The sequence below is a fragment of the Bactrocera neohumeralis genome, unplaced genomic scaffold (genome assembly GCF_024586455.1).
Source record: "Bactrocera neohumeralis isolate Rockhampton unplaced genomic scaffold, APGP_CSIRO_Bneo_wtdbg2-racon-allhic-juicebox.fasta_v2 cluster10, whole genome shotgun sequence".
Lineage (NCBI taxonomy): Eukaryota > Metazoa > Arthropoda > Insecta > Diptera > Tephritidae > Bactrocera > Bactrocera neohumeralis.
Window position 1 is genome coordinate 1,454,603 of NW_026089623.1, and position 144,179 is coordinate 1,598,781.

Genomic DNA, 144,179 nt, shown 5'->3' on the forward strand with positions numbered 1-144,179 from the left:
CGAGGTGGAAACAAGCGAAATTGTTTAGATGAGCCAGATGTAGCAGAGGAAGAGAATGAAGACGAATGAATTTCTAGTTGTTTTTGATTTACGCAATGTATACCTTCATTTCAGAGAACGGCTTCCGTTGAGCGCAAAAATGTTCATGCACGATCAATACCCGAACTATCAGCACATTCGGCTCAAGCGCTCAAAATGGCATTCGTGAATGTTTTCGCTACTGAGCTAAATTCAGCTCAATTGCGGTAAATTCGTTTGCTTGCTGAGTTTATTCACGCTCGTGTTGAACAAAAACACAAAAGAGCAAACTCAACGCCTATGAGCAAACTCAATGGGTATGAGCAAACTCAACGCATATGAATAGACTCACTGTGCTTGAATAAAGGCGCCGTCTCCTTAAGCGATTTGCAGCACTTACATACATATGGGTTTTTCCATAGAAAAGTCTACCGGGAGCAAAAATTAAAATAGTGATAAACAAATAATTTTTTCTGATATTATATAAAAAAAATATATATATATTTTTATAATATAATATGATTTGCAGCTTATCTCAAGGGTTTTTGTTAGAAAAATGACCTAAAAGTTGAAATAGCGTAGAAAGTAACATTTGTGTACCTTTATCCCTTTTTTTTATATTTTTTGATAATACGTAAATTATTATTATGTTTGCACTAGTCTTATTACATCTTGCTAGAAACAACAATGAATACAAAAAAATCAACGAGACCAAACGAAGCTCGATAACGGTAAATTTTTATTTTGCTTTCATTGATATTGTTTTGTCGCGTTCTTGTCCGTAAATCATTATTTTTTATCAGTAGTTTGCGATCGATCGTAACACGTGGCTGCAAATTTATATTTAAATCAATTTTAGTGACCTAAATTTAAAAAAAAAAGTTTCAGTATCTTATATTCATACAAAATATTTTAATTGGTTTTTGAAGTGTGTCGCGTTCGCTACCGTAAGTATAACTTTTTTGAAAAATATTTTTTTTTTTTTTTGCTTTTTTCAGCATGTATATTTATTTATATAGATAGGTAAAACATGTGGCTTAGCAAGAAAAGAAATATCAAAACCCGAAAACTCCATTCGATCTCCTGTGACGATCATTTGAAATTAAAAGTAGCTCAAACCGCATATTCATTGAAAAAAATATTTCATAAAAAAACATTTCTCATTTATTTTTACTTATTTTCTCATATGAATTTTTATTTTTGTTTTCAATTTCATTTTTTGAATTGGAATTATTATAGCAATCGTCATTAGAATCATGGAAGGCAAATACATATGTCACGTTCTAAATGTCACGTGCTAAATTAGATTTAAGCTTGTAAAAAAACAGCGATGAAAATATATCAAAAAGAAATGTATCAAAAGAAGCCCTTTTTAGTTTAAATTAATCATTCTAAAATATATTGTTGCGTTTCGCAGAATCTTGCATTTTTCTATATGTAGTCGAAAGCAAGTTCTATTTTTTGTCGCGTTCTTGATCCCATGTTTATTGCTAATGAATTGGAAACAAATTATCGAAAGCTCCTACATTTTGTACTATACATAGTGATAATGAAAAGCTTTCGAATAATAACAACACATTTTTTTGTTAATTTTTTTACTTTTGGTTTATGCACTTCAAAGGCGTACGACTGTTGCGTTCTCGACCATGGAAATACCCATAAGTCTGTTTAAATTTGAAGAATTTTTTGGCAAATATTTTAAAATATTGTTACAGGATTGGCAGTATATATCGTCCCCTCAATATAACAATAGCGTATAATTTTTTTTGGGTTTTGAGAAAATCGAGTTTAAAGTTTTTGTAATTTTCTTATTGAAGGAAATTTCTGAACATGAAATTATGCACCATTTTTCCAATGATTCCAATGACATTTTGACCCACTTTGTGGAAGTAGAATTTGACGAAATTTTGACCAGACATAGAATCAATGATGGAGATTCTAAATATGCAATAAAAAAATAATGGCGTATGAGCACATACGCTATTGTTATATTGAGGGGACGATATGTAAATCCATTCCAAATAGTGCCATCCTCTTTAATAATTTCAGATAATATATTCCAAACATGGCTCCTTCCCTTATGTCGGGCTGACAATGTGTAGGCGTTTGTACGTATTTTTTCTAAAATATCTTCTTGCTCCATATCGACGGGATGACAAATACATACTAAAATATAAGTTGTGTACCAAATTCTTAGTGCAATGCATGTGACACATAAGCTGATCGCGAACAAAGCATACAAAAACTATATACATATGTACATACCAGAGAACTTCACTTTTTCCTTAAATCAGCTCATACGCAAAAGTTTCTATTCAATTCCAATCACTGAGCGAAAGTGAGCTAAACATTTAGTAAAGTGAGCGAGCATGAGCTAAATATTTCGTGAAGTGAGCAAACGTGAGCAAAGCATTTCGGACCGAAGGCTCACATTGTACGCGAATGAGCGATTCGGCAACATGAGCTGATTTTTACTCAACGCTGTGTTTCGCTCAGTGATTGGACTTGAATAGAAACTTTTGCGTATGAGCTGATTCAAGGAAAAAGTGAGTTTTGCAGTTCTCTGCTTCATTTGTCATAATTTTTTGTTTATAATAACCCAAATTGGAAAGTAATGAATAAATGCCACTGAATTAACAAAACTATGAATTAATTACTGTTTTATAATGTTACAAATTGATATTTTTGAGATCAAATATTTTAATAAAAATACCGTAAAATTATTGAATAAAACAGCGTATACCATACAAAATAAAATAGTGTATCAGATACATCATACGAATTCCTTAAAAAATAAAATGGCCTATGTAGAGGACTTGCGCTTTGAATAACATAATTATGGTCTTAAAGGATGCGTAGAATAAAAAAACTTAGTAAATTTAAAGACAAGAAACGGTATAATGTACTCATCGAAAAATCCACTATGAAGAATTTTTATTTACCGCGATATTGAGATTTTAATAGACATCTGATTTGACAAAAACTTTAAACTCGATTTTCTCAAAACCCCAAAAAAATTATACGCTATTGTTATATTGAGGGGACGATATTTTCTTGTATCTGGTAGCATTTTATAAAAATATACAAAAAGGTAGATAACAAATATATCTTCAACTATACCCTAATGATGTTAGTTTGGAACAGGCTAATACCTAGTTATTACTAATGATATCTGTTGGGACTATTTCATTCCCAATTGTAATTGTAGAGGGAGTACTCTTTTTAAAGATTTCTCGCACAATTTTTTACATGAACTTTAATTGTTTATAAAACGTGGGAAGTGATAATAGCAAGCATGAGCTAACCTAATAAAGCCAGTAATGTGTATTTGTATGTACATATGTACATACATAAGTAAATGCAGGCACGGCTGGTACAATAGATCTTCTGATGTGTGTGACGTGCCCCATTGGGATTATTTACTCCCTCCTATTTTCGTACGTATATTTGATAGGTGTACATATGTATATACATACATTCAATACATGCCTACACACGGTCTCATTAATAGGTTAATTCTTTGGAACAGTTCTACATAGAAATTAGTCAAAGCGTTATCGCACCTTAACGACGAATTATTTAACAACAAATCGGTTAACATATATAGATACACACGTGTGCAAAATAATCTTTGTTTTTATATATTGCACAGTTTGTGTCATTATATGTACATATGTACACACTATGTACATATGTACGTATGTATATAAATGTCTACAGGCTTGCATAGGTTAATCGTTTAGTGTGCCATTCAGACCGACTATTTACAGTCGTCTGATCCCCTTGGTACTTTCTATTCACACATTCTATTCATTCAATAGTTCTGCAAAGTACAAATGACCAAACTGATAAATGTAGGCTAATCTTTTTATGTGTTTAACTTTTAACCATATTTACGAGTTGTTATTGAATTGTATGCCCCGTTATGTATGAAAATGTGCATACCCGGCAGTAAAAATATTGTCGCTTCTGTTGTATAATTTTCTGTAAGGCAAAACACAATGATAGTCAATTATATCCTTCAGGGTGTTCTCTGTATATCTGATATATATTTTAGAGCTTGTATTTTTTTGTTCATAAGGCTTTGAAAGTCATTGTTAACATTTTCCGATGATGTAGTATGCTTATTTATATAGAGCTTAAAGGCTTAAAGCTAATTTGAATATTGTGTTGAAATTTAAACTCAATTGTTCAATTCACAACCTGTAATCGTAAAATTACGATTTTACGATGCTTTACGACAGGTAGTGAATAGCTCAAATATCACTTTAAGAGTTAAAGTACTTGAAGGATCTTTACGCTGCAGTTCCATATTACCATTAGTTCTAGAATTCGCAGTAAATTCATAATACATATATAAAATACGGTAAATATATGTACTTCTTTTCTAAAGAGTAGCTAACTTTAAGCTAGATTTTCGAATATTTTTGTATTGATTTCTATTTGGGTATAGAAGATTTTCAATGCGGACGATGATGGTGATTATTGTGTGGTTGAGCTTTTCTATTTCCAAAATTTTCTCGATATTTCTCGATATTATTCATTTATTATGAAATTCAATTTTGCAAATTATTCAGTTTCGTAGAATTTGCATTTTCTGTATCCCGGTTCTTTCACAGTTAAAAAGAAGCAAAATATAAAACTTTATTATTATAATAACTGTTCCTTTAACAATAAATATATTAATATACACTGATCTTATTTTGAAAAAACATAAAATTTTTACATATAACCCATATTTTTGGGACAACTTTTACATGCATTTTTGGAAAATAACACAATGCAACCATTACCGTAATATTAAAATAAAATATTTATCTTGACTTACAACCACACTAGTTTTAGTAATTTACGACTCTGATAATTATCAGATATCAATTATAAGTGATGCTGTTTTTAGCTAGTTTTGAGTTGCTAAAACTGAAAATGATAATAAAAATTTTATAACACGTAAAATTTTTTGTGTTGTGTCAAGCGGTGTAGCGGTCAAACTACCACCATTTACTGAAATGAAAAAAATAGCTGTACGTGATGGAAAATTAACTCAAATTTGTAATAAGGACTCCTCAAATACCCCCATAGACCTCTTAGCACATCAGTCGCAACTTTTTCTTTTTGATTCGTTAACTATTGCGTAGCACTTTTTATATGAGCCTACTGCTTTCTTTGGATTTCTTCCAGTAGAGGAAGGAAGCGCATATGTTTTAGAAAGATTAATTACTCGTCTTCTATCATATTTTAAAAATTAAACAAAATGAGCAAAAATTAGCGAAACTTTAAATATTTGAAATGTAGTTGCATAAAAGATTACACCAAAACCAACTGTCATAGTTAAATGGCATTGTAAGTCATTTATATTAAATACAAATTTAATATTTTTGTTTGCTTTTACTTTTGGAATAATCCATTAGACTGTAAGCATGATTCTATTATATAAGGTTGTGTCAATAATTCAGAAATCGATCAGACCATATTTTTGTACGGCGATATGAGTCGTAACCTTCATAACAGCTTTTTAGTATAATAAAACCTTCATAACAGCTTTTTAGTATAAGAAAAACTCGAATCAAGTATTCGATAATTTGTTTTTTTTGTCTTGTCGCATTTAAGATTGTCTGCATTGATTTGCAAAATTCCCTAGTTTGCTGTATCAGAAGTTTCATCCTGATCTTCTGTTACGTAATCAGGATCGTTGACGTCGTCTTGGTCGTCTTCGTCAACCATCCATTCTCCAGCCACTTTCTTGCTAGTCTCTGCGACAGTTTGTTCTGATTACATTTGCTCATTCTGTTCAATTCTGATGTCAATTATATCCTGGGTTTCAGGATCAATCTATCCACATCCATTATGATGATTATGCATGAAAGCAACATGCAATCATAATAATTAACGTTTTATTTAAAAACAAGACACTAAGAGACAAGAAAAGACGAATAATTGAAATTTGATAAGCAGTTCCGTAATAGGCTTTTGTCACCGAATTCTAAATGGTACGAAAATATAAAAAAATGACCACGAGATAACAGAAACAACAGTTGGATTACAAATGAGATAAGCTTCGATAATTGTATGAAAAAAGTTCATAGGTACATTCGTATCCACAGCACTATAAATCGTAATAAAACAAACAAACTTTCTAAAAATTCAAATAGCCGAATTAAGCAAAATATCATGAAATTTCAAATTTCTATTGAATTGTTAAGTTACCATTTTACTAATGTTGCAGGTGCAGCTGTTTCTAGGTTTCCGAACAAGGATTAAATTGTGTAAGTAAAGTATATTATTCAGTTATGCTCCAAATCTTAAAACAAAAATTTATATCCACCATTTAAAAATTATATTGTTTAATACTTCATGATCACTACATAACTGGAAAAGTAGAATCCACACGCTATTGCAACAAGTATGTATGCAACTGTTGCGGGGTTCGCGCAAAATATTGATTTGGCGAAGTTTTTCTTTATTTATCTAAACTAAATATCAGCAATTGTAGTAAATTATTTGTTTATTGAGTTTAAACAAACCAACACTACATCATAGAAGACTAATTACGGAGTTATTTGCTTGCATGATTTTCTGATGGTTATCTGTGTATATTGTTTCTATATGGTATGGTTGTGTGTAATTCACAATGCTGTTTGATTGCAAGAAGCTTAGCAACTAAGTATGTCTAATACTATTAATAAACGAGGAAGGTCACTACTGTGCAGGTATACTTCGCAAATGATGTAACACAATTGTAAGGTAGGATTGAGGGCATGTGTACATTTTCGTTGGAAATTACAAAATGTAGAAGAGATGCATCGCATATTCGTATTAGAATTTACCTGGAACTAGAGCAGAGACATGTCGGTCATTATGGTGTTTGAAACTTATCATTGAGATCTCATGGTCTACATATAAGTTATCACTTAGTTTGATTGGTCGGTTTATCTAGCAGCTATATGCTATAGAATATGTACATATACATATATAAAATTGTTATAAATTTATTTTTCAGTTTAAATGAATTTAAGAGGCAAAAACACATCAATCAATAAATGTCCATAAAAGCAATATCCGACACATTCGAAATGAAAGTCAAAAGATATAAAACGTTAAAATTAAATTTTATTCCCTTGCAACCTTTTGCTACAGAGTATAATAGTTTTGATCATCCAACGGTTTTATGTATCACTTACGACTAATACTATCGGACCGACAACGGAAACATGTTTTCGTGGGAAAAACTGGTTTTTGCACGAAAACTTGTGTTTTCGTCCATGTAAACTCTGTCGCTGAAAACTACTTGAAAACTTATATTCCACTCATTATAATCGGTGCCTGCTCTAGTTTAATCGATTTTATTGGAAGACATATTTTGCCGGCTCTAAATTGTCACTTGATATGTGTTTACATTCCATATACAAACACAGCTGTCAGCTGATATTGTCATATTAGGGGGATTCTCTTGCTCTTGCAAAACCCTTGCACGCTGCACGAATTGCAGAGTTTTCCACACGCAGAAAATTATTTGCAATGGTTGTAAAATATGTCAGACCAAAACCCATGTTTATTTTCGTGCCGTCATATATCACGGTGCTCTCTTGGCTTTGCATATTTCGGTATAGGATTTTAGCATTTTATGTCATCGTGCAATCTTGCAAGAGCAAGAGAATCTCCCTATTGATAGTTGTCAGTGAAAACTCATCAAAAACACACATTGTCGGTCCGAACGACTTATATTCCACAACCCACAAATGTGTTTTCTAAATGTTTTCAATGTCGGTCCGAACATAGCATAAACGATATATATATAGAGTTATATACATCTGCATATATAAATTATCACCATGAGGACAAAATCTGTAATTGGCAAGCTGTAAAAATCCAACTAAAACTGTTCAAGCCACTAGGTTCCGCGCCTCAGTACTTATAGCTGACTTTTGATCGAAATATTTGTCAATGTGTCAGATAAACAAATAAAATTTAGAGATAATCCTTCTCTGACAATGCCTGAATCCGGCCAATACTTCCCTTAGCTCCTATATATCAAAAATAAAGATTTTCTAAATTTAGCGGGACTTTGTGCTGCATATATCGGCCAATATTTGAGTTATTTTATGGATTATTACAAAGCATGTTTTGCTTTGCAAGATAATAAAATGTTCGGTTGCACCCGAATTTAGCCTTTCTTGTTTTTATTTCATTTCATATAACTAAAAGGAAGGTTCCAAAGTAAACAGGACTTTTTGAATGTAGCGCCATCTATATGTTGACTGGTGCATTCGAATCTGCTATCCTTATCAATTACCCAGTGAGAATTTCATGACATTTCATTGATTGGAAGTGAAGTTATTTCGTTTTAAGTGTCAGTATGTTTTTGTTATCGGTGCGAAAATGAGTTTCGAACAAAGAGCCATCATTAAATTTTGTTTTAACATAGGTAAAACTTTTACCGAATCGTTTCAATTGATGAAACAAGTTTATGGCGATGATTGCACGAGTGGCTTCAACATTTTCAAAGTGGTCGTGAGGACATAAGTGATGATCAACATGTGGGCCAATCAAAATCGGTGATCACCGGAAATTTCAACGAAACTGTGTGTGAATTCATCAAAAATCAGCCCAAAATCATAATTGAAATACATGGAAATGGAATTGAACATCTCTAAATATCGATTTATTGCATTTTGACCTAACATTTGAGCTTACGAAAGGTGTGTGCACGGTTTGTTCCACACAAATTGACTGACGACCAAAAATTGCTCAGAATTCAACATTCGATTCGACGTTGTGACCGATTATTTGACCAAAAATCACATTTTAACCATTAACCACTCCCCATATTCACCTGATATGGCACCGTGCGACTTTGTCCTTTTCGGAAAAATGCATTTGCCCATGAAAGTAAAGCGTTATGCAGACGTAGACGCCATCCAAAAGGCTTGCAACGGCATACCGGCGGCCATACCGGCCAAAGAGCTAAAACACTCGTTCGACATGCTTTTGGACTGTGAAAAAAGCTGTATTGAAGCAGAAGGAGACTATTGTGAATAAAATAAATTGATTTTGCCGAAAAAAACATTTGTTCTGGTTTTTTTTAAAGTCCTATTTACTTTGGAACGCACCTTGTATGTATATCGTCATTTTCGATTAAATAATTGTTATCTCACTGTTTTTCCATGTCTTTACTCAAAAATTTCTCTTAATTTCTCTCTTAGACTGGAAAATTAATCATATTTTAAAGAAGATATTCTACCATATGTATATTATGGAATACGATTTGGCAGTTTCTTTTGAGCTTTGTCCTGTTACGCATATCGGTCATTGGCTGCTTCTTTATAATTTTGTGTCATGTCTTTCTCGAGTTTTTCAATCCGTCTTGAATGCGGTCTTCCTCTTGCTTTAGTGGTGAATGTTAAAGCCTTTATAATTTTCTTCTACGCTGTCAGATATTCATTCTCGTTACATGGCCGAGCCATCTTAGACAAGTTTTCTGTGCACAATTCTCGCAAATATTTTGTAAACGATTTGGAGAAGGGAAATTCCATTGTAATTTTTGAAGATTGTATTATCACGCTTTCTGTGGGGGTTATTATTTTCGCAGCTCATATTTCTGGTATTGATGGCAGTTGCTCATTGGGACACTCAGACACTGCCATGTTCGGGCGTATTATTATCAAATCCGTAGTAAATCAAACCCGCTAGCAATCAACAGTTAGAGTTAAACGCTTGAATTCCAATATTTTGAGAATAAGAAAGTCTTTCTTGTAAAAAAATATTCGTATATCTTCAAAAACTTTCAGCAGAGCACGAAAGGTTACGTACCGTACCATGAAGTATGTTATTTTTACATACATGCGTAGTACATATCTAGACACCTGGAGTTTTAAAGAAATTAGTTGTTATTTAAATATTTTAAGTTTAGTTAATTTTAATTAATTAATTAGTTGTTATTAAGTAAGATAGATAAAACGCAAATAACTTGAAAAGGGGCAAAACATTTCAAAAATTTAATTGTACTCAAGAGGTATATTGCTACGAATAGTAGATTGTAGCGACTCTTTATGCTCTAAACACTTCCTACAGTCCTTCCATTAATGTTATATGTATTTGTTGTTTCCAAATTTCAGCTTGCCTCTTCCCGGATTTCATGAAGTTTTTTCTTTGTTTTTCAGATGGCCGCATTAGATAAATTATAATCCAACGACAATCAATTTACATGAATGCCTTCATCGATTTTTCTTAAAATCTCAGCTTTAATGCATATTTAATCTGATTTGCAATGATTTTTTCTGCTTTGTTGACATTTTTAACATACTTACTATAAATAACCCAGAAGTTCAAACGCTCATGACAAACAACGTATGTATGTATATACCTCGCGACATCTGCAATAATTTTTACATAGAAATTTAAGGAATACATATGTACATATGTAGCAATTATTTTCCTGACCAAACAAACGGTTTGAAAAAAAGATAAGCTCAAAAAAGTTAACCAAAAGTTAACTTTTTAGAACGGTACGTTGGATGCTCCAAATCGGTCAGCTTAGCCGAAGGTTTAACTTTCTCGCGAGTTAACTATTGCGCGATTCTACTGTGTTTTAATTTAGAAAAATCACATAACTGTATCAATGTTAGAAGTTTGTGCCACTTCATTTTCAATTGATAAATTGACAAGATTACGACAAATATTTAGCGTTAATTTTTATCAAAATCCATTTTAATCATTCACTTAATTTTCAATTATGTTGTCAATAGATAAAAATATTTATTTGAAAATTATCCAAATATATCCGTAATACTATTCTATTGATTTCACTAAAATTAATTAATTAAGTATATTTCAATTAACCAAAGTGCCTGCGTTTCTGTTTACAATTTAGATGTTGTCCTATGCTCCTTCTTCCACCCTAAAAGGATTATGTTAGATAATGGCGGATGTATTCTTGGGTTGTCTGTATTTCTAGACACATTGTAGAGCATGGTTATTTTTTGATAAGTTTCAAGTGTTAAGCTTAGTATCCAGCTCTCAACAAACGCGGTTAAATTTTCTTGTGCTAGTATGCAGCTCTAAAGAAATCTGGTACTAATTTTAATACATTTTTTCAATGAAATGTCAACAATCAACAATTGTTTCTTGAAGGAAAATCAAAGTAATCATTAAATTCATTCTTCATTTAGTTAAAATCATTATTATGAAATATAGTTCATTTTGAAATTTTGTATAAAACTTACGAGTCTTCATCTACATTCCTTAAATCGCAATGAAAATATTTATGTAGTATATTATACTTACACACATAAATTTATTTTCTCTTGCTCTTCTAACGTGGATCATTTACAATGCGTAATCAGCTGTCAAAATTAAGCTCAAGAAATAAGCAATTTTTTTCTATAGCAATTACTTAAGAGCTGGATACGGATTTTTAACAACACCTTTATTGCTGTAATTAAATTTAGTTAGAGAAAATATAATTCAAAAGTCCAATGGTGTGGGCTTTTGAGGAAATTTTCCGCCAACAGCATGTACTTCGTAGCATAATTCTGTTGCATCTACTCCGTCAATCTATGTACTGTGAGTTACTGACATTCGAATTTTTTATAATGTTCAAAAATGGATGTGTATGTAATACTTTGCATCTGATCAAAGTTTTAGTAACTTTCTACTGATCGTATCTTCCATCGATTGCAGACAATGCAATCAATAATGACAAAGAGAGATGAATTTCAAAATTTTGCTTACCATTGCGAATTGAAGCGCTAAACACATAGAGCGCGACAGACTGCAAACTACATCTGTCAAATATTAAAATACACACGTTTTTATGGACACTGTTATTTTGACAGCTGCACGACTACACGACTGCAGGCCGACAGTTGTCGTTCTCGCTAACTTCAATATCCTCCTATATTTGCCAATGACAGTAGGACGACAGTAGAGTTGACAGTAGAATGGAAGATAGAAAGAGGAGGTAGAGTGGTGATGCCACTAATATGTAAAATGTAAAATTATTCACAGCTCTAACAAACTTGATGCTATTTTACAAATAAAAGCATAAAATAGCTCTATTATATCATTTGTAATAACAATTGATAATTTAAAGCAAAAATATTTACCTATTTACTTATTTTTTGCATAAAAAATTTCACTTTGAACAAAATATTAAAATTTCATTTAAGTGAAAGGAATTAGTATGGCCACAACAAAATTGTGTACATACAAAATGGACAACTGCAGCGCTGAATACATAGAGCGCGACAGACTGCAAACTACATCTGTCAAATATTAAAATACACACGTTCTTATGGACACTGTTATTTTGACAGGCGCACAACTACACGACTGCAGGCCGACAGTTGTCGTTCTCGCTAACTTCAATATCCTCCTATATTTGCCAACGACAGTAGGACGACAGTAGAGTTGACAGTAGAATGGAAGATAGAAAGAGGAGGTAGAGTGGTGATGCCACTAATATGTAAAATGTAAAATTATTCACAGCTCTAACAAACTTGATGTTATTTTACAAATAAAAGCATAAAATAGCTATATTATAGCTCTATTATATCATTTGTAATAACAATTGATAATTTAAAGTAAAAATATTGACCTATTTACTTATTTTTTGCATAAAAAATTTCACTTTGAACAAAATATTAAAATTTCATTGAAGTGAAAGGAATTAGTATGGCCACAACGAAATTGTCTACATACAAAATGGACAACTGCGTTGTTTTGTGTACATGCCGGCCATTGTGTTGTTGTTACTTCTCAAAATGTACATGTAGTAAGATGAACAACGACGTTTTCAGTTCACTGTCGTGCTGCTGCAGTCTGTCGCAGTCATTGTGTTTACACTTTGCGTTGTTTTGTGTACATGCCGGTCATTGTGTTGTTGTTGCTTCTCAAAATGTACATGTAGTAAGATGCACAAAGACGTTTTCAGTTCACTGTCGTGCTGCTGCAGTCTACGCACTCGTAGGACCAGGTGGAGAAGGACCTGGGCTTGCTTGGAATCTCCAATTGGCGTCGACAGGCGCGCTGTTGTTAACTCGGCTATAACCGCGTAAGCGGATTCTACGCCAGTAAAGAAGAAGAAGAAGTAATGTTGTATTTATTTTATATTTTATTTAGACAATTGCCTAACTTGCTTATATGGATGGGCTGGCCTTAGCAATTATTTTATAAAGATTAACTATTTCCTATGATATTCCAGCGCTTTTTGAACGTTTTATCAATGTATACCTAGTGTATTTATTTTAATAAAGGCAACTTGTGCTTAACATTAATTACATACATATATAGGATATGACTAATGAAGCAATTTAAGTTGAACAACCACTTATCTTTAATTCGTTATCTTATCCGTTTAATTTAAAAACTAGTTCAGGTGCAATATTTTGAGATAGCTGTGTTTCTCCACTTTATATTATATATAGTAGCGAACAATAGAGAAATATCGTAGTTTTCCACTGGGAATAAAAAAGATGTAGGTGTTTGATTGTTCGCACTGGTGGTAATAAGCTTGGATGTCGATATAAGCGTCGTTTACACAAATAAACTCGCGAGTCGTGGGTTGCAAGTAAGCAGCGTAACGGCGTTAAACTGAAAGTTTGATTACTTAGGTAAATAAATAATAATCCGTTTTTCATTGAAAGATTCTGTATGGCATAATTGAGCAACGCTTTTTTGACCACAAAGACAGATGGAATTTGTTTGTAAACAAAATCATTAGATTTTATGAGAATGATTTTTGTTTATAAATTTATATGTATATGCGAAGAGCTAATAAAAAAATTTGATTTACACAGTCATATAAATATTAAGCCCTTCCATACAAATAACATAAGTAGGTCTTGTATAGTGGTGTTGCATTGAAAACCTGGGGAGGTCCATATACTTATGCATGAAAAAAGTTACCACAATTATCCGCATTTAATACAAAATACGTACATGCATATGTACATATTAATACAAAATATGTACTATATGTACATATGTAAGTATATTGTTTATTATACTCCAAAGTGTGATTTCTAAGTAAGTAATCTGAAAATACTATTCCATTAGTATTTGTGGAAACATTTTATTACTTCTAACAAGAAATTCCGATATCGAAACACTAAAACCGATTTTGTTTAAAAATATATAATGGGTTGTCAAAAAAGTCTTGCGGTATTTTTATTGAATTTTTTTTTTTTTTTGACAACCTATTATGTGTGTATATACTGTAGTGGATTTTATTCATATAATAAACTATTCAATACAGTGAAATTTTTACTTACGGATAAATGCGAATACAAATAAATTTCATTAGCGTTGCTTTCTCAATGTTTGGTGCCAGCCCTTTCGTCCATCTTTTATTTATGAGTTGTTTTTACTATCCTATCTTCAAAGCTGGTTCGAACTGGACACAGTGTGCTACATTTTGCTGAAATCGGTTCAGTAGTTTAGGAGTCCATCGCGGATAAACAACATGACACGTAATTTTTATATACAAAGATCACATACATGCATACATACATATGTTGTCATTAATATGTATTCTCCAAAAGAAAATCTAAAATTTGTGTTGCATTCATTTAATCAAATGCTAAAAATGTGTCACATGTGTCTTCATGTTTACGTAAACAATACGTTGGCAGAAAAATGTTTTTATATTAATACCCTGAACAAGGTATACAAAGTTTATAACACCCAGAAGGAAGCGTCGGAGTTCCTATAAAGTATATGTACATAAGTACATATATATAAATGATTAGTATGTTGAGCTAAGTTGATTTAGCCATGTCCGTCTGTCTGTCTCTCCGTCTGTATATATACAAACTAGCTCCTCAGTTTTTAAGATTTTGTTTTGAAATTTTGCAAACGTCATTTTCTCTTCAAGAAGCTGCTTATTTGTCGGAACTGCCGATATCGGACCACTTTAACATATAGTTGCCATATAAACTGAACAATCGGAATCAAGTTCTTGTATTGAAAACTTTCACATTTAACAATGTATCTTCACGAAATTTGGTATAGATTATTTTCTAAGGCAACAATGTAATCTCCGAAGAAATTGGTCAAATCGGTTATATAGCATATAGCTGCCATACAAACTGAATGATTGGAATCAAATGCTTGCATGGCAAACTTCCTTATTTGACGATATAAGTACATATCTTCATGGAATTTGGTATGAGTTACTGTTCATAGAAATAATGTAATATCGGAAGAAATTGTTCAGCTCAGCTCACTATAGCATATAGCTGCTATACAAACCGAACGATCGGAATCAAGGGCTTGTATGGAAAACTTAAGCATTTGACGTGGTATCTTCACGAAATTTGACATGGATTACTGCTTAAGGTAGTAATATAATCTCCTAACAATTGTTCAGATCGGATTATTATAGCGTATAGCTTCAATAAACTGAACACATAGTTACTAAAAGAAATGTACCTGTGAAGGCTATATTAGCTTCGGTGCAACCGAAGTAAACGTTGTTTCTTGTTTTTTTCTAAAAAATAATAAAAATTTGTGCTCAGATCATAATCTTTTCATAATTTTTCCAGTAAACAAATCAGGAAGCAATTAATAGATATAACGGGATACAACTTTGCACGAATAATTTTTTTCGAGTATGCCACCTTATGACCAAAAAATTGTTTAAATTCAATAGAATCCTTCAAACCCCTAAGTATCGAATATTTAGACCCCGGTATACATATATAGTTGACTTGTGATCAAAAATGTCGATCAATGTTAGATATATAATATGTATATAACTGAAATTAAGGGATAATATCAGGATTTGCGAACACCTTATAGTATTTCCCTGACTTTGATTCTTGCAAGTTGGTTGCACCCGAACTTAGCCCTTCCTTACTTGGATAGTAAAAACAATTCATGAATAAAAAAATATAGTGAAAGCTCTCTTAAATATACGCTCTATTAAGTTGGCATCTCCATTAACCATGCACATTGGCCGGTCGTTATTTTTTCAAATGAAATTTATTTGTATGAATATATTCAAAATTAAACCTCAAGTACAACCCCTTAAATAGTTTATTTATAAATAATGTGATAAAATGTATACCACAGCAACGCCGGATCCTATTATTATTTGGGTATATAGGCCTACTGGGAACCGAGCACCCAAAAATAATATCGGTAACGCGCTATTAGCATACCTCTGTGGTAGTGTGAAAATTGCAAAATACCCAAAAGTTATTTATAAAATGTCCAGTCTAAGATTTTTCAGCAGTGGCGTCATTGGCAAATGTTATAAAAAAAATGCGAGTTTTGACAGCTCTCTCTCGAATTAAATAGTTTTTTATCATTTTATCTATGCCGATGTTGTTTCGCCGCTGACTCGTCAATGACTGAACAATAGAGCGTAAGCAGGAATAAAGGGTTGTTAAACTTATTCCAGTGTGAGAGCGCCTCAAAATTAGCGTTTTTTATAACATTTTCCATTATGGCCAGATTGAACAAAATTACAATTTTTGGGCATTTAAATTCAAATACCCAACATTTAGTATGAATAAAAATTACTATATAGCGGTTATTTATTATATGGAGAAACTATTTAAATCTTTTTAAAGAATATTATAACAACTGACTTTTGTCCTTTCAATGCCCAATAAATGGGTTTAAGCTTGTTAGCTCTCAATCATTAAACGTTTTTAATCATTTTCCATTGAAAATAAAACTATGATGCTTCTAATTACAAAACGTTTCATCAAATATCTTTAAATTTTACAAATTTATTTAATTTTCATTTTTATAAGTGGTCTTGAACGATGCAACTAATCCCTCCGTTTACATATTTTTTTGGTAAAATTTCAATCTGGCCATCGCTCGTTTCCAATTGCTAAACGTCAAAACCTCCTGAACTCGATCAACTGTCAAAGTTTAGGTGGTTTTGACGTTTAGCAATTGCTCTCTCACTTCCAGTGAGAGAGGAGTTAAACATCTCTTTATCTCTGGCGTAAGCATACGGACGAAGTAACCACAATCAGGAATAATGGGATGCCCAACTTATTCCAGTGTGAGAGCGCCTCAAAATAAGCGTTTTTAATAACATTTTCCATTATGGCCAGATCGAACAAAATAAGAATCTTTGGGCATTTAAATTAAAACACCCAGCATTTATTACGATTGCAAATTATTATATATTGGACTTTTAATATATGGCGAAACAACTTAAATTCTTTTTTAAGATTTTATGGTATATTTAAACAACTAACTTTTGATCTTTCAATACTTAACAATGTGAATTAAGCCTGTTAGTTCTCAATTAATAAATGTTTTTAATCATTTGTAATTGAAATATAATTCTACTATGCAAAACGTTTCATGAAATATATTTAAATTTCGCATTTTCTTTGATTTTCATTGTTTTAAATTTTTATTAGCGATCTTGAACGGCGGCAACAAATTCCTCCGTTCACATATATTTTTGGTATAATTTCAATCTGGCCCTTCCAGTCATTCCAATTGCAAAACGTCAAAACCTACCCAATCCAGTCAACTGTCAAAGTTCGGTAGGTGTGCGGTTCTCACATTTCCAGTGACAGGAGAGTTGGGGATCTCTTTATCTCTGACCACAATTGTGCTATGAAATGCCGACCACTGGCCAACCATCGTTTAGCGGTTTGCTGGTGTAGAGACAGTAATTGCAGAGATAAAGAGATGTTTAACTCCTCTCTCACTGGAAGTGAGAGAGCAATTGCTAAACGTCAAAACCTACTGAACTTTGACAGCTAATCGAGTTCAGTAGGTTTTGACGTTTATCAATTGGAAACGAGCGATGGCCAGATTGAAATCTTACCAAAAAAATGTGTAAACGGAGGGATTTGTTGCATCGTTCAAGACCACTTATAAAAAATGTAAAACAATGAAAATTAAATAAATTAAATAAATTTGTGAAATTTAAAGATATTTGATGAAACGTTTTGTAATTTGAAGCATCATAGGTTTATTTTCAATGGAAAATGATTAAAAACATTTAATGATTGAGAGCTAACAAGCTTAAATCCTAGTATTGGGTATTGAAAGGACAAAAGTCAGTTGTTATAATATTCTTTAAAAAGATGTAAATAGTTTCTCCATATAATAAATAACCACTATTTAGTAATTTTTATTCATACTAAATGTTGGGTATTGGGTTGATAAATGCCCAAAAATTGTAATTTTGTTCAATCTGGCCATAATGGAAAATGTTATAAAAAACGCTAATTTTGAGGCGCCCTCACACTGGAATAAGTTTAACATCCCTTTATTTCTGGTAATTGGTTTATTAGTAATTATATGAGCATTTTGTCGAAATATTCCCTGAAGGAGATACCTGACTGTTTTTAAAATCATGTCTACTAATATGCAACAGTTATTTCAGATCCTATTCCTACAACAATTTCGCGTCATAGTGTGAAAATGTAATGATAACCACGTTCATCCGAAAAGAGGGTGGGTACAAAGTTAAATAGAAAACTACTAAACGTGTAATAACTATATAAATAAAATTTTCAGAAATATGAAAATCTTCCTGTAAAAGTAATCCGGAAGGTTTGCAAATCAGTCGTTAAAAATTGGACATTAATTGTGGCACCGCCCATCTTCAGCCGAAATTACATACTGTGTTCAAAATAATAGGAGTGCCCCTGAGAAAAATATTTAACCCAAAAAAATTATCATGTTAAAACATGAACGTCAAGCGCTTTTCAAGAAATATTTCTAATGGTATTCCGCGAGTAAAACACAAAGCATAAACTTCAGCTGCTTACATTATTTCCAATGTTATGAGTTCAAATCTGTGTCGGTCACTGAATTGCGCTGTTCACAAAAATAGGAGTGCGAGCTACCAAGTGGTATAAAACATTTTTATTTAAACAAAATCTGTAAAAAAACTAAAAAGTAAGTAGAAAAAAATAAAAACGATGGGATTTTTAAAGGATAAGTAATTTATTTTAATTAATGGGTGGAGGAAAACATCCCAGCGACAAAAAGCGTGAAATCATTAAAAATCTTAGAAAAAACGGGAAAACTTATAGAGAAATTAAAGAAATACTGGCGTGCTCTGATCAAATGATATCAAATTCCCTGTCCTATAAAAATAAAGCCGAAACCCGTGGACGAAAACGCAAAACTACTAAAGAAATCGATCGACGCATACTCCGGTCGTCTAAAAAAGATCCGAAAGCGTCGCCTAGAGAAATAAAAAAGCGCCTAGATCTTGATGTTAGTGACGTAACAGTTCGTAGACGTTTATTGGAATATAATTTAGTTGCGCGGAGTCCACGAAAAGTTCCATAGTTGACAAAGAATCATAATTAGAGCACGGCTCCAATTCGCCAAGGAACATGGCAACTGGCAACCGGAGAAATGGAGAAATATTTTGTGGACAGAGGAGTGTAAGGTAGTTTTATTTGGTGGCACAGGGTCTAGGCAGTATATCCGTCGTCCACCAAATACAGAATATAAACCGCAATACACTCTTAAGACCGTCAAACATGGTGGTGCATAGTGGGAAAGTTCCTCGTGCAACGACGTGGCACCAATCCATCTGATAAAAGAAACCATGGATCAGTACGTGTATGTGGATGTATTGAAAAAAATTATGCTGCCATAGGCCGAATGGAATATACCATTAAAGTGGTTGTTTCAGCAAGATAACGACCCGAAACATACAAGTGAATCTGCAAAGGAATGGCTTCGGGTCAATAAAGTTGAGGTTATGTCGTGGCCTGCTCAGTCGCCTGGCCTTAATTCCAAAAAAAAACTTATGGGTAGATATTAAAAAAGTTGTTGTTGACCGTAGACCATCAAATGCAAGGGAATTATGAAGCACAGTCCACGAGGCAAGGCAGCAAATCCCGATGAAAAGGTGTCGTGATCTGATCGATCCCATGTTCCGCAGATCTGCAGCAGTAATAAAAAAATGGTGGTTACTCTACTAAATATTAACTAAACTAACTTATATACTAGTGATAATTTCCATTTTTTTAATTTTTTTTTTAGTTTTATTGCATTTTGTGATGCACTCCTATTATTTTGAACACCGAATTTTTGAGGTTTTTATTTAAATAATTTATTTTTTTTTTCATTTATTGTGTATTACTAAAAATTTAAAAGTGCATAATAAGACTGCATAAAATGAACAATTCGTGGATAAAATATAAATTAATAAAATTCTTGTTTTTGTTGAAAAACACAACTTTGTATTCTCTATTGTGATGCACTCCTATTATTTTGAACACAACTGTATGTATGTACCTCGCCTTTGAACCTTATGTCATAGTTTGAATTGTATTAAACAGACTACAAACCCTTCCACATAAGGTTTCATCAGATTATTTCACATTGCAATAGATAAATCAAACACTACATACATATATTGAAACAAAGCTTTTCACGTTTTTGAACTCAGTGTACGAAATTCCCCAGCTCCCATATAATATATACGAGTACATACATATGTATATACATACATACTATATAATGACGTTCTCAGTATTCGTATATCTAATATAATGAATTCCGATCACCTGGGTGATATTTTCCACGTCAATCCAATATATTAAACTTATTATTTTCGGTTGATTTTATAACACATACATACATACGCATATCTCATTTGACGATGATTTTAGTATTATTATCGCTGACACGAAGTGAAATACTATATAACAAGTACAAGGCTAAGTTTGGGCGTAATCCAACATTTTACTCTTCCTAGCAAAACTTTATATTAAACAAGTAAGGAAGGGATAAGTTCGTGTGTCACCGAACATTTTATACTCTCGCATGATAAAGTGATAATCGAGATTTCATTATCCGTCATTTACATACATATTTTTCAAATACCGTATTTGTGTAAAGTTTTATTCCACTATCATCATTGGTTCCTAATGTATATATTATACAGAGAAGGCATCAGATAGAATTCAAAATAGCGTTTTATTGGAAGAAGGCGTGGTTGTTAACCGATTTCACCCATATTTCGTACACGTCATCAGGGTGTTACGAAAATATTATATACCGAATTTCATTGAAATCGGTCAAGTAGTTCCTGAGATATGGTTTTTGGTCCATAAGTGGGCGACGCCACGCCCATTTTCAATTTTTAAAAAAAGCCTGGGTGCAGCTTCCTTCTGCCATTTCTTCCATAAAATTTAGTGTTTCTGACGTTTTTTGTTAGTCGGTTAACGCACTTTTAGTGATTTTCAACATAACCTTTGTATGGGTGGTGGGCGTGGCTATTATCCGATTTCTCAACTGTATATGGAAATGCCTAAAGGAAACGACTTATACAGTTTGGTTGACATAGCTATAGTAGTTTCCGAGATATGTACAAAAAACCTCCGTCCATCTGTCCGTCCGTCCGTCCGTGCAAGCTGTAACTTGAGTAAAAATTGAGATATCATGATGAAACTTTGTACACGTATTCCTTGGCTCCATAAGAAGGTTAAGTTCGAAGATGGGCAAAATCGGCCCACTGCCACGCCCACAAAATGGCGGAAACCGAAAACCTATAAAGTGTCATAACTAAGCCATAAATAAAGATATTAAAGTGAAATTTGGCACAAAGGATCGCATTAGGGAGGGGCATATTTGGACGCAATTGTTTTGGAAAAGTGGGCGTGGCCCCGCCCCCTACTAAGTTGTACATATCTCGGAAACTACTATAGCTATGTCAACCAAAGTCTACAGAGTCATTTTCTTCAGGTGTTTCCATTTACAGTTCAAAAATGGAAGAAATCGGATAATAACCACGCCCACCTCCCATACAAAGGTTATGTTCAAAATCACTAAAAGTGCGTTAACCGAGTAACAAAAAACGTCAGAAACACTAAATTTTACGGAAGAAGTGGCAGAAGGAAGCTGCACCCAGGCTTTTTTTAAAAATTGAAAATGGGTGTGGCGCCGCCCACTTATGGACCAAGAACCATATCTCAGGAGCTACTAGACCGATTTCAATGAAATTCGGTATATAATATTTTCTTAGCACCCTGATGACATGTACGAAATATGGGTGAAATCGGTTCACAACCACGCTTTCTTCCAATATAACGCTATTTTGAATTCCATCTGATGCCTTCTCTGTATAATATATATGTACATTAGGAACCAATGATGATAGCGGAATAAAACTTTACACACGGTATTTGAAAAATATGTAAATTGCTTTAATTTTGATATTGCTCAGGTATACTCGAGAATATATTTTGAAGCAATCTTATATATATACTTACTGACCTACTTATTCGACATAAAACTTGTTAGAATCACCACCAACATTATGAGTTAGTATTGACTCGCTTTTATCTATTTTAACCAAGACGAAACACAATTAACATGCCTTCAATAAAATGCCTACTAATAAAATGCTTCCAGGGTTTCATCAAGGTTCTTCACATACAATCACCAATCATATCGACTATAGTCAGCAGGATGTTCGAAAATCCTGATATATTTCGATTTCCATAACTCGAATATCTATAATTCGAAGTTCTCCATAACTTGAACTCTTGAGCACTAGAAGTCAAATTTCATACAAATCTCCTAATTACATAATATCGAAGTCTCTCTAACTCGAAATTTTTTATGGATTGTGGTGATTTGAGTTGGCATACATATAAAGCCTTTATACTTGAAAAAAGGAGCTATTCATATTTTACTGTCGAAATAAGAAATGATGAACATGAGGAACAAGAACTTCGGGCTTGTAATTGTAAAATTAATAGAAAATTCGCCTCCATTATTTTGAAAAAATTAAGTGTCGAATAGGCAAGTAACTACGAATGTATACATATACATACGAAGCTTTTAGATATCAGCAATATTAAAATCTTTTATAATAGCGAATATAATCCTCAATAAACATAGTTTTTTATTATTTCCGGAAAATCCAAGAAGGCGATATTTTTAATATGTAGTAAGAAAGTGTGTATTTATTCATGAATATCTATTTTATCTCCTTCAAAGTAATCATTACTATTTCCTTCACTTCATTAATATTTTCCCCTTTTCTTGATGTGCTCGGGCGTCCGATACACTCTTCGTCGTTCTCGACCGTCTGAGAACACTTTCGTATGTATGTATATTGTTTTGTTGTCAATATATCAGATGAGAGTGACTAGATGGAGCAATATCTGACTTGGAAAAAATAAAGTGGAAACCTGAATTTTTTAGCTTACTATCCGCAATCAAAGCACACAGAGATAAATAGAAGAAAATGAATTATGCAAATGTATACAGCAAATTCGTTGTACATTTGGTTAGTGTAAAATGTTGCTTTCTGGTGCAAATGGTCTTGCATATTTGCAATTGCAAATTCGCTGTACATTTTGTTAGTGTAAAAGCAACACTTTACCACCAGATTGTGAATTGCCCTAATGTGTGTAAAACTCACGGCCACATGTTCATTACCGTGTGTACAAATAGAGTTGTGAAAGTTTCGCCTTCTTCTCGGCATCACTATGAGAAAACGGCTTCGAGATAAACAATTCGTACTTCTATTACCTATTACATTGTAATTAATCGGCGAATCTCATAAAAGTATAAAAAAAGTTGAGAGAGAAAATAAGTTATACAAGTGTTGGTTTTACACTAACAAAATGTACAGCGAATTTGCAATTGCAAATATGCAAGACCATTTGCACCAGATTCTGAATTGCCCTATTTTATAAGCGTGTATGGTATTCTTTTAATTTGTTTTAAGATTACCACAACCAACAAACCGAAAGCCTCTGCATTTTACCATGACAAAGATTTCATAAAATTTCTCCAAATTTCGGTTTCTGTGAATTATGAAATCGCATTCTTGCTCCACATTCGATATACGTTTTTTATTAAAACGATAAAAGTATTTTAACACAAAACTTGCCAAAAATTTTAGCAACATTTGCCGTCTCAAAACTCTGCAGCAAAACATTTATGCATGTCACTTACGACTTTGTTGCAAGGGGCACTTTTGTAGAGTGAACAATTTTGAGAAATATGCGTCTAAAGTCAAAGTGATGCCATAAAATACCTCTGATCCGTAGGAATCTAAAGATAAAAACTAACGATTGTAGTGTATTTTCTATGGAAAATTTTTACTTGGACCAGCTCTTAATGTTAATATTAAGGGTTAAAATTTGCAGGGAATTTTTTTTAGTGTATTTCCAAGGAAATTTTGTGACGGGGGACTGAAAAAATTAATAGTCCGTTTAATTTTTTAGTTCAAAATTATATTCACGAAATTTGACAATAATTATTTTGCAAAGCAACGCTATAATCTCGGAACATATTGTTCAGATAAAAACTTCGATCGAAAAAAATCGAACAACTAAAGCGGCAAATACACGACACGAACATTTCCGCGAACATTCCGCAATCTTGTTCGCAGCTTTGGCCGTACACCATACGAACTTTTTGCCGAACATTAGTTCTCTTTCAGACAGCGATGAATACGGACAGCAATTGTGCTGCAGCAATATTGCTCGCTGTGGCAATTAAGCGTAGAAAAAAGAGAGAACATCGCAAAAAAAGAATTTGGTGCAAAGAATGGTTTAAAAAACGAGCAGTTCTTGGACAAAGTGAGCTTATTAAAGAACTGGAATTCACGTCACAAAATGATTTTAAAAATTACGTTCGTATGAGCAAGGCAACATTTGACCAACTTTTACAAAAAATGTTGCCACTCATAACGAAACAGGATACAATAATGAGAGAAGCGATTCTCCCTCATCACCGCCTTGCTTTAACTTTGCGCTTTCTAGCTAGTGGCAATAGCTTTGAAGACTTAAAATTTTTGACAGCAATTGCGCCCCAAACGATTGGGAAAATAGTTACAGAGACTTGTGATGCCATAATAAGTCAATTGAAAGATTTTATTAAGGTAATTATTTATTGATTAAATTATTTGTTTTCGACTAAACAAGAAAAGTTTCATGTGTACATACATATGTGTGTCTTAAAATTATTGGTAAAAATAAAAATAAATTATTCGTCCGATTCAAACGATGCAAAGAAATTTTGTAAGTTTTCTACCGAGCTCAAATTAATGGATGATGTATCTTCAACGATTCGTACGTTTTGTGTGACTTGAGGTGACATTCTGCTACTGTTTATGGACGAGCCGCTACTTAAAGGTGTCGGAACTCTTATTGTGTAATTCTGCATGTGTTGGGGCACCGCGTAGTTAAGTTGCGTAGACGTGCGCATTGGGTATTGCGGAATGACATTTGGTGTTAACATTTGATTTGGGTTAAAAACATTTTGGATTTGCATCGCGTGTCCAAATTGCAATGCTCCCAAGCAACCTTGGAATAAAACATCGGATATGATTTTTCGCGCAATCGTTTTCTGGGAGGCCTCCATTTCATTATATTGCGAAGCCCACGATTGAGCCAAGGAGTCACCTTCTGTGGGTTCGCGGCTGTTGGCAAGTCTCTCGCATGCAATTTTAATAAGATTATCTTCTTCAGAAACTTTTCTTTTGCTTGGTCGAACAGTGAATTCCTAAAAAGAAAGATTTATAAGTTTTTCATTACTTTTCAGCTTCCACAAACAGAAAAAGATTGGAAGGTAGAAGCGAAAAATTTTGATGCACGCTGGAACTTCCCAAATTGTATAGGCGCAATTGATGGAAAACACGTCAATATAACAAAGCCACCTGGATCTGGATCTTTTTATTATAATTATAAAAAAAAATTTTCGATCATTTTAATGGCAGTGGTTAATGCTAATTACGAATTTTTGATGGTGGATGTTGGCACAAATGGAAGAGCGTCTGATGCCGGCCTTTTTAGCGAAACAAAATTTTTTTCATCTCTAAAAAATAAAACATTTAAAATTCCTGACCCTCAGCCGCTTCCAAACTGCGCAGAAAAACTACCATTTGTATTCGTAGCTGACGATGCTTTTCCCCTGTTAGAAAATATCATGAAGCCATTTAGCCACAACACACTCAAGGAAGAAGAAATAATTTTTAACTACAGGCTTTCTCGGGCGAGAAGAATTGTTGAAAACTGTTTTGGCATTTTAGCATCAAGATTTAGAATTCTCCTACAAACTATTAATTTATCACCAGAAAAAGTCACGAAAATTGTGTTAACCTGTTGCTACTTGCATAACTTTTTACGGAGGCAAAATGAGGAGACGTATTTTGAAGGTGGATTCGATGTTGAAGAAACAGATCCCGGAGCGATAGAATACGCCGATTGGCATAATGACCATGGACTTACAGCTCTTCAAGCTTCAAGTGCAAAGAATGCATCCAACTTAGCAAAAACTACTCGAGAAAATTATTGTAATTATTTTAATACAGTGGGAGCTGTTCCGTGGCAGAACAATATATTAAATATAAGAAAGTGAATCATTTACGGAATAAAAACAAAATGAATGTTTGTGTTCACAAAAAAAAGAAACAATAAAATTTTGACTTTTTTTCTTACCTCTAATGGGTTTGTATTTTCATCCTGCATTGTGGTAACGCCTGCCATAGGTTCTTCTTGATCTTTTAAAAAGGATAGCAAATCATAGCACCAAAGAGTAGGAACATATTCATCCTCAGCACCAGCACCAGATTTCAAGCTATCTCTCTTTTTTTTTGACACACGCCGGTATTGCGCCCGCAAACTACTTATTTTTTTTACGACTGTATCCTTTGTGGCATCAGGATCTACTTCTTTCAATTTTTCGATTAAAATCGAATAATCATAATTCTTTTTATTTCTATTGCAATAATCTTTACTTTTTACTTGCCACAATGATGGCAAAGATTTACATATATATTTCAATAAATTCACTTATAAATTTTTTGTTGTCCATTTTACTTCCACTCCGCGCACGTCTGTTCCGTTCAGAAACTACTACGATTATGAGCTATTTCGCCATACACGCACGAACAGTTCGCGCAAATGTTCGCCAAAAATTAAAATGTTTTGATTTTTCGCGAACATTCGCGCAAACTGTCAAACACCACCATACACGACAGAAAAGTTCGCAGAAACATGACATAACGGGAATGTTCGCGCAAATGTTCGTGTCGTGTATTTGCCGCTTAATACAAGTTAATTGTGTGATAAAAGAAAGTCGGGTGATTGGTTAGTACTAGATGTAAAGTGGTTAATTACATTGCTAGGTATTTATGAATATTTCTGAACTCATACATTTATATTTGTGTACATAACAAAATGCGTATATATTAGGGTGATTCAAAAAAAAATTTTTTTTTTTTTTCAATTGGTACTCGCAAAAATAGGTTCCTAGACACCTCTAAGAAAGCCTCTCCAAATATGAGATTTTAATTGTAACGGTTTTCTCTTTTTTCTTATTATCAGATAGAAAAATTTATATCTCGCTTCCAACTACTTGAAAAAATATTTTGTTAATTAGGTTTCGTAGGAAATTGAATGCTCTAAAATATGGTCTCTTATGATTTTTTCGTAAACCCAACCGTTTAAAAGATATTAACGGTTGAAATTTGACTATTTTTGGAAAAATTCTTTATTTCTTATTAATTTTATAACTCAATGAAAAAAAATTATTATGAATGATGATACACATAGTTTTGTAGGAAATTTACTGCTCTATAAAAATTGTCTACTACGATATTTCGATTAAGTTAAGCGTTTACGAGATATTCATCGTCAAACATCAATGCATATTAAGGTGGATCAAAAAAAAAAAAAATTTTTTTTCGTTTGATACTCTGAAAAATAGGTTCCTAGACACCTCTAAGAATACCTCTCCAAAAATCTATTCATAATAATTTTCTTTAATTGAGTTATAAAATTAATAAGAAATAAAAAATTTTCTCAAAAATAATCGAACTTTAACTGTTAATATCTTTTAAACGGTTGGGTTTACGAAAAAATCATAAGAGACCATATTTTAGAGTATTCAATTTCCTACAAAACCTAATTAACAAGATATTTTTTCAAGTAGTTGGAAGCGAGATATAAATTTTCCTATCTCATAATAAGAAAAAATAGAAAACCGTTAGGCGGAGGACCTTCCCGTTACAATTAAAAACTCATATTTGGAGAGGCTTTCTTAGAGGTGTCTAGGAACCTTATTTTTGCGAGTACCAATTGAAAAAAAAAAAAAAAAAAAAATTTTTGAATCACCCTAATATACATATGTATATTTTAAATGTACTATATGTGTAATGTTAAGCTTCCTGCAGTTCAGGAAGTGTCATTTTACAAAGTATTGCAAGACGTTCCAGGTATACTCGTATACTCTTTAGTATGTATGTATGTACATTCATATATAACTTTTAAAACTCTAACATCATTTTTCACAGGGTATAATAATTTTATACATACCTATGTATGTACATATATAAAAATGAATCGCAAAATGTGTTGCTAAGCGCATAACTCAACAACGCCTGGACCAATTTGGCCAATTCTTTTTTCTAAATATTCGTTGAGGTTCAAGGATGGTTTTTACGGCAAAAAAATGTCGATTATGTAGTTGCCGCAAAACCTCTAAAATCAGCCCTTTTCTTTTTCCCATACAAACGAATGAATATTTGTTTGTCAGTAACGCTAAGAGAACGGCTGCACCAATCTTGGTGAAATTTTCAGAGGTTGTTCATTGTGAATTGGGGAAGGTTTAGAAATAAAAATAACTTTTACTTTTCATGAGGAAAAGTCGGAAAATTGGACAATTCCAAAAAGTAACTTTTTTCCATACAAATTTTTTTCAATTGAGGTTTGTTTTGTTTTTCAATATTTTGATTTGTAAATTATTTGAATCGTTAAACTTTGGTCGCTTGCTTTTTTATTCCGGCTATTCAAAAGAAAAATTATTGAAAATTATTCAGTGAAAACTTTATGTGAGTTTCATACAAAGTGATCAATTGCAGATTGAAATTTGTTACGAAGTCACGAAGAGATCGCCCTAATATCTGTCGGCGTTTTTTTTGCCATCAACGTGGTGCAGCCCAAAGCAAGAAGTACTTCCAGAATGTGATGACATACGTGCGGAATTATGGATCGCGGTCAATCAGCAAGCTATCGTTACGATGTCACAGCACGACTTTTCAAACAAATCGTTGGAATTCATAGAATCAAGCATTCGGCCCCCTTGTATTCGATAGCTGCGTTACAATCAGTCGGGTTCCATTACACAGTTTCGGCGCAAGAAGATTGCGAAACATAATAATGACAGATCTAACTTTGAGACTCAAATTATGCGGCGGTATACGAAGCCTCTCTAAAGATTTTAGAAATTCCACTGTATAATTCACTACTTCGTCTTTATTGTCAAGAGGATCAATCATTTTGTATGAGCGCAAACTTCCCGCCATTTGACTTTGAATCATCCAGCAAGCAATCATAGTTACGATAATTTAGCCAATGTTGGCATAAGCATTCGTGATGAGTTTATCTTTCGTTGAAGTGATTTGACAAACGGCAGGTGGAATGGATATCAAGTCACTGGAAGTATCAATCAAAATTTTCCCATTTCCAATTCTTACCCAATGCGATGTAAAATGTCTTCGACAATGTCATTTTTGTTCGTATCCCATAATAGACGCGGATTTGAAGGCTGGTATGTCGAAATGTTTATCGCGAAAAGTGTGCGAACTTCATTTGCATTTGAAGTATCTATCGCATGGTCCATCGTTTGACTCCAGTGATTATCATGTTCCAGCAATTGTAATTGCTGGCATGCTTCTCAAAAAGTTGCACACACCGTACCATTCACAGTACGCAATGACTCAAATGAAGTTGAACCGCGTACATTAATCAATAGCAACTGTAAATGTAAATGTAAATTCATCCTAATTCATTAGTTGAGAACACACCTGGATGTCCATCTTCTGCTTGACCCTGCTTTCTGAGTAACCATTTCTTTGACGATGCATTTTATGTCTAATATCAAGGCATTTCCGAATAGAGCAATGTTCTCGCAAACGGATCACTGACGAAAGTTGAGCAAAAACTCGTAAATGTTAATTTTTTTGCTGACGGTGTTTCACTGGCTGTACTGTATTCTTTGGATTGAAATATACTCTTTGGCCATTCTCCAAATGAATTGCGTGACGCACAACAATCGGAAAACGTTCATGAATTAAAAAAGTAAATATCCTACAAAATGCTTTATTGCAGTCCACGATCGACCTATTTGATACTTCCTGATCTCATCTCGTTCAAGGCCAATAACCGTCATGTTGCTTCCTTTGGTGACGTAATTACAAACGTATTTTATTGATTACATTAAACTGCAATACTCAACATTGATATGAGTTTTGACTGCGAATTATTGTCTAGTGGTGAATACGTATATAGTACCATCCATGTAATGTCAATTTCGCAATTCACTCTTCTAAATTGAATGCAGAATGTTCTGCCATTGTCGTCTGGTGAGTGACGCCGATACAGTAGATATCCATCATTTCTAGTCTGTGGTTCCGAAAGAAAAGCACGTATATAGTTTTTCGTGCATTTGTTGTCAGACATACAAAGCGAAGTGGGATTCTGGTGTCCGCAAGGTCCATGAACCATATTGGTTTTCACTACTGTATCAGGAATTTCCGCAGAAATGATTTCATCAATTTGATCTGGTGTAACCACATCAAACGTCGTAATTGTTGTAATAGGAAAATTTTGATTGATACTTCAAGTGATTTGATATCCATTCCACCTGCCGTTTGTCAAGTCACTTCAACGAAAGATAAACTCATCACGAATGCTTATCGTAACTATGATTGCTTGCTTGAGATTACGCGCAATTTAGCACTTAAACTGGATGATTCAAAGTCAAATGCCGGGAAGTTTGCGCTCATACAAAATGATTGATCCTCTTGACAATAAAGACGAAGCAGTGAATTATCCAGTGGAATTTCTAAAATCTTTAGAGAGGCTTGGTATACCGACGCATAATTTGCGTCTCAAAGTTAGATCTGTCATTATTATGTTTCTCAATTTTCTTGCGCCGAAACTGTGTAATGGAACCCGACTGATTGTAACGCAGCTATCGAACACAAGGGGGACGAATGCTTGATTCTACGAATTCCAACGATTTGCCATTTCAGTTCACAAGGATAGGCGCTAAAAGAGTGTGGCATAAATCTGGAAATGCCATGTTTATCACTTATACTTGGCGTGTTCACAAGTTGGAAAACTATTTTCTCGGTACATTTACCCACCGGAACTGAAAGCAAAAAATGTTGTTTATAAAGCTGCCCTTCATTGAAAAAAAAATGTAGGAAAATCGCAAATAAATTATTTTTAACACAATATAAATTCAACTTTCTTTTCATTTCAAAACACATAATTTCACGCAGGATAACGCCTGCGGGGGTAGCTAGTATTTTAATATTTTTATTGTTATATTTTTTATTTACCGGCAAATAATATTTTGTGCCAAAAATGAAGTACTTAGTATAGTGAAATTTCCCATAAGCGAACACTGCTGTGATCAGCCTTTCTGTCCGGTTAATGGAGATTTAATAAAAATTTCACTGTGTATTTTTGAAATTTCGATAGAGAAAAGTTGCTTAAAGGTGTTATTTCAGCCTTATTGCGTCCACAAGTCAATCATAATAAAAACCAAATCAATCGAAAATTTAGCTACAACGCTCACATTTCGCATAGGACGCCACAGTACGGAAGAATGTACATATATGGGCCATTCCATCAATTGGCGACATGGTTTTGTACCCGTGGTTCTCCGATTTTGACGAAACTTTAGAATATCATAATATAGACCAAAATAAGAATATCTGTAAACTTTTTAGTGGTCAAAGTTGCTCCATTGTTTTTTGGCGCGCAATTCAAATTGAGATCAAACAAAAAAATGACTATTTATTTTATTTTTTAACGACGACAAAATTGAGTGAAAAAAAAATTTGCAGTTATCCAATTTTATGTAAAAAATCTCAGCTTTCTGATAAAAATATTTTTTGTGCTTTTCCCCCAACTTTTTTTTAAAATTGACTTTTCCTCGTTAAATTCTACATAAGAATCAGTGTTCAAAAATATGGGACTCTGATCTCATGAACAGCAAAAAAAAATGCAAAGTTGTCGCACAAAATCAAAAAAAAAACATTTTTTTTCCAAAAATCCAGTTTTTTGTGTTTTTTTTGGTTTTTGAAAATTTTTTTGGATTTCGAAAATATTTTTATAAGAAAGCTGAGATTTTTTACATAAAATTGGATAACTGCAAAATTTTTTTCACTCAATTTTGAGGTCGTTAAAAAATAAAAGAAATAGTCATTTTTTTGTTTGATCTCAATTTGAATTGCGCGCCAAAAAACAATGGAGCAACTTTGACCTCTAAAAAGTTTACAGATATTCTTATTTTGGTCTATATTATGATATTCTAAAGTTTCATCAAAATCGGAGAACCACGGGTACAAAACCATGTCGCCAATTGATGGAATGGCCCATATGTATAGCTGAAAAGTGTATGTGGTCTCTGCATCGAATAGGTTTAAGGGGTTATATCCACTTGTGAATTTCAAACAATCAATTTTTCGTTTTGTATATGAAATATATCGAATGCACATAAGGATATTTCAAAATATTATCCAAAGTTGATCCGGAAGATATGAGTGTATTTAAAAGTTTTTTTTTTTAACTTAATTATCGGCTCTTAAAAGAGCTGATGAGGAAAATTTCTCCTAAACGGTTGGAGTGTTCGACTTTTTTAACACTACCTACTACTAATTTCGATGTTTAATTCCACTCTGAAAGGTAATTTTTTTCACTAAATAGGCTATTCTTTTGAGAAGGCACAATTTTGTCAAAAATAAAAATCATTCCAAAGTTATCTTTATTGATCTCTTGTAATAATCAAATTTTATGGTTTTAGGATTTGACATAATATTAAGCAGAAAATTCTTCCTTACCGCCAGATACGCCTCCTGGCGATCGGCTACGGGATTAAGGGAATCAAAAATTTTTCAAAATGAATAACCGATTTTTAAAGTGCGTTAAGTTCTGTAAACGTACATTATTATTCTTTTCTGACTTTAAAGTGGATATAACCGCCACACATCAGAAGCCCTATAAAATCTACATACATACATACATATGTATATGTATCAAATGATTAGCGTGACGAGCAAAGTCGATTTAGCCATGTCCGTCCGTGAAATCGAAGTCAACGAGTTTGTTTGTTTTTGTTTCCGAAGTTACCATCAATTTTGTTTTATTTTACTAAAAACTACCTTAAATTAAACTAATACTAAGATTAATACCGTCCATTTTGTAAAAGTGTTAATTTTGCCTTTAGTAAACAATATTTTTCATTGCACTTAATAACATACATTGTATATTTTTTGCCATTTCAAATTAGACAAATCAAAATCATGTCTTCTTACTGAAGAAAAACACTAATCAAATAAAACTACTTCTGAATATTTCCCCTTATAATTGCATAAGTGTTATATTTTTTTACGACTAATTCGAGTTCAATGTGGGATTGCGGACATATAGGCAATTAGTTGCAGACTAGTACATACATATGTATACATATACATATTTCTGACAAGTTTGATGCTTCACAGGGAATGTACGAGTATGTATCTAAGTAAATATGTAAACAAATAAAAATAAATAAAGATGCAACCTCTGCGAATTTAACATTAATTGTAATATGAGTAAGAACTGTAAGTGTTGGTTTTATTTAGGTAGAGCGATTCTTTACAGTTTTGTTTTCTATGCAATCAATTTAATTATATGTATGCTAAAATTTGTATATGCAGGTACAAGGGAGCGAGAATAACTAAATACATAGTACAGGATGTACATATGTACAGGAATACGATGATCATTCATGGTGGTGGTGGTAACCCGAAATATATAATTTTATTTGATTTATACCTACAAACAGACATGATCTCCCAAAAATAATTTTTTTCATAATTCGTAATAAGTGTATATTTTTGAATAATAAATATCCTATATACTTTCTAATATCATAGTAATGTGTGTGTATGTATAAACTTTCATGACATTCGTTAAGCAGTTTCAAGGTGAAAGCGTAAACATTCGCGTTATATTCATATTTATAATGTTAATGTGGATTGAAATATTCACTATAAGAATCATTTAAAAGTCTATCACAATTTGAATCAATACATTTTTTTTTTGGATAGACTCTTCCTTGCTATTTATTATACCCTGAACAGGCCATTTTAAGTTTGCCACGAAGTTTCCCAGGAGGAAGCAGCGGACTAGCTGAGTCGGTTTAGCCATGTTTGTCATCTGTCTGTAAAATATATTCGAAAATTAGCCCCTCAATTTCTTAGATATCGATCTAAAACTTTGTACACGTACTTATTTTACTCGCCAAAAAATTGCTCATTTGTCCAAAGCGCCAATATCGGAACACCATAGCATATATGTATGTATGTACATACATAGCTGCCATACAAACTGAACTATCGAAGTCAAGTTTATCATTTGACGAGATATCTTCAATAAATTTGCATGGTTTATTGTCTAAAGTAGTGTTGCAATTTTCAAAGAAATTTTTTAGTTTTGTCATAAAAAGTTGACATTTTTATACTCTTGCAACCTGTATCTATAGAGTATAATAGTTTTGTATCACCTAAAACTAATCGAGATAGATATAGGGTTATGTACTTATATATATAAATGATTAGGAGGACGAAACAAGTTGAAATCCGTGTGACTGCCTGTCTGTCCGTACGTCCGTCCGTCCATGCAAGCTGAACTTGGACGTAGCAACACCCAATTTTTGGCGATATTACATATATCGACCAAATTTAGTATATGACATTCCTTTAACATTCTCATGTCACACTGCAAAAATATGCGAGATCGTACCACAACCACGCTTACTTCCCATATAACAGAGTTTTATTTTTTTTCTTTTTATTTAAGGTCATATCAAAATAAATTTACAGACAGACCTGAAAACTGGCTACTTAGGCCTTCGTCCCAAGTCAAATTCCATTTTATTCATTCACTTTTCAGAATACAAATTAAGAACAAGGAGCAATTAATATAACGGAATAAAATTTTTCACTAATAATTACTTCTTATTATTCCAAATGTTGTCCAAATCCAACTACAACTGTTGAAGCCCGAAGGTTCCGAATATTTGGACCCTGGTATCAACAGTTGACTTTTGAAATACAGAGACAATCCCTTTCTAGCAATAGTCACTCTGAGAGAATAGAACGTATTTTACTCATAACAGTATATCTTTATGTCTAAAATAGATAAAATCGAAAGAAAACTAGGCCACCATTTAACTATTATCAGGATTTCCGAACATCCAGCTGACTTTGCTCCATAAGATTGATGATTGTATGTGAGGTACCTTAATGAAACCCAGGGAATATTTATTTAATATGCGAAATGATATTTAATAGATAAAATCGAGTCGGTACTACCCCAACTCCCACATACCACGAGTATAATGATTTTCGTTTTTCTAACAAATCTATATGGGTTATATCAGTGACGGATTCTGAAATAGTTTTTCTTAAACATTTCCAATGCAGTAGCCGGAAACTTGTTGTCTTTTGACTTTTGGTTCTGTCCCCAATGGCACTGCCAGTGATCAAGTTCACCATTGAGCTTTAAACGTCGCACGACGTCATCATTATCCAAAAGGCCTTTGAATCTATCTATTAGTCAGTCAATAAGGTTTCCCATTTCTTTGGTTTCCAAAGCACATACTTTTTTTAGAAGCAGCAAACTCAGTTTAAATCCATCCAATATTCCTCAATAAAAGTGCGTCTTCAAGTCTTCGCCGATTGTATCCAACAGAGGAATATATGGTCCTTGGAGTTGGATGGGCGTTTATAAGTAAAATTTCCCCCATTTCCGCCTCTGAATCCGCCACTGGTTATGTGTAGTATATGTATATATAAAATTGCTTAGATTCCGGTCCTCTGTTTGACGGTTTACATCTTAAGGTATTTCCCTAGCATTAATTTTTGCAGGTTGCAAGAGTATAAAATGTTCGGTTGCAGCCGAACTTAGCCCTTCTTTACTTGTTTCTTACGTTTTTGAAGTTTAAGTGAGATGTGAAGATTGTAGGCTCATTCTATTTTCCAAAATTCACACTTAGGAAGCTTTATAGGATTATAAATGAAATACTTAAATGGTAAACTAATGCGTTTTTTCTTGCTGCACTGAAGTACACTTCGTTCCGCACTGCTGTTATTATTGCATAATATAATGATATAATATAAAATTATACTAAAATTTTAATTTAAAAAAAACTTGAGGAAATGAAGCAGATGGTATGATTGGGTTATGTGTTTACAAATAAGCAAGCCGTTTGTCTGAAATTTTGTATTTAATTATTAAATTTATCACTGAATATGTTCCAAGTGTAGTCTATAGACTCCGGTTACTTGATTGGGTGTAGAATTAAATTATATGGAAAAAACAAAAACAGATAACACATCAGAAGGAAAAGTCTCTTCTGCTCCGCTCTCAACTCGATTCGCGATTTTCACCAGGCCGTGGTCACTTTGGCCTCACACGCAAATCGCTCGAGAATTACGAGTAAATTTAAATTAAAAATTATATCCCATTTCACATTGCCAAATTTTTTATAATGTTACAGTTTTTTCACATCTCTTTGCAATCATTTTGCTATAACATTTTCCTGAATTTCTAGCACTTTTTGCCATCACCACCTAACATATTTTTTACCAAATACAATGCTTGTTTGTAAAAAGATTTCTTATGTTGGTTGGAATAGTTTTTGTTTGCTGCCATATGGAAGATGGAAGATCGAAAAAAGCATTTTCGGCATATTTTATTATTTATTGTCAAAAGGGTAAACTTGAAATAATTTCATAAAATATTTTACACAATAAATAAAATCGTGTTCGAATTGCACAAAACAAAAACTAAATTACTTAGTAAACGACCCAATATCTTAAGGGTATTGCTTTGGGATATGTCTAGTAATCAGCACTTGGTAAAAATTACATTTTAGAATTGGACTATAAGAGTGTTACCAAAGTATATTTAATGTGTACATTACTTAATTAAATTAAATAATATTTTTTCTGTGCTTTTACTGATAACTATGCAATTGTTTCATTTCTTTCTTTATTAAGTAAATTTTACATCATCTTAAACGCTCTTAAACATAATATTTACAATTCTTTTTAATGTATTAGGTCAAAAAACTATCATACATACATTCAAAATATAACTAATGAATAGAAATATTTCACATAATTAACTTAGTACAACCTTTAAAGGTGAAATGTATTAACTTCAACATACATACATGTTTATTAATGTTTTCAGGTATTTGTGGTTAAGACATTATAAAATCAATTAACGATAATATACATTGGCCAGTTATTATCAAATATTCATAAGTACTAAATTACTAAAATATTTAAAGGATGATCTAATTATCTAAATTTGAAAATTCTAATGAAACCTGTGCTTGTTCAAGAGGCGAATACGTACTCAATTTTAAAAGTAAAAAATTTATTTAAACAGCTGAAAAAGATTTATGATATCCCAGAAATCACCTCTTTAATCTGATCCGATTTTCCATCGTTTCGTTTTTTATATAATCACGTATATTTCACTTAGCTTACATCCAGAAAATTTCGAATAGTTGCCGTAAAACCTCTAAAATCAGCCCTTTTCTTTTTCCCATACAAACGAATAAATATTTGTTTGTCAGTAACGCTAAGAGAACGGCTGCATCAATCTTGGTGAAATTTTCAGAGGTTGTTCATTGTGAATTGGGGAAGGTTTAGAAATAAAAATAACTTTTACTTTTCATGAGAAATTGGACAATTAAAGAAAGTAATTTTTTTCCATACAAATTATTTTCAATTTAGGTTTGTTTTGTTTTTCAATATTTTGATTTGTAAATTATTAGAATCGTTAAATTTTGGTCGCTTGCTTTTTTATTCCGGCTATTCAAAAGAAAAATTATTGAAAATTATTCAGTGAAAACTTTATGTGAGTTTCATACAAAGTGATCAATTGCAGATTGAAATTTGTTACAAAGTCACGAAGAGGTCACCCTAATATCGGTCGGCGTTCTTTTTGCCATCAACGTGTGGCAGCCCAAAGCAAGAAGTACTCCCAGGATGTGATAACATACATGCGGAATTATGGATCGCGGTCAATCAGCAAGCTATCGTTACGATGTCATAGCACGACTTTTCAAACAACAGTTACGATGTTTGATGGACTTTATCTTGAAGCAACGTATATGTATATGTGGATGGTGGTTCCACCAGATCAAATTGATCATTTCTGCGGAAATTCCTGATACAGTATTGTACGAAGTAGTGAAAACCAATATGGTTCAAGGACCTTGCGGACACCACAATCCCACTTCGCTTTGTATGTCTGACAACAAATGCACGAAAAGCTATATACGTGCTTTTCTTTCGGAACCACAGACTAGAAATGATGGATATCTACTATATCGGCGTCACTCACCAGACGACAATGGCAGACCATTCAGCATTCAATTTAAAAGAGTGAATATCGAAGTTGGCATCACATGGATGGTACTATATACGTATTCACCACTAGACAATAATTCGCAGTCAAAACTCATATCAATGTTGAGTATTGCAGTTTAATGTAATCAATAAAATACGTTTGTAATTACGTCACCAAAGGAAGCAACATGACGGTTATTGGCCTTGAACGAGATGAGATCAGGAAGTATCAAAAAGGTCGATCGTGAACTGTAATAAAGCGCTTTGTAAGATATTTACTTTTTTAATTCATGAACGTTTTCCGACTGTTGTGCGTCTCGCAATTCATTTGGAGAATGGTCAAAGAGTGTATTTCAACCAAAAGAATACAGTACAGCCAGTGCCGGGCGCAACGTCTTGGTTGCGGCAAAACGATCTTCGCTGTTTTTTAATATTCAGAAAAATACTTCAACAATTTTTTTTACAAAATTAATTATAAAAGATAAAGACTCGTACACTCACAATGTAATAATCTGAATATCAATGAAAAATATTAATTTTTTCTCTAATACTCTTCAGTCTTTGAATTTGTCTTATATATCTTTTGGCTTATATCTTTCTTAAAAATAGTGATAGAACTTAAAGATGCACTTTTCTATCTTTGATCGCTGCAAAATCACATATCATTCGAGTATCATTGTAATACATTATAAATTTGAAGCAGTTTCACATTCTATTGAAAATGGGTTTTTTCTATGGCTTTTAATAATGTGTCTTGTAAATTTACTATAAATTTCCTAAAAAACCGTATTGTGAGAATTTTCAGAATTTGCGTGGCTTCTAGTTCCTAAATTTTATATACTTAATATCGCCTTACCTTTGGTCGAACCACCTCATGAAACTTGTAGGTAGGTAGTTTTTTTTTTTTTATTAGGTCGCCGTAAAAACAGCCCTTGGTCGTATAAAAGCCGAGACAATTCCGGTACGTATAACCGGCTGTCGTGGGAATTAGTAGATAAAGGGGGCGGCAGAACATCCTTGGCCCCGGGCGCCCAAGCTGGTAGCTGCGCCACTGTGTGTTCTCAACTAATGCATTAGGATTAATTTACACAATCCACCAGACAAAACGCTTCTACCTTTGGTTGCTATTGATTAATGTACGCGGTTCAACTTCATTTGAGTCATTGCGTACTGTGAATGATACGGTGTGTGCAACTTTTTGATGATAATCACTGGAGTCAAACGATGGACCATGCGATAGATACTTCAAATGCAAATGAAGTTCGCACACTTTTCGCGATAAACATTTCGACATACTAGCCTTCAAATCCGCGTCTATTATGGGATACGAACAAAAATGACATTGTCGAAGACATTTTACATCGCATTGGCTAAGAATTGGAAATGGGAAAATTTTGATTGATACTTCCAGTGACTTGATATCCATTCCACCTGCCGTTTGTCAATTCACTTCAACGAAAGATAAACTCATCACGAATGCTTATGCCAACATTGGCTAAATTATCGTAACTATGATTGCTTTGAGATTACGCGCAATTTAGCACTTAAGCTGGAAGATTCAAAGTCAAATGCCGGGAAGTTTGCGCTCATACAAAATGATTGAATAAAGACGAAGTAGTGAATTATCCAGTGGAATTTCTAAAATCTTTAGAGAGGCTTGGTATACCGCCGCATAATTTGAGTCTCAAAGTTAGATCTGTCATTATTATGTTTCGCAATCTTCTTGCGCCGAAACTGTGTAATGGAACCCGACTGATTGTAACGCAGCTATCGAATACAAGAGGGCCGAAAGCTTGATTCTACGAATTCCAACGATTTGCCATTTCAGTTCACAAGGATAGGCGCTAAAAAAGTGTGGCATAAATCTGGAAATGCCATGTTTATCACTTATACTTGGCGTGTTCACAAGTTGGAAAACTATCTTCTCGGTACATTTACCCATCGGAACTGAAAGCAAAAAATGTTGTTTATAAAGCTGCCCTACATTGAAAAAAAATGTAGGAAAATAAATTAAATAAATTATTTTTAACACAATATAAATGCAACTGTGAGATAAATAAAATCTTTTCCCACAATGGCCAACATTTCGACATAAAATATTAGTATAATTATTGGCAAAGACCAAGGGGTGAAAATAATGGTCATTGATAATCTTTTGGCTAATAAAAAAAATCAGTTTCTGGTATACGCCCAAAACCGAAAAATCTGTGGGACGATAAAGCGGCACCAATCGGAATATGTACTATGTATAACACAGAACGCTTATGACGTTTATAACGCTCTGAATAACAAATGATTGGGAAACAAGATGACAAGATTCCGTGTGTAATATATCTTGGCTTATCACGAATCGTATTGTCAAAAGTGTGCTCAATAATGCACAGAAGGTTCGAATAAAATTACTCAATCCATATTTAAGAAATAAATTCGCAAAAAAAGTAATTTTTTACCATGAAACCTTAATCCCTCCCTTAGTAAATGTCTCCCTCTAAGCCGTCGATTTTATTATTGAATTAAGAAGAACGATCCTTAAATCTTTACGTCTTTCGCTTCCGAAATTTAATTGTTTATGAATTTAACTTAGGAGCTAATATAAGAAAAAAGGGCAGTACTATAAACTGTGAAATCATTTTAATTTAGAAATAAGAACTGTAAAAGAAGTACAATTAAATGCTTAGACAATTTTTCAATTCGAAAAAGGTAACAACACCCAAAATGATTGCAGAAAGCATTGTTTTGTTGTTAGTCCGGTAGAAACATAATTTTGAGTCGACGTATTTTTGTCATTCTGAGAATGTGAGATTTATGGAAGTTGCGAAGTTAAGAAATTATGACATTGTTTACGGGCACTGCATTTTAGGTCTATAATTAGCTGTCCGCTTTTTGAATTTAAAATCTCCTCTCTCTATCCCAACAAACACTACGTGATCAAATTGAAAAAATAATTGGTAAAATATATAGTTTTCATATAAGTAATATAAATATATACATATAAGATATGTATATTCCTACAACATCCTGCATCAAACAAATAAATCTGATAGTCGGAACAACATCACAAATATAAAACAGAATGTACTTAGGTAAAGCATCAATATTTTCAAACTCAAGAATTAAAATTAGTACTAAAATAACAATACTAAAACAGTAGTCTGAATAGAAAATTGATAGACCACTTCGGTATATGAAGACGTTGCAATCAGTTTTTATTTCATTTTGTGGTACATTACATCTTGCTATAAGAACGCTACCAAAAAAATCTCCTAGATTAAGTTATTTCGAAAGTTACGATGCAGGGGATAGTGTTCTTTGTTAAAAAATATTCGCATAGAATTTAAATCTACAGATTTATGACAAAAATTAACCACTATAAACATTTGACGAACCGGAAGCCCCTAAGAAACAATTTGATCTATTGTACTAAAAATAATTGGAATTATATATTTATAATACAATAAAATTGTTATACTTTTATATGTATAAGATTTAAAAAAATATAATTTCCATTATACAAATACATATATATAAATAAATAAATTAATGTATGTACTGTTGGATAATTAATTAAGAAAAAACCCTCTCTTTTTTATTCGAAAAAGCTATCTTTTGACCGTACTATATACAAAATGTTTACAAATGTACCTTAAATAATCTAAATATATATATATATATATTTATATTGATGGGTATATACTTACAAATGCTTAACTTATCAACCAAGCGCGTGTTTAATTCACTAACTATACAATGTAACAATAATTATACATGCAATCATTCGTAAATCTTAATGTTATCATACTACGTATATACATACATATGTATAATAAGAGGTGTGTTCAAGAACTAACCGAGATTTTCATTTGTAAAAAATATATACTCGTACTTTTTTGTAAATAGTTTACGTTTTGAAACATTATAGTTAAAATTACTATAATGAAATTAAAAAGTTATACTAATATAGTATTTCAAAGAAATACATCTGTAAATACAATAAATTAGATATATGTAATTTAAAAATTGAACTTGTGGTTTTGTTTTGCAAAGGAAATATTGATGTTTAGAAATCTCATTTTCCAAAAACCAAGCCCATTGGGAAAGGCGATGCCTAAAGAACAGATTTTTTAACATTTTTATTTGTGTCGTTTGTTAGTTCTTTTCAATATGATTGATGTTTTATGAATTTGTTTTTCTCAATTAAAACGAAATATACATATAATGGAATAACTTAAAGATAAAATTTAATGTATTCAAGACCCATATTTAAGTATAATATAACAAATTTAAATAAAAATGAAACAATTGTTATTTTCGACTAGTTTTTCAGACCAAAAATGCGGTATTAACTGGTAGTAGCAGATGGTAAAGAAAGTTACCTACATTTTGAAAAATCAGGAGGTTAGAGACATTGATCAAACTTATCTATTATATGAAAGATCTTTACTCTCTTATTAATAAGTAGATACAGGTACTGAAGATAATCGAATATAACCTAACCTATATCTCACTTTTGGACTCTTCTACCTGTTAGTTTTCGTCAACCAAAAAATTTTCGTGCTGGATAGTGTTTCACCACGTTATATTAAAATATATACTACCAAGTACCACATTAATATTTCTTAGAAGAAGAGGTAGAAGAGAGAAACAATTGATTATTGCTGTAAACCAATCCTTTGAATTACAATAATATCACAAAAATATATTCTTTGATATTTCTTAACGATATTTATAGTACAATAACCAAGGTTTTTTTTTTAATTTCATGTTATTGTTGCTTAAAGAATTTTACAATTAATTTTTTCCAATCTGTTAAGGTAACACCACTTATTTTTATTTGCTGTTATACTGTATACAAAATAGCAAATTAAACGATCACAATATAGATATATATGTATATGTATATATTTATATATTAATTTAAAGTCTTAAATTTAATTAATTAAATTTGAAAATGGGCAAATATGGTGCAGAGCTTTGAACATAAGCTGGAGGACATGCATATTTGATAATATCATTATTCACTACAATTGATTTACCAATTATGTACCTATTTACGTACATACATACATATGTATTTAGGCAAACATATAGTATAACTACGACCTAAACACAACACATATTATTTTATTGTCAAACGTTTATGAATGAATTTATCTAATAGCTCTTAATAAAATAATCGTAATGGTGTAGAAAATAAAAGTATGTATGTATCGAACTCAGGAACTGATCCGATTAAAAAAAATATTAAGTTTAATATACAGTGAAACTTTCCTATCTCGAATCACCATAATCCACAAAAAACTTCGAGTTACGGAAGGAAATTTGTTTGAAATTTTACATCTATTGCCAATTCAAGATTATGAGTTATGGAGAACTTTGAGTTATAGAGATTCGAATATATGAAAGTTCAACTTTATTTACAAATTGTTTTTGGGATATGCCTATATGTTATTAGGAGCACTCAGAGCAATGGGAGACGTATCAAATAATTATTTGTGTTCATTTTACTTACAAACATTGATGTTTTTGCCGACTAAAGTCACAGAAAAGTTTTAAGTAATAATTACTATTTTAATGCTTTACACTAAAAACGGCGTGCACTAATTATAAAATATCAGTAATTTTCTATACATCGCATTCAGATTATTACAGTGCTTGTTGGTTGTTGGTGTACATGCTGATGGTAGCGTGATGGCCATTGATGTGAGTGCCGATGTAAAGGTTGCGTGTGTGGCAGATGATGGCTGGATGCTGCGGCCACTGCAACGGCGGCTGCCGCATGTTCTCCTCCGATAGCAAGTTGGCGTCAGAGATAAAACTCCGGCGAATTTTGACTCTCTGCATTACAATGTGGTTGACCAACGGTGATCACACCTGGTGTACTGCCATCGCTAGCATTCGCTAGAGCAGCAATTACACCACTACTACTTCCGCTCGTTCGTATTTGCAGACGTTGTTTTAAGTGATCGCGCTCTTGACAAACACGCGAAAATTCTAATTTCAAACGATGCAGATCCTGATTCAACTGACGATTGGTTTTCTCCAGCTCATGCCGTTGCTGCAGTCGTTTTGAACGACAGCTTTGCGCGTATCCACGATTTTTCAGCGTCCTACGTTTAGCCTTGAGCCGCACCACTTCTTCACGGGGGCATCCATGCAGGCGTTTATTTAATTCTCGTACGCTCAAAGTCGTTAGCAAATCATCACTGATACAGTCGTCAAGACCTAAATTACTTGAAGTGCTATATTGTCTGGAGCAGGTGCGCGGTGAATTTGTGGATGATCGAGTAGAGCAGACCGACATTGGTCGATTGAGGTGAACCACTGAAGTGGTAATTGGAGCGTTAGATGGTGCCTGACTGTCATTGCCACCACTGCTAAGACTGGTAGCGCCGTTGGGTATACCACTGTGATAAGGCGTATGCATGTTGATGGGTGCTAAGTGCTCTAGTGATTGAAAATGATGATGGTGGTGGGGATGGTGCTGGGATTGTGCCACCAATTGTCCATGATGATGATTGGCGGCCACAACTGACGCTGTGGCATGCATGTATTCACGTTGTCGCTCCCATTCCTCCTCATGAGTGGGACAAGCAAGCGGTCGTAAGTCTAATGGCTGAGGATCTGAACGCATGGAGTTAGGTAGCCACATCATTTCTTGTGTGAGACCAGCGTTGGCGGTAGGTGGACGATGTGTTGGATACGAAGCACTTGTAATTGTTGCATACGTTTGGGCACAAGTACTTCCATTAGGAGAGCTAATAACAGGTGGGGTTTCAGGCGGTGTTGATGGAACTCCACCAGGCACCGATGTGTTCACAAGGATTGCCTGCCCTGCCATAGGTCCGTGCGTATAGATTTCCGGTGGTGGAGATAATGGCTGCAATCGGCGATCGTCTATATGCCAGCTTTGTGGAAAAGATCGCATCTTGATGGCGGGTGGATTAGTTGTTTCCTCTTCCTCTGGAGTGATTGTTGTAGTTGTCCAAGTAATTTTTGGGGCTGCTACTGGACTGTGATCTTCACGTTTCACTCCAATAGCTGTAACAGTTGCTGAACCGTCCTCCAGGTGATCGAGCACGAATTCCTGCACATACTGTTCGGCGAGGTTTGGGTCTTCCATTCTCATTTAGAGTTAGTTCTTCTTCACACACTCTTTTCTAAGATTATTTTTGTATTGACCAAGACACACTTTTGTTTTTGATTTTTATATTTGACGTAATGATGTTTGTCTACAAATCGTGTTTATATGTTTAATGCTTACACGTTATGTAGTATATATTAATAAAATTACGATTAATGTACAGATTTGCACCATATATTATTTAGTTTACATATTAATTTACACAGAATTATTAAAAATCTTGCAGTCTATGTTAATTAAATCACTAATTAGAATAACTACATGTTATATACTGCATATTCTTTATTATTATTTTTTATGCACATTTCTTTTTATTGCAAAAGCAGTCCATTTCACTCTCAAATGTTAACAAAATCGACTCGGTTCGTGAGTTCTGCGACAACCACCTTTAGTAATGTGCTGATAATTACTAAATATTATGAAGGGTGTACGTCGCGATAGTTACGGAATGGTCGAGCTAAGCTTTTCGTTGAGATATATAAGTATTCCCGGCAGCGAAAAATAGACTGTTACACCGTATGCGGATCGTCGGATGTCGTGCTCTGTCGCGTCGCCTCGTTGTGTACGGCAACGCGCGTCATACTGGAATGCTTCTCCAACATTTCCGATGCTGCACTTTACCGGTAGTAGTAGAGCTTACCGTTAATACTAATACAGCGTATATATGTAAAAACCACCACCCATATTTAATGCAACTAAGTACAACTGCGCACTGTACACTACCGAATGATGATTGAATGAGTGTGAGTATGGATCCATGTATCCACATTAGTATTACAAAACAAAGACACCCTATGATGGAGTCCCGTTATGTGAATACAAACAAAGCTGAGTGAGGGCAGTATTAGTGTTACCAAGTGTTCCCGTAACGTCGCTCGAATGTCTTGGCTCCTGAAAAACAACAATACAGTGGGACGAATATTGCCGTCTGTAGTATTTTACAATAATGACAACTTCATCGTTTGTGATGGTTTTAATCTTGCGAGGAAATGAAATTTTTTTTTATTAAAATTCCCCGCTACATTGTTGCATTGTATACGTAAATGCTTTAGCTTTATGTGAGCATTCCAATTAATAAATGAATTTCGAAAGAAGGGGAAGAGCAATATTTAAGATTTATTGGCGCAACTCTGAATGGTTAACATGCTTATATTAATTTAAATATAATATTATATATTGATATAAAATTTATTTTAAAACTTTTAACAACCGTAAACCTCACTCAGGCATAAATAAATTTATTGCACATTGTAGTCTTGCGGTGGAACTGATATGTCAATAAAAAAAGAGTATGCAGTAGAGAACGCAATAACAAAAACTAATTTATCGAGTGGAATTCCTACAAGATAATATACGGATCCCTCATTAATGTGATATAGGCTCTATATTCAAAGCTAAGTTTTATTTTGCATATTTTCGATTACTTTTACGACTGTCAATAGTTCAATTAACAAAAGGCAAATACAAATTAATTGTTTTTTCGTATTTTTAAAATTTAATACTTCAAACCAAATATAGAAATTTTATAGAAAACCAAAATAAAGGGTTAATGTAGCGTTATTTAACGCGGTAAAAATAATTTCTCCACAATGATAATATAAAACGTTGGCGAATAAAATACTGCTTATATTTCAGTTTTCTAATGGACTAAAATTTAACTAAGTAGTGGCCATTTATTTATTTTTGTTATGTTTTTTTTTTAAGTTCGTTAAGAGAATGTTAGATACCGTTAAGTAAGTTGTAAGTAATGTTCGAACCTATATTTTTTTAACTCAAGCAAAACTCAAATTAAAACTGCACCTGAGAATCTAACTCATTCTCTTTCTTAAGGTATTCAACAAATAATGAAATAAAGTTTGTAAAAATATATATACCACATTGCTGGAGATACACAACAATAATCAGTAAATTTAAGTAAATCCATATACATAAATACATCCACATAGCCTATGTAGGCGCATACATTTGTATGCGAAAATATGAACGAGCACCATGATTAACAATGTCTCACAATGTAACACCGGACAAACCGAATTTATAAACAATTTTAAATAATAAGAGAAGATGGAATCTCATTTTTATCCTCCGCCAAGATGTCATGCCAGAAGCATTCACGATTCTGAGAAGAGTCTAGGGTTTTAGAAGAAAGCGTATGGAATTAATTTCGTAATAACATAGTTTGGATAGTTTGGTCTTTTTTACATTAAGTTTTGAAATGTGATGCACACTGTACCCTGTATGCTTTTTATAAAAACATTTATAGCGGCATTTTATACAGAGAGTTTGCTCCGAGTAAGCTCAATCAGTATTCAAGTTCTCGTCCAACTGTAAGGGCTTCTCACGTGTTTTGATTGTAACATAGCCACTACTTTCGTGGTAGTGGTATAAGAGTATATTTTATATTTTGGCATTGGTGGTGGTTTCCCGTATGTTTTCGGTGTTGGTTTGGCTTTCCAAGCTTTTGGTTTTTGTAGTAGAAAAGTGGGCGTTTTAAATTGCTGTCCATAAAATGGTATATACGATTATATTACATAGACGGATATCCAACGAGAGCTCAGCTGAGTGTAAATGTTTTGCGCAGCTCCGCCTATTTGTTGTCAAAAAATCTCCGTTTGAACGTATCAGATAAAAATATTTTATTACAATGTTTACAACGGGTTGGGGAATCCTTACAGGTGCAACAGCAGCAGGTGCATTTACGATTATGTAGAAGAGCAAGCAATAGTACAATGGATAATTTTTAACCTCAAAAACCTCTACTGATTGTGGTTTTAGGGAGGACGGATATTTCCACGCCCATTAATTATATAAGGAAAGGGATGCTAGGAATTACTCGTTTTTCATACTTTCATATGCAAATATTCATATACATATGTACATACCTACATTTGTACATAAGTACATATGTATGTATATGTATACTTATGTAGGAGATTTTAATTGGCAGAACCCACCATCTTCGGAAACTTCAATTACTTACATACTTATGTTCATACGTACGAGTATGATAATTGAAAAGTATCGATTTACGAATACCTAAAGAAAACTACATAATATTGGTCTGGAGTTAAGAAAAGTAAGAACGACAATATGTAACTACAATATTTTAGCTGCGGCAGGTACAAAAAAAGTATAGCTTGTTGCAAATATGTGCACATTTAATAATATCCCAATTCATAAATTCCATAATTAACAGAACAGTACGAACTTTGAAATTTTCATAATAAACGAGCGCAACATGTTGGACACAGTATAATGGACAAGGAATATAATTATAAACAACTTTAATGGCCAAGTTAATACGAAATCGAATCGATTTAGCTTTTAGTTATAATAATTGCTATTTATTAAAGGATCAAAAATTTAATAAAAATTATTGAAACCTACTACTTTTGAGTAAACCAGTTTACACACGTATTATTGTCTAAGGTAAAGATCCGACAGAATTGTTCAGATGTTAGCACTAAATCGAATAACGAGCTGCCAAACAAACTAATCGATCAAAAACATGTTCTTGTATGCAAAACTTTTTCATTTGACAATTTGACCTTGGACAGTTGTCCAGGTTGGATCTCTATAGCTGTCATAAAAACTGACCGATTATAATACAGTTTTTTTAAGAAAACTTTTTGTTCGTAAAAGGTATTATAGCCTCGGTAAAATGAATGTTAAAGTATTTTCTTGTTTTACTATTTTTGCATTCATAACTTATTGACACTAAAATATTTGAATACAAGAAGTGTGATTAAAACTTAAAAGTTTGTATGTATATTACAAGGTGTGTTCCAAAGCAAACAGGACTTTTTGAATCTAGCGCCTCCTAGTGGCGTGATATATGCCGACTGGTGCGTTATAATCTTCTATCTTTATGGATTGTCCAGTGAGAATTTCATGACATTTCATGGATTGAAAGTGAAGTTGTTGCGTCTTAAGTGTCAATATGTTTGTGTTATCAGTGCGAAAATGAGCTTCGAACAAAGAGCCAACATTAAGTTTTGTTTTAAAATTGGTAAAACTTTTACCGAAACGTTTCAATTGATGAAACAAGTTTATGGCGATGATTGCCTATCCCGTAGCAGAGTGCACAAGTGGTTTCAACGTTTTCAAAGTGGTCGTTAGGACACTAATGACGATCAACATGTGGGCCAATCAAAATCCGTGATCACCGGAAATTTCGTCGAAACTGTGCGTGAATTCATCAAAAATCCCCCGAAATCATCATTGAAATTCATGGAAATGGAATTGAACATCTCTAAAACATCGATTTATCGCATTTTGACTGAACATTTGGGCATGCGAAAGGTTTGTTCCGCACAAATTGACTGACGACCAAAAATTGCTCAGAATCCAACATTCGTTTCGACGTTGTGACCGATTATTTTACCAAAAATCACTTTTTAAGCATTAACCACTCCCCGTATTCACCTGATATGGCACCGTGCAACTCTTCCTTTTCGGAAAAATGCATTTGCCCATGAAAGGAAAGTATTATGCAGACATAGAGACCATTCAAGAGCCGGCCAACGAACTAAAACACTCGTTCGACATGCTTTTGGACCGTGCAAAAAGCTGTATTGAAGCAGAATAATTTTGAATAAAATAAATTGATTTTGCCGAAAAAACCATTTGTTTACTTTGGAACACTCCTTGTATAGTTCCTTTTTTACAAATCTTTACATAGTTATTCTAGATTTCTTTTTAAATATTATCATTCATATATGTACGTGTATATATAGTATCTACATTACCAACCATTCCTTCTTACAGCTATTTCTGTGGCTAACTTTTACATCTGGTATACTCGTATACTTGTATACTGTTTACTAGTTGCTGCAGAGTATTATAGTTTTATTCACCTAACGGTTGTACGTATCACCTAAAACTAATCGAGATAGATCAAGTGAAAAGGTGAAAACCTGACTGTATGTCTGTCCATCCGTCGTGCAAACTGTAACTTGAGTAGAAATTGAGATATGTATCTTGATGAAACTTGGTATGCAAGTTCTTTAGTACAAAAAAAATTCGAGTTCATAGATGGTATTGTAATACTCGAAACTGACTTTTTATTGTGTGCTTGAAAAATTGATTCTTTATAAAATAAATTTTCCTGCCTTCGTCATTAATAAAATGTTATTGTCTTGATAAATTTTGAAGATTTTTATCTTACAGCCTTTTTTTTTACAAATAAAACATCTGTTTTACTTTTTAGTGCATAGTTGTGAAAACCAATTTGATGGAGTCAATGATCATATTTTAGTTCCGGGGGGATATCCGTCCGTCTGATCTTGCAAGCAATTGCTTGAGTAAAAATTTAGATATTTTGATGAAATGGAACCACTGCCCCTTACAAAATACTGTTAATCGAAAACTTATCAATTGCTGTAACTAAATCTACCGATATGTGAGGTTAATGAAACTCATAGAGCATCTTTTTCTGGTAATGATATGTTGTAATGCCTTAAGCTTAGTACGCAGCTCTCAAGAAACGCAGCTCTTAAGAAACGGTCAAGAAACTTTCCTGCGATAAATTTACTTGTGCTAGTACGCAGCTCTCAAGAAATCTAGTACTAATTTTTAAAGCTTTTTTCAGTAAAATGTGAATATGGCAAATCTGGTTTTGCGAAGAAACATCAAATCAACAATTGTTTCTTGAAGGAAATTCGAGGTAATCGTCAAATTCATCCTAAATTAGTTGAAATCATTATTATGAAGTATATTCCATTTTGAAATGTTGTATAAAACCTACCAATCATCAACAACATTTCTTAAATCTCAATGAAAATATTTATGTTACCATACACATACATACATACATATTACGCACAAAGCTTGTTTTCTTTGTTTATTTTCTCTTGTTCTTCTAATGTAGATCATTCACAATGCGTAACCAGCTGTCAAAGTTACTTGAGAAATAATGTATTTTTTTTCTTGACTAATTACTTGAGAGCTGCGTACCAACCTTTAAATGGATAAAAATTAAGTCAAACACTATCTAACTTAGTGCCCACATACCCATATACATCTTATAAAAATTAAATAAACGTATGACACTGCATATACTATAGTTAAATGTCGAAAATATGTGACATGGACCCACGAATTACGCCAGCGCTTATAGTATACCTACTACAAAAACTGGTCACTTCACAAAATTGCATGCAAACGATAGGATATATGCATACATATCTAATACGAGTACTTAGCATATGTATTTCATATACTTATATAACCTGTAGTCAAGTCAGCTAGTTATAAACTATTAAGAAAAAAGTGCCAAGTCCCAAAATTAACGCAAGATTTAAATTTGCCATCATATACATATGTAGTAAAGTGTTGGAAACAAAAAAAAATATATCGACAGCTGAACGTTTAGGCTTAGTAAAAATGGAGCGTTACATTACAGAGCAACATGCCTTTATAAATGAACAATATTTCAAATTTCATCAACAAATGATCAATTTTAAACAAAATCATCCTAAGCGTCGAAGCACATTTTCACCTTGATAGATTTTTTAATCGCCAAAATTGTCGCTTTTGGGGTTTTGAGAACTCACATGTGATTTTAGGAAAACAAATGCATCCTCAACATATCATTGTTTGGTGTCTATTTTGAGCTGGAGTCATAATTGGACCATACTTTTTTCGAAAATTAGGCTGATCAAGCAGTGACTGTTACTGTTGCTCGATATCGCATGATAACCCAATTCTTTTTTGACGAAATTGGATGACAATGATCTGGCCAATATGTGGTTGACTTATTCAATAAATAACCCTATTCTATGTATATTATGATTCAATAAAAAAATGCAATTGCAAGACCAAAAAATGTGTTTTCTATTTATTTCCAATATTGCGTTTATTTAGGGTGCGCAACTAGTCAGCCAACAATTTTTTTCATACAAGCACTTCCAATTGTCAGATTTCGCCTGATACTAGTTCTAAAAAGTCAAAAAGTATTATTATGATATATCATACAAGTATTTATCAAATTTAGTTCGGTTAGTTCATTTTCGCTCAAAAAATTTTTTATACATATGTACATAAAACTCTGTATTAGTTTGATGTTTTACTCTGGTGGAAAATTGTCTTTACGGTGTAACGAATATGTTCAATTGACTCAGTACAATTCGATTCAGTTCAAACAAATGAAGACATTCCTATGCCCCTTCCGCTGAAGTACTAAAGCAACTGTTCATATTAAACGGTAAATCAAAACTGTGGATGGAGGTATGGCAAACAACAACAAATCAATTCGAATCTTGGACAAGATTAAAGCGTTTCTCACTGTGGGTGTACGCGTATTAACGAAAGCTCACGCATAGAGCATACGGGAATGCTACCAACAAATGAAGAATGCCGAACAATCGGGAAATGACATAGCGTCCTAATACCTACACATATGTGTGTGAATACATACGAGTATGATGAGATGTATTCTGCAAACATATAAAAATAATCAGGATAAATAAAATAAAATAAACTGAAATGAAAAGGGGACGGCGACAACAGAGACAACGAACATCGAAACAGTTAAACGTACAAAGCACTGATTGTATACACATACATTCATATGTATGTACGTACATATGTATATGCTTAAACACATAGAACGTATCAATCGAAGCTTGTAAAAATTAAATTGAACGCAATCGAATTATCCTTGCACGCTCCATTTATTTCTTTTGGTATGGTATTAGGCGTTATATTGTGGTATATATTATGGTGGTTTGCGGCAAAGGTAAGGCCAAAATTAAGGCGGTAAGGGACCAATATCTGTCACTGTCGCCCTTCGTACTGCTTGTACAATAGTACTTCAGTTTTGTATATTTGCGATTTGACGACGCATTAATGTTTTATTTTTATTAGTAATTAAGCTAACGGGACGCAGTGTGCTAAACCCTAGCTTAATAATTGGCAACTTACTTGTACACATGTATGTATGTATATTATTATACAAAGTAACCTATACCTACCATAACGCCGAGCTTGCGTGAGTAATCTTAAGGAAACCGGCAAAAACAACGAAAACACAAATTTTTAAACTTCAATTAAAAATATTTTCTGAATTAAAGCTTTTGAACACGTTTTTTACCTTTTTTAAATTGGCTGCAGTTATAACTCTAATCAAGCGATAGTTTGGATTGAAATATAATTTTGCACATACATACATATGTAAGTACATACAAGTATGTACTTATGTTTCTCTGTACAATAACCTACCAGTTTTTCGACAGCACTCGTATCAAAAATATAATATAATATATGTAAGTAAAACGTAAAACGTTTCAGCTAAAAGCTCTTCCAGCTTTATCTTATAAATTCTTTTTTTTTTCTTTTTACTAGTCGCCATTTAATTAAATGTAAAATCACTACTAATTTATTTACGTTTGAAAAAAAAAGAACGCAGCAGCAAAGGAATTTTTAGTGAAGTAGCGAATAACTTCAAAAATTATATATTTTTTCAGTTTCGAGTATATTTATTTATTGGCCAATATGTTAAGAGCCACACCTACTGAATAAATCGTTTTAGAATATGAATAAAGTCATAAAGTCAGTACGTAAAGAGACATTTGATTAGAGGAAAGTCAGTTTGAGTATAAAAATAATCAATAATTTAATATAATCTTAAATTTTAATTATATTTATAAGAGTAAGTTATGATAATTTACAACTCTAATTGAATATTTGAGTAATTAAAAAATCTAGACGTGGGCAAGGGAAAAACGCTAACTATTTTGAAAATTCCAAATTAACTTTTTTAATGAACAACACTTGTCAAATCGGCAAATTGTTCTGAAAAATTAATGAATTAATTCAAATCTATAACAAACAAAAAATAATGAAAGATTAAAAATTGCAAAAGTTATAACACAAATGCAAACGCGTTTAAATAATTTTTTTAATATCATGGATGTACATATGTATGTAAGTTTTAATCATATTAGCGTTGTAGGCAGTAGCAATCGGCGAAAGATGTGATCGCTTAATTTTATAAATAAAGTTCTATATCAAGACCATAGATCATCTTCATTTATATTCCATTTACTTTCAATAAATTATTAAAAAAAAAATATGAAATATTTACAGTCAGCAGAAAGTTCGAAAATCTTTAAATTAGGAAAAGCATTTAGACACAAGGGCATACTATGATCAGAACGTTATTCTCGACCTGATTAACCGATTTCGAGTTTCGAAATGTGGGAGTTTAGCCACGCTTTGAAAATGAACGAAATCGAACAATAACCACGCCTACTTCACATATAGCACAATTTTGAATTCCGCTTGAATCGTTCAGTTTCTAGTACAGAAATCAAGAAGCAATTAATATAATAAAACTTTGTACGAATAATGCCTTTGGTGTGTGCCACCTTTTTCCTGGAGTAGTAATTCTGTGTATCCAAAATGGGGAGAATCGGGTCAATACTTCCCAGAGCCCCCATATCCTCTGGTTTACGTATTACATCGTAAGGTATTTCCTGACTTTGATTAATGCAAGTTGCAAGAGTATAAAACGTTCGGTTGCATCCGAACTTAGCCTTTCTTACTTGTTCTGTATGGGATCTTGAAAAGTTATATTCCAAACATTTTTGCACGGATATTGTAACACTTTAATGAGTAAAGTGTATTTTATTCCGATATTTTCACTGGTATTTGGCTTATAAATTGATAAGTTAAATATGGTAGTCAAAAAGTATTTTCTTATTTCTAATCAATCTGTTGCTTTATTGTTAAGCGTTTGTGGCACATTCTTTTCAACTGATAACGTGACTTGGCACAGCCATTCTTGACACATTGTAGATCTTTCGCAGGTTTTGATAAGTTTCAATTTGACCACTAGCAACGGACACAGGAAGTGCTAGCAACACCTGTATTACTGTAAATAAATTTGGAACGATATGTTTTAATTCGTTTGAACACATCTACATATATAAATAAAAATGAATCTCCAAAATGTATGTACGCTCATAACTCAATAACGCCTGGACCAATTTGGCCAATTCTTTTTCTTAAATGCTCGTTGAAGTTCAAAGATGGTTTTTACGGCGAGAAAAATTCGAATAATTTCCGGAAAACCCATAAAAACAGCCTTTTTCTTTTCCCCATACAAACATTACTTACATACATACATACATACATATGTACATTTATTAAAATGAATGTTTGTTTGTTAGTGACACTAAGAGAACGGTTGATGAAATTTTTAAAGGTTGTTTGTTGTGGATCGGGAAAGGTTTAGAAACAAATACCTTATACTTTTCATGAGGAGAAGTCGGAAAATTGGACAATTCCAAAAAGTAACATTTTTCATACACATTTTTTTCAATTTTCATTTGTTTTGTTTTTCAATGTTTTGATTTGTAAATTATTTGAATCGTTCAATTGCTGTCGCTTGCTTTTTTATTCCGGCTATCCAAAGGAAAAATTATTGAAAATTATTCAGTGAAAACTTTATGTGTGTTTCAGACGAAGTGATCAATTACTGATTGGAATTTGTTACGAAGCCACGAAGAGGTCGCGCTAATATTTGTCGGCGTTCTTTTTGCCATCAACGTATGGCAGCCCAAAGAAAGGCAAGAAGTACTTCCAAAATGCGATGACATAGTACGTGCGGAATTATGGATCGCGGTCAATCAGCTAGCGATCGTAACGATATCACAGCACGACTTTTTAAACAATAGCTGCGATGTTTGACGATCTTTATCTTGAAGCAACCTATGGTATATATGGTGCTGTTAGATGCTGAATGTATTCTGTTGCGTGTTCCCGCACGCACACATTCTTCTTTGGATGTGGATGGTGATTACACCAGATCAAATTGATGAAATCATTTCAGCGGAAATTCCTGATTCAGAGATAGTGTATTCAGAGGGTGAAAACCAATATGCTTCATGGACCTTGCAAACCTTACAATCCCACTTTGGTTTGTATGTCTGACAATAAATGCACAAAACGTTACTCATGTGCTTTTCTTTCGGAAACGAAAATGGGAAATGATGGATATTCATTGTATCGGCGTCGCTCACCAGACGACAATGGCAGAACATTTAGCATTTAGAGGCGTGAATATCGACGTTAACAACAGATCGATGTTGACAACACATGGATCGTACCATATTCGCCACTTTTGTCTAATTCACATTCAAAACTCATGTCAATGTTGCATATTGCAGATTGGTGAAATCGATCAAATACGTTTGCAAGTATGTCACCAAAGAAAGCAACATAGCGGTTATTGGCCTTGAACGTAATGAGATCAGCAGTATCAAATGGGTCGATATGTCAACCGCAATTTGTAGGATATTTACTTTTGCAATTCATGAAAGTTTTCCGACTGTTGAGCGTCTCGCGGTTCAACTTCATTTAAGTCATTGCGTATTGTGAATGGTACAGTGTGTGCAACTTTTTGAGAAGCATGCCAGCAGTTGCATTTGCTGGAACATGATAATCACTGGAAACAGACGAAGGACAATGCAATAGTTACTTCGCATGCCACTGAAGTTCGCATAGTTTTCGCGAAGATCATTTCGACATATCAGCCTTCAAATTCGCGTTAATTATGGGATACGAAAAAATGGCATTGCCGACGACATTTTACATTGTACGGATATTCGCTTAGAATTGGAAATGGGCAAATTTCAGTTGATACTTCCAGTGGTTTGATATCAATTTCACCTCCCTTTTGTCAATTCACTTCAACGGAAGATGAATTCATCACGAATGTTTATCCGAACATTGGTCAAAGTATCGTAACTGCAATTGCTTGAGTGCACGCCCAATTTTAGCTGCCAAAAATACCGATGTTAATGACTTAAACTGGAAGATTCAAAGTCAAATTCCGGGAGGTTTGCGCTCATATAAATCGATCGATCGTCTTGACAAGGAAGACGAAAACGTAAATTATCCAGTGGAATTTCCAAATTCTTTGGAGAGGCTTGGTATGCCCCAGCATCTCTTGCGTCTCAAAGTTGGATCTGTCATTATTATGTTTCACAATCTTCATGCGCCGAAACTGTGTAATGGAACCCGACTAATTATGACGCAGTTATCGAATACAAGGGACAGCCATTTCAGTTCAATCGTATTCAATTACCAGGGAAAATTGCCTTTGCGTTGACAATCAACAGGACACAAGGAAATCGGGAAATGCTATGTTTTTCACACGGCCAGATGTATGTATGTGACGTGTTGACGAGTTGGAAACCCATCTTCTCTGTATATTTACGCACCAGAACAGAAATCAAAAAATTATGTTTATAAAGTTGCGCTACATTAAAAAAATGTAGAAACAATACAATTTCAACTTTTTTTAATTTCAAACCACATAATTTCACGCAGGACAACGGCTGCGGGGTCAGCTATTTTTAATAAAAACAAAATCCCACAGCTTATGTTCAAAGCTGAGCTAGAACCAGAAAACAAACAACTTGGAAAAAATTGTGTGCACCCCATTTACAAACTTCAATATTTGCTACATCGTAGGATCACTGTGGAGGAACCACATAAAAGAAACGGCCTTAGACAATGCACCAATTGCCAAAAGTATGGTCACACTAGGTCTTACTGCACACTTCGCGCAGTATGTGTCTGAACGCAATAATAATGTGCCGGTCGTTGTATCCTCCAATATGAATCCGCTGATAGCTCCATCAAAAACCGTCAAGGGCGTATCGTTTGCAAACGTTCTAAAATCAGGGCTAGGAAAACCCACAACCACAGTAACAGCGAGTCTCATTGAGCCGCAAGGACAGCAGCCCCACGTTCAATCCGGTAGTCAATCGAATATCGCAGCAATGATAGAGTTAATGCAACATAACATGATGAACTACATAACATTCATGCAGAACACAATGCAAGAACTCATACCAAATCAAAACACACTGCTGCAACTGCTTGCTAACCAAAGTTCAAAATAATGAGCTCGCTAAAAATTGTTTTATGGAATGCAAATAGTATACCTCGCCATAAGCTAGAGCTGTCAAAATTTCTCAACGACAAGGAAATTGATATAAAGCTTCTTGCAGAAACTCACCTAACAAATAATTGCAACTTTAATGTATCGGGATATATCTTCTATTGTACGAATCATCCAGATGGAAACGCGCATGGTGGAACTGGTATCTTAATCAGGAGTCGCATTAAACACCATTGTTTAACTGGAACTGCTGAAAATTATCTGCAAGCAACATCAATATGCGTGTAGATAAAGCAAGATGACATTACTTTGTCCGCCGTTTATTGTCCCCCACGTTTCACGATTATAGAAAAGCAATTTATATATTTCTTCAGCTCGCTGGGAGAGTGCTTTCTTGCTGCAGGTGATTATAATGCGAAACACCCTCACTGGGGTTTCCGGTTATGTAACCCTAAAGGCAAGCAATTATGTAACGCCCTTATATGTAAAAGAAACAAACTGGATTACGTGTCTCCTGAAAAGCCTACATAATGGCCGGCAGACCCGAAAAAGCTGCCAGATTTAATTGACACTGCAGTAACTAGGAAAATTCCTCACAGCCTTATTACTGCAGAAACAAGAGCAGACCTCTCATCAGACCACTCACCAGTTCTCTTCACTTTGCGACATCAGTCACATTATAAAGAGTTACCCTATATGCTCACGTCACGGCTCGGAGTGATGCAGAAAAGTCAGCAACCTTCGCTGCTCATCTAAAAAATGTCTTCCAGCCAAACCCAGAAACTAATGACTTTACACTTCCAATTGTACCCTATTTGATGGAATCTGAAATTACTCCAAAAATGGTTATTGAGCTACCAAATTCTGCTATAATCTGCATATGTATGTTTTTCAATGCAATCACAAAACAAGCTCACTTTCCTCAACAATGGAAAAAGTCAACTATAGTGATGATACCTAAGCCTGGAAAGGACAAAACGCAGCCATTCTCCTATAGGCCCATCAGCTTGTTATCCTGCATGCCGAAATTATTTGAAAGACTTCTTATGCTCCGCATTAAACCACATCTTCAAACCCACAACATAATACCATCTTACCAATTTGGCTTCAGGGAAAAGCATGGAACGATCGAGCAAGTACATAGGATCTGAAATTCGAACAGCTTTTGAAAAACGGGAATATTGCTCTGCAATATTTCTTGATGTCGCGCAGGCTTTTAATCGAGTATGGTTAGATGGTCTTATGTACAAAATAAAAACGCTATTCCCGCAAAACACCCACGAACTGTTTAAGTCCTACCTTTGTGATCGAAATTTTGTAGTTCGATGTAACATCTGAAGCCCAAACGATTGAAGCTGGTGTACCATAAGGCAGTGTTTTTGGCCCAATGTTATATGTTTTATACACTTCAGATATTCCAGTAAACGACCGCTTGACAATGTCTACTTTTGCCGATGACACTGCAATAATCAGCCGCTTCAAGTGCCCAATTCATGCAAATGCGCTCCTAGGAAATCATATTGAAGCTGTGGCCAACTGGATCGCAAACTGGAGGATAAAGGTTAACGAGTGAAAATGTAAGCACGTTACATTTACCCTAAACAAGAGCAGCTATTCGCCTTTGACACTGAACAACGTACAAATACCACAAAGCAATCATGTTACTTACCTAGGGGTCCATCTGGATAGGCTACTCACTTGGCGAAACCACATAGAGGCTAAAAGGACTTACCTTGAGTTAAAGGCAGGTTCTTTGCACTGGCTTATTAACTCTCGGTCAGCCCTGAGTCTGGAGTATAAAGTCATTATATACAACACGGTTTTAAAATCTGGACCTATGGGTATGAGCTGTGGGACAACGCGAGTGGCAGCAACATCGAAATTCTTCATCGTGCGCAATCAAAAATTCTTCGTACAATCACCGGAGCACCGTGGTATATCCGAAATGAGAACATCCAACGTGACTTAAGAGTTCCAAACGTACGAACTGAAATAGAGCAACGAAGCGGGAAATATGCATTGAAACTATCGGTTTACCCAAACCAACTAGCAAGATCGTTATTGCGTGTGAACAGGAGCTCAAGATTACGTAGAAACGACTTACCAGCCCAGGCGTAATATATTTTAGGCATAAATTAAGTGAGTAGTTTAAGATTCGCAAACTTATTGTTAGGCCCTTAATTAGGGTAGATTCAATAAATAATAGTAAAGTTAATAAAACAAAAAAAGATAGTTTCGTATATTTGGGAACCGGTGTAAACACCACCAACAATATCAGCCTGGAAATCCAAAGCAGGATAACTCTTGCCAACAGGTACTGCTTCGGACTGAGTAGGCAATTGAGGAGTAAAGTCCTCTCCCGACGAACAAAAACCAAACTCTATAAGTCACTCATAATTCCCGTCCTGCTATATGGTGCAGAAGATTGGACCATGACAACAACTGATGAGTTGACGTTGCGAGTTTTCGAGAGAAATGTTCTGCGAAAGATTTACGGTCCTTTGCGGCCACGCGGCTACGCTGGCTAGGGCATGTTGTCCGAATGGACGAAAACACTTCAGCTCTGTCTACGCCAATTAAGAAGAAGAAGAAGATGGGAATATCAGGAATTAATACAACATACTAATTTCTAGGAATGCATATTTGGAGTATGATGTAAGTAACATATTATGGCTAAATATTAAAGTTAACTTTTCAGAAGCAAAATAACGTCATTATTGTTGTTAAGTTTCGAGCTTATAAAAATTATCAACGAAACAAGTTTCGGTTAAACTTGAGTGGCTATTACAATTTAAACAGCTGGATTCAGATTGCAGTTTCCGTAAAAAAATCGTTTTCATATTAGCGGAGTATGGGCCTCAGGCGAATTATCAAAATTTACTAAAGAACAAATCGTCATCTGCTGGGAAGAGTATACAAATTCGGGTTAGTATTTAAGAAAAGTGGAGGATATAGAAAAGAATCTATCGATAATTTCGATAATTAAATAGTTTATTTTCATAAAAAGAAGGCGGATGACCAAATTATGGTCATAAAATTTTAGTAAATGTTATATAGTATATCTTGATCAATACATAATATGTAGATAAAAAATAATTTTTATTTATAACAAGTAAGAAAGAGCTAAGCTCGGTGCACCCGAATATTTTATACTCTTGCAACTTCCAAGAATTAAAGCCAGAGAAATACCTTAAGATGTAAAACGTCAACCAGAGAATCGAAATCTAAGAAATTTTATACATATATACATACATATACTCTATTATTAGGATTATCCCTGAATTTCAATTATACATATATCTCACACATTGATCGGTATTTTCGGTCAAATATCAACTATGGACACTGGGGTCCACATATTCGGTACCTAGGGCCTTGAACAGTTTTGGACAACTTTTCGTCAAAAGGTGTCATACTTTAAGGGAATTATTACTCCAAAATTTTTTTCCGTTATATTAATTACTTCTTGATTTGTGTACTGGAAAGTGAAAGAATTAAAAGGAATTTTAAATTGTGTTGTATGGGAAGTAAGGGTGGTTATTGTTCGATTTTGCCTATTTTTACACCGTAACATAGGAATTGTAGATAAATGATACGTACTAAATTTAGTCGATGTCGGTTGGTCCGGGTCCCGAGATATGGGATCACCAAAAAGTCCAATTTTCACACCGGCTCTCATAAAGCCTTCTCATACCATCTTGAAGTTAAAATTTAATATCTATGCCTTAATTGATTATGGATTTATTGCGCTTTTAGTAATCTTGAACAGTACCGTTATATGGGGAATGAGCGGGGATATCCTCCGATTTCATCCATTTTCACACAGTAGAAGTTCTTATAAGATTTGTACTCAGAAAATTTTGTTGTTGTAACTTTAGTGATTTAGGAGATATGTACATTAAACATATTAGAGAACGTGGCCACGACCACTTTAAAAAAAAAATTACCCACAGATGCCCATTGTTACTGCGATGCCCTGTGCTAATTCACCAGGGGTGTTGTGGAACCTGATAGTTGTCGGAATCAGAATTGAAACCAATCCAAAAAAGCAGTAGGTGTCATGAATTCAGATATTATTGGTTTGATATTCGAAACAGAATTTGTATTGGTTTTGGGTGTCACGGAAACCAATTTTATCGGTTTTGTTGTCAGAAACAAATCAAGAAGATAGTCGCACACAGATTTGAAATGTAAGTTAAGAAATCAAGTTATTTTATTGTTACGAATTGATTTATCTTTATTTCTATAGGAGAAAACATAAGAATAAAACACGAAATGTGTTAATTATTGAGTTTTGGAAAAAAATGCGGATATTTAAAAGGGGAGCCTGCTTTAGAGGCTTAAAAAAAAATCGATTTTTTGAGTTTTTTTGGGAGGGAAAAAAATAATTGATTAAAGCGAAGTTTCTAGGGTTTATACTTATATATTTAAACATCATCCGCAAATTTTTTTTATACGAAACCTTTAAAGGCTTGCCTTTGGGAAGCAATTGCCAGATGCTTTTCGCATATGCATACTTATGTCGGGTAAGATGCAGGTCGCGATTTATATCGGAAACAAAAAATTCAAAGAGATTCATAGTTTTTAATAACTTATGTTCAAGTTAAACTGATAAAACTAAAAAAAATGAAAAATTCTAAAATTAAGAAAAATGGGTTTTTGACTAAAAAAAATTTACTTTGACGTACTATATTTTCAAACTTAACTTTTCTTAGTTCTTTTAGTTTAAATGCCTTTAAGATAATTTAATGCCAAGATTTGCCCCAATTCCATATGACGTATAGTTTTTTTCTTTCCTGCCCGCCAATTAAGAAAACTCGTAGAACTGAAAAACCGAGAAATCGCGTGCCAAAGTTTTCGCTTTTCTGCCCAAGCGCTCATACATATATCTGCTAGACGCTCGGTCACAATTTCCCTTCTAGCTTCGACAATATTTCGAATTATCATCTATAACTTTGGAGAAATATTCTATTTTATATTTAAATAATTTTTAAAGAGATTTAAGTAAAAAAAAACAGTTTTTTGAAGCTTTTAAAGCAGGTTTCCCCTTAAAGAAGATTTACAAGACGTAATAAACATAATTTAACATCCAAATGCGTCTTTATTCATTCGATAAATGTTATCTCTTAAAATCTTTCTTTAATTCGGAACTCATTAAAAACTTTAATAGGATTGCTTCCAAATGTATTCATTTGCAGGTTTTGTCACATTAGTAAACAGCTTATTCGAATATTGGTTTTGCTTGTGTTCGAAAATTCGAAAATCCAATCAGATTCTGTGACATCATTGAATTTCAGAATTGGTTTGCAATTCTGACAGCTAAGCAATTATGTCTTGGATTCCAAAACAGCCCTGTACAATTTTATATCTTAATTTAGTGCTTAGTTAAGCCACTTTATATGTTTTCGGTTAATTGCGATTTGTGGGCGTGGTAGTGGTCCGATTATGTCCGTCTACGAACTCGATTTTTTTTTGTCCTAAGGAACTTGCATACCAAGTTTCATCAAGATATCTCAATTTTTACTCAAGTTACAGCTTGCATGGACAGACGGACAGACAGACAGTCAACTGGATTTCTACTATTTTCAACACCCTGATCATTAATATATATATAACCCTATATCTATCTCGATTAGTTTTAGGTGATACGTACAACCGATAGGTGCTCTGTAGCAATTTGTTGCAAGAGTATAAAAATATAATGGTATCAACATCTGGTATAAAATCCCTCTTTACATATAAATATCTTCTTTTTTGCATAATACACACCTATAAAAGCGCAAAATAAACATACATACATACATATGGACAACATATGATATTTATGAGACTTCTTTTCCGCACATAATAACATTAAATTTCTTATATAGACCGCAAAAATGTCAACCACAGCAATAGCAAATAACAGAATGCTGTTAATGATATGTAAAAACGGAAACGATAACAACAACACTAATCACTAGTGTCCAAAAAATGCTGAAAGACCAGCCCTTCAAGTAAAGTGATTCAGAACAGCATGGGCTATTGTTAGCATAAAATATAGTGGAATATGTACATATATAAGTATACATTAGGGTGTGCCATTTTGAGGCAACCTTTTGTTTTAACTGAAAAGCAGGCTCAAAACTTTCGAAATGTGTAAAAAAAAGTCACTCAAAAGATGAGCTCTTAATATTAATATTAAGAGGTGCCTCTTTCAAATTTTCTGTTTTCCATATAAATTAGATGGAAAAAAATCATTTTTTTTATGGTGGTTATTGTACGGAGGTTATTATACATACATATGTGCACGCGATGGCTGCCAGTAGGGATGGTAAACTCGATTCCGATTCTACTCGAGAATCGGGTTTTCTCGTAAAATAATCGATTTTTCGCTCCGATTCTTGACATTCGAAAAATGTCACATGAAAAAAAAGGTTGGTTCAAAATGGCACACCCTAGTATACATACAAGTATGTATGTTCATGTACACATATGCTTGTAAGCATTACTAAAGCCTGGCATAAGATTGCATATGGTATGGTACATACACATCCCTTCGGTCAAATCTACTAGTTATAAAATTCTTTACAAACTAGTATGGACTTCTAACCCAACTGGTCAGACTGTCTTTTTTCTGCATATATGTACAGTTGAAATGTTTTAGAGGTTGATGGCCTCCCAGATAAATATTGTCCTGTAGGGTAAAAATCTAGTTGAATTATAAAATTAGTCTCACGCTTTTCTGCCCAGTTAAACTTCAGGAAAAAAATTTTATTTGTGAAAAGATACATATATTTGGTGATTTGTTTAAGCTGGGGACGTATAATATAAAGTTCATTAAAGTATTTTTAAATGTCTCTGGACGTAGTTTGAGCAAGGTTTAAGGGGTGTACAAATAAATATAACCCAACTAACTTTTACTAAGTAAAAAGAAAATAACATTTTTAAGTAGTATTTTGGTGTGCATGTTGATTTTACCTTACTTTTGGTGCAAACTGGGCTCTATTAAAATGAAAAACTTTTAAAAAGATTCTCCTATTGATGGACAATTAAGGTACTCGTAACAGGCTCCAAAATTATATGTACATATATACATATTATTCCTAATAAAGTATGCTTCTTCTCTTATCTATAAAAAGGCTAAATATAAATATTGATTACCAGGCCCACGCCATTGGTATTTTGCATTTACGTCATTGAAATTCTGTTAATTTGCTTTACCTTCTCATTTGGAGATAGGAACACCGTTTTTAAAACAAATGCGAATTTTAAGTTCTCTGTCTTTAACGAAATTAAATAATCAAACTGGCAAAAAAGTGAGACCGGCAAAATACATCATATACGTGTGTGTAATATATACATATACTTAGGTATTCTTCAATAATTTTTTATATTTTTCTTATTTTATCATGTATTTGAATTTCTGAACTAAAGCTTTTTCTTCGAAAGAACATTGACCAAATTAAACTTTTGGTAAAACCACATTAACGTTAGAGCACCTTATGAGTCCCCTTTTCCCCGCCTTTGTCACGCTCTTTGCTTACAGAGAACCCATAATATTTTTTGTTTTTTACTTTGAAACCATTTTTTATACTTACGATGCATTTTATTATTTTGCTGGCAAATTTATGGCAAATGCCGGTGCTAGCGCTATCATGGTGTGTAATTGAGTGTGGAATGTCATATGAAATGCAAAAAAAATATCAATTTATATAGTTATACATATATGTATACAGATATGACAACGTGAAAAAAATATCTAAGATATATGGTCACACATGGTCAGGCAGACCATAGGAACATCTTTTTATCTGATTTAAGTTCGCCCTTCTATTTTTAATCGCTTGCTTTTTTATGTTGTTATTGGCGTTGTAGCATTACGCCGGCGGAAATGCAGTGTACATTGTGAGCGGAACAAATTTTTTATTGAATAAAAACTGCGCCCTCAATCGGAAGCTGCTTTGGGGCTTTTATAGTTCAATTGCCAATAATACGGAAAGTGAAAGGGGATAGCATTACCCAAGTCGTGAAAGTTAAGGCAGATTGAGAGGTGGAGTGCTTAAAACATAAACTTTTGCGTCTTTTACCGTTACAAGGACGGTGAATTACGGACAGTTTAGTGCACTATCCATAGACACGCATGTACATACACACATGTATGTACATACATATGTAAGTTCAATCGAATTTAAACGTTGTTATGGGCATCTTTTGCAGTGGTTTGACTTATGAAAGTGGGGAAAGACGACAGACAGCTACAACTGATATAAGAAATCGACATATGGAGATTAGAAGGACAAGATTAAAAATTTACTACGAAAATATTTATGGGCACTAGCAAAGAAGGAGGGTCAACGCGTTACAATATTCAGCCTTGTTAAAATAAAAACAAACTGTTCCTTACAAAAAAGAAAATTGAAGGAGAAGTGCTTTTCAAAGTGACAAAAGATATGGGGTCAAATGATTTAGTAATCTTGGGGTATAAGTCAAAAGTTGATCCGATTTGTTTAAAAATAGGTACTTACATATGTATGTATATAAAAATGTACTTAATTATACATATGTAAGTATATCTACGTATTTATATAAATTACTTATATGTACGTAGACGCATATGTTCATGTTTGCGCGTAAGCATGACTACTGTTTGTATTACGCATACTCGTATTTAGTAATTGTGGGTCACAGCTTCAGTTAAAGACTGTTTCACGGATATGCGCATTATTGCGCAATTATTTCTGAGTTTCCAAATCAAACACATTATTGTTTTTGTAGAAAAAAAACTCGTTCACAAATAAGTATTTCAGTGAAGTAAGATTACACCACTAAAATGAGGCTCTACAAATCTTGTGATACCTTCACAATTATCACGAATAGGCAATGCAGTATGAGATTGTGCATTATCGGACTACTTTGTTCAATATCATAATCACTTTTAGAGAATCTAAAAACGACGCGTACCTCAAATACTAAAGAATATTTTGACGTGAAATTCAGCATAGATGTAACTAACAGTACTACCAACTTACAGAAAAAAAAGGTGCGTGGAGTCCCTACGCGCGGATGAAGTTATATGTACTTCTTAGTGACATTCCAAGAAATGCATATCATTTTGTATGAAAGAAAACTAGAAAACTTAAATTCACATTTTATAAATTTATTATAATTTATTATCTCCCCGAGCATGCCTTTGCCAACAAGTCGTCTTTTCGCGACGATGGCAAAAGCTAAAAATCATAAATTGCACAACTTTCTGGTGCTTCTCGCAAAAATATGCGATGATATGTATTCACGATCATACGTACATATTCATACGTACATATTCATACATACATATTTACGCATGTTTGTAGGCGAAGCTGCTACAGCGGCAAGGGGTGACAATTGGCGGCCATTACTTTACTTATGCCATAGAACTTCTATTGCTACGAATATGGAAATGACAACGAAATAATGCAAATATGCATATTTCTAAAGGTCATTAATTTCTTTGAAGAAATGAATGATCCTGAGAAGTAGAGTCTTAACTTTTCAACGGCCAACGCAGAGCATTTCAACCAAAAGATACGCAAAATAGTTGAGAATTCGCAGAAATGGTAGACAAACGAAAGAAAAAGAAGCATAACTTCAATAATGCACAAGCATACAAACATACATATGCGCACACATGTGAATATGTCACCAACCAAAAATTGAAACATTGTTCTACAAAAACAAACACAGCATAAGCATGGCAACATTGTGTTGTTGGTAGAAAAGCCGAGCTGTGCCGAAAGAAACGAACAAGCGATCGCCGATTGTCACCGCTTCGCTTGCTGCTCGAACATCTTCGCAGACAAGGTTGCGTAGATTCATATTGAGCAAGGTTGCGCAACCTGAATCTATCGCAACCTTTTCCGAACTCGTATAAGAAGTATAACTTCAAAAAAAATTTACTGATACGAAAAACACGCGAAGTATAAATTAAAAATTCACCTTTCAATTTTCTCACAGTAGTATTCCACACCAATCACGGGGCAAAAGGACGCGTTACCGAAGATAGTTTTGGTGCTCATTCCAGGCAAAGGCCTATATCACTCATTATACGAAATGAAATAATAATAAGAAACAATACGATAACAATGCATTAAAAAAAAATATAAAAAAACAATATTCCTTTAATACTATTAATTAATTAGTATAATTATAAACAGATGATCTTTAAACAAGTAAGTTCGACTTTTATACTCTCGGAACGTACAAAAATGAAAGCCGGGAAAAGTCCTACAGGTGTCAACCAAACTTTATATTAAACAAATCAGGAAAGGCTAAGTTCGGGAGTAACCGAACTCTTGCAACTTGCCAAGATCAAAAATATAAAATAGTACGACTTTGTTCATAATTTTAGATTTCCTAATTTATTCCTCAAAATCTATGTGATCCCCTTCAAAGTAATATGCCTTGGCCCCGGAATAATTTCCAATTTCCGGAATAACCTTCAATGCACGTAGAGATTCACGTTGGATGTCTTCAATTGACTCAAAACGTTTTCCCCGGAGCGGTCGTTTGAGTTTGCTGAATGGACGGAAGTCTCACGGGTCTAAACCAGGTAAATACAGTGGTTGCGCCACTATAGTTTTTAAAAATTTGGTGAAAGACTCACGAAGAATCAATGCAGAGTTGTCCGCCTATAATTCAGGTCTCTTTTTACGGTTAGCTTCGCGCAAACCATTCATAACACTCAAATAGTATTCCTTATTGACGGTTTGGCCGGTCGGAGGGAATTCGGTCTGCACCATCGGCTCACCTTTGCCATGATATATTCACGATTAAATTGTCTCATATTTTGACCAACGTACATACACGATTTAAAATCATTTGTAAAGTCAAAATGTGTGGCAATCAGTACCTCGCGTATTTTGAGGCCAGGGAAGATATGGACTGATTGCATCAACTTTTGACTGATTACATTAACTTTTGACATTACTCAAGTATACTTAAAAATGCATCAGTCAGCAATTTTATAAAAAGTTCTTACACATTGACTGATATATTCGAAACAAAGTCTTTTAAAATAACGAAAATCAATATATAAACAAGGTGCGTCCAAAGTAAACAGAACTTTTTTAATCTAGCGCCCCCTGGTGGCGACATCTATATTTCGACTGGTGCGTTAGAGTCTGCTATCTTCATAGATTGTCCAGTGAGAATTTCATGACATTTCATCAGTTGGAAGTTAAGTTATTACGTTTTAAGTATCAATATGTTTGTGCTACCGGTACGAAAATGAGCTTCGAACAAAGAGCCAACATTAAATTTTGATTTAAAATTGGTAAAACTTTTACCGAAACGTTTCAATTGATGAAACAAGTTTATGGCGATGATTGCCCCACAGCAGAGTGCACAAGTGGTTAACGTCAAAGTGATCGTGAGGGCATACTTGTAAATGACGATCAACATGTCAATCAAAATCCGTGATCTCAGGAAATTCCATCGAAACTGTGCGTGAATTCATCAAAAATCAGCCGAAATCATCATTGAAATTCATGGAAATGGAATTGAACATCTCTAAAACATCGATTTATCGCATTTTGACCGAACATTTGGGCTTACGAAAGGTGTGTGCACGGTTTGTTCCGCATAAATTGACTGACAACCAAAAATTGCTCAGAATCCAACATTCGATCGACGCTTGGGACCGATTATTAGACCAAAAAATACGTTTTAACCATTAACTACTCTCCGTATTCACCTGATATGGCACCGTGCGACTTCTTCCTTTTCGGAAAAATGCATTTGCCCATGAAAGGAAAGCGTTATGCAGACGTAGAGGCCATTCAAAAGGCTTGCACCGGCATACTGGCGGTCATACCGGCCAACGAGCTAAAACACTCGTTCGAGATGCTTTTGGACTGCGAAAAAAGCTATAGAAGCAGAAGGAGACTATTGTGAATATAGTAAATTGATTTTGCCGAGAAAACCATTTGTTCTGTTTTTTTAAGTCCTATTTACTTTGGAACACACCTTGTAGTATAGGGTATTTGGGGTAATTCGTAGACCGGTTTCACACACTTTCACAAAAGCGTGCGTTACTTTAATTTTGTTAAAGTAAAGTTAAAGTAGTAACAATACCATAGTAAAGGTATCATGGTATTATGTTTACTACGTTGATGACACATATGGCAAAGTAGTAAACTCAAATACTAGCTTTGTTTCATAGGCATTAAATATTTCAAAAAAAAATTTCAACAATAAATACATATGTAGTTGTGAAGAAAATAAGTACAATTATTTCAAATACTGTAAAGTTAATCTATTTTCATCGCAAAAAGGCAATTTGGTTACAGTCTCTTTAAAATCCTCACATAAAATGAGGCATTTCCTGCTTTTCCGGAAGAAAAATTGTGAAAACTGTTTGTTTTCCATTTCATTAATTAATCTTTTAGGTCATTTTGACAGAATATTTCGAAAAGCTTATGTGTAAAAGATGGATGGCGCATGCCTTGGATTCCACCGAATCCATTTTTCCCTTTTGTTTGAAGATGGGATCTAAAGGGTTGGTGACCTGTGATGACCCTTACAATGTTGCCAACCTCCGTTTTGCATAAGAGTGGGATATATTTAGTCTGTCCTCCAGCAACATTTCCCCAAAGTAGCTTTGTGTTATGACCTGAATTGCTTGTTTTCGAAGACCTGAGGTGTTCTAGGGTAGGAGTGGAATGGCCTGAGGCAGCTTAGCTCGTCTGCCTTTTCATTTCCTTTTATTTCTATATGCCCAGGTATTCTGATGATATTATTGATGATGTGTTTCTTGCTGAAAGTCTATTAATTGTCTTCTTGCATAATCTCACGCAATTCGATTTTGTATTGGCACTACTGATGACCTTAATTGGCGCTTGCCTATCCACTAGAATGTTTGTGGACTTGCTGCTTAAAGCAGAAGTCCACCTGGCACCTTTTGTTATGTTTTGTTATAAACCGGCTGGCCGTAAGCATTGCTTCAAACATCACTTGAGACATATTTTAGTTTTCTCAAGATTAACAGTTAGTCCGTGGCCCTCCGCCAAACCGGCGGAGATCTCAAGGCCCTTTTACATCCGCCGAGATATGCAAATAAGTTTCAACCCTAAACAGAGGACACCTTGAAATTCTCATTGTCAAGAAGAAATAATAATTCGTTGATCAAGATAAGACTTAGCTAGGCCGGTCTCGAAAATTTTAGCAAGTAGTTAGTAGTTTTTCTTTCCCGGTTTCAGTATAAAGATAAATTTGGGCTCGTGACATCTGTTTGGCGTGTAGCCTAAACGGTCACAAGAACTATAAATACTAGAAACGATCAGTAAATCTACACCGTTTTGTAGTACAGCGGGAAATATAACATCCATGCCTTAAAAAATTTAAAACAATTAAACGCTTTGATAAGCATTTCTTGGTATTCGTATTGAACGTAGTAAATTATAATGTATGTATGTAAGTAAATAAATATTTACGAACTAATAGCATTATACCTAATCACTTACATGCTTCGTGAAATTGTTTCTGTATTTACATGTGTCTAGCGGTTATTTCATATTCACATTCACAAGAATTCCCAAGCACCATAAGAAGTTCGGCCGAAGATCGACTAAACTGCTATTTAATATAAACAAAATTTTAATTTGGCACAAGGAATCGCATTAAAAAGGGCCATCTGTTGTTTTCAATTTTTAAAAAATAACGAAAGTTAACTTACGGATTTAATTGCAATACCAACTCTTTTAAGTGGCTTTGAAAATTTGTGCCAATTTCATGAATGTATCTAAATTTTTACTCAAGTTATCGCACGGGCGGATAGACATCCAGAATTCTACTCATAACATCACCTTAGTTGAAAGTGTTGCAAGGTTTGTTCAGAAAATAGTATAACGATATTTTTATTTCTTAAGAACGTCTTTATTTACTCATAAATATCTATTTTGTCCCCTGCAAAGTAATCACCTTCATTCCTCAGCGTTTTTTTCCTATCCTTAATTTGCTAATACTATTTTCTTTACTTAATTAATATTTTCATCTTTTCTTGACGTGCTCGGGAGCATACACTTTACTTTTGTATATATTGTATGCCATAGTCAACATTCGGAATGCGTCCGCGGACTTAGTTTTGTTTCTTACACATAGTTTTATACAGATTTTTTATCCATTTTTTGGAATAAGCAAAAATCGAAGAGAACCAAAACGTATCCAAGAACGGCTATCAAAATGACGACCTTACAATATTACACGTTCAGTTAATTTTGCTAAGATGTCTTACATATTGACCATATATACAGTATAAGACCAACCGAAAGTTTGAAAATATTTTATTAGGTATATGGCAGATAGGTGTAGAATTTACTCGATTTGACTTATTTTTCGCATTACTACCCATATTAAGAGAAACAGATTCTCTCTGAGTTTCATAAAGGTTCCTCAGCAATCATCAACCATTTATAAGGAATAAAGTCAACCAGATGTTTGAAAATCCTTATATTAGTTATATGTATGAAGGCTAGGACAAGCATTCAACCAAATTTATCTACTTTTTCTGCAACGATGTATCGTTAGGAGGGAAACACGCCCACTGAATTTAAGTAAGATAACTCAGAAGTCAGGAAAATAAATCCATAAAACTTTCACGGACACGCGCTGTCTGCTGGCCTACCTAAAACACTGCTTGGTCGAACTGATTGATGCATTCCCTTTTCTTCCAACTCCATTCGTCAAATACCTGGATCAGTAATGCCATTTGTGTCTTTGGCTTGCGTATTAATTTGTAATTAATTTGAACACATTTTCTACCACATTTCTTGCTCTGGATAGCCATAAATAAATATTTCGTACGACATCACTTAATTGCGGAAGCGGAATGTTTTTTAAGGGAAGTTACATGCGTAATTATTGCGTGGAGCTAAATATCGTGGTATCGCCTGTCTTTGAACGAAGGAGATCGCTTCACAGAGTCTTGTATATCTTTTGTAAACGTATGGGTAAGGCGCCCCATTAAAAAGTAAAAAATTCCAGAATCATCCTCAATCATCTGACATCAAATATTGACGACAGTTTTAGAAATGCTCTGCTATATCGACATTTGGTCAGTTTTGATGTTGGAATGAAAACGCATCGAAAACTTTCCGTAGAAGGGTGACCACAGTTTTTAGAAATTCACAAGGCATGATTAACATCGAAAACCGTGGTCAAGCTCTACTGATGGCACCTCATTTCAATCTTTTACTATTACTCTTTCTCCGTCCGCCAGCAAATATGTAAATTGTGAGAAATTATTTAGAAAGGAAATATTATCAAACTCTCACTTCTTCGCAAATTATTTCTTTGTGTTTAGTCTTAACTATCCGAACTTCCATTTGCTATGCCCTTATCCAGGCGTAATGATTAACAAAGAATAGATTAGGTTCCATACTATTTCGAGTCGCCTACTTACCTGGAACTACCCTTTCATTGTGCACTGGGCTGTGGCAATAGAGCATAGCATAGGCGAATTCAACAGATTCCTGCCGGAAATAAGCAGAAGTGTTCCAGCGTGATGCCAGTTAGTTATGAACTGTGACTAAAAGTGCCCATACACGAGCACACAAGTGCGTTCGATCGGTATGAATTCGTTTGCCCATACACGACACACAAATCCATTTTGCGTTCGTTCTGCACAGAGTTAACATGTGCGGCAGGTAAGCGGAAGATTTCTTCGAATTTATTTCTAATGTAGCACTTTTATCTATTTCTTTGTATTTCGTTAATAAGTTATTCCAACTTTTATTTTTCTCAATTTTATTTTTATATTTATCACTTTTCGTTTGCCAATTCATATTTTATAAGATCAATAAATTCTGAATAATCAATTTTTGTTTTTTTTGCTTAAATCTCTTTAAAAAATATATAAGAATACTAGCTGACCCGGCAAACTTCGTTCTGCCCAAAATAGATTTTTTTGTTTTCATTTCAAAAATTACATCGGTATTGGTGTTAATAGAATATGAACGATTTTTCCTAATTTCATTGTGTATACTTTAAATACCGCCTTTTTTGTCCTTGACAAATTCCCAATATTGAAAAATAGTGAAGAAAAAATTATTGCTGAGTTTTTTGAACTGTTTTTGATAAAAAATTTAAATAAAAAAACATGATATACAGGCAGGTTCTGCAATTTACTTCCGAGTGAAATTTTGTGGAAAATACCTTCTGTACCTAATTTGACAAAATTTTTACAAATTTTACTCGGAAGTGAATTGCCAGAACCTGCCTGATAAACATTTTTTTCGAGGGTACATTAATGCTTTTTGAATTTAATTGCTTGAAAAATGCTACTCTTTTCAATGATGCTGACACATCGCGTCCAGGATTTGTTGACAATTTAATAAAATTAAGTTTGCACTATTCTCATTCAATTTTATTAGTTTTAATCGAGTCTCGAAAATATATAATTTTAGTACATATTTAGTTTAGGGTTGCACGGTACACGATATTTTTGGTTTTCTGTTCCGCGGCGTAAATAAACAGTGAGGAAGGTTTTCCAACACGGGAACACGCCACATAGAGCTGGCCATGTGAAAAGCAAGACATTTCTAAATTTATGCCGCATACTTCCAGCGACTGCCCTTGTGACTTGTTTATTGTCATCGCAAATGCAAGTTTCAATGGGAACTGCAAACGTCTGAATTAGAATGGTAAATCTGTTGAAGTTAATGGAATTCGGGGAAGTAAGCATTCCTCTCCCTTGAACGGGCCTTTCAAAATGCTTGCCACTATTAAATTGTCCATTAGCTTGGTCACAATCAGTCGAGTACCATTGCACAGTTTGGGAGCATGAAGATTCCGTAGCATAATAACTACAGACCCAAATTTGAGACGCAAATTATGAGGCGGCATTCCAGGCGGCATCAAAGAGTTTATGAACTCCACTGGGTAATTTACTACCTCGTCTTCATTTTCAACGCGATCGATTGATTTATATGACCGCAGATCTCCCGGAATTTGATTTTGAATTGTCCAATAGAAGTCGTTGACATTCATATTTTTTGCTGCTAAAATTGCGCGCGTGCTTAACCAATCGTAGTTACCATAATTGGAAAATCGTAGTTGGAATCGATATTAATCCACTGCAAGGATCTATCGGAAGTAGTCCATTTCCGATTCGCAGCAGCTCTTTTGAAAAAACCTCCGCAGTTCTATCGTTTTGCAGCAAAACTCACATATTCATGGTCAATGAAATGGTTTTAACAAACCTCTACAAATGCGATGACTTCAGACATGCGTTTAGCTCATCCGCCGCTGTTGATTTTGGAATCACGGGAAGTGTTTGTCTAAAGTCGGCCGACAGCAATATCATCACTCCTCCAAAGCAACGATTATTGTTGCACAAATCTCTCAGTGTTCGGTCGAGTGCTTCTAATGATCGTTTGTGGGTCATTGTGCATTCATCCCATATGATTAACTTACATTTTTTTAAAACTTGTGGCATTTGCTGATTGCTTTGAAATATTGCAAACAGGACTTTCGTGTATTTGCAAGTTTAATGGAAGCTTTAATGCTGAATGTGCCGTTCTTCCACCTTCTAACAGTGTTGCAGCAATCCCGGTAGATGCAAAAGCTAATGCAATACCTCCTTGACCACGTATTGCTGCTAGTATTAAAGACAATAGGAACGATTTGCCAGTCCCGCCGGGCGCATCGAGGAAAAATATGCCACCGTTTCCACTATCTACAGCATTTATTAGCTGATTGTACGCACTGCTTTGCTGTTCATTCAACAGTGGAACATTTGTTTGTACTTGCTGTTGCAAGTGAGTTATATCGTAAGCACGCTCGCGTTCCAATTCGCGACTCACTAAATCCCTTGTTTGACGACTTGGTGCCGGCATATTAACTTCAATCAATAGTTTTCCACTCATAAGTAAACATAAATCTTCAATAAGGACTAATGCTTCATTGTAGATGTCAGCGTTCATTTGTAAGTCGACATTTCTCGTCACTAATCGCAGGCGATGCATAATATCTTCTACCATGTCATCTTTGTACGTATCCCATAATAGGCGCGGGTTTGAAGACTGACATTTCGAAATTATAATAGCGAAAAGTGTACGAACTGCAGTGGCTGGTGAAGAAGCTATTGCATCCGCTAGCGTTTGATTCCAGTGACTGTCGTGTTCAAGCAATTGCAATTGTTGACATGCTTCTCGAAATGTTGCACAAATGGTACCATCTACAGTCCTCAATGATTCAAATGAAGTTGAACCGCGAACATTAATCAAAAGCAAACGTAGGTAAAAGCAATCATCGTTCTTTGGATGGATTGTGTAAATTCTTCCCAATGCATCAGTTGAAAAAACACCTGGATAACCATCTACCGGATGGCCGTTCTTCCTGCGCAAACATTTCTTCGACGATGCATTCCATGTATAATACCGAGGCATCTCCGAGTAAAACAATGTTCTCGCGAACGGATCACTGGCGCAAGTTGCAAAGAACTTGTTAAAGTGGTTGCTGGTGGTATTTCGTTCCCTGTACTATGTTCTCTGCGTTGAAATAAACTCGCTGGCCATTCTCCAAATGAGCTGCCAGATGCACAACAGTAGGATGGCGTTCATGAATTGCAAATGAAAATATTCTCCAGATTGCTTCATTGCAGTTTACATATCTGCCCATTTGAAATTTCCTAATTCTATCTCGTTCAACGCCAATAGCCGCCATATCGCTTCCTTTGGTGACATATTTGCAAACATACTTAATTGATTTTATTGAACTGCAATACTCAACATTTATATGTGTTTTGAATGCCTTAGACAAAATTGGCGAATATGGAACGATCCATGTGTTATCAACCACGAAATTCTTTCCTTTCAATTGAGTGATGAATGTTCTGCCATTGTCAGCGGGTGAGCGACACCGATAGAGAGGGTATCCGTCGTTTCCAGTTTGAGTTTCCGAAATAAAAGCACGGGGATAGCGTTTTTTGCATTTACTGTCCGACATACAAACCGAAGATGGATCGTGTTCTCCGCATGGCCCATGAACCATGTTGGCCATCACCACTTCGTGCAACTCTGGATCTATTTCAACATCAGGAATTTCGGCGGAAATGATGTCATCAATTTGGTCAGATGTAATTTTCTCCACCATCCAAAGAAAAATGTGTGCGTGGGGCAAACCTCTCTTCTGCCACCCCACTGAGTACATCCAGCATCGAACAGTGCCATATACACGTTGTTTCGTAATAAAGTCCATCAAACATCTGAGTTTTTGTTTAAACACGCGTGCTGTAACGTCGTGGCGATCGCTTGGTGATTGACTGGGATGCAATAGATTCGTAATGTCTGGCCATTTTTGATTGCAAGTAAATGTAACAAACAAATCCGGCCGTCCATAATTGCACACGTAAGTCATCGCATCCTGGGAGTACTCATGCATGTGTCTAGGACTGCCAATGTATGTCGATGGCAAAATATAGAGTCGACCAATATCTGTAATATCCGCATCACGATTCATTGCATCTCTTAAGTGAATATACTCTTCAGATCGCAACTTCGACTGATTATATCGGATGTAATTAAGTCGTTCTGTCTCAACTTTAACGTACATTTTATCGAGTCGACTGGATTAGAATTGTCAAAGAAAAATAAAATATTTCTAAAAAGAATTAATAGTAAAAATATATTAAATTAATTTATTTTCACTTTAGCGCAATAAAAAGCACCAATAACATAAGTGAACAAAGAAACCTTCGTTATCAGTACATCTGCCTACCTGGTGCATATGTGCTAAAATTTGCATCATGAGTAGTGACGGCGGTATTGAAGCTGTTATGGACTGGCAAAGGATTGGGACAAAAAAGACAAACAAACGGCCTATTTACAGCTCACCAAACGATTCAAAGAAAAAACTATTGTTAGACCCAACACCTGCAACGTCCAAGAATTCAAATCGGTTTGCGATTCTTGAAAGCAGAGTGGAGACAGAGGATAAAGAGGAGACTGGAAGTGCTGAAAAGAAAACACAAAAAGACAAAGATGAATCAACTGAGCGAAATACGACTCCGAAGCCTCCGCCAATAATACTGGCTAACGTTAATGATATTAAGGGTATGCTAAATTACATATCGAAAACTGTTTCCAAAGAAGATTTTACATATAAGTCACAACGCGATGGTCAAATACGCGTTATGATTAAATCCGTGGATACTTATAGAAAGTTTATAACAACACTTAAGAAAGACGAGGTTTTATTTCATACATATCAGTTAAAACAAGAGCGTTCTTTTAGAGTTGTAGTTAAGAATCTACATTTCTCTACACCAATTGACTCAATTAAAAGTGAAATTGAAGAGTTAAGACATAGCTTAAGGAATATTAGCAATATTAGGAGTCGCATTACTAAGCATCCATTAAATATATTTTTTATTGATCTTGAACCGAACAATAACAATGCGGAAATATATAATTTGAAATACTTAAGCAATGCAGTTATTAAAGTAGAGCCTCCCAGGAAAGTAACTGATATAGTAAAATGCTTTCGATGTCAGGAATATGGACATACCAAGATGTATTGTGATGTATTGTACAAAGACATTTAGATGCGTTAAATGTTCTATGTGCCATCCAACCACAGAGTGTCAGAAAGACAAGGATTTACCTGCCAAATGTGTTAATTGCTTACAAGATCACGCTGCTAGCTATAAGGGCTGCAAAATTTATCAAGAATTAGTTGCAAAGCAGAAGCCTAATAGTCGTTTCTTTAGTCAGCAATCAAGTAAAGCTCCTCAGGAGCATAATGTTTCCACTTCTTACGGGACAAATGATTTTAACAATTGGAGTAGCTGCCCAACTTATGCACAGATACTACGCGAAAATAGAAATTTAAGTAACGAGGATCCATTCGAAAGAATCTAGGCTTTATTAGCAAAACAATTTGAATTAACAAACAATCTCCTCAATATGATATCTCTGTTAATATCAAAAATATGCAAGTAGATATTCGAATTGCTATATGGAATGCGAATGGGCTTTCCAACCACACAGAAGAAGTAAAAATTTTCCTCAAATCTAATTACATTGATATATTTTTGATATCAGAAACTCATTTTACAAATAGGTCACACTTTAAAATTCATGGATATGATCTACAAGTAATTGTTGCAAATCATCCAGATAATAGAGCTCATGGTGGCTCTGCGATATTAATAAAAAGCGGGCTTAAATATAATATCGTGGAAATAATAAATGAAAACGCTATATAGGCCGCTTGCATTAATGTTAAATGCATGTCATTTAATATTAATGTGTGCTCAGTGTATTTTCCACCACGATTTTGTTTCAAAGAACAAGACTATTGCAATTTTTTTAGAAAACTTGGCTGCAAGTTTATTGCTGGCGGTGATTATAATGCCAAGCATCCTTGGTGGGGATCAAGATTGGCAAATCCCAAGGGAAGAGAGTTGTATAAATGTATAAATACCAACAATTTTTCAACAATATCTACGGGGAAACCAACGTATTGGCCATCAGACCCCCGTAAAATACCAGATATTTTGGATTTTGCAGTTTATTTTGGAGTATCACGACATCATTGGGATATTTCTGACAACTTTGACCTAAGCTCAGACCATTCGCCTATTATAATTACTTATGGCGCTGCTCTTCCAGCACTCTCAAATAAATATAAAATTGTCACACCTAGGACAAATATTTTGCTATTTCAAGATTGGATAGATGCCAAACTAAATACAAATATTTCTCTCAAAACTGATTTAGAAGTGAATACGGCTGTGGAAACATTTACAAACATCATTCACGAAGGAGGTATGAGGAGTACTGCACCAGCCAAAACTATGGTAGCGAATACTGTTTTTATATCAGCTGAGCTTAGGAACCTTATAAGTAACAAGCGAAAGCTTCGGAAAATTTGGCAAACCAGTAGGTGTCCATTAGATAAAACAAGGTACAATACAGCATCTAACCAACTTAAAAAACGTTTACATGAAATAAGAAATGAAGCAACTGCAGAGTTTCTTAAAAGTCTGGAACCTAACGGAGATTGGTGTAAAACTGCCATAGATAAGGTTGAAGCATTTGCACAACATTTATACTCAACGTTTCAACCAAATTCAAACCTTGCACCTGAAGATACTGAAATAATACAGTTCCTGGATGTACCTTGTCAAATGTGTCTTCCAATTCGTAAAATAACTGTTTCTGAAATTAAAGAAGAATTCGCCAAACTGAACCAAAAAAAGACACCAAGCTACGATAAAATTGACGGAAGAGTTACGAAAATGCTCACTCAAAAGAGTATTATATTTTTGTCACTAATTTATAATGCAATTTTGAGGTTACACCACTTTCCTTCTTCTTCTTCTTCTTAATTGGCGTAGAAACCGCTTAAGCGATTATAGCCGAGTTAACAACAGCGCGCCAGTCGTTTCTTCTTTTCGCTACGTGGCGCCAATTGGATATTCCAAGCGAAGCCAGGTCCTTCTCCACTTGGTCCTTCCAACGGAGTGGAGGTCTTCCTCTTCCTCTGCTTCTCCCGGCGGGTACTGCGTCGAATATTTTCAGAGCTGGAGTGTTTTCGTCCATCCGGACAACATGACCTAGCCAGCGTAGCCGCTGTCTTTTAATTCGCTGAACTATGTCGATGTCGTCGTATACCTCGTACAGCTCATCGTTCCATCGAATGCGGTATTCGCCGTGGCTAACGCGCAAAGGACCATAAATCTTTCGCAGAACTTTTCTCTCGAAAACTCGCAACGTCGACTCATCCGTTGTTGACATCGTCCAAGACTCTGCACCATACAGCAGGACGGGAATTATAAGTGACTTATAGAGTTTGGTTTTTGTTTGTCGAGAGAGGACTTTGCTTCTCAATTGCCTACTCAGTCCGAAGTAGCACCTGTTGGCAAGAGTTATCCTGCGTTGGATTTCTAGGCTGACATTGTTGGTGGTGTTTACGCTGGTTCCAAGATAGACGAAATTATCTACGACTTCAAAGTTATGACTGTCAACAGTGACGCTCTCACGTCGCGAATGCGACGACTGTTTGTTTAATGACAGGAGATATTTCGTCTTGCCCTCGTTCACTGCCAGACCCATTTTCTGTGCTTCCTTGTCCAGCCTGGAGAAAGCAGAACTAACGGCGCGGGTGTTGAGGCCGATTATATCAATATCATCGGCATACGCCAACAGCTGTACACTCTTATAGAAGAGGTTGAAAAAGTCGCACGATAGGGAATCGCCTTGTCTGAAACCTCGTTTGGTATCGAACGGCTCGGAGAAGTCCTTCCCGATCCTGACGGAGCTTTTGGTGTTACTCAACGTCAGTTTACACAGCCGTATTAGTTTTGCGGGGATACCAAATTCAGACATCGAAAGCAGCTTTGAAATCGACGAAGAGGTGGTGTGTGTCGATTCTCCTTTCACGGGTCTTTTCCAAGATTTGGCGCATGATGAATATCTGGTCGGTTGTTGATTTGCCAGGTCTAAAGCCACACTGATAAGGTCCAATCAGTTTGTTGACGGTGGGCTTTAATCTTTCACACAATACGCTCGTTAGAACCTTATATGCGATGTTGAGGAGGCTAATCCCACGGTAGTTGGCGCAGATTGTGGGGTCTCCTTTTTTATGGATTGGGCATAGCACACTTAAATTCCAATCGTTGGGCATGCTTTCGTCCGACCATATTTTACAAAGAAGCTGATGCATGCTCCTTATCAGTTCTTCGCCGCCTTGTTTGAATAGCTCGGCCAGCAATCCGTCGGCCCCTGCCGCTTTGTTGTTCTTCAGGCGGGCAATTGCTATTCGAACTTCTTCATGGTCGGGTAATGGAACGTCTGCTCCATCGTCATCGATTGGGGAATCGGGTTCTCCTTCTCCTGGTGTTGTGCGTTCACTGCCATTCAGCAGGCTGGAGAAGTGTTCCCTCCATAATTTAAGTATGCTCTGGGCATCAGTGACTAGATCACCTTTGGGGGTTCTACAGGAATACGCTCCGGTCTTGAAACCTTCCGTAAGCCGCCGCATTTTTTCGTAGAATTTTCGAGCATTACCCCTGTCGGCCAGCTTATCAAGCTCTTCGTACTCACGCATTTCAGCCTCTTTCTTCTGTCTACAAATGCGTCTCGCTTCCCTCTTCAACTCTCGGTATCTATCCCATCCCGCACGTGTAGTGGTCGATCGTAACGTTGCGAGGTAGGCAGCCTGTTTTCTCTCCGCTGCGACACGGCACTCTTCGTCGTACCAGCTGTTCTTTTGCACTTTCCGAAAACCAATGGCTTCGGTTGCAGCTGTACGTAAGGAGTTTGAAATGCCGTCCACAGTTCCCTTATACCGAGTTGTTGACGAGTGCTCTCAGAGAGCAGGAGTGCAAGCCGAGTAGAAAATCGTTCGGCTGTCTGTTGTGATTGCAGCTTCTCGACGTCGAACCTTCCTTGTGTTTGGTGGCGCGCGTTTTTTGCTGCACAGAGGCGGGTGCGAATCTTAGCTGCAACAAGATAGTGGTCCGAGTCGATGTTAGGACCTCGGAGCGCAAGCACATCTAAAACACTGGAGACGTGTCTTCCGTCTATCACAACATGATCGATCTGGTTGGTAGTTTTTCGATCCGAAGACAGCCAGGTAGCTTGATGAATCTTCTTATGCTGGAATCTAGTACTACAGATAACCATATTTCGGGCCCCGGCGAAGTCAATCAGCCTCAACCCATCTGGGGATGTTTCGTCGTGGAGGCTGAATTTACCGACCGTAGTGCCAAACATACCTTCTTTGCCCACCCTGGCGTTAAAGTCGCCAAGCACGATTTTGACATCGTGGCGGGGGCAGCCTTCATAAGCGCGCTCCAAGCACTCATAGAAGGCATCATTGGCAACATCGTCCTTCTCTTCCGTCGGGGCGTGGGCGCAGATCAGCGATATGTTGAAGAACCTCGCTTTGATGTGGATTGTGGCTAGACGTTCATTCACCGGAGTGAATGATAGTACTCGGCGACGGAGTCTCTCTCCCACCACGAATCCTACACCAAACTTGCGCTCCTTTATATGGCCACTGTAGAAAATGTCACAAGGACCTACTCGTCTCTGTCCTTGTCCCGTCCATCGCATTTCTTGGACGGCGGTGATGTCAGCCTTTGTCTTTACGAGGACATCAACCAGCTGGGCAGCGGCACCTTCCCAATTAAGGGTCCGGACATTCCAGGTGCATGCCCTCAATTCGTAGTCCTTATTTCGTTTGCCATAGTCGTCATCAAAAGGGGGGTCTCTCATCCGAGGCTGGTTGTAGCTCTTCACTGGGGGTGTTTTTTACGTGGCGGGTCCCAAACCCAGCGCACAACCCTTGTAGGGAATGTTTCGCCTTCTCACTTTAGCTCGCCTTCAAACGGATGTTCTTAGGCTACCCAGAGGATACTTGGTCAAAGACCGGAAGTAGTGAGCTGCTTAAGCCATGTGTAAAAGAATCGTTTCTGGCCACTCCCAAGTGAATGGCGATCAGAGAACTTTCCTCACTTGCGTGAACTTCTACACATGACTCCATCCTCCAACACCACTTTCCTACCCAATGGAAATGTGCGGAGGTTATAATGATTCCAAAACCAAACAAACCCGAAAATATATTGTCGTCCTACCGTCCTATTAGCTTGTTGGTGACATTCTCTAAAGTCTTCGAAAGAATACTTATGAGTAGATTGTTACCAGTTTTGGATAAATGCAATATAATACCGGAACATCAGTTTGGGTTTAGGAGAGGTCATGGGACTCCAGAGCAATGTCATCGTATAGTGAATATAATTACAAATGGTTTAGAGGAAAAGCTGTATTCTGCGGCAGTATTTCTTGATATACAACAAGCATTTGACCGAGTCTGGCATCCAGGCTTGTTATATAAACTGAAAAAACTACTTCCTGCTCCATTTTTTCTCTTATTGAAATCATATTTAGACAATCGCCACTTTTATGTTCAAATGGAAGGAGAAACGTCAAAACTATACAGTATCCCTGCTGGTGTCCCACAGGGCAGTGTTCTGGGACCTATCCTTTACACAATATTCACTGCTGATCTTCCTGTTGTTGGTGATGTTCAAGTAGCCACTTACGCTGATGATACAGCTATAATTGCATCCAAAACTACTGCGGTGGAAGTAACTGAAGTTATTCAAAATGAAATAATAGAAATTGAGCGATGGCTTAAGAAATGGAAAATAAAGGTTAATGCTGAGAAATCGAAACACGTCACATTTGCTCTGAGAAGAGGAGACTGTCCGCCTGTATTTTTGAATAATACACAAATTCGACATAGTGATTCCGCAAATTATCTCGGACTCGATATAAATCGAAGAGTAACTTGGGAAAGCCACATTAAAAGCTTGAGGAAGAAGCTCAATATTAAAACAAAAAAAATGAATTGGCTTCTTGGGTGAAAATCACAGCTTAGTTTGGAGAACAAAGTTTGGCTTTATAAGGCTATCTTGAAGCCTATGTGGACCTATGGTATCCAGTTATGGGGTACTGCAAGCCAATCAAATATTGAAATCCTTCAACGATATCAGTCCATCACTCTTAGACTTATTGTTGACGCCCCTTGGTTTGTGGCTAATGATCAAATACACAAATACACAAAGATTCAAATATTAAATATGTTAAAGAAGAAATAAAAAGTATAAGCACAAGGTATGTTGAAAAGCTACATGGTCATGAAAATGTTCAGGCAATAACTCTACTGGATAATAGCGATACAACTCGAAGGCTTAAAAGAAATCACGTTTTAGATTTACCTTTTAGAGATTAAACTTTGTAAATATTGTAAATAAATTCTTAATTATAGAATTTTGAATATAATAGCTGTTCTCACTGGAGTTCAACTATTTATGTTATAATATTATTTTTGAACTAATTTACTTATTGTCTTATTGATAGATTGTAAATAAATAAATGCAAACAAAAAAAAAAAAAACTTTAACGTACATGTCAACTGCATACTGTTGAAATAACCGTCCATATCTGAGTAAATGGTTGTCATAGTTTTGGCGAATCATCATTCGATATGCCTTTTTTATTTGTCTCGAACCCTAAACGCTTAAATTACCTATATGAAGTAGCAAACAAAAATTTTTTTTTACTAACCATTCACCGGATTTATCATCTTATATCCTAAGTGATATCCGTCTTCTCCACGGCAGAACATGAGCTGATATTGCATTGCGTCGTAAGACCGATGTGTCTCACTTATCCGTTTTAGTGCGTTTTGATTTCTACGTTTGATAACAATATCACGCGACTGCAAATTTTCTCCAACAACAACAACTGATATTTCGCTAACTGTAGGTGCATTATATTGTCTTTCATGTGTCCCTGTTGGTTTTTTGCACGCTTGTATGATTATACTATGATCATCTGTTGGCATACGTTCCAACGAAATCGTAAACAGTTTAATGAGGCCATTGTGTTCGTGTAACATTTGCTGCAATTGTTCGATTATTTCTCTTTTCGTTGTATTGAAGATAGCACAACGCCGATTTACTTCATCATGTGAATCTCCCAGAAAGTAAATTTGTGTTCTTGATCTGGATGCGGCAACAGCGATCCAGCGAGATGAAAAATTTGCCCATGAACCTGTATAACTGGAGGAAAGCTCTGTAGTTTCTGTCGAATATTGTTTGGCAAAAATACCTTAAACGTTGGATTGTAGTTTTGTTCATTTACAATTTCACCGCCAAACGACGTCATTTGAAAACAATCGTTGTACATTTTAGTGTGCTTTAAGAAATGGCTCGAGTGAGGAGATTCACCGTAAAGCAGCTGGAACAATGGCTGTGGTGGTGGAAGCAATTCTGGCAACTTAACCTTTCCCCCGGCGCAACATAACCCTGGCGGTTCATTTTTAAATTTGACTGCATTGCAATATTGACAAACTACTGACATCTGACCGATTTGAACAGATACGCTATATTGAATGTTTGGATCATATCGAAAACCTGCCCGTTCAATGTTCACAAAAGAAAGATGTTGCCACTGTTGTCGTCGAATAATCGCATGTTGTGATCTTACTTCATCACTTTGGCGAGCACGAACTTCCCTTCTTCTCAATCGTTCTTGCTGATTGTATGTTTGGTTGACATCTTCTAACTGATGCGTGCTATTCTTCAGCAGTCTATTTCGTGGTGATACCCTCTCAATAACACTTTCCCTTTGGCGTGCTCTGCTATTTCGTGTTCTCGTTGCGGCCTGGGAACTCCGAGAAGTGTTATCATACGTACTGATTCTTGGCATCGTAACAAATATCTAATTGGAAATGATCATTCATTTGCATATAAGGTTTTACGGACCAATAAGTTACATTTGGAAACTTCAAAAATGAATGAATTAAACTAAGGAAGCAGATCAATTGAATGATAAATTCCAATGTACATAAATCGGTATTCGCCAACACGCTAAATCACTTTCACTAAATAACTCACTTTTTAAAACAAAATATATCAATATATCAGTAAAGCAAGGCGCATTTTTAATGCCCTCTAAATTTTGCGTGTTCGATTGCAAAGCAAAATTGACGTTTAATTTAATTTGTGTTTGTTTCATAAAACTGCCATTTCCATAAACCAAAAATAGCACGTAGCACAACCAAAATTACGATATAAATAAAATAAACAAAAAAAAAGCAAGAAACAACCAAAATGTCGTGCTAGGTGGAAAATGAGATAAATATATGGTGGATTAACAACCAAAATAATTAAGGATTGTATGGGAGCCTTTTTCGATAACGCCAAGTTTTATGGGTGAGAATGGTGTTGTTTCCTATAGCTCTATACCAATTTTCATGTTCCTACCTTAAACACTTTTGAAGATATTCACCTTGAAAAACTCAGTTTGTTTGGGAGGTGCCACGCCCCCTTTTTTGATTACCCCTTCTTTTATGTGTAAGAAGGCTTTTGATACCATATAGGTCTATACCAATTTTCAGGTCCCTACCTTGAACCCTTTCACAGATATTCTGCTTAAAAAATTTAGTTTGTATGGGAGGTACCACGCCCCCTTATTCTATAGCCCCGGTTTTATAGGTGAGAATGGTGTTGTTATCCTGTAGCTCTGTACCAATTTTCATGTTCCTACCTTAAACACTTTTGAAGATATTCGACTTGAAAAATTCAATTTGTATGGGAGGTGCCACGCCCCCTTAATATTTTGTCCTGATTTTAAGACATGACCTGCGCGTGGTAATAACAAACAAATCCCCCAAAGGAAGTATTTCATTTGGTTCAGCCGTTTTCGAGTTTTAGCGTTACAACTATACACCATTTCATTTTTATATATATACATACATACATAGATGTTCCAAAAGTTATAGATGGAAATTCGAAATATTATCGAAGCTAGAAGGGAAATAGTAACCGAGCGTTTAGCAGATATATGCGCTTGGGCAAAAAGCGAAAACTTTGAAGCGTGATTTCTCAGTTTTCCATTTTTACGATTATTATGCGGGCAGGATAAAGAAAAACCAAACGTCTTATGGAATTGGGGCAAAGTTAAGTATCTTTGGCATAAAATTGTCTTCTATTTAAACTAAAAAAAACAAGTAAGGAAGGGCTAAGTTCGGGTGTCACCGAACATTTTATACTCTCGCATGATAAAGTGATAATCGAGATTTCATTATCCGTCATTTACATATTTTTCAAATACCGTATTTGTGTAAAGTTTTATTCCGCTAACATCATTGGTTCCTAATGCATAGATTATACAGAGAAGGCATCAGATGGAATTCAAAATAGCGTTATATTGGAAGAAGGCGTGGTTGTGAACCGATTTCACCCACATTTCGTACATGTCATCAGGGTGTTAAGAAAATATTATATACCGAATTTCATTGAAATCGGTAGAGTAGTTCCTGAGATATGGTTTTTGGTCCATAAGTGGGCGACGCCACGTCCATTTTCAATTTTTCAAAAAAGCCTGGGTGCAGCTTCCTTCTGCAATTTCTTCCGTAAAATTTAGTGTTTCTGACGTTTTTTGTTAGTCGGTTAACGCACTTTTAGTGATTTTCAACATAACCTTTGTATGGGAGGTGGGCGTGGTTATTATCCGATTTCTTCCATTTTTGAACTGTATATGGAAATACCTGAAGGAAATGACTCTATAGAGTTTGGTTGGCATAGCTATAGTAGTTTCCGAGACATGTACAAAAAACTTAGTAGGGGGCGGGGCCACTCCCACTTTTCCAACAAAATTACGTTCTCATATGCCCCTCCTTAATGCGATCCTTTGTGCCAAATTTCACTTTAATATTTTTATTTATGGCTTAGTTATCACACTTTATAGGTTTTCGGTTTTCGCCATTTTGTGTGCGTGGCAGTGGGCCGATTTGGCCCATCTTCGAACTTAACCTTCTTATGGAGCCAATAAATACGTGTACCAAGTTTCATCACGATATCTCAATTTTTACTCAAGTTACAGCTTGCACGGACGGACAGACGGACGGACGGACAGACAGACATACGGATTTCAACTCTACTCGTCACCCTGATCACTTTGGTATATATAACCCTATATCTGACTCTTTTAGTTTTAGGACTTACAAACAACCGTTATTTGAACAAAACTATAATACTCTCCTTAGCAACTTTGTTGCGAGAGTAGAAAAACTAAGAAAAGTCAAGTTTGAACTTTACACTTCTTTTTGGAATTTTCTTAGTTTAACTAGAAGATATATTATTAAAAAATATGAATCTCTTTGAATATTTTGTTTTGATAGAAATTGCGACCTGCATCCTGCCCGCCATCCCAAAAATGCACATGTGAGATGCATCGGGCAATTGCTTCGCAAAGGCAGAATATCAAAGATTTCGTTTCCAAAAAATTTGTGAAAGATGTTCAATCAATTATTTCTTTCCCTCCCAAAAAAATCTTCACAAAATCGATTTTTTGAAGCCTCTAAAGCAGGCCTTAACACTTGCCATTGTTCGTCCGCGATCTTCACTGTTCGGCGACACGAGAGAAATGAGATTTTGTTCGCGCACAACACCATACACGACACACATGTGCGCGCACCGATCGTAAAAAATCAAACATTTTCGCGAATATGGATCGGTGCCCGCACAAGCCCATACACGAGTAAACCGCATGCGAACACATACCGATCCAACGCACTTGTGTGTCGTGTATGGGTTCTATAAGCCAAACATCGCCCTGCAGTCTTTTCGAGATATCTTCACCAGTATAAAGAGTTCCTGAACACTACGTCTACATGATTCCAGCTCCCTGTTCCTCTATGAAGGAGGGCATGCAATATAGTACGTACTTCCTCTAGTGCAGAAGTCGAGTCACATACACTATCTTTATGTATGCATTCCAGTTAGTTTTCTGAAGATTTCTGAAAGCCCAATTTTATTGAGGGCCGAGAATTGTACTTGAAATCCTACATACCTATGTTCAAAAAACGAGTGTCTAAAGCACTTCTCAATCTCAACCTTGATTATTGTGCTAGTATAAAGTGTTAAAAATATAACGTTATTCGATATAGGTTCCTTATAAGATAATTCTTCTCCCCGGTTAGCTATACTTACATTACTTATTACGTACAAAATTTAGTAATGACTTAAAGTGAGCCGTCACAAATGCCACATAATAGCATCAAGAATATATATACATATGTATATAATAGCGGAACACTTAAGTTCTGTCGAAGAAGGGCTAGCCAACTGGCATATAAATGGAAATGAACAAAACATATTACATTATCGCTAAGACCAAATACTTATGTGCCCGGCAGTAAAAATTAACAATGTTTAGTATCGCAAATGAATGAAGCAACTTGTCTTGGTATTCACCTAAAAACGTATACACCCAACTCTTTTTTACACAGTTTCTTTTTTCATGGATTTGAAGTAACACGGTTGAGAAAAAAATTAGTTTGGAAACAATTTTTAATCTACTACGGTCTTAAAATCACTGTCTTGTAATTAAGCTTGCTTTAACAACAGTTAGCACCATTGCTGAAATGAACACACATAGTAGTAACTGGGAAATCCAATTATTCGATAACTCTTACCTACACATTTTGTTCGCATGATATTTACTTGCTGAAATGGTGATATCCAGCGATGATACCGACGTGGGCCGATTTGGCCCATCTTCGAACTTAACCTTCTTATGGAGCCAATAAATACGTGTACCAAGTTTCATCACGATATCTCAATTTTGATACCGCCGCTGGATATCACCATTTCAGCAAGTAAATATCATGCATATTTAGTTCAGTTCGTCGCAAACAATTGCGCTTGTTATCAAGTAGCGACGAATAATTATGTAGCTATGTAAATATTTTTTCCTTATTTCTATTCTATTTTTTCTGTTCTTAGTTCTGGATTAACAGAATTCCAATTACCAACTTTTCACCTGTATGAATTATGTATTTTAAGTTTTAGTGCTCAATAAAATGCCATATGAACATACAAATTGTAAGCATATCTGAAATTTCATAGTTTTCAACATTTTTTACACGGTTTTTCAAAATAAATATAGTTCTTTATTTAATCTTACACGGTTTTCAGATAACGTGGAACGTATCCCCCCATTTTTCTATAGGAAACGAATCTTTTTTTACACGAATTTCTGAGGAACGTATCTACCGTGTAAAAAAAGAGTTGGGTGTATCTAGTAAAATAACTTACATGACGATAAGAGCTGCAAATTTAAATTGGCTATTAAATAAACACTCTAAACTTAGCCTAGACAACAAAGCGGTTTTGTATAATGCGATCATAAAGCCGATTTGGATGTATGGCATGCAACTGTGGCGTACGACCTGTACCACTAATATTGATATAATAAAAAGGTTTCAATCGAAAATATTAGAACAATCACTTTTTCGCTATAGTACATGCGTAATGAAAATATCCATAAACATCTTGGTATTCCTATGGTAAAAAAAGATGTAGAGGACACCAGAATGAAATATATGTTTAAACTCCGAGATTACCCAAACCCGTTGGCTAGTACATCCCTGCTATCAAACACGCCTAAAACGAAAAGATATGACTGTGTACTAAAAAGCAGCATATCACCGAAACAGCTAAATCACTTGCTTGAGCTTGTCTGGTTTTTAATAAATTTAAGATTTTGTAACTTATTGTTACGCTTTTAAAACAAATCCATTAATCAAGAAATATTCCAAAAAAAAGGTTTATCTGAAGAACTTTAACGGCTAGGATCAGGCTTCTTCTCGAGATCGGACTGCATCAGCGAATCACCTCTGCTTTATGGAACCTCAGAGTGGCATTTACGATGTTACTTCGATTTTTTCCGACCTCCCGCCCCTCCAACGTGTTTAAGTTATTAACAGTCGTGTTGTCCAGGCGCAGCTAAAATTACTTACGCCCCACACCATCTCCCCGAACATTCCGTGCAAATGTGGATGCAGCTCCGGTCAACTATCTCGAGGACGGCCCTCTCCCACAGGCATTGAAGCTTCACAACCACTTCCTTTACCCATAGCAAAGTTCTTAAATTTTAGGATTTCGACACCATTCATCCAGTCGCTTCATCAAAAATTTGCGACTTTTCCTACTGACCTTTGAGTTGATAGCCCAGCCCGCTTTCTTTCTTTGTTCTTAGCGTTTTATATTTACCATATCATAAGCAATGGCTGAGGTAGCTTTACATATCCCTAACCCAATGTCGTATGCCAAAGAAAAGTTATCTGGAAGAAAATAATGCTTTAAGAACTAGCACCGATTCCCCCAGGTCCATTATTGCCCAGTTAGCACCCTCGCGAAGGAAGCAGCTAAAAGAATTTACATCGACCTACGGTCGAATTAATTAATAGGTATTGAATGTGCAAATCAACCAATGAATTTCTGCTGTCCATGCCTCTCGTATTTTAATATAGATCTGAAAAAAACTGGTCCAAAGCTAGTTCGGATATATAAAAATATTAATATACATAAGTATGTATATATAAAAATATTAAAAATATGTAAATAAATTGTTCTACAACTCATAGAAAGCGCCGATGCATTTGCATATATGGGACATACATATGCATCTTTCGCTTTCAGTGTTAAAAGAGACAGGTGAAGATATTTAGGGAAAGAGGAAATCGTTGAAATAGGAAACTCAATCAATGCACGACAGTGAATAAACAAGTGCACAATAAATATCCAATCTAAGCAAACCTAGAGATACGCACATAATGACCTGCAGAATACATTCATACATACATATATACGAGAACATTTTATATGATATGGTGGGCACATTGATGACGCTTCTGCAAATATTTAAGTCGCCCACTTAAAGAAGCTATTGGTATTGGCAGATATCTCGTTCCTCTTGTGATCGTTCATTTTCAGTTCGCTGTATGAACGGAAATCAAACAACAAATTCATTACAATGAAATTATGTACATGCAAAATCAGTGGAAACGTAATGCCTTCATTCGAATTTATGAGGGATGTTGGCAAATAACAGAAACAGACGCAAAATCCAAACAATGGTAAGCATTTCGTTCAGTAGGAATTGTTCTCTACACACGTACGCACAGTCACAATTATAAAGTACTTGCACATATAGTACATATATGTATGTATTTGAAAATGCTCTTACGTATTTACGTATACAAGATAATCTATTTGTTGCACAAGAAATTCTGAGTTCTTAGTAGCATGCAATTGCGGATAAGCTTCTTTAAACTACTGCAGTCGCCTCCATAATAGAGCTTCATAACTAAAAAAATGAGCCTACATCATTGGCAAGGAGTTTGGCATACAGATTAATATGGCATTATTAGTATCATAATATTATATATGTAAATGCATATGTATACATATAATCATATACATACATACAAGTATAGTATAATCATATAATATACATATGAACACATTTTGTGTGGTTGCACAGCTATGGTTGTATGATAAATGTGCTGACAATGCAATTTTACTCAACTCTAACCACAACGCCGTCTGGTGTTTACCACCTACCAGAATTTTGCCACTTAGATTATTATTTTAATTGGCCTAAGCTAAATATTTGCTCACCTCGTTAACCCTTTTTAATAATGTTAAGTGGACATAAGCAAAGAAAATCTTAAGCGTGAAGCAAAAAACACTATATGTATATGATTACAAGTTTCCATACAATTCGCACCAAATGTGTATTTGCATTGTGAAAATCTCCCATCTCGTACTAGGTCCGTAATATACAAGTATAATAATATTTGGTATTAACAGCAGCAATGTTCTTTTCCCAGTGAAGTTAATACTAACTACAAGTGATTGAATATGAACTATGTTAATCATTAAAAAAATTTATATTATATATGGACTTTATACTAGACTTTGTTCTAATTTTAAAATTCTTAATTTATTCTTCAAAATATCTGTCGTACCCCTCAAAGTAATTCCTCTTAGCCAAATACAAAGTCAATTTCTGGGATAGTCTTCAATTGACACAAAACGGTTGACGACTTCGATAAGCTGTGACTTTCACACCGAGTGCCAACAAATTGTTTGATTTCAAAATGGAAGCCAGCTCTTCCGATTTATGCTGTGTTAATTCCAACATGGCAACAATTGAATCAAGCTTATTTTGATTTATTAAAATTGGCTCATTGGATACTGATGGCTCATATGGGGGATCATCACTTGCATGATATTTCGGAGCAGTCGTAAAAGAGAAAATATCTGGGCTAGAAGCTTTTGGCACAGGAATGTGGTCCGAATGAGGCAATGGTGTTGCGGTACTTGCAACACCAACGTAATTATACGATTTTCTTATCCTTTTTGCGGCTCCTTTATTCGCACATGCATAGCAATTCAATGGATTGTGACCTTCGCTAGGATTAGTCCAAGTCATTGGGATACCAAGTGGCATACTTTCACGTCTTCTATTTTTGCAATCCATTAGACGGTTGTAGCAGCTTTTACACACTATATTTGGTACCCAATGGTCGTTCACTATAACATTTTGGTTGAAGTGCATCTTGTATGTTTGAACAAAATCAGTACAGAAATTTCCCCTTTTTTTATGTGTTGAGACATATTGACCACAGCAGTAGCAAAAGCTATTTATATCTGGCTTGCACAGTTCCATATTTTGTTCTCTTTTGTTCACTTTTAAAAAATTTGAGAAAAATTACTTTTACTGTTCGCGTTCGTCGGCACTTGTTGAATGACAAAAATCACAGAACCAGTGTGAGAAAGAGAAGAAGTATAATGACAATGCATGTTTTATGTGAACATTACAAAACCAGTGTTGCTGGTTTTTTTATGAATTAAAAAAAAAATATATTTAAATTTTTAGGAAAAAAATACTTTTTTTCCTTCATACATTCATTTTTAACTTCGAAAGTGTTGCACATATAGGAAAACGGTATAGAAACAGATTAGAGAAACTGTAATTCTTAATTTTTCTAAATTTGTTTCATCAAAATCGGACAAGTGGTTTGCGAGTTATGTTAAACTACGTTTTTGCCAAAATGTTACAACTAAGCAAAAAAACATCAAGATAAGGAAAAAAATTTAAAAGGTCATAAAAAAAACTGACACAAACGAACGCCCAACCCTTTGAGGGTTTTACTATACTGACCTAGTACCATCACCCTGACTTGGAATTTCTCACCCCCCAGACAATAATCCCAAAAATGTTCCACAGTGTAATAATCTTTAATCATAATAAATGTTGGTTCTTTTAATTAAAATGCCCAAAACTAATTATTTTGTCCGATCTGGCCATAATATAAATGATATAAGAAACGATTATTTTGAGACGCTCTCACATTGGAATAAGTTGAGTATACCTTTATCCCTGCGTATAACAAACACTCATGATTATTTTGATGAATATGAATCTAGAAAAATAAATCAAATAAGAAAGGGCTAAGTTCGTGTGTAACTGAACAATTTATACTTTTGTAACTTTTAGTGCAAGATTTTATCCCGTTATATATTGAGCATGGCTTTTTGATTTGTGAGCAGAAAAAGAAAGAGTCAAATGGAAATTAAAATTGTGTTATAGCCGAATTCCTAGTTACACAGAAATATGAGAAGAATGCTTCAGAATAAATTAAGTTTTTTGCCCACAGGTCTGTGTGCTTGAGTAACTTGAGTAAAACTTAAGAGATTGGGTGGACATAATGGGACCATTGCCACGACAATAAACGAAAACCTATAAGGTGTCATTACAAAGCACTAAATTGAGATACAATACTTCACGTGGCACCGCCCACCTTTAAGAGACAATCAGAGCGTGAAAATGGGCGAAATCTACATACTACTTTTCATATAACAAAACTTTAAATTCCAGCTTATTTTTCCACTTAACAGTATACAAATCAAACATTAATGAAGTTATCAGAATAAAACTTTGCACAAAGTGCCCTCAAGGTATTTTACCTTATGCCCAAAATAGTTGAAATCGGACTCTAAGATTTCAAGGACCCAGACACCAAATATGTGAACACTAGAGCATATGGCTGATTTTTAATAATGTCGGCCAATAGTGAGTTCCAGTAAATTATGAAATACGGTTAAAAAAAATTTTGAGATGAAATCATGCCATTGTGCCGAAAATGAGTAAAATCGGGTGAATACCTCCCTGTAATGTATCTTTTTGTCTGTGATTGAAAGTAATGAATTCAATTTAATCAAAAAGACAAATGTGTACGACTTTCAAAGAATAATAACCTTACAAAAATTTAAAGACAATCTAACTCGTTTCAAGAAGTTGGCTACAAGACGACATTTACAGACAAGAAAATTTCGTCTTTGTTTTAAAGAAGAGTTATGTAAGCAATAACAGGACAGGAGTATATATTCTAAAAAGAAATGGTTGAAAAGAATTTATTTTGGGAACATACTATAGGGGTGTTCTCTTGCTTTTGCAAGATTACAGATTAAAAGTAAAATGACAGCTAGCACAGGGTTGCAATTATTTTGTTACGTGTCATTGCACAACATATTTTGACATATTTTACAGCTCTTGCAAATATTTTTCTGCGTTTGTTTGTTTTTGGGCCGTTGCATTAGATGGAAAAATCTGCAACTCGTGCACCGTGCAAGGGTTTTGCAAGAGCAAGAGAATCCCCCTTATAATACACAGTACATAGGTGCAATTTTAAACACAGAATGTGGCGTTAATCTTCAACATTAATAAGGGGCATCTCTGGTTTGATAGTTAAAGGACATACATATCTCACAAACCACTAAAACTGCATCCACCAAACTTCCTGAGAACAAGTCTTGCTTGCATCTCTCATTCAACTAAACTAGATCTAAACAAAAATAAGAGTTTTTTCAATTTTTTTTGCGTATGCATTCATAATTTCTATACTAATTTCACATCCAGTTTTTAGTTGGAGAAATCTCTATATTTTATCACAATATCAACAGTGATTTAAATAATATCGGATACGATGTCTTAATAGTGTCATTGAAAGAAAAGCTTACGAAATTACTTGAATCAACAAATTCTCCGAAAAACTATCGTTTATCAATATACAAATATGTTCTCAATTACTTTATGAGAAATAACACTTCCATACTCGTATTATATAATTTAAGGTATTTGCACCATGGCGTTTTAATAAGTGGGTATTGCCTTTTTGTACTCTAGCAAAATACTGCTACAGAGTAAAATAGTTTTGTTCACTTAACGGTTGTACTTATGTATCACCTACACCTACCTAAACTAAGCGAGTAACTGTCCTTCCATTGGCGCAAGCTGTAATTTGAGTGAAAATGGAGATATCGATTAAACATGGTACACTTGCTCCTTGGCAGGCCCACAAAACGCCATTAAGGTGGGAGCCTGCATTAGAGGCTTAAAAATCGATTTCTTTGAGTATTTTTTTGTGAGAGAAAGAAATAATTGATTAAAGCGAAATTTCTAGGGTTTATAGCTACATATATATTTAAACATTCTCATCTCTGCATCTCGCATGTGCATTTGTTGGGCGGCGGGCAGGATGCAGATCCCAATTTCTATCGGAAACAAAAAATTCAAAAAGATTCAAATTTTTTAATAGTTTATCTTCTAGTTAAACTAAAAAAATTCCAAAAAAGTGTAAAATTGTACAAATTTTTTAAAAATTGAATAAAAGTGGGATTTGACCAAAAAAATTTTACTTTACGTTGTTTCAAAATAGGTTCAAACTTGACTTTTCTTAGTTTTTTTTTTTGGTTTAAATAGAAGATAATTTAATCCCAAAGAAAATAAACTTTACCCCAATTATATACCCTTTAAGAATTTAAATATACATATTTCCTAGATCCTATGCCATAATGCGAAAATGGGCGAAATCGGACTGCAATCGCACCTACTTCTTATGTAGCTCAATTTTAAATTCCATTTGATTCTTTAGCTTTTCACAAATCACGAAGCAATTAATAGGTATAACGGAATAAAACTTTTCATGAATAATGCCTTTAGAGTATGCCATTTGTGTATTCAAAATAAGTTGGATCGGATCAATACTTCCTTTTCGAACTTCCAGGTGACTTTATACCGAATACATCAACCAATATGGCTGATTAAAATGAGAAAGCGTGTTTTACTCATAGCAGTGTTTCTTTGTGCCTAAAATGGATAAAATTGGGCGAAAACTTGACTTAGTCCCTATTACATATGTATGTATATTGCGAACATCTGCCTGACTTTACTCGATCTTATTGGTAGTTGTATGTGAGGTACCTTAATGAAACCCAGGGAACCTTTTTTTTTGGTACGTGGTATATAGTATTGATAGTATGTTTTACTGGCAAAAATAGATAAAATCGGGTCAATACTACCCTCAACTCTCATATTTTCCTGAAGGAATTTCTCGAACTCTCAAGCTGTAAGAGTATAAAATGTTTGGTTACACCCAAACTTAGCCCTTCCTTACTTGTTATTGTTTTGTACTGGTATAATGTATTGTGTATGCTCTTACCGTTAAGGGTTGAATGAATATACAACTTTAAACATAATAAGTGAATCCATTCCTATATTTTGGAATCGACGAATTGTTAATAACAGTCTGTCAAATGTAAAAGGGTGCCAAAAGTGATAGTTACCTCCCACAAATATGTTGTTTCTTAGATAAAGCCAATTTATACTTAATAGAGGAAATAATTTATTACCAAATAAGGAATCGTAGCTCAAATGACGTAATTAGACTCGTTTTACTGTTTATTGTTATTTGAATCAAGTTTGAATTGTTATATCCTCTTGGTTTTTTACATCCAAACTTGCTATTTACCCGAATCGATGACCCGAATCATATTCCTTTCATCTATTTAAATATGTAATTACTATTTTCATATACATACAAATATTGAATCTAAATTATTTTCTTTTTTACTCCTTATGATGTATGAATTGAAGATATTGGTTTTACCAAATCTTTCATAAAGAATCCGCTCAACGTCAGCTTACACAGCCGTATTCGTTTTGCGGGGATACCAAATTCAGTGCCAAATTCGTGCCAAATTCGTGCTGTCGAAAGCAGCTTTGAAATTGACGAAGAGGTGGTGTGTGTCGATTCTCCAAGATTTGGCGCATGACGAATATCTGGTCGGTTGTTGATTTACCAGGTCTAAAGCCACACTGATAAGGTCCAATCAGTTTGTTGACGGTGGGCTTTAATCTTTCACACAATACGCTCGATAGAACCTTATACGCGATGTTGAGCAGGCTTATCCCACGGTAGTTGGCGCAGATTGTGGGGTGTCCCTTTTTGATTGGGCATAGCACACTTAAATTCCAATCGCTGGGCATGCTTTCGTGTTTGAATAGCTCGGCCTGCAATCCATCGGCCCCCGCTGCCTTGTTGTTCTGCAGACGGGTAATTGCTATTCGAACTTCTTCATGGTTTCTCTCTCTCTCGGTGTCTATCCCATCCCACACGTGTTGGGGTCGATGGTAACGTTGCGAGGTAGTCAGTCTGTTTTCTCTCCGCTGCAACACGGAACTCCTCGTCGTACCAGCTGTTCTTTTGCACTTTCCGAAAACCAATGGTATCGGTTGCAGCTGTACGTAAGAAGTTTTAAAAGCCGTCCCACAGTTCCCTTATACCGAGTTGTTGACGAGTGTTCTCAGAGAGCAGGAGCGCAAGCCGAGTAGAAAATCGTTCGGCTGTCTGTTGTGATTGCAGCTTCTCAACGTTGAACCTTCCTTGTGTTTGTTGGCGTGCGTTTTTTGCTGCACAGAGGCGGGTGCGAATCTTTGCTGCAACAAGATAGTGGTCCGAGTCGATGTTAGGACCTCGGAGCGCACGCACATCTAAAACACTGGAGACGTGTCTTTCGTCTATCACAACATGATCGGTCTGGTTGGTGGTTTTTCGATCCGGAGACAGCCAGATGGCTTTTCTCGGCGAAGTCGATCAGCCTCAAGCCATATGGGGATGTTTCATCGTGGAGGCTGAATTTACCGACCGTAGTGCCAAAGATACCTTCTTTATCCACCCTGGCGTTAAAGTCGCCAAGCACGATTTTGATATCGTGGCGGAGGCAGCTCTCATAGGTGTGCTCCAAGCGCTCATAGAAGGCATCTTCGGTCACATCGTCCTTCTCTTCTGTCGGGGCGCAAATCAGCAATATGTTGAAGAACCTCGCTTTGATTCAGATTGTGTCTAAACATTCATCTACCGGGGTGAATGACATTCTCGGTGACGAAGTCTCTATCCACCACGAATCCCACACCAAATTTGCGCTCCTTTATACGGCTAAGGACCTACTCGACTCAGTCCTTGTCCCGTCCATCGCATTTCTTGGACGGCGCTGATGTCAGCCTTCACTCTAACGAGGACATCAACCAGCTGGGCGGCGGCACCTTCCCAATTAAGAGACCGGACATTCCAGATGCATTCCCTCAAACCATAGTCCTTATTTCGTTTGCCATGGTTATCATCAAAAGGGGGGGTCACTCATCCGAGGCTTGTTGTTCCTTTTCATTGGTATGATTTTCTACTTGGTGGGTCACAAAGCCAGCGCAAAATCCTGCGGAGGGGATATTTCGCCTTCTCACTTTAGCTCGCCTTCAAACGGATGTTCTTGGGCTACCCAAAGGATACTTGGTCAAAGACCGGAAGTCGTGTGCTGTTTGATTCATATGTCATAGAATCGTTTCTGGCCACTCCCAAGTGAATGGCGATCAGAGAACTTTCCTCATTTGCGTGAACTTCTACACATGACTCCATCCTACCCTGCAAAAAATAGAAACACATTGTGTACTGGGACAGGACCACGCTACGTTGTAACCAACACTAGTGACCGAAGTGTTTCAAACATATGTATGTAAAAAATATAGTTACATAAACATTGCGATGTAATTGGATATGACCATATCTACATATACTAGATCATCAATTATTGTGGTATTATTGGACCTCGTTTTTGACAACTGAAAGGTAACTAAATAAAACAGTTGTTTTTATTGTCATTGATTTTTATGTATTATTATACAATTTTTTATATAAATTAAACATATGTTATAATTATAAAAGTAATTAACCTCTTTTAAGCGAAAATTATGTAACTGCAGAAATGCTTCTCTCGCTTTGAGACAGCTTCTACAATTATCTAGCGCAATTGCATTTGGTGCAGTCATTATTGGAGCTACCTATCTAATAAATTTTTCTATAACTAACCGAATAAACAATATATGTACGTTTAAAATTCAGTAATTCACTTACTATCAAATGATTCGACAAAGTTTACAAACTTTTCCACTTCTGACAAAATTAAAATTTTTTATTTTAAGGAACTATACTATATCGTTTTTACGAATTTGTAATGATGCCTCATTTGTAACTGCGGCTTTTTCAACTCAGTAATAACTCCAACAATTTTAAAATTATATACTTTTTTATAACATTATACTAAATATACTTACCATTGATTTGCATAAAAATTGTGTTATATATCTTGAAAAAATTTACCAAGTGTGTAAAGATCTATAACTGAAATTAGGCAGAACCGAATCAAATAACCGAACAATCACAAAAAAAGTACTTTGACAAAGTACAAAGCAGCATAACGTAACCAGGTCTGCTTCAAATCATGGTCTATTTGGTCCTAAAATTTTTGCAGGGTGCTTTGCCATGAACACAGGGATGTTATGTAAGAGTACATACCATATGCAGCGGGATAATGAATCACCGCTTACATTTTTCTTTGAAGAATGCTTCGAATTGTATGTAGAATTCTTCTATACCAGGTAATGCATAAAAGTAAGCTATGCGGCTAAATTCTCCTACGTTCATATATACAATCAAGCAAGTACATGAAAAACGTTACAATACAATATGTAAAAAAAAATAAAAGATGATGAAATAAAATGTATAAGTAAATATTTTCATTATTTCGTCAAATCGTCAAGCATTTGAAGAAAATTTGCAGAAAGTTGGTTGTGTTTAGGTGTGTTGCAATTATTTTGGGAAATTTCCTGCTTAAACTTTGAATAAAGAAATAATATTAACATGCTCGAAAAGGCACATGAGAAGACTAATTAAAAATGAAGAAAGTGAAGCACTTTAATGCGTTACTATTTGGTAAGTTTTTCGTGTTTTTATCATTGATGGAAATTTATAATTACATACGGTTTCATCTTTTTTAGTAGAATGTAGTGTTCACCAAACTCAAAAAATTATCAGACTCGTCGAAGGCCCTTTCTTTAAGTCTCGCTGCTTGGAAAAAAAAACGAAAAGAGACTCATCCACAAAATTAAAAGAAAATCATTCCTTTTTATTCATAAATACTTATTTTCACAACGAATTTCATACATGTATTTTCATAAATAAAGCAAAATTAATATGCAATTTTTTCTATTCTACTATTGACCTTGGCATAGAAGAATTCTCCGTTAGCTTTGGCATCGAAGAATTCTTCGTCCCTATGGTAAGCGAAAGGGGTGATCTGTTACTTTTCGTAGGACATCGCCGTGTTACTTTTCATCGGTCGGAGTAAGCGATACAATCATGCTGCATCGTTTACCTTGCTCGCTCACCAATGTCTGCCATATTTAGCGAAGGTCGTGAAATCATTGAAAACTTTCCACATGCGAGTCGTCCATTCACCTCTGTTGACATAAGAAAAATAGCAGGGGATTTCAAAATTATCGACTCAGCATATTGTGATTAATTGGATCAGTGCTAGACTCGTTCCGAAAGACCTGAATATTTTGAAAAAGCGTCGCCGAGAAGAGGTCGCAAAAGAGAGAGGCATCGTCAAGCCGAAGACCCTACATTTAACATTTATATTAGTGAAATCAGATGGCATTATTATCAATAAGATTATTTACTTTTTTCATCATGATTTCTTGCATTATGTGGCCAGAACTTCTCACAGTCAGTTTTCAAACATGGTCTTACTAAACGTCAATTATAGTATCTTATAAGAATATTGGTGTCTAGTTACTACTAAGCATTTTAATCCCGTGATTTGTTTTATGTATGGTAATGAATATTTGAAAACTTACTTACATCTCTCAACATACCTGATGGAAGGGCGGTGGCAGAAGAAACAAGCTAGTTAAAAAAAAAACATTAAATATGCTTTAAGTCAATAAATAAACTGTGACCTCTAAAACAATTTATTTTCCAAAAATGTCAGAAGCTTCAACTTTAATTTTGAAAAGAGATGAAATTTGAAGACAAGAAGTATTTTCTACGAGTACGATCACATAAAAAGTTTTCAAGCCGAAGTAGAGAAAACTGAAGCAACGCTCATAATTTTATGCTTTGCCAATGAGCTGTTGCTATCATTTATTTTTATACTCTCGCAACAATGTTGCTAAGGAGAGTATTATAGTTTTGTTCACATAACGGTTGTTTGTAAGTCCTAAAACTAAAAGAGTCAGATATAGAGTTATACATACCAAAGTGATCAGGGTGACGAGTAGAGTCGAAATCCGGATGTCTGTCCGTCCGTCCGTCCGTCCGTCTGTCCGTCCGTCCGTGCAAGCTGTAACTTGAGTAAAAATTGAGATATCATGATGAAACTTGGTACACGTATTCCTTGGCTCCATAAGAAGGTTAAGTTCGAAGATGGGCAAAATCGGCCCACTGCCACGCCCACAAAATGGCGGAAACCGAAAACCTATAAAGTGTCATAACTAAGCCATAAATAAAGATATTAAAGTGAAATTTGGCGCAAGGGATCGCATTAGGGAGGGGCATATTTGGACGTAATTTTTTTGGAAAAGTGGGAGTGGCCCCGCCCCCTACTAAGTTTTTTGTACGTATCTCGGAAACTACTATAGCTATGTCAACCAACCTCTACAGAGTCGTTTTCTTCAGGCATTTCCATATACAGTTCAAAAATGGAAGAAATCGGATATTAACCACGCCCACCTCCCATACAAAGGTTACGTTGAAAATCACTAAAAGTGCGTTAACCGACTAACAAAAAACGTCAGAAACACTAAATTTTACGGAAGAAATTGCAGAAGGAAGCTGCACCCAGGCTTTTTTGAAAATTGAAAATGGACGTGGCGTCGCCCACTTATGGACCAAAAACCATATCTCAGGAACTACTCTACCGATTTCAATGAAATTCGGTATATAATATTTTCTTAACACCCTGATGACATGTACGAAATGTGGGTGAAATCGGTTCACAACCACACCTTCTTCCAATATAACGCTATTTTGAATTCCATCTGATGCCTTCTCTGTATAATCTATGCATTAGGAACCAATGATGTTAGCGGAATAAAACTTTACACAAATACGGTATTTGAAAAATATGTAAATGACGGATAATGAAATCTCGATTATCACTTTATCATGCGAGAGTATAAAATGTTCGGTGACACCCGAACTTAGCCCTTCCTTACTTGTTATTATTTATTATTTATTAAAAGTTGAGGAAGTTGTGTGCGTAAACTTTTTTGCTAACTGTACATAATTCTATATCTAATTCAATTAGTTTTAGCTGTTACAAACAATAGTTTTGCCGAATAAAGTTTTTATAATATATATTATAACAACCTAATTACAATTACCTTTCAATACTAAAAATTGCAATTAAAAACCGTTTTCGGAACTTTTTTGACGACCAGTCTCAACATTTCACCACAATGTGCGGATTTACTGCGCGTAGGATGGGGCAAGACTAGTTCAACTTCTATATTGGAGTATGTATATGTACATAGTAACGAAAAGCTCATGGGTCAAACGCAGGGAGCCCCAAGGAGGCGTGTTACCTTCTCTTCTTTGGGTTCTAACATTGAACAAACTGTTTGTGGATCCAGAAAAGAAGGTGGCACATGTTGTTGTCCACGCTGACGATGTGGCAGTTTCGGTTAGAACCAAATTCCCGAATGCCTTCGATAACATTATGCAGACAATATTAAATAATATTATTCGATTAGCCACATCGTGGGGACTGAACTTGAATGCAAGCAATACAGAGCTACTATTGCTCACTAAGAAAGAAATTCCAGAAATTACTCCACCATTATTAATGACTTCACGTTAGTGATAAGAGATAAGCAAGCTAATTAGAACTAATTTTAGGCAGGAATCTTTCATGGAAACCAAACTTGGATGCTAAGTTTAAGAAAGCAGCTACAGCGCTTTACACTTGTAAAATAACGAATAGCGCACTGGCTCTACACATCAGTTCTAAGGCTGTTTATGACGTACGGCTTATTGGTATGGTGGTCAAACGAACCAAACATAATTTTACACTTACTGTCAATAGACTTGTTTTGTAAGCAAATGGGAGGGAAGTCAGCTCTTAGACTGAGGAAATCCGTCCAATTAGTCGACAGTAGTAAGGGTCACTCTATGATAACTAAATAGTTTCCGTTTCTTCCAATTACCATGGGTTTTGGAAATCTTATAGAGTTAAATTTAAGTTCGGTCCCCAATATTTCCTTCCCTTCCAGAGTGTGGGAAATTTTAGTTCCAGGTTTAGTGTATCACAATGCGATGTAATGGGGTATAGTTATACTTCAGGGTAAACAATTACAGTCGTATGCTATACCCAATTCCTACTCTTGCGCCCTCGTCACGCAACCTGGAAACTTAAGTAACCCTTGTGTAAGATGCGGTAGCCAATTCGTGTGGATCCTGGGGTCGCGGCTAAAAGAGAGGAAGCTTCAGCGGAGCTTATCCGACATATTCGGTTTAAGGGTTCGCTGAAGTCTAAATGTGTTGAAATTATACCCAATGAAAAAGATACAACAGTCTCGGATGAAAGACCCCACTTTCGATGACGACCACAGCAAACGTAATAAGGACTATGATTTAAAGGCATGCACTTGGAATGTCTAGTCCCTAATTTGGGAAGGTGCCGATGCCCAACTGGTTGATGTCCTCGTAAAAGTAAAGGCTGACATGATATGCGATGAACGTGACAAGGACAAAAACGAGTACGACCTTTTGACATTTACTACAGCGGGCATATAAAGCCGTGCGAAGTCGGTGTGGGATTCACGGTGGGAGAAAGAATCAATCGTCATGTCTTGGTATTCCTCCTGTGGATCAGCATTTAGCCACAATCCCCAGTAAAGATCTAACTCTGCAAGTCCCTCATCCTTATCGTCCTGCTATATGGTGCGAAGACATGAACAATGACCTCATCTGACGAGTCGGCTGAGGAGTGTTCTATCTGCACCATATAGCAGGACGGGAATAATGAGTGAGTTATAGAGCTTGGTTTTTGTTCGTCGAAAGAGAACTTTACTTCTCAATTGCCTACTCCGTCCAAATTAGCACCTGTTGAAAAGAGTTATTCTGTCTTGGATTTCGACGCTGACATTGTTGTTGCTCTTAATACTGGTTCGAAGATAGACGAAAATATCTCCAACTTCGAAGTTATGATTGTCAACAGTGACGTGGGAGAATAGTAGCGAGTGCAAAGACTGTTTGTTTGATGACAAGAGATATTTCGTCTTGTCCTCGTTCACTATCTATTCCGGAGAAAGCAGAACTAACGGCGTGGGAGTTGAGGCCAATGAAATCAATATCTTATAGAAGATTGTACTTGCTCGATAAAGATCTGCAGCTCGAATGATTTTCTCCAGCAGCATATTGAAGAAGTCACACGGTAGGGAGTCGCCTTGTCTGAAACATCGTTTGGTAACAAACGACTCGGAGTGGTCTTTCCCGATCCTGACGGTGCTTGCTCAACGTCAGTTTATACTTCTTCTTCTTCTTAATTGGCGTAGACACCGCTTACGCGATTATAGCCGAGTTAACAACAGCGCGCCAGTCGTTTCTTCTTTTCGCTACGTGGCGCCAATTGGATATTCCAAGCGAAGCCAGTTCCTTCTCCACCTGGTCCTTCCAACGGAGTGGAGGTCTTCCTCTGCTTCCCCCGGCGGGTACTGCGTCGAATACTTTCAGAGCTGGAGTGTTTTCGTCCATCCGGACAACATCACCTAGCCAGCGTGGCCGCTGTCTTTTAATTCGCTGAACTATGTCGATGTCGTCGTATATCTCGTACAGCTCATCGTTGCATCGAATGCGGTATTCGCCGTGGCCGACGCGCAAAGGACCATAAATCTTTCGCAGAACTTTTCTCTCGAAAGCTCGCAACGTCGACGCATCCGTTGCTGACATCGTCCAAGCCTTTGCACCATATAGCAAGACGGAATTATGAGCGACTTATAGAGTTTGGTTTTTGTTCGTCGAGAGAGGACTTTACTTTTCAATTGCCTACTCAGTCCGAAGTAGCACTTTTGGCAAGAGTTATCCTGCGTTGGATTTCTAGGCTGACATTGTTGGTGATGTTTACGCTAGTTCTAAGATAGACGAAATTATCTACAACTTCAAAGTTATGACTGTCACGTCAGTGACGTGAGAGCCAAGTCGCGAGTGCGACGACTGTTTGTTTGACGACAGGAGATATTTCGTCTTGCCCTCGTTCATTGCCAGACCCATTTTCTGTGCTTCCTTGTCCAGCCTGGAGAAAGCAGAACTAACGGCGCGGGTGTTGAGGCCGATGATATCAATATCATCGGCATACGCCAGCAGCTGTACACTCTTATAGAAGATGGTACCTTCTCTATTTAGTTCTGCAGCTCGAACTATTTTCTCCAGAAGCAGGTTGAAGAAGTCGCACGATAGGGAGTCGTCTTGTCTGAAACCTCGTTTGGTATCGAACGGCTCGGAGAGGTCCTTCCCGATCCTGACGGAGCTTTTGGTGTTACTCAACGTCAGTTTACACAGCCGTATTAGTTTTGCGGGGATACCAAATTCAGACATCGCGGCATAAAGGCAGCTCCTTTTCGTGCTGTCGAAAGCAGTTTTGAAATCGACGAAGAGGTGGTGTGTGTCGATTGTCGAAATGTCGATCAAGATTTGGCGCATGATGAATATCTGGTCGGTTGTTGATTTGCCAGATCTAAAGCCACACTGATAAGGTCCAATCAGTTTGTTGATGGTGGACTTTAATCTTTCAAACAATATGCTCGATAGAAGCTTATATGCGATGTTGAGAAGGTTTATCCCACGGTAGTTGGCGCAGAATGTGAGGTCTACCTTTTTGTAGATTGGGCAGAGCACACTTAAATTCCAATCGTTGGGCATGCTTTCGTCCGACCATATTTTACAAAGAAACTGATGCATGCTCTTTATCAGTTCTTCGCCGCCGTGTTTGAATAGCTCGGCCGGTAATCCATCGGCCCCCGCCGCTTTGTTGTTTTTCAGGCGGGTAATTGCTATTCGAACTTCTACATGGTCGGGCAATGGAACGTTGGCTCCATCGTCATCGATTGGGGAATCGGATTCGCCTTCTCCTGGCGTTTTGCGTTCACTGCCATTCAGCAGACTGGAAAAGTGTTTCCTCCATAATTTAAGTATGCTCTGGGCATCGGTGACTAGATCACTTTTGGGGGTTCTACAAGAGTATGCTCCGGTTTTGAAACCTTCTGTAAGCCGCCGCATTTGTTCGTAGAATTTTCGAGCATTACCCATGTCGGCCAGCTTATCAAATTCTTCGTACTCACGCATTTCGGCCTCTTTCGTTTTCTGTCTGCAAATGCGTCTCGCTTCCCTCTTCAACTCTCGGTATCTATCCCATCCCGCGCATGTTGTGGTCGATCGTAACGTTGCGAGGTAGGCAGTCTGTTTTCTCTCCGCTACGACACGGCACTCCTCGTCGTACCAGCTGTTCTTTTGCACTTTCCGAAAACCAATGGTTTCAGTTGCAGCTGTACGTAAGGAGTTTGAAATGCCGTCCCACAGTTCACTTATGCCGAGTTGTTGACGAGTGCTCTCAGAGAGCAGGAGTGCAAGTCGAGTAGTAAATCGTTCGGCTGTCTGTTGTGATTGCAGCTTCTCGACGTCGAACCTTCCTTGTGCTTGTTGACGTGCGTTTTTTGCTGCACAGAGGCGGGTGCGAATCTTGGCTGCAACAAGATAGTGGTCCGAGTCGATGTTAGGACTTCGGAGCGTACGCACGTCTAGAACACTGGAGACGTGGCTTCCGTCTTTCACAACATGATCGATCTGGTTGGTGGCTTTTCGATCCGGAGACAGCCAGGTAGCTCGATGTATCTTCTTGTGCTGGAATCTAGTACTACAGATAACCATATTTGGGGCCCCGGCGAAGTCAATCAGCCTCAACCCATTTGGGGATGTTTCGTCGTGGAGGCTGAATTTACCGACCGTAGTGCCAAATATACCTTCTTTGCCCACCCTGGCGTTAAAGTCGCCAATCACGATTTTGACATCTCTCTCTTCCGTCGGGGCGAGTGCGCAAATCAGCGATATGTTGAAGAATTTCGCTTTGATGCGGATAGTAGCTAGACGTTCATCCACCGGAGTGAGTATTGGTATTCGGCGACGGAGTCTCACTCCCACCATGAATCCCACACCAAACTTGCGCTGCTTTACATGTTCACTGTAGTAAATGCCACAAGGACCTACTCGTCTCAGTCCTTGTCCCGTCCATCGCATTTCTTGGACGGCGGTGATGTCAGCCTTTATTTTTGCGATTACATCAACCAGCTGGGCAGCGGCACCTTCCCAATTAAGGGTCCGGACATTCCAGGTGCATGCCCTTATATCGCAGTCCTTACTTCGTTTGGCATGGTCGTCATTAAAAGGGGGGTCTCTCATCCGAGGCAGTTGGTAGTCTTTCATTGGGGGGGCTTTTACGTGGCGGGTCCCAAACCCAGCGCACAACCCTATGTAGGGGATGTTTCGCCTTCTCACTTTAGCTCGCCTTCAAACGGATGTTCTTATGCTACCCTGAGGATACTTGGTCAAAGACCGGAAGTAAAGGAATCGTTTCTGGTCACTCCCAAGTGAATGGCGATCAGAGAACTTTCCTCACTTGCGTGAACTTCTACACATGACTCCATCCTCCACACATGACTCCATCCTCCAGTCAGTTTATACAGCCGTATTAATTTTGCGGGGATACCGAATTCAGTTATCGTGGCATAAAGGTAGCTCCGTTTCGTGCTGTCAAAAGCAGCTTTGATATCAACGGAGAGGTGGTGTTCCTCAATTCTCTTCCCAAGGGTCTTTTCCAAGATCGGTTGTTGATTTTCAAGGTCTAAAGCCACACTGATAAGGTCCAATCAGTTTGTAGACGGTGGGCTTTAATCTTTCGCACAATATGGTCAATAGAACCTTATATGCGATATTAGGGAGACTTGTCCCTTGGTAGTTGGCGCAGGTTGTGGGGTCTCCCTTTTTGAGGATTGGGTAGAGCACACTTAAATTCCAATCGTTGGGCACACTTTCGTCCGACCATATTTTTATAATATATCTCAAAAATTATTTGGCCTTTAAAGGTAATTATAGGATTTGTCCAGATCTAATTTGGGTATTCTATCTTAAGTGAATTAGGACATTAAACCTCTAAAGGTTACGCCCATTTTTTCAATAGTTCTTGCCCACGGGTGCCCCTTGCTACTATAGTGTTTTTCTTTAATTTAGTGCTTAGTTATGGCAATATGTATATATATATTTTAAGTTTTATTAATATACATATTTCATTGGCGTTAACGATTTATGTTGCTGAAGACCGCAATTTCTCGCTTCCAAGACGTTCTTAAGATTTGGAACTGCCTCAAACCGTAACCAGTCAGATTTTGGGAAAGGATTTTTGCTTACATTCGTAAGAAATTGTTCTCACTCACGTTGAGTGGAGGCCATTGAACTGATTTAAAACCATTAGACTACTTCTTGTGGGGGTTTTCAGCAATAAACCAGACTCTCTTTAAGCTTTAAAAGGCAATATTGAGCGTGCATTCATGAAATACTACTTGATTATTGGAAAAAGTAATCGAAAACTGGGTTCATCGGATTCGTTTCTGCAAACGAAGTCGTAGAGGTCATTTGATTCATGTTATATTCAGATTGTATTGATTGTTCTTCACATTAAATTGAAAGCATTTGGCTTTCCCTAGCAATTAGAGTGTTTTTTTTAACGAAATCATATCATTCTTATTACAAAACAGTATATATCCAATATATACGTTCAGTAAATTTTAAGATATCTTACATATTTACCGATATATACGGAATAAGGCCAACCGGTATTTTTGCCATTACCAGTTATAATTAACAGAAAAAGAGGACCTTTGAGATTAATTAAGGTACCTCACATATTTATTCATTAATTTATTCATTCATTCATTCATTCATTCATTCATTTTATTCACTTTTGGCACAAAGACGCACCGATATTTTAAAACACGCTCATCGATTTCAGTATCATAAATAGCATATTGGCCAATATATGCAGTAATAAGTCAGCCGAAAGATCGCTCTTGGGGTCCATGTATTCGGCACCTGGTGGCTTGAACAATAAACTAACAGCCCTATTCTCATGCCCTCACAAAAGTCACCAACCTCACTACAGTGATGTTTCTCACTATAGTGAGGGTTACCTTATTCTGGCGAAAATTCAAAAGCTCAAATGCTCACTATTATCACAAATAACTGTGACGTGTGAAAGCAGCCATCATAATAGAAAACATGTGTGGTTTACATCAATATTTGACATTTTTTAAAAAATATTTGAGTGTTATAACTAGCATGTAGGAACAGTTCTTTGTGTATGCGGCAATTATTGAGGAATCGGGGAGTAGGAGGAAAATTTTGAAGGGTTTACGAGACAAAAGCGATCCTTTTACTATGCAAGACACAAAATTTATAAGTACATTTCGATTCCTAAAATCGCTATGTAAAGTACTTATAGGTGAATTAGTGCCGCATGATGTGCAGAAGTCGAGTATATCTTTTGATCTGCGTTTCCTGGCGTTTGTGTTTTTACGGGCATGGCTCTTACAAAAAATGCGTTGGTAATAGCTATATGCTTTGGGATCAAGGGCACAATCGGCTCAATCGATTGTACCCATATTGGGATTGTTTCACCCTCAAGCACAGACGCCACTACTCCTCTCTCACTTTTCATGAACCGGAAAGGATTTTATAAGTTAGTGGTAAGAACAGCGTGTGAAATATAATATCAAACTCTGCCTAATTAAAGCAAAAATTTTAGAAAGCATTTTCAAATCTACTGCATCTGGTAATTGAACAAAATTTAAATAAAATATTTCATTAAGCACCAGAGTTCAATTTTATGATTTTCTACTATCGCTTATATTGTTTGCAACAATTATTTCCATCTATTTTTATGAATGCATAAACAAATATTGGATTTATTTTTTATTTATTGGTTATCAGCGATATGCATATGTAGATGATAAGCAATGCACGTATTAGGTGGATTTTTCTTTGCTTATTTTTATTAAAACAGCTGTTTGACAGCGAAAAGCTTTTTACCTCACGTGGTGACTTTTTAAAGCTTTTTTCTTATGAGGTTTGAGCAAGAATAGCCTCACAAAATATGCCTCACAAGAAATCTCTCAAATTTTTCCTCTCAACTCAGTTGAGAGGTTTTTTCAGAATAGGGCTGTAAGTTTTTCCCCACCTGTGCCTCTTGCTACTGCGAACCACTGTGCCTGTGCCAAATTACAGTTTTATATCTTAAGGGGTCAGTAGGGCAATCTTTTTTCAGAAAAAATCGTGTCCGTCAGTGAAAAAACGCATCTCATTCACCCAGCCATTTCTCCGACAGATGTCATCAAAAAATTCCGAAAAAAATTGTTTATACACTCCACGATATACCTCATAATATGTGAAAAAGGTTCTATTGTAGAATAAAAAATTCTATGATTTTATATGTTTTCGTTTAAGGCATTTGTGGGAGCGGCAGTAGTCTGATTACGCCCATTTACGAATTCGTTCTCCATGTTTTATCAAGGAACACATGTCTTTCAAGATATCTCAGTGTTTACTTAAGTTACAGCTTGCACAGACAGACAGAAAGACATCCGGATTTCAACTTGTCTCTTCATCTTTATAATTTATGCATATACCCACCCCTATTCTGTGCACTTGACAAATTCAACACATTTCTAATTTTTCAAAATTTGAAATTTATCAAGCATTTCGTATACTGTGTCTAAAATAAAAACCTCTTTTCTTTATACACAAGTTGTTAAGATGTCAAATGCTCTTGACAGTGCTCGTTATGAATTAAATATCTATTTAATATTTATTTTTTACTTTTGTTATTATTGTTAAACGAAGATGAAAATTGTGAGAATAGGAATCGCGCGCGGCATTTGAAATGTTTACGCGACGATAGCAGAGAGCGAGATTACCTTTGTTCAAGAAGAAACTTTTATAAAAACGGGGCAAGTATTAATAATCTACTAATTTAAGCTAATTTATTTGAAATATATTCCAGATTTTTTAGACAATTTGGAATAAAAATCACCATAGGAGCAATTAACTGCACGCATATGGCTATCAATACAATTTGAATAGAAATCAGCTGTTTCTATTTACATTATTTTATTCACCATTTCCATTTATTTGTGGGGAAAAGCTTTGCGAATTGAAGCTTTTACTTTTATCAGGATTGTCACAGAATACCAAAATATTTCTCGCTTGATCAATATTTGACTTAATTTTCAATATTTTATTAATTTGTCAAGTGCACAGAATAGGGGTGATCATATATATAACCCTATATCTACCTCGATTACTTTTAGGTAATACAAACAACCGTTAAGTGAAAAAAACTATTATAAAGTACTTTGTAGCAACATATTGCAAGAGTATAAATAATTCCAATATTATTATGTAGTTCTAGGTTTAGTTTTTAAATAACGAGGTACTACTATGAAAGTACTTTCGATGCCGTTTTGTATGGAACTCAATAAATCAGTTGTGACATTCGCTGTGTGCAAATATAGCAAACCTTACTGAAGAGAAGCGGGAAAAAATATGGCGTCGTTTCCTGTCCCTATTGGTCTACTTTTTGTAGCGTCCCTATGAAAAAACTCTGAATATAGACTTCTTAAAAATCGCTATCACGACTAGTTGCATTCCTCATGGTGGTGTGGAAAATGCAATATATGTTATGTACAAGCATATGTACTAGAAAATAAATAAAATCTAACGAAATAAAACATATATTGTTTGGTACAGATTTTATGTTTTTTATTTAGTTATAAACTACTAGCTGACCCCGCAGCCGTTGTCCTGCCTGAAATTATGTGTTTTGAAATGAAAAAAAAGTTGAAATTATATTGTGTCGAAAATGATTTATTTTCGATTTTTCTACATTTTTTTTAATGTAGCGCAACTTAATAAACATAATTTTTTGATTTCTATTCTGGTGCGTAAATATACAGAGAAGATGGGTTTCCAACTCGTCAACACGCCACATACATCTGGCCGTGTGAAAAACATAGCATTTCCCGATTTCCTTGTGTCCTGCTGATTGTCAACGCGAAGACAATTTTCCCTGGAAATTGAATACGTTTAAACTGAAATGGCTGTCCCTTGTATTGGATAACTGCGTCATAATCAGTCGGGTTCCATTACACACATTGTGTGAAACGTAATAATGACAGATCCAACTGTGAGATGCAATTTGGAAATTCCACTGGATAAATTACGGTTTCGTCTTTCTTGTCAAGACGATCGATCGATTTATATGAGCGCAAACCTCCCAGAATTTGACTTTGAATCTTCCAGTTTAAGTCAACAACATCGGTATTTTTGGCAGCTAAAACTGCGCGTGCACTCAAGCAATTGCAGTTACGATAATTTGACCAATGTTCGGATAAACATTCGTGATGAATTCATCTTCCGTTGAAGTGAATTGACAAAAGGGAGGTGAAATTGATATCAAACCACTGGAAGTATCCACCGAAATTTGCCCATTTCCAATTTTAAGCGAATACAATGTAAAATGTCGTTGGCAATGTCAGTTTTTCGTATCCCATAATTAACGCGAATTTGAAGGCTGATATGTCGAAATGATCTTCGCGAAAAGTATGCGAACTTCAGTGGCATGCGAAGTAACTATCGCTTATCGTCTGTTTCCAGTGATTATCATATTCCAGCAAATGCAACTGCTGGCATGCTTCTCAAAAAGTTGCACACTCTGTACCATTCACAATATGCAATGACTTAAATGAAACTGAACCGCGACACGCACAACAGTCGGAAGACTTTCATGAATTGCAAAGGTAAGTATCCTACAAAGCGCTTTATTACAGTTCACACCCATTCGATACTGCTGATCTCATATCGTTCAAGGCCAATAACCGCTATGTTGCTTTCTTTGGTGACGTACTAGCAAACGTATTTGATCGATTTCACCAATCTACAATATTCAACATTGACATGTGTTTTGAATGTGAATTAGACAAAAGTGGCGAATATGGTACGATCCATGTGTTGTCAACTTCGATGTGTTGTTAACTTCGATATTCACGCCTCCAAATGCTAAATGTTCTGCCATTGTCGTCTGGTGAACGACGTCGATACTGTGAATATCCATCATTTCCCCATTTCCGTTTCCGAAAGAAAAGCACATGAGTAGTGTTTCGTGCATTTATTGTCAGACATACAAACCAAAGTGGGATTGTAAGGTTCGCAAGGTCGATGAACCATATTGGTTTTCACCACCTCGTATAATTCTGGATCTATCTCTGAATCAGGAATTTCCGCTGAAATGATTTCATCAATTTGATCTGGTGTAATCACCATCCGCATCCAAAGAAGAATGTGTGCGTGCGGCAAACATCTTTTTTGCTACTCAACAGAATACATTCAGCATCTAACAGCGCCATATATACCATAGGTTGCTTCAAGATAAAGACCATCAAATATCGCAGCTATTGTTTAAAAAGTCGTGCTGTGATATCGTTACGATCGCTAGCTGATTGACCGCGATCCATAATTCCGCACGTATGTCATCTCATTTTGGGAGTACTTCTTGCCTTTTCTTGTGCTGCCATACGTTGATGGCAAAAAGAACGCCGACCAATATTAGCGCGACCTTTTCGTGGCTTCGTAACAAATTTCAATATGCAATTGATCACATTGTGTGAAACACACATAAAGTTTTCACTGAATAATTTTTCCTTGGATAGCCGGAATAAAAAAGCAAGCGATCAAAATTGAACAATTCAAATAATTTACAAATCAAAATATTGAAAAACAAAACAAACAAAAATTGAAAAAAATGTGTATGGAAAATGTTAATTTTTGGAATGGTCCAATTATCCGACTTTTCCTCATAGAAAGTATAAGGTATTCTGTTTCTAAACCTTTCCCGATCCACAACATACAACCCTTCAATCTAACATTGGTTCAACCGTTCTCTTAGTGTTACTAACAAACAAACATTCATTTTTATTGTAACCTTTGTATGGGGGCTGTTTTTCGGGGTTTTCCGGAAATTATTCGAATTTTTCTCGCCGTAAAAACCATCTTTGAACTTCAACGAACATTTAAGAAAAAGAATTGGCCAAATTGGTCCAGGCGTTATTGAGTTATGAGCGTACATACATTTTGACGATTCATTTTTATTTATATATGTAGATTTTGGTTTGGGCGTAAAAAAGTATTTATATCGATATATTCAACTTATCAGGTTGGACATGAAAATGTACAGTATACTTGTACATACTGATGAAAAAGTACTCGGTCACTATCTATTACAACTCGAATAAACCCTACCCCCAAATAATACAACTCTGTATAAGTTTTATCCTTCCATTTTGTATTCTGTATAAACTCAAGTTACTCGTTGTATAAAAGCCCATGAGTATAGACGTGACTTGCAATTTTCTTCATTGTGTTATATTTGGTGATCCTCGGTTATACCTCCAACATAGGTTATGGGCCCAGAGTATTTTTTCCCACGTAATGGTTTCATTGTGTGTCGCATTAAAAGGCTTAAAAATGAATTCGTTGTACCAAATCGAAAAATTGGTCGAAACGAAATTTGATTCGTGGAAAGTACAAATGAAAAGTGTCCTTATACACGGTGGACTGTGGCATATAGTGAACGAAAGATTGATAAAAAAAATGAAGAAAATGCGGGAGAGTGGGAAGCACTCGACGAAAAATCATTGACTACAATAACTCTAAGCGTGAAAGCGTCGCAGCTTGGCCATATCAAGCAATGCAAGTCGTCTACATAAGCGTGGAAAGTGCTAGAAAAATTGCATCAGCCAAGTGGGCCTGTGCATAAAGTGTCGTTATACAAGAAACTGTTTAAAATAAGTTAGTGACAATGAAGGTATGCCGAAATATTTAAATGATTTTACATCGGTTGTTGAAAAATTATCACAAATCGGCATTGAAATTAAAGATGAGTTAGTGACAATTATTCTTCTTTCAAGTCTGCCGGAGCAATACGAACATTTTGTTGTTGTTATAGAAACAAGAGACGCGTTACCACCGTTAGCCATTTTATAAGTAAAGCTTTCAGAAGAATGAGAAAGAGAGAAGCAGTGTAAAAGCGGTACAGTTGAATCCCAATTAGAATCGCAAATGTTGCAGTGTGCTCGAAAAACGCTGAAAAAGGGGAAAAATCTTCGAATAACCGTAACAAAAAGATGCAAAACATCAAGTGTTTTATAGCAGAAACATTCAAAAACGCTACTGCCTTCCTTCCTTTTCCTTCCTCATCGGCAAAATGTGTGCACAGTGAAAAACGTGGTAAGAACGCAGAAATCAGCCATCTTTGTTCTCAATTACAATTTTTTACAATATAAATAATCAAAACTGAAAACAAACTATTAAAAATAGTTTACATGTTTATAAATAAAAGCATTCGACTCTGATTTTGAGTTATTTTATGAAAATTTCAAACATATTGAAACATATTGAACAGATTGAGTTATAAAAGTTGATAATTACTACAGTATATCGATATTGGCAACCCTGCGTTGTGAGAGAGCAATCAGCTGACACGTTTCCACGGCAAAAATCCAAATGTCGTGAACTCTCACGTCATCCCACGTCAAAGAGAGAAGGGAGTAGCGTTTTTCACTGTGCAGTTACATTGCGCGCCCATAACGGGGCATCTCGACAGGATAAAATCTATGTCTTACTAACTGTATTACCGTGCCTATTGCCTGTGGACACTCCACATTGCTTATAGCTTACGATATATGGCAAACTAATTCGTATGCCATATATCGTAAGCTATAAGCTGTCACTTCAGCAGTTTGACAGCGCAGTTTTCATTTCTATGAAAATTTCGAAGAGGCAACACATCCCATTTGCACATATGCCGACGGCATTTTCATTTCGGTAATATGAAAATTAGAAGAGCGAGTATTAAGACAGTTGTGTTATATTATAAAAATAAAGTACATTTTCAAAATAACATTTTTTCAAAAAATTAATATTTAGTTTAATAGTCGTATTGTTAATGCGAAATTTTAAATTTAATAAACTTATACTAGCAAAAATCAAAATATCATTGCTCATTTTAAATTTATTATTTTAATTGGTATATAAAATGTATGCCACAATTATTAGATAGTAGTCCAAAAATATGAATTCTTATTTTTCCCAGAAATACATTTGTAAAAAAGGACCATTATCCTTTTTTTATTATCTTATATTTCCCAGAAACACATTTGTAAACAAAGGATCTTTATCCTTTTTTTATTTTCTACATCAGCTACCTACCCAAATGCTACCTTCGCAAATGATAAATAAATTTTTCAAGAGCTCAAAGCATGCGCTACATCAGCTCGAACCTACCTACCCTACGCTTTTGCGCAAATGATTATCTTATGATAACAAATGCCCACATACAGATTTGGCAATGGCAATAGCCATAGATTTGACAGTTAGCAAGACATAGATTTTATCCTGTCGAGATAGGTCGTGGCAACTGACACGAGCCACGATTCTACGTTCTCCACTATTTCTGCTATTAGTGCGGGCAGCGCGGTCATATCGCCGCGAACTGTAACGTAAAGAGAGACAATGTCGATCATAGGTCAATAAAGAGAAACGAGCATTCGTTTACGTTGTTAGCAGCAGCGGACGCAGTCATCAAGTCATCACTATTAGTCTAATAGAATAAAAGTCAAAATTTCATATATTTCGATTTTTAAGTTTGAATATCTTCAGTTGAGTTCACTTTTATGAAAAAATTTTTAAGAGACTCTGTAGAGCGTTCAATTTCCTGTAAGAATCATGTTTCAGTTCATTTTTACAATGCTTCATTGTAAAACTATAAGAATAAGAAAAAAAATGATTTTTTTTTCCATGTTATTTATATGGAAAACAGAAAATTTGAAATAGGCACCTCTTAATATTATTATTAAGAGCTCATCTTTTGAGCGACTTTTTTTTCACATTTTCGAAAGTTTTTAGCCTGTTTTTCAGTTGAAAAAAAATGTTGCCTCAGAATGGCACACCCTAATGTATATGTGACTAAAATACAAAAATTTCGTTCATACAAACATTAATTTTTTTAAATTTTTAATGAGATATTCCATTCATTGGTTTCTTGTTTATGTTCTTTATTACTAAAAATTATAAAAAACATAAAATTTCCTCACATTTCCATAAATTTGTCAATTACGATTTGTAGTTTGCGTTCGAATGACGATTCGGACGAAATGATACATTTATATACTCGTTCACGTATGTCATCATGCCAGATTACGATAGAAGCGTTACGATCACGTATGTCATAATACGAAATACAGGCTTTTACGTGACGAGTGATACGTTCACGGATGTAACGATTTGACTCCTGCTCGTGCACTTCTGTTCTATTTAAAATACATATGTTATATATATAATGTAAATTCCATCGAGTACATACATACAACAAATGTATGTCTATATGTATGTATGCATGTACGTACTCGATGGAATTTCCATTGTTTACGCTTCGAACATTTGTGACATGCGCACATTTTCAAATCTGCGACCCGAACTTAACCCTTTCTTACTTGTTTAATATTAAGTTTTGCCAACTTGCAAGTTGCAAGAGTATAGAATGTTCGACACCCGATTTTAGCGCTTCCTTATTTGTTTTATTTTAGTTTTAAGTTGTATAAGTTATACTTTTGTGTTTTTTTTCAGAATTTATTATTTAATTATCTTATATAATTTAATTTTCTTTCTATGAGGATTAAACTTATCTCTATGTTGTAATCTTTTATAATTAATTATATAAAAGGAAACGAAGCAAAGAACGCAGTCAGCAGAAAACAGCAATCGGGCAACAACAAACGCGCTGACCAAGGTAGAAAACCTTTTCGTGGTAGCTTTCTGAGGGGTGAATAGCGGCCATCTTGGATTTTCAGCGGTAGCAACGCAATGCTGTATATATTGAGGTAGTAAATACGAGGCAAAAACTATAAATATTGTTTTTTTAATATAAATCAAAAATGATTTATATATGGTATATTCTTATTAATAGATGACTTAAACGTCAAAGTGTGTCATATTTCGTCCTTAAAATATTGATTTCCTGATAATCAGATATTTTGTAAGTAGTGAGTTGTTATATATTAGATTTCTCGGCTGTATTTGTTAACATTTGACCGACAGAAAACATAAAAGGTGCTGATTTCCTAAGCTAATTTTCTTTCCTGTCTTTAAATTCGCTTATTTTATTGAAATAAATTGTTTGTAAAATTATATTCTTATAATTCTTACTAATTTTCTGTTGTAACGGCTAATCAATTTGTATCTGTCAAACGAAAGTTTACCGCCCAGGACTATATCTTTACAAAATTTAAGAAATTCTTGAAGCATGTTTAACACTTATTGAAAAAAAACTTATATAACAAGTAACATCCCAGTAAAATTTAAGAAACATGCAAAGTATTTCGAAATAATCACTTAAATAACGCAAACACTTGTATTACATAATATCTATTAAAATGATGCTCATCAAACATTAAAACTTATATGTAGCTTAAATGCTAACACAACACTCTAATTACCATGAAAGTAGCAATAAAAAGAGTTACACAACACCCTAAGATTTTCTAGAGTTGAGTATATGTATGTAAACAAAGCAAAGGTTTATTACTGTATCTACTGAGGCGCTGGGAGCAACCAGTAAGAACGTACCAGCGAGCACTCCGCCATCTGTTCAAACTGGTACTGATCGCTACACAAACGTAAAAAGGAAGTCAAGTCCAGATAAATCAGCGGTCAATACCAAAAAAGGCACAACAAATGGTAAAAAGCCAGAAATTCTAAATGGCAACAGATTTGTCTTACTTGGCAAAGGGCCTAACGCCGATGCAAAAGGTAGCACCACAGTTGCGTGAGCAAGAATTACTACTCTTACCAACTAAAGAGCTTAAAAGGCCTACTAGTTGTCATAAAAGATGTGGAGTCTTCGGTAGACTCTAACGATGTTAAAGAAGCAATGGAAGAATGTGGTTTTGGTATAAAATCAGTAATAAATATTTTAAACAGGAACAAAGTTCCACAACCATTGATCAAAACAGAATTGATGACAAATTCTAACCAACTTAAGAAAAATTGATGTGTTTCATAACGATTTATGACTTAAAATCTCAATCTGTTTCATTGCAGAATTACCGTTGAGGAACCACAAAAAAGAAATGGACAAACTGCGGAGAGTATGGTTACACGAAAGTGTATTGCACCCTACGCACCGTCTGTGTGGTGATTTAAATCCTACATCAAAATGTACTCTTAAAAAAGAGGATTTAAATTAAAAATGTAAAAAATGTGGAGGAATCCTAATAAAATTATTGATATTCCTGTAATCTTAAAAATAATGCTACAAAATGTAGGTGAAATTGCCCCAAAACCAATCAAGTGGAAGCGTCGAAATTATGATGAAACCTTACCAAATGTACTATATGACACAATTTATGACTACAATGAAAAATATGATTCAAGAGATAATCAAATCACAAAACCAAATGTTGCAAATTTTAAGTAAAAAACAAGTAAGGAAGGGCTAGGTTCGGGTGTCACCGAACATTTTATACTCTCGCATGATAAAGTGATAATCGAGATTTCATTATACGTCATTTACATATTTTTCAAATACCGTATTTTTGTAAAGTTTTATTCCACTATCATCATTGGTTCCTAATGTATATATTATACAGAGAAAGCATCAGATGGAATTCAATATAGCGTTATATTGGAAGAAGGCGTGGTTGTGAACCGGTTTCACCCATATTTCGTACATGTCATCAGGGTGTTAAGAAAATATTATATACCGAATTTCATTGAAATCGGTCAAGTAGTTCCCTGAGATATGGTTTTTGGTCCATAAGTGGGCGAGGCCACGCCCATTTTCAATTTTTAAAAAAAGCCTAAGTGCAGCTTCCTTCTGCAATTTCTTCCGTAAAATTTAGTGTTTCTGACGTTTTTTGTTAGTCGGTTAACGCACTTTTAGTGATTTTCAACATAACCTTTGTATGGGGGGTGGGCGTGGTTATTATCCGATTTCTTCCAGAGTTCTTCTCCGGAGTTTGGTTGACATAGCTATAGTTGTTTCCGAGATACGTACAAAAAACTTAGTAGGGTGCGGGGCCCCGCCCACTTTTCAAAAAAATTACGTTCAAATATGCCCCTCCCTAATGCGATCCTTTGTGCCAAATTTCACTTTAATATCTTTATTTATGGCTTAGTTATGACACTTTATAGGTTTTCGGTTTCCGCCATTTTGTGGGCGTGGCAGTGGGCCGATTTGGCCCATCTTTGAACTTAACCTTCTTATGGAGCCAAGGAATACGTGTACCAAGTTTCATCATGATATCTCAATTTTTACTCAAGTTACAGCTTGCACGGACGGACGGACGGACAGACGGACGGACAGACGGACGGACGGACAGACAGACATCCGGATTTCGACTCTACTCGTCACCCTGATCACTTTGGTATATATAACCCTATATCTGACTCTTTTAGTTTTAGGACTTACAAACAACCGTTATGTGAACAAAACTATAATACTCTCCTTAGCAACATTGTTGCGAGAGTATAATTAGTGTATTGAACATTTTGTAAATGGAATAATAACGGTGTTACCAACATAAATTGGAGCTTATTAGATTTCTTAATGTATTCTTTCTTTATACCGGGACAGTGTTGGTTAGAAAACGATTAAACCACCACGAATTAGAATCTCATGCTACACGCAGTTACAATCTACAACAATATCTATAAAAAGTCGCTGCGGAGACTTATAACTGACGGCTATATACTGCCCACCTCGGCTTAAAATTACAGACATCCAATTTAAAGATTTTTTAACGTTAGATCATAGATTTCTAGCAGGACGACAGCCGTATCACACTATTATAAATAGGCACAATAACCTCGACATAATATCTCCTGGTAAGCCGTTGTAGTGATGGAGGATGGAGTCATGTGTAGAAGTTCACGCAAGTGAGGAAAGTTCTCTGATCGCCATTCACTTGGGAGTGGCCAGAAACGATTCTTTTACACATCGCTCAAGCAGCTCACAAATTCTGGTCTTTGACCAAGTATCCTCTGGGTAGCCAAAGAACATTCGTTCGAAGGCGAGCTAAAGTGAGAAGGCGAAACATCCCCTACATAGGGTTGTGCCCTGGGTTTGGGACCCGCCACGTAAAAAACACCCCCAATGAAAAGGAACAACAAGCCTCGGATGAGAGGGAGAGAGACTCCGTCGCCGAGTACTATCATTCACTCCGGTGAATGAACGTCTAGCCACAATCCGCATCAAAGCGAGGTTCTTCAACATATCGCTGATTTGCGCCCCGACGGAAGAGAAGGACGAGGTGATCAAAGATGCCTTCTATGAGCGCTTGGAGCGCGCTTATGAGAGCTGCCCCCGCCACGATGTCAAAATCGTGCTTGGCGACTTTAACGCCAAGGTGGGCAAAGAAGGTATCTTTGGCACTACGGTCGGTAAATTCAGCCTCCACGACGAAACTTCCCCAAATGTGTTGAGGTGGATTGACTTCGCCGGGGCCCGAAATATGGTTATCTATGGTAGTAGATCGCACTACAAAAAAATAAATCAAGCTACCTGACTGTCTCCGGATCGAAAAGCCACCAACCAGATCGATCATGTTGTGATAGACGGAAGACACGTCTCCAGTGTTCTAGACGTGCGTACGCTCCGAGGTCCTAACATCGACTCGGACCACTATCTTGTTGCAGTCAAGATTCGCACCCTCCTCTGTGCAGCGAAAAACGCACGCCAAAAAACACAAGGGAGGTTCGACGTCGAGAAGCTGCAATCACAACAGACAGCCGAACGATTTTCTACTCGACTTGCACTCCTGCTCTCTGAGAGCACTCGTCAACAACTCGGTATAAGGGAACTGTGGGACGGCATTTCAAACTCCTTACGTACAGCTGCAACCGAAGCCATTGGTTTTCGGAAAGTGCAAAAGAACAGCTGGTACGACGAAGAGTGCCGTGTCGCAGCGGAGAGAAAACAGGCTGCCTACCTCGATGATATCGATATCATCGGCCTCAACACCCGCACCGTTAGTTCTGCTTTCTCCAGGCTGGACAAGGAAGCACAGAAAATGGGTCTGGCAGTGAGCGAGGGCAAAACGAAATATCTCCTGTCATCAAACAAACAGTCGTCGCACTCGCGAATTGGCTCTCACGTCACTGTTGACAGTCATAACTTTGAAGTCGTAGATAATTTCGTCTATCTTGGAACCAGCGTAAACACCACCAACAATGTCAGCCTAGAAATCCAACGCAGGATAACTCTTGCCAACAGGTGCTACTTCGGACTGAGTAGGCAATTCAGAAGCAAAGTCCTCTCTCGACGAACAAAAAGCAAACTCTATAAGTCGCTCATAATTCCCGTCCTGCTATATGGTGCAGAGGCTTGGGCGATGACAACAACCGATGAGTCGACGTTACGAGTTTTCGAGAGAAAGATTCTGCGAAAGATTTATGGTCCTTTGCGTATTGGCCACGGCGAATATCGCATTCGATGGAACGATGAGCTGTACGAGATATACGACGACATTGACATAGTTCAGCGAATTAAAAGACAGCGGCTACGCTGGCTAGGTCATGTTGTCCGGATGGATGAAAACACTCCAGCTCTGAAAGTATTGACGGTACCCGCCGGGGGAAGTAGAGGAAGAGGAAGACCTCCACTCCGTTGGAAGGACCAAGTGGAGAAGGACTTGGCTTCGCTTGGAATATCCAATTGGCGCCACGTAGCGAAAAGAAGAAACGACTGGCGCGCTGTTGTTAACTCGGCTATAATCGCGTAAGCGGTGTCTACGCCAATTAAGAAGAAGAAGAAGTTAGCTCCTTCTAATTCTTTTGATGTTTCTTCGAACTTTTTCAAAATATTTATTATATCTGTTAAAGTATTTAAGCTGATGTTACTTATTCCATGGGTTTGACTTTTTATCTGTAAAATGTTTATAATATCGATCCAATTGCTTTGAACAGATTGCAATAAATAATAGATTGAATTTCATCTAGCTACAGAAAAACTTTTTAGTGTGGTTTTTAGTTGTGCATTAGCTCCAGACTTTTTAAAATATGTTACAAGTTTGATGCACTTTTTACATATTTCCCTTATATCTGAACACTCCTCAATAGATTTTTGAACTATGTTACTATGACCCATACTTAGCTCCAATTGAAAGTATTAGATCCGTACATTTTTTTCAGTCCTGCATCTTCGATCATCTTGAATGATCTGCAATTTTTAGTGACCCATTCGGTGAACGTATCAGCAACATTTTTTTTGTGTCGTTGCCCACTAATATCTTTGGGTTATACGAAAGATTTTTTAAACTTTTATAGCATTTATGTTTCACAAGGTTAGACGTGCTATTCATAAATTTAAAAACGCTGTTACAATTTTTGCATGCAACAACATCTCCTACCAAACTGCCACTATTTTCAACCTTGCCAAAAATTTCCCAAACCTTTCTTTTCCCAGCTTCAATAACCCCTGTATATTTCCCTTTCACTATATTATCCTTAATTTCATTAATTTGCTGCCTTAGTACAGGCGTCGACTGGGTTGACGATGCAGATTCATCTAATGTTACCTATTTTTGTAAAACAGAGACACAGGTGTAAATTGTATTACAACATGGCAAATATTAGCAAACAATTGCACTGAATTTCGCGGTCAATTATGCCATGCCAAAACTATTTTACCCCCTTTTATCTTCATATACACAAAACAAATGACGAATTTAAATATTTAATAAACTGTCTCGGTTAAGCGTCTACGGCAGTGGTCGGCATTTCATAGCAAAATTTTGCAAACTAACTTCAAGTGGTAAACACAATGACTGCGACAGACTGCAGCAGCACGACAGTGAACTGAAAACGTCGTTGTTCATCTTACTACATGTAAATTTGGAGCAGCAACAACAACACAATGGCCGGCATGTACACAAAACAACGCAGTTGTCCATTTTGTATGTACACAATTTCGTTGTGGCCATACTAATTCCTTTCACTTCAATGAAATTTTAATATTTTGTTCAAAATGAAATTTTTTATGCAAAAAATAAGTGAATAGGTAAATATTTTTGCTTTAAATTATCAATTGTTATTACAAATGATATAATAGAGCTATAATGAGCTATTTTATGCTTTTATTTGTAAAATTTCTTCAAGTTTGTTAGAGCTGTGAATAATTTAACATTTTACATATTCGTGGCATCACCACTCTACCTCATCTCTCTATCTTCCATTCTACTGTCAACTCTACTGTCGTTGGCAAATATAGGATTAAATTGAAGTTAGCAAGAGCGACAACTGTTGGCTTGCAGTCGTGCAGCTGTCAAAATAACACTGCCCATAAGAACGTGTGTATTTTAATATTTGACAGATGTAGTTTGCAGTCTGTCGCTCTCTATGTGTTCAGCGCTTCACACGTACGCTTACGCTCTATCGTTCAGTCGTTGTCGAGCCAGCCATGGATAAATTGATCCGAAACTCTTTGATTCGAGAGAGCGCTGTCAAAGTCCACATTTTTTATAACATTTGCCAATGATGCCACTGCTGAAAAATATTAGATTGGGTATTTAATAAATTATACAAAACACTAAATTAAACACTTTGAAAATGCATGCATATATAAATGCTAAAATGCAAAATCATTAATTAATTTACATAAACATTTATTTTGCCAAAATATGTTCGCACAGTTCAATGAAATTTCATTTCTCACTAATTTCGTCTAGCTTTTTGTCTGGCAGTTCATTGTTTTGCTTGTCACCTGATTCGTAGCCCATGAACTTTCAGTATTGCCATACCAAACCGTGAGATCATGGGCTCTCTCAGAAAGCGAAGAGAGGACTTTCGGATCAATTTATCCATGGAGCCAGCAACGAATTAACATCACGCAAGACTATAGCGCAAAACCAAATATGCCCTGCGAGAAATATTTTATGATTCTAAATGGCTTTGGTGCCATGCAATGCCTTTTATGTTCCAAGTCTTTTAAAGATAATAGGGAATATATCCTTAAAAGACGTTTTGTTAATTTTCATTATACTCTTAATTAATTATAAAATTTGCTTAATTTTAATTCCAATTTCTCACCGGGCCACTCTTTTTCGTGCTCACCAACACAGTGGCAGATCCTCTCATGCCGACCACTGGTCTACGGCCAGTACAATGCAGGCAAACTTGTAGTGGGGAAAACCCTTCCGTTTATCTTCTCTATTTGCTTGCTTAGCTGAACACTATGGGTGCACACTGTTCTGTTAAAAGAATGAGAGAAACAATGAATTGACATAACAATAAGTGACGATCACACACTATTCCACTACTAAGCGAACGCTAACGCTTTGCATTCACTGCTGGTTGATTATATGAGTGTGAGTTGGGTTTGTTTATGAGAGGAATGAGCTGAGTCTACCTGCTAGCGATAAACAACAACTCACAATGTCTTCTCTGTATCTGCATTTACATAATTCCAACTCAGCGTCGGCGCTCAACTCGAGTTATGAGATGAATTCATAAGTTCTCTGTTGCATTCATAGCGTGAATTAATTCTTGCAACCCTTTAATATATACTCAACAGTGTCAATTTATTCATCGATTTGTTTCAAAAAACTGTTTCCGATATAAGCAACAAACGTGCTTGATTGCAAGTTAAACATTGAGGTGTGTTCTAAAATGATTTTTTTTTTGTAATTTTTTGTTAATTACATGTTCACTATTTATCGACTTTTGTTTAAAATTTTTCAATTGTGTAATTTCTTCAATAAATGTCAAGGGATTAATATAGTTTTTTGGAGTACCTATGTATGTCAATAAGAATGAGAAGCTCTTTACCGTTTATTTTTGTTAGTAACGGTAGGAGCGATTTTAGTTTTAATTATTGATTTCATACTTACATCCTGATAACTTGACATCAACTTCATCATACTGATAGTCAGCTTATTCATTTTGTTTATAATTGTCTTCAATGCTTTAGTGTACATAACCATTCGAAAGTACGTCTTTTTCTGACATAAAATTAACCTTCTGTATCTTCTGAAACGGCGAACAATCAGATAGTAATTGGTTGTTTATAGTTTAATTAAATCCCAGTTGACTAATATTAGTGTAAAAATGGTCTTGATCGATAAGGCTAATTTTTGATACCTAAGTATATGTGTCTGCGAATTCATAACGCCATAACTAGTTTGAAGCCCTTGCGCAACTTCCAGTTCTGAGGGAAGGTCGTTTGGTCTAGATGAGAATAAGACATCACATAAATGTCTTCGAAGACAGATAAAACGTTCTCTCTAGCTCGCTCGTTCAAAGCAGCTAAGAGCTCATTGTTACCGCTTTAGGTCATAATACGCTTATTAATAACACAGCCTTACAACAACAATTTTTTTTTGTTACACTGGATATCTTTTTGCGCACCTTAAACGTATTAAATGATGCGAGAGTGGAGTTAGCAGATAGGATAATTTTATTTCTAAATATCCCCATAGGAATATAATACCCCCTGAGCCCTCTTTGTAGCAACTCGTAACGAATTGCCCGACACATCCCAACCTGGGCAAAAAACGGAATCTCATTTGTATTCAGGTAAATAGTTAATCAAGTCTAAACTTGTAATTTGAACCAAGGTGTTCATAGCAACCGGTAAGTATGATTTTACATGATTTTGCCGACATATCGCCAAACTTGGGTAAGACGCAGAATCTCCCTTGAAGTCAGGTAAATACTTAAAAGGGTATTCTGGTCTAGGATTTAAAAAAAATCAATTTTTTTTTGCATATTTTGAAGGTTTAGACTTTCAAAAATATGACCTTGGAAGGACTTTGCAAAATTCTACTTATTTTCGGAGATAGTACAGCCGATTTTGTAAAGTAGCGTCCGTGTTCACTAGAATTGTCTCCTAAACTTTAACCGTGTTTTTCTCGAAACTACTTTTTTTGAGGTGGTTGACATGATATCTCAAGTTCTACTGAACCGATTCCTTTGAAATTTGGTAGGGGAAACTGGGGTACCTTTGACTTTGGGGCACATTTGACTATGGCCTTTTCGAAGTCAAGCCAGTAAAATCAATCGCATTTATAAATTAGGAATGGTGAAGTAATTGATTTTATTCAATAGGTTGAAGTTTACCAGTTAGTGTTTATACATTTTGGTGAAGCAACACGTGTTTTTCTCTTTTCTCTGCGTTCTGTGTTATTTTGTGGCGGTGATATGCAAGACATTTGTGAAGTCAATTGAACACCATTTTAAAGTGCTAAATGAACTTAACTAGTATTATTCTGATACTTTTGAAAAGATTTGGAAATTTAAGAATAAAAGAATTGAAAAGGTAAGAACATTGAAATTTCTAAAGTAAACTCAGTTGGGGTACATTTGACATTTTTGAATGTTTGAAAATAGTACGCAATTGCAAAAAAAGACTAATCGGTGTGCCATAAATGAAGATAATATTAGAAAGGCAATAACGGATATCAGAAATGGGACTGAAACGCAAACTACAGCTGCCATCAAATACGGAATAAATAGAACAACTCTAATCATGCGTTTAAAACATAAGGCACCATCTGGCAATCTTTCAGATTCTGGCAATGATAGCAGCTCTGATGATTATTTTAAATTTCAATAGAAATTCACATCTCGCCAGACATTTAATAAGCAACAAGAAACCGATATTTGTGATTACGTCAAGAAATGTGCTTTTTATTCTTACGGCTTAACTTATCAAACTTTAAAAAAGTTTGCATATGATTACGCTAAAGCTAAAAATTTGGTTACTCCAACTGCCTGGGAAAAATCCAAAGAAGCTGGAGACGATTGGCTTTACGGATTTTTTAAAAGAAATGATTCTATATCTCTTCGTAAACCTGAAAAGATCAGTTTGGCAAGATTACGCGGTTTTACTAAATCAGCAGTGGAAAGTTTTTTCAAAAACCTTACTACGTTGTTTGAAAAGTCCACATTTCAGCCAAAAGATATCTATAATTTGGACGAAACTGGTTTAACTACCGTGATGGAGCCTATTAAGGTAAGATAGGCTTATACATTTAGTCGTATTTTTAGCCTGGTTGGAAATACACGTTAATAACTTTAAATAACATATTTCTTCTCTAGATTTGTGCTGCAAAAGGACAACGTTCTGTTTCTCAAGCATCTTCCGCTGAGCGCGGCAGCTTGGTTACAATCGTTGGCATAGTTAACGCTTGCGGAAATCGTATGCCTCCGGCTTATATATTTCCTCGTGTACGTTTCAGTGGAAGATTCGGAAGTGGATGCATGCCCGGTTCGTTGATATTGAATACAAAATCCGGATGGATGATTTCCGAACTATTTGCAAATGCGCTGAAACATATTAAAAACTTTACGAACTGTTCAGTTGAAAACCCAATTATAATTCTGCTTGATAATCATGCGTCATATTGCAGTTTGGAAAGCATTAACTATTGCGCCGAGGCTGGAATTGTATTATTTTATTTTCCTCCACATACATCCCATCGTCTACAACCATTGGATGTATCAGTTTTCGGACCCTTTAAGCAATTTTAGCGCAAAGCCTTTAACGATTTTTTAACCACAAATCCTGGAAAGCAAATCAGTATATATGATATCGGTACCTTAACTCAACAACCATTTTAAAGAGCATTGTTTCCCCAGAAAACATAATTAACGGATTCAAAGCAACAGGAATTTGTCCTCTCAATACCCAGGTTTTTCAAGATGAATCATTTGCGCTGGAGTCTGTAACAGATGAGGAAGTTGAACGCGTTCATCCTGATAGATCAGATGATATGAATTCATTACAAAATGCTACAAAAAATACACAAAGCAACCTAAATCATAATTCACCATGTACTACGCCAGAATCAGTTAGGCCTATATCGCAACTGCATGCATCCACGAAATCTTCGAGAAGTGGAACTTCCCGAATCCTTACTTCTTCAACTGAAAAAAGAAGGATTGAGCAGCTTACTACTATAAAGAAAAATTTTAAAACCGCCAAGCGCACTCTCAAGTTTTCACAGAAGAGAACACAGCAGGCTAAAAAGAAGAAACCAAAAAGAAAACCTCAACTGAAAATCGAATCTTCAGACGAATGTACGGGTAACATTAGCTACGCTGACACAATTGACTCTAATGGATTCCCTCCTGATGATGAAGGTTACCTTGAATCCCGGGCAGATGATTTAGAGACACACAAAATAACTGATGATGATAATTTGACTGTGGGAGACTACGTTCTGGTAAAATTCCAAGAAAACATCAAAAACACCGTTTTATATGTAGGTCAAATAATATAAACGTTTTGCAACTGCACTTATAACATCAAATTTTTCCGAAAGACATCTCCTTCAAGTTTGGCTTTTCTTAATCCAGAAATTGAAGATTTGGCTGTAATTATGCGCAGTGAAATAAAGCTGAAGTTGCCAGTTCCTGAAAATCCTGCTTCAACTTCACGGTGTCGTACAAAATACATTTTTCAACTGGACTTATCAAAGTATTATATAAAATAATTTTTTTATCAAAACTTATAATTCATTTCCTTTAAATTTTTCTTTTCTTTTAATTCAAAACTTGTAACTGAAATATTTTTTGCTTTCCAAAATTAAAATAAAATGAGTTTATACACAAAATGCTGGTTTATTTTAATTTAATGTAGGTGTCAAATGCTCCCCTCCTAAAGTCAAATGTACCCCGTGACAGGGGCACAATTGACAAAATGGCTTTGTTTTAAAAACTGTAAATTAAAGTGTAAAAGGGAGTTACTGAAAAAAAACTCCGGCAATATTATAAAGCTGAATAATTGCTCTAAAGCAAGTAACAACTTATTTTATGATAATTCAATCACATTTAGAGAAATTTTATTTCAAAAAAAGGTGTCAAAGGTACCCCAGTTTCCCCTAAATATCTTCATTATACAATGCTCTATCCTCCCTGCCTTGGAATTCCAAAAATTTTGATTTGAAGTAGTTTTAAAAAATTCGAAAAGGTCGCAAAAATCGGGTAAAAAAAATTTTTATTTCAAGTCGACGCCATTTTGTTATTTTTTTTTTAAATGGTCAACCCGATAACGACATCCTTACTAATGAAGAATCTTCTTGGTTTTTGTGTTTTAGATCTCTACAAGGGTTGAAATCACGTCAACCAGGACGCACTGTTTTTTGAGGCCCCCACTCCACGGGCCCGTATCTCGACGAATTTTGGTTTTTTTTTCTTGCAATTTTTTTTTATATTATTAAAATGTCAATAAAAAACATATAAAAAAATGGATAATAAAAATGTTTTTCATTTTTTTTATCTTAGTTTAAAAAATGCCTAAAATTCATGCATCTACACCAGAATACCCCCTTATAGCATTGACAGACGGCAGCGTTAAACCAGATTAATTGCATTTTTCGGGATTAATTCAGGAGTTACCACAGCTAACTCCGTAGCTGAATAACTCTCAAAATTTTAGGAAGTTTGTGAGATTTTCGTTGGCAACATTGTTAAAAATGGCCAATTTTCATCTATTGTGAATGAAATACAAGCAACCCTGACAGCTGTTTATCAAATTCTCAATATAATATCAATAAAACTTCTATGTTATGATGCAGTTTTAAAAATAATGTGTTGATATGCTTTTGTAATAAAAAATGGTTTGGTAAAAATTGGTCGGCTCACAACCGTAATGTTTATCTTCTATCAATTTTCATTGAAAATATTATAAAAGGACAATGAGCTGTTTATGAGAGTTTCAAACTCGCATAGCTGCCGTCTGTCACCTACAAATTTGGATCTGATTAAGTGCGCAGTTTATCCGGATTAACGCTGCCGTCTGTCAAGGCTATTAATCAAATTCAAACTTGCATTATATTGAATTTTACACTCGGTAGATGTAACTTGCAAACTTATTAAGATAATTAACGTCACTGTTCCGCAAATTCTAACTTAGTGCACCCATTTATTTCATTAACATTTGTGTGAACTAACTATCTATACACAATTTAGTCCATACAACCCAAAATGCACACCCTATTGTTCGCAACACAACGGGAAAAGCACGCCACTTCTAGAAACACAAGATGATTGAGAAACCAGACATGCAGCTGAAATGACAACAACAATGCATACGCAGCGGTAAAACCACGCCACGCAAGCAATACAACGGGATACCACGGAGACTCAGACTAGCAGACGAAACAACAACAAGTATGTATGCATACGCAGCGGTAAAACCACGCCACTGCCAGCAACATACGCCATCCCAGAAACACACGCCATCCCAACGCAACATGTTACGAATGTGTTAGCACGCACAGTCTTGGTGGGGAGTAAAGTGACCGATGATCAGGTAGTCAGCACGGGACCTCAGTATATACAGTAATAAACCATTTCTTTGTTTACATACATATACTCACCTCCAGAAAATCTTAGGGTGTTGTATTACACTTTTTTTTGCTACTTTCATGGTAATCAGGGTGTTGTGTTAGCATTTAAAGTACATATAAATTTTAAATTTTGATGACCGAGACTTTAAAAGATATTAAATAATGCAAGTGTTTACGTTATTTAAGTGATTATATTGAATTACTTTGCATATCTGTTCAATTTTATTGGGATATTAGTTGTTGTTTAATGTTAAATCAGTTGTTTTTTTGGTGCAATTTTTAAACACGCTTCAAGTATTTCCAAATTTTTGCATGCAGTGAGATACAATCCTGGGTGGTAATTTGTCGTTTGACATATACAAATTGACAACTCGTTAGCCGTTATAGGAAAACATCAATTGGAAATTGAGTTTGAAATGAAACATGTGTCGAAGTTTTTAATAAGAATACATATTAGTGTTAATAATAAAGTTCATATTAAAAATTTTAGAGCCTTTTTATTGCTGCAATTCACAACCCGACGTTTTAAAATACTTTTTATAATATGTTTATTTTAAGTTGTAAAGGTGAAAATAGGCTTACTGGGGAACCGAACACCTAAAAAACGTCGGTAACGCGCTTTATTGCAAACCTCTGGGGAGGTGTGGAAAATGCAAAACTTAAATATTCAAAAATAAATGATCAAAAATAGTATACGGATGAGAATTAGAACGATGTATTAAAAATTCAGCTTCAAATGCCTAAATATCTTCTTTCTAAATTAAAATTATTTGTAATAATATTTCAAAAGCTTACGAATACAAACCGTTTTATGTTTTTTGTCTGTCAATTGTAAACAAATACATTCAGAAGAAAACTCACCACCGAGAAATCTAAAAACAGGGCTGCTTTTTATTAATAAGAACTCACTAAATAAAGAATATATTACTATCAGTAAATAATATTTTTATGGGCGAAACATGACACACTATGGCGTTTAAATCAAATATTAGTAAATATATGTCATTAATAAATTATTTCCTTTTATATTAAGCAACAATATTTATAGTTTTCATTATTTAATAGAATAAATTTGCTAAGCATTTACTGCCTCAATATATACAGCACTGCGTTGCTACCTCTGAAAATCCAAGATGGCCGCTATGCACCCCTTAGAAAGCTACCACGAAAAGGTTATCTACTGTATATACTGTGACGGGACTGTGATAGCGTATACATCTGGGATAATGGGATACCCAACTTATTCCAGTGTGAGAGCGCCTCAAAATAAGCGTTTTTTATACAATTTTCCATTGTGGCCACATCGAACAAACTAAGCATTTTTGGGCATTTAAATTAAAACACCAAACATTCATTACGATTGCAAATTATTATATATTGGACTTTTAATATATGGCGAAACTACTTAAATCCTTTTTTATGATTTTATGATATATTAAAACAACTGACTTTTGATATTTCACTACTTAATAAGGTGAATTAAGCCTGTTAGTTCTCAATTAATAAATGTTTTTAATCATTTGTAATTGAAAATTAATTATTCTATGCATCAAATAACAAAAGGTTTCATGAAATATATTTAAATTTCGCATTTTCTTTGATTTTAATTATTTTTAATTTTTTATTAGCGATCTTGAGCGGCGGCAACAAATTACTCCATTCACATATATTTTTGGTAGAATTTCAATCTGGCCGTTCCAGTCATTCCAATTGCAAAACGTCAAAACCTACCCAATCCAGTCAACTGTCAAAGTTCGGTAGGTGAGCGGTTCTCACATTTCCAGTGACAGGAGAGTTGGGGTATACACGTTCAGCATCAGACTACGCAGTGAGTTTATCCTCTAGCTAGTCTTGGTACCCTGACTTGTGAACGCCGTCTGTTAAGGGTGAGCCTGGAAGTGAGTTTATTCTCTGACCAACTCAACCATTAACATTGCGGTCGCTAACGCAGCCTTCCGTGGTCCGGTATATTTATGCGGCAAAGTGGTTGAACAGGACTTCACCAGCGTTGCAGAAGAGCGTCAACGTGTACGCCAGGACACCGTCATTGAAGCCTACACGAGCGTCGGCAGAAGTAGCCGAACCTAGTCGTCGTAGCACACGAGTGTCAACGTGTATACCAGGACAGAGTATTGAAGCTTACACGAGCGTCGGCAGAAGTAGCCGAACCTAGTCGTCGTAGCACGCGAGTGTCAACGTGTATACCAGGGCAGCGTATTGAAGCCTACACGACCGTCGGCAGAAGTAGCCGAGAGTAGTCGTCGTACCACGCGAGCGTCAACGTATACGCCAGGACATCATCATTGAAGCATACAGGACCGCAGGCAGAAGTAGTCGAGCGCAGTCGTCGTTGCAGAAGAGCGTCAACGTGTACGCCGGGACACCGTCCTTGAAGCCTACATGAGCACCGGTAGAAATAGCCGAGCGTGGTCGTCGTAGCACAGAAGCGTCAACGCACGTCGCAGGACATTGTCATTGCAGCCTACGCGAGCGCCGGCAGAAGTGGCCGAGCGTGATCGTCGTGGTACAGAGCTGCGAGTCGTCTAGCACCCAGGAACGCAGCAGAGCGGGAAACGATATTGCCTTAACGGACCACACTGAACCATTACCCTGGAACCACTTTCCTCGGGCGACGACATTACAACGCGGGAGACAACTTTGTAACTTTAATTTAAATTATAATATAAAATTAAAATAAAGTACGATTGGCAGAAGAGCCCCAATGTTTACAAATTTATTGTAACGAACCCTGGACACGGCGAGTATACCTCAGCAAGTTATACTTGTAAGAAGCAGGGTCAGTAAAAAGCTTCCTTACACATTTTGCAATACCTGGTTCTCACTGAAACTGGCTTTATGAATTTTCTCTGGTCAGATAAAATTTACTTGAAAAAGTATTGTCAAGTCTTATATATAAAAATGAAACCCTTTTCGTTGTCACGGCATCACGCGTGAATGGCTGAACCGATTTGGCTGATTTTTTTTTGTTGTATTTGTTATTATTAGGAGAAGGTTCTTATGTAAGAAAAAATTACGAAAGTTGCCGGAAAACCCCTAAAAACAGCCCTTTTCTTTTTCCCATACAAACGTTTTATTTTGTATATATACATACATACATACATATGTATGTACATATGTAAGTAAAAATGATTGTTTGTTTGTTAGTAACGCTAACGCACGAGAACGGCGGAACCAATCTTCATGAAATCAGAAGTTGTTCGCTGCGGATCTGGAAAGGGTTAGATATAAAAAAACCATATACTTTTCATAAGGAAAAGTCGAAAAAGTGGAAATTTCCAAAAAGTGACTTTTCATACAATCCTTTTTTGTTTTGTTTTTCAATATTTTGTTTTGTAAATTATTTCAATCTTTCAATTTCGGTCGCTTGCTTTTTTATTCCGGCTATTTAAAAGAAAAATTATTGAAAATTGTTTAGTGAAAACTTTATGGGTGTTTCAAACGAAGTGATCAATTACAGATTGAAATTTTTACGAGGCAACAAAGACATCGCGCTATTATCGGTCGGCTTTCTTTTTGCCATCAACGTATCAAAATGAACTACATGAGACTCCCAGGATGCGATGACATATGAGTGGAATTATGGATCGCTGTCAATCAGCAAGCGATCATCACGATAATACAGCAAGATTTTTCAAACAACAGCTACGATATTTGATGGACTTTATCTTGAAGCAACGTATGTATAATATATATATTGTATATACAAGTATGGTGCAGTCAGATGCTGGATGTACTCTGTTGAGTTGCAAAAACGAGGTTTGCCGCACGCACACATTCTTCTTTGAATGGTGGATGGTGGTTACACCAGATCAAATTGATGAAATCATTTCTGTGGAAATTCCTCATGCAGAGAAAGATCCATTATTCTACGAAGTGATGAAAACCAATATGGTGCATGGACCTTGCGGACACCACAATCCCACTTGCAATAAATGCACGAAACACTATCCACGTGCTTTTCTTTCGGAAACGCAAACTGGAAATGATGGATATCCACTCTATAGTCGTAGCTCATCAGACGACAATGGCATGACATTTACCATTCAACTTAGAGTAGTGAATATCGAAGTCGACAACATATGGATCGTACCATATTCGCCACTATTGTCTAATTCACATTCAAAACTCATGCCAATGTTTGATATTGTAGTTTGGTGAAATCGATTTTTCCGACTGTTGTGCGTTTCGCAGTTCATTTGGAGAATGGCTAAAGAGTGTTTTTCAACCCAGAGAATACAGTACAGCCAGCGGAAACACTTCCAACAACAAAATTTACATTGACGAGTTTTTTCTCAACTTGCGTCAGCGATTCGTTTGTGAGAACATTGCTCTATTTGGAAATGCCTTGATATTATGCATGGAATGCATCGCCGAAGAAATAGGTACGCAAAAAGCAATGCCAACCAATAGATTGACATCCAGGTGTGTTCTCAACTAATTCCTTAGGATGAATTTACATAATCCACCCGAAAAACTACGATTGCTAATACCTTCGGTTGCTATTAATAAATGTACGTTGTTCAGTTTGATTTGAGTCATTGCGCACACTTTTCGCGATGATCATTTCGACATATCAGCCTTCAAATACGCGTCAATTATGGAACACGAACAAAAGTACATTGCCGAAGCCATTTTACATCGTATTCGTTAGGAATTGGAAATAGGCAAATTTCTGTTCCAGTGGTTTGATATCAATTCCACCTCCCTTTTGTCAATTCACTTCAACGAAATATGAACTCATCACGAATGTTTATGCCAAATTGGCCAAATTATCGTAACTACGATTGCATGGGTTTTCCCGAGTTCCCGAGTTCCCCATCTTCTCCGTACATTTACTCACCGGAATAAAAACCAAAAAATGTTGCTTATCAAACTGCGTGACATTGAAAAAATTTAGAAAAATCGAAAATAAATGATTTTTAACACAACGTAAATTCAGTTTTTTTTTTCATTTCAAAACACATAATTTCACGCAGGACAACGAGTGCGTTGTTACGGCATCACGCGTGAATGGCTGAACCGAATTGGCTGATTTTTTTTTGTAGTTTTCTAATACTCTGTACAAGGTTCTTATGGAAAAAAATATTAAGAAAATCTCTCAGAAAGATGGAAAAATATACATTTCATTTTGCATATTTTAAAAAACGCGCGTAACAAATGTAAACGTAATTCAATTTAAATGTCAACGTCATTCAATTAAAAAAAAAATTGTGATAATCTGTTTTCATGTAAATTTTGTTAAGTTTTTGGTAAAGTTCGTTTTGTTTTAAAGACTAAGAAGTTTTTTGTTTGCTAATAAGTGCTTATTAATCCCGGTAAGTTAAATTCACCTTATATCGAGTTTTGGTAACTTTTGCTGACTACACAATATTACAATTTGGTATACATGATTAAACAGAAAAAATATGAGATCATTTTATTTTCAGTTGGATTTTCGTTTTTAACAATGACACCAACCAGACGTACAAACAAAGATCAAATGGATGAAATCATTTCTGCGGAAATTCCTGATGTAGAGAAAGATCCAGTATTAAACGAAGTGAGGAAAACCAATATGGTTCATGGACCTTGCGGACACCTCAATCCCACTTCGGTTTGTATGTCTAACAATAAATGCACGAAACACTATCCAATTGCTTTTCTTTCGGAATCGCAAACTGGAAATGATGGATATCCACTCTATCGTCGTAGCTCATCAGACGACTATACAACTTAGAGTAGTGAATATCGAAGTTGACAACATATGGATCGTACTATACTCTCCACTGTTGTCTAATTCACATTCAAAACTCATATCAATATTGGTCTTGAACGATACGGTCGATACGTGAATTGCAATAAAGCGCTTTGTAGGGTATTTACTTTTGCAATTCATGAACGTTTTTCGAATGTTGTGCGTCTCGCAGTTCATTTGGAGAATGGCTAAAGAGTGTTTTTCAACCCAGAGAATACAGTACAGCCAGCGGAAACACCTCCAACAACAAAATTTACATTGACGAGTTTTTTCTCAACTTGCGTCAGTGATTCGTTTGCGAGCACATTGCTCTATTCGGAAATGCCTTGATATTATACATGGATTGACATCCAGGTGTGTTCTCAACTAATTCCTTAGGACGAGTTTACATAATCCACCCGAAAAACGACGATTGCTAATATCTTCGGTTGCTATTGATATTTCCAACGTAAATTCAACTTTCTTTTCATTTCAAAACACATAATTTCACGCAGGTCAACGTATGCGGGGTCAGCTAGTATCCAATAAAAGAGGTCGAGCGCGCTGTCGTTGTTTCCGTGAACGTGATATCGAAAAAGAGGCTGGCCCGCTACTCGTTTTTCCTTTTTGTTAATATTGGTGTAGGGCGTTGGCAAGCTGCGAGATCTGCTATAGAGGTGACGATGTGGAGGATGTGTGGTGAAGTGATATGGAATGTGTGGTACGTTGAGGTTCATTTAGCCACTAATAATCAAAATTGTAATTCGCGAGTTTCCTTAACTATTTCAGGTGCGGTGGGTAGTTTTCTAGCTATTTAGAAAAACATATTCGTCTACATCAGTGTTTCCCAAACTTATTTGTCTACCGCCCACTTTGAGAATAAATATTTTTTTAGCGCCCCCATTTTTTCACCTATTTAAAAACCACTATAACTTCAAATTAATTATTGTGACCTATATATGGATATTAACGGAGAATTCTAAACGAAACTTTTACTATAACCAGCAACTTGAAACCTAAGCGCAGTTGGTAACATACAACGGCGCTTAGGTCTCAAGTTAACTCTTACGGGCTCCACCTGCCAATAAGAATGATTATTGAAACACAACTTTATAGTATTAAAACAGAGAATATTTTATTAAAAATAAAACTAAAATAATCGATCCTTATATAAAAACTAATATGAAGGATAAATCTGATGCTGTTTAATAAGTTTGTTAATATCTGGTTCCAATTTACTCAAGAACAGTCGCAAGTCGCCACGTTCCGTAACAAGCAAACAATTTCCATTTTTAGTAAGCAGTGTTGTCACAGCACTAAATCCACGTTCATACAAATATGGCGATGGGAATGCTATCAAGAATCATTGAACGATTGACCACAATCCAGGGTACAGTTGCGAGATCGGTTTTTGTAGCCAAAATTCTTGGTAACCATTTTTGAACTTGATTTTTATTTCCTCGTTTGTTGTCAATTCTATAAGTTCTTCTTCCAGCTGAGGTGACATTGCTGTGTTGACATTTGAAAACGGATTCAACACCCAGTCTTGTATTTCCAAGTTCAAAATGTCCTGGTGTCGTTCGGTGAAGTCTATGTGGAGGTTTTCCAAATGTTGGCAGTAGGCAAACAATTCGTCGGTACTGCATGATACTGATAAATACGGAAAATTGTGAAACTCACGTCTACCCAGATTCTTTTTGTGTAGAAGCAGTTTGGCTGCGAAAGCAGCAACGACGTTTTTTGTTTTAATTAAATTTAGTTTATCGCCTTGCAGTTGGAGATTCATGTCGTTGAACAATTTATACAGGTCTGTCATGTAAGCTATATCATTCTTTGATGTTATGAGCTTGTCTTGAAATTCTATATCTTTAGTTTCCAAGAACTCTATAACAGAGTCAAACAGGTTGTAGAATCGAGTCAGACAATTGCCTCTTGATAGCCAACGAACCTCAGTATGAAACAACAAACGATTGAAATCCTCGTCATTAGTAACACAAAGCTGATGAAATAATCTATCATTCAAAGAGCTGTTGCGGATTTTATTGACTGCTTTGATGACATATTGCAGTGATTGAAATAGTTTTTCACTTAAGTTTCTAGCAACTTAATGTTGTCTATGAATAACGCAATGTACACCAAGGACATCTGAAATTTTATTTTTTAAGTACGCTATGAAGCCTTTATGGCACCCTGTCATAGCCGGAGCGCCATCCGTAGCAACTGAAATAATATTTTTCAAAGGAATTTCTTTCTCATCGCAAAACTTTTCCAATATATTGAATATGGTTTCGCCTTTTGTATCGGTCTCTAAATTTCTAGCAAATAATAGTTCTTCATATGTTTTCTCATCTTTAATAAACCTCACGTAAGACAACAACAATGCTTCATTAGTTGGTAAAGTGGACTCATCGAGCTGAATTGAGAATTGGCTTGTCCTCAGGTGATCGCACAATGATTCTTCAATGTTTTCAGCCATTTCATCAATTCGTCTTTGCACAGAATTATTACTCAAAGGAATTTTTCGGATAATATCTGCGGCCGGTTTATGAAGCACGGTAGTTATTACTTCATTTATTGCTGGCAATATTAACTCTTCTGCGATGTTATGTGGTTTGCCTTTTTGAGCAATTAACAAAGAGATATTGTACGAAGCTCGAAGTCCGTCGTCATCTTGCTTAGCAGCCGCCGAAAATAGTTTTGCTACACTTGGCTAAGTATTATGCTTCTTCTCTAGGTCTTTAAAATATGCTACATTATTGTCTCTCTTATCTGGATGCATTTTATTCAAATGATCTTGCAGTCTTGAAGGCTTCATTGCTTCATTCGAAATTGTTTTTAGACATAGAAAACACAAAGGCGAGGATGGGTTTGTGGGATTTTCAATGAATCCGAATTTAATGTATTCCGCACAGTATTGCCGTCTGTTCTTTTTTATTTCCGACATTGTTTTGCTTTGAGAAATACGTTTAACTTCGCGAGTAGTGTAAAGGAAGCGTAAGTAATGCTCATCTATTGCGCGCAAAACCACAAATGAATATAAAATAAATATTACATTGTTTATGTAGGAATGCTTAAGCACAATTATTATATAGTAGTCCAAAAATATGAATTCTTATACTTCCTAGAAATACATTTGTAAAAAAAGGATCTTTCTCCTTTTCGTATTATCTTATTTTTCCCAGAAATACATTTGTAAAAAAATGATCTTTCTTCTTTTCTTATTATCTTATTTTTCCCAGAAATACATTTGTAAAAAAAGATAAAGATCCTTTTTTTATTTTCCACATAAATACATTTGTAAGAAAGGATAAAAATCCGTTTTTTATTTTCCACATAAAAGATTTAAGGAGTTCAAAAGCTCAAAACGTGCGTTACATCAGCTACCTTCCCGACGTCATTTCGCAAGTGATAAAATAAATTATTCAAGAGCTCAAAGCATTCCCTACATCAGATCGAACCTACCAACCCTATACCTTTGCGCAAATGATTATACATATTATGATAGCAAATGCCAACATACAGATTTGGCAATGGCAATAGCAATATGTTTGACAGTTAGTATTCTATAAATTCTATCCTGTCGAGATGCCCCGTTAAGAAACGGAGCGACCGATTGACATGATTTTCATTTTTTCTATATTCAATTAAATAGGACAGATATATGAACTACGCGGAGAGAAATAGAAAACCAAGTTTGAGCAATCTTTTAATTCATATTAGTTGATGTTCACAAGTTGTTGTTGAGAGTCGAGAGCTAATATAGTCGTTGTCTAAGAGGCCTCCTAGCTAAATAAAATTACAAATAACCCCCCAGGCCTCTACACAACGCCCCCATTTTCTTTCTCGGTCTCTTACCGCCCGCCTTGATACCTGCAGCGCCCACAAGGGGGCGTTATCGCCCACTTTGGGAAACACTGGTCTACACCAATGCTTTTCGCTTCCATGACCTCTCGCAACCGTGATTGTAAATCGGCTTTTATTGCATTAGTTGCTAAACTACGTTTTTCCAGTTTCTTTTTAGTTGTGGAATCTTCAGATCTATAAACTAAATAACTAAATAATAAATTTTTCGAATAATTATCTCCTTGGAGGTAACAGATTGCGCAAACATATTGAAACCTTTTCAGTTGTTCACTAACCCTGTTACATTTTCTGGATTTTTCAATTGAATGGGAGAATACGTAAGTAAGATAGAGAAAAACTATCGACATTCCAAATATATTGTAATCTTAACTTACCCAATTTTTGAAGAAGAAGAAAAAAAAACGCAGTTTATTTTGTATTTTAAAGAGGTAAGTTGAGGTATGTTCGTTACCTGATAATTTCATAGTTTATAATTAATTTCTGTTATATATATGTATATAATATATATATGTATATTAGGGTGTGCCATTTTGAGGCAACCTTTTTTTTCAACTGAAAAACAGGCTCAAAACTTTCGAAATGTGTAAAAAAAAAGTCACTCAAAAGATGAGCTCTTAATATTAATATTAAGAGGTGCCTCTTTCAAATTTTCTGTTTTCCATATAAATTACATGGAAAAAAAATCATTTTTTATGATGGTTATTGTGCGGAGATTATTCTATGTGCACGCGATGGCTGCCAGTAGGGAAGGTAAACTCGATTCCGATTCTACTCGAAAATCGAGTTTTCTCGTAAAATAATCGATTTTTCGGAATCGATCTTCAGTAGTCGAAGTCGATTAAGAATCGATTCTTGACATTCGAAAAATCGATTATTTTACGAGAAAACTCGATTTTCCAGTAGAATCGGAATCGAGTTTACCATCCCTACTGGCAGCCATCGCGTGCACATAAAAAAATGATTTTTTTTCCATGTAATTAATGGAAAACAGAAAATTTGAAAGAGGCACCTCTTAATATTAATATTAAGAGCTCATCTTTTGAGTG

At 35.5% G+C, this 144,179-nt stretch overlaps 2 protein-coding genes, 1 long non-coding RNA gene and 1 pseudogene across 3 annotated transcripts; 2 read left to right on the forward strand and 2 right to left on the reverse strand.

Annotated features, from left to right (window-relative positions):
- Positions 1–24,367: 24,367 nt before the first annotated feature.
- On the forward strand, positions 24,368–26,435 carry LOC126764864 (uncharacterized). Its single transcript, XM_050482500.1, has 2 exons — positions 24,368–24,871; positions 25,534–26,435. The coding sequence occupies exons 1-2, from the start codon at positions 24,437–24,439 to the stop codon at positions 26,347–26,349; spliced, it is 1,251 nt and encodes a 416-aa protein (XP_050338457.1). The 5' UTR covers positions 24,368–24,436; the 3' UTR covers positions 26,350–26,435.
- On the reverse strand, positions 24,905–27,053 carry LOC126764916 (uncharacterized; annotated as a pseudogene).
- A 16,238-nt stretch (positions 27,054–43,291) lies between these two features.
- On the reverse strand, positions 43,292–46,137 carry LOC126764860 (transcription factor MafB). The gene has a single exon (XM_050482490.1). It carries the CDS (start codon positions 45,540–45,542, stop codon positions 44,220–44,222), a length of 1,323 nt encoding a protein of 440 aa, XP_050338447.1. The 5' UTR covers positions 45,543–46,137; the 3' UTR covers positions 43,292–44,219.
- Positions 46,138–66,390: 20,253 nt separating this feature from the next.
- On the forward strand, positions 66,391–121,490 carry LOC126765000 (uncharacterized). The gene is made up of 3 exons (XR_007668217.1): positions 66,391–66,624; positions 119,912–120,068; positions 121,288–121,490. It is a non-coding gene; the product is annotated as an uncharacterized LOC126765000 (long non-coding RNA).
- Positions 121,491–144,179: the final 22,689 nt, after the last annotated feature.

Bases quoted from the DNA above. Each gene is read 5' to 3' on its own strand.
- LOC126764864 (XM_050482500.1), top strand. From the start codon at position 24,437: ATGAATACGGACAGCAATTGTGCTGCAGCAATATTGCTCGCTGTGGCA. The intron at 24,872-25,533 runs GTAATTATTTAT...ATTACTTTTCAG, and splicing joins AATTGAAAGATTTTATTAAG to CTTCCACAAACAGAAAAAGA.
- LOC126764860 (XM_050482490.1), bottom strand. From the start codon at position 45,542: ATGAGAATGGAAGACCCAAACCTCGCCGAACAGTATGTGCAGGAATTC.